Raw genomic sequence first — 144179 nt, 5'->3', positions numbered from 1 at the left:
TCCCTGGGGTATGCCGCAGATGATCTCAGAGGCTTTGGAACGGAACGGGGGGAGGCGGACGCTCTGGTTTCTGCCAGAGAGGAAGGTGGTGGTCCATCCCAGAGCCTTGTCTAGGATCCCTGCGGTGTGGAGGCATGCGCGTAGTGTGAGGTGGCAGACAGTGTCAAAGGCGGTGGAGAGGTCTAGAAGAATGAGTGCTGAGGTCTCCCCGTTGTCTAGCAGGGTCCTGATGTCATTGGTGGCGGCGATGAGGGCGGTCTCGGTGCTGTGGTTGCTGCGGAACAGAGACTGGGAAGGGTCCAGGATTCTGTTCTCTTCGAGGATTCGGGTTAGCTGTCTGTTGACGATTTTCTCGATGACCTTGGCCGGGAAGGGGAGCAGAAAGATGGGCTGGAAGTTCTTGAGGTCTCTTGGGTCTGCCTTGGGTTTTTTGAGTAGGGCATTGATCTTGGTGTGTTTCCAGCTCTCTGGGAAGGTCGCGGTCTCGAGGGAGAGATTGATGATGTTGCGCAGGTGGGGTGTGATGGAGCTGCTTGCTTTGTTGAAGACGTGGTGCGGGAATGGGTCTGACGGAGAGCTGGAGTGGATTGGGCTCATGGTGTTGATGGCGTAATCGACGCTCACACTGGTCCAGGCTAGCAAGGGGACGTGGTTGATGGTGTGCGGAAGGTCTGTTGTGTTGCTGTCAGTTGGGGCTGTCTGGGTGTTAAAGCTGTCGTGGATGTCTGCTATCATGCGGTGGAAGAAGGTGGAGAGGGAGTCGCACAGGGCTTGCAACGGCGGGATGTCGTTGGTGTTGGAGCTGGGGTTGGAGAGTTCCTTCACGATGTTGAAGAGCTCCATGCTGTCATGTGCATTGTTTTTGAGGAGTTCTTTGAAGGCGGTCTTCTTGGCAGCCGTGATGAGGTGGTGGTGGTTGCGGACAGTGTCCTTGTGTGCTGCGTGACTGTCCGGAGTTTGTTCACTCATTTCTTCTCTAGTTTCCCGCAGGCTTGCATGGAGGCTAGGAGTTCTGGGGTGAACCAGCTGGCCCTCTTGCTGGTGTCTCTGTGGGGGGGTTTCTTCAGCGGGGCGAGGGTGTTGGCACAGTCCTCAATCCAGCGTCTGAGGTTGTGGGCGGCGGCATTGGTGTTGGAGGGTTCGGTGGGTGGGCTGAGAGCGAGGTTTGCATGTAGTTGGTCTTCGGTGATTTTGCTCCAGCAGCGGTGGGGGATCTGTTGGGTGTGGTGGTGTGTGGTGGGTTTCTGTAAGGTGAAGTGGATGTAGCGGTGGTCGGTCCAGAGGAGTTCTGTGGTGTGGCTGACGGAGACATGCGGGCTTGAGGAGAAGATGAGGTCGAGCGTGTGGCCGGCAGAGTGGGTGGGCGTTGTGACGAGTTGTGATGAGTTGTCTCAGTCCGAGGTTGGTGAGGTTATCAATCAGGGTTGTGGAGTTGTTGTCATTGTTGTTCTCAAGGTGAAAGTTCAGGTTTCCGAGGAGAATGTAGTCGGTGGAGGTCAGGGCATGCGTGCTGATGAAGTTGGCGATGGAGTCGCTGAACTGGGGGCAGGGTCCGGGGGGTCGGCAGACGAGGGTGCCTCTGAGGGTGGAGTTGGGGTCTGTGTGGATCTGGGAATACATGTGTTCGGAGGTGCTGAGCACGTCGTCGGTGCTGGTCGAGACCCTGATGCTGTTCTTGTGGACGATGGCGATTCCTCCTCTGACTCCGTTGGTGCGGTCTCTGCGGGTGATCTTGTAGCCGTCTGGGATGGCCATGGCGATGTCAGGTGCGGAGGAGTTGTTCAACCAGGTCTCTGTCAGGAAGGTGACGTCCGGAGAGGTTGTGTTGAGCAGGTCCCAGAGCTCGACGGCGTGTTTGCGTGCGGAGCGGGTGTTGAGGTCTTTCTTGGCGGATGGTTCGTCGGCTATCTGGCTGGTGTAGCTGCAGTTCCTGCAGGTGAAGGGACCGTGTGTGCATTTTGGGGTGGCCTTGAAGCAGGTGTGTGTCCGTCCGGGAGATGAGAGCATGCAGAGTGCTGGCGTCGTAGTTGCGGGTGCGGGTGCCAGGGGTTCTGGCGCTGGGCGCGGTCCAGGCGTGGACGGGCACAGACGGGCTTGCCTTCGGCAGGGAGATACGGGGGCAGCGAGGGGAACAGAGGAAGAGAATGAGCACAGACCACGTACAGGCAGCGGTGGAGACAAACAACAGCAGTCACAGACACAACAATGAAAATGCAGGCACTACAACGAGAGCAATGAAAAAAATACAGGCAGTACGAGAGCAATGAAAAATACAGGCAATACAATGGAAGATGAGCAAACCTACGGCCTACCACTGGCCACCAGGGATGAGGCGCAGGTGGTAGCCTGCGGGTGGAGGAGGGCCACGAACTCCCTCAGCAGCGGCAGCTGCGGGAGGGACACACAGGCGGTGCTGTGCGGAGGGGGAGCGATCTACCTGGAAGGGTCAAGGGTCGCTCTCCTCACCACGCAGTGGCTGGCATATATGGGGAGGTGGGAGGGAGGAGCAGCTGGGAGGCGGGAGGTGGGGGCAGCGAATGGGCAGTCAGGGGGGCGGGCCACAGGGGACGCAGTGGTGGGGGCGGTGAGGGGCGATGAAGGAAACAGAAGGCAAAACGGCACAACAATTGAGGGGGAAACGAGTGACACATTAGGCAAAAAGATCACAGAAATGCAGGGTGAGCTAAGCAACAGAAGACAAAAATGGGCAGAGAGACACGGGGGCAGCGAGGGGAACAGAAGGAAAAAACGGGCAGAGAGACACGGGGCAGCGAGGGGAACAGAGGGAGAGAACAGGCACAGACCACGTATAGGCAGTCGGGGAGACAGACAACAGCAGTCACACACACAACAATTAAAATGCAGGCACTACAATGAGAGCAATGAAAAAAATACAATGGAAGATGAGCAAACCTATGGCCTACCACTGGCCACCAAGGATGAGGCGCAGGTGGTAGCCTGCGGGTGGAGGAGGGCCTCGAACCTCCTCGCAGCGGCAGCTGGTGCAGGGACACACAGGCGGTGCTGTGCGGAGGGGGAGTGGCCTACCTGGAGGGGTCATGTAGGTGTATGTATGGCTCTTTTAAGAGGCTGAATGGGTGAGTGACTGGGTACATGAGTAGCTATATTGGTGAGTGAGTTGGTGTGTGAGTGGCTGTATTGGTGAGTGAATGATTGTGTTAGTGACTGTATGGGTGAGTGAGAGGCTGTGTGAGTAGGTGTGTTTGTAAGTGAACAGCTGTGTGAGTGAGTGAGTGGAAATGTGAGTGGCTCTGTGGATTAGTAAGTGAGTGTGTAAGTGGCTGTATGGGTGTGTCAGTGGGTGTATAAGAGGTTGTGTAGGGGTGTGAGTGGGTAAGAGAGTGGTTCTGTGGATGATGTCATCAGTGATGTAGTTTGAGATGTCATCAATGATGTCACTGACCATGACATGTGAGGTCATAATGAGTGCATTGTGGGGGCATAAGTTATAGTTAGCTTAATTGACCATAACTGCTAAATTTATACGGCTTATTATTAGTGAAATCTGAGCCTAACTATAATGTCCCTGTAATCTTTGTTTTTTTCAGTGAATTTTTACATTTTTAAAAAATTCTATTTCCTAGCTGTAATGCCTTTGTAACATTAGTCTTTTTTCAGTGAATTGCTACTTTTTGTAATGTTATTTCCTAAGTATAATGAAGGCAAGAGACAAGTTGCAAAAACTGGTAGTGTTTACGGGTGGGTTTGCAAATCCATAGCCACAGTCAGTGTGGCCCCCCATATAACTTTGCAAGATATTCGTAAATCTATATGGGAGTCTGTTAAAGCATTTAAAAATGTACCGCTATTAGTTTGCTTCTACATTTTACTTTCTAAGATACTGGTGAGTTAGAAAATAAGCACTCCATAATAAGAAAATATCTAAACCAGCCTCCTTTTAACTTTCAAATTACAGTCTCTTTGGATCCCTTCCCCACAGCACTATGAGGCCCCATTTCCATGGTAACCATGTTTAGAACAATGACTGCTACCACTAGGTCAAAAGTTCATATCCCTTTCTCTGAGTAGCATACTACCTTCAAATTAAACTCTAGCAGATATGGTTGACTGTGTACAATTATAAGCTCACCCAAACAGCATAATATTTTTTCCCCAAATCCAATCGCAGATCTTTTTACTTTTTTGCTCAAAATGACTACCTGATTTTTTTTAAGTACCTGGATGTGTACATCACCAAATGAAATATGTTCTTTAATAAATTAGTTGCTGTTCTCTATTTTAACGCCTTTTCATGTTGAAAACTGTCTCATTCCGCTACTGCCTTCTTCTGTGTGTTACTCCTCCTTGCCTTCAAAATAGTTAGAGTGTGGATTGTGGGTCATAGCTTTGTGTTTTGGGCCGGAAAGTGTGGTAGAAAGAGTTGCATTGACAGGCACCTGGGTTTGTCTACTGTGGCCATTGCGTGGCTTGACCAGAAAGGGTTAAAGTGGCATCAATTGCTGCCTTTGGTTGAAAGCATTGCTAATTGCCAATATCCAGACCTCATGATTGTACACTGGGGTGGCAATGACCTAGGGACACTTACTGAGGTAGGACTGGAAATCCCAACAAAGAATACCTTTGGCCAATTAATGGCACTTTTGCATCACACTGCCTTGTTCTTCTCCAACATTTGCCAAATGCAGAAATGGAAGTGGTCTAATGAATTCTGCCCACAGATAGACAAATCCAGGCAACATATCAATAAAACTGTTTCTGCATTCCTCTGAGGCCATACCTGTGCTCTATATACCAAAAAAATTTACACTTTGACATGGACGGTATATGAAGAAGTGATGGAATTAATTTCACAGAGAAAGGCAACAGAGTGTTCATTACCTACTTGAAAGACTGCATCCTGTTTTATGTGTAGTTATCATCTACACTCAATAAACAAAAAAGGCTCTTCTGAGAGCCACCCTTTTCACAAACACTAGTTCATATTCTTTTTAAATCCCTTTTTAAATATTTGTTTTAATTCACGAATCCATCATGAATTCGCAAAGCAAAAGCACACATTAAATTGACAACAGCACATTTAGGATTTGTGACTCTGTGTTTGGCTCTGTGCGTCTGGCAATGGCTCTGTGAGTGGCTGTGTGAGTGTCTAAGTGGGTGTGTGAGTGGGTGCATAAGTGTCTAAGTGGGTTTGTAAGTAGATGTGTGAGTATCTGAGTGAATCCCTGAGTGGGTGTGTGAGTGTTTCAAGGAATCTCTGGGTGGGTGTGTGAGTGTCTGAGGGGGTCTGTCATTAGGTATGAGAGTGTCTGAGTGAGTTTGTGAGTGGGTGTATGAGTGTCTACGTGAGTGTATGAATGGGTGTGTAAATGTCTCAGTGGGTCTGTGGGTTGGAGTCTGAGTGTCTGCGTGGGTTTGTGAGTGGATGTCTTAGTGTCTGCCTGGGTCTTTGAGTGTGCATAAATGTATGAGTGACTGTAAATTGGATGTGTAAGTGTCTGAATGAGTCTGTGAGTAGGTGTGTGAGTGTCTAAGTGGGTCTGTGAGTGGGTACATGAATGTCTCAGGGAATCTCTGAGTGGGTGTGTGAGTCTCTGAGTGGGTCTGTCAGTAGGTGTGAGAGCATCTGAGTGGATTTGTGAGTTGGTGTCTGAGTGTCTGAAAGAGTGTGTGAGTGGGTGCATATATGCCTGAGTGGGTCTGTGAGTGGGTAGCTGAGTGTCTGTATCAGTCTGTACGTAGGTGTGAGTGTCTATCTAGGTCTGCGGGGTAGGTGAATTAGTGTCTGAGTAGGACTGTGAGTGAGTGTGTAAGTGCCTGAGTGGGTCTGTCAGTGAATGCATAATTGTCTGAGTGGGTCTGTAACTGGGTGTCTGGGTGGGTCTGCCAGTTAATGTGAGAGTGTCTGATTGGGTTTCTGAATGGGTGTGTGAGTATATGTGTGGGTCTGTGAATAGATGCTTAAGTGTCTGAGTAGGGGAACAACCTTTACAACGCAACTTTTACAACGCACTACCATTACAACGCATTTTTTACAACGCATAATCCATTACAACGCATGATATTACAACGCATGACACTACAACGCATTTTTAAAAACTACCATTACAACGCATTCCATTACAACGCATACTACCATTACAACGCATACCATTACAACGCATAATATTACACTATACTATCCAACACTTACCCTACTGATGCACCCCCTGGAGTTAGAATAGTAATTTTTACCCCTATACTATCCAACACTTACCCTACTGATGCACCCCCTGGAGTTAGAATAGTAATTTTTACCCCTATACTATCCAACACTTTCCCTACTGATGCACCCCCTGGAGTTAGAATAGTAATTTTTACCCCTATACTATCCAACACTTACCCTACTGATGCACCCCCTGGAGTTAGAATAGTAATTTTTACCCCTATACTATCCAACACTTACCCTACTGATGCACCCCCTGGAGTTAGAATAGTAATTTTTACCCCTATACTATCCAACACTTACCCTACTGATGCACCCCCTGGAGTTAGAATAGTAATTTTTACCCCTATACTATCCAACACTTACCCTACTGATGCACCCCCTGGAGTTAGAATAGTAATTTTTACCCCTATACTATCCAACACTTTCCCTACTGATGCACCCCCTGGAGTTAGAATAGTAATTTTTACCCCTATACTATCCAACACTTACCCTACTGATGCACCCCCTGGAGTTAGAATAGTAATTTTTACCCCTATACTATCCAACACTTTCCCTACTGTTGCACCCCCTGGAGTTAGAATAGTAATTTTTACCCCTACACTATCCAACACTTACCCTACTGTTGCACCCCCTGGAGTTAGAATAGTAATTTTTACCCCTACACTATCCAACACTTACCCTACTGTTGCACCCCCTGGAGTTAGAATAGTAATTTTTACCCCTACACTATCCAACACTTACCCTACTGTTGCACCCCCTGGAGTTAGAATAGTAATTTTTACCCCTATACTATCTAATACTTACCTTAAATGTAATTTAATATTATGCGTTGTAATGGTATGCGTTGTAAAGGTAGTATGCGTTGTAATGGTAGTGCGTTGTAAAGGTATTTTTTTAAAATGCGTTGTAGTGTCATGCGTTGTAATGTCATGCGTTGTAATGGATTATGCGTTGTAAAAAATGCGTTGTAAGTGCATGCGTTGTAATAGTGTGCGTTGTAACGTCATACATCCTCTGAGTAGGTGTGTAAATGTCTGAGTGGGTCTGTCAGTGGTTATAAGAGTATCTGAGTGGGTATATGAGTGGGTGTTTAAGAGTCTGAGTGGGTCAGTGAGTGGTTGTAAGAGTGCTTTAGCAGGTCTGTGAGTGGGGGTCTATGAGTGTGTGTATCTGTGAGTGGATGCATAAGTGTTTGAGTGGGTCTGTAAGTGGGTACATAAGTGTCTGAGTATGTCTATTAGCGGATGTGTGAGCATCTGAGTGGGTCTGTCAGTGAATGTTAGAGTATTTGAGTGGGTCAGTGAGTGCATGTGCGAGTATCTGAGTGCATCCTTGAGTGGGTATAGTAGTATCTGAGTAGATCTGTTAGTTGGTATGAGAGTGTTGAGTCGGTGCATGAGTGGGTGCATGAGTGCCTCAGTGAGTGCATATTTTGTTTCAAAATTTTCTTCATAATTTGTGACTGCACCCAAAGTTACATGGGGGGCACACAGAGCATCACGACAGAGTCATGAATTCTCACATGTGGCAAAAAGCAATTCTGGGCATTTACTTACCCATCAGGGGTCCCTCACAGACACCTATATTGAACCCAGGGGGACAGGGTACCTCTACCCTGCCCCTTCTACAAGATTTCATATTTATTTTTGCTGCCAAGGACTGTTCCCCAATGTCTAAAATGGCAGACACAACTTTCTATTCAGGTTGCGGCCAGACGATCACTGCAGTGCTGTTGGCACATGGATTCACAAAGCACCACAAAGGATTTGTGAAGGGTCAGTGTCCCCAAATATACAAATTTATTTTTCCTTTATTATCTCAAAAACAACTGAATGGATTTTCATTAAATAACACAAAGCACACTTTGAAAAGCAAGATCTAGCTTTCTGCCATAATGGGTGTAATTCTGTCATGTGGTTTGGGCTGTAGTCTAGTCTAAATTCCCTAAGGGAATTGTATGGCAAAAATGCATTGTGGGACCCCCCTTTTTCTAGGCCCCCGCTTGACAAATCACCCTGAAATGTTCTGGATAGTAGATCAAGTGAGTGGTAAACAGGTTTTTGAAATTTTGTGAGGATTCATCAAATGGTGCCAAGGTTATTAGCAAAAAAATGCATTTCATGTATAAACTAGGTGCTATCTATAACTACCTACTGGTGACTGCAGGTTAGATCTTTTTCTGTCAGGTACCAGAATGCCAAACACGGCCAGTAGGATCACCACTTTCAGGCACTCAGTAGCAGCAATAGATTATTATGAGTAGATTAAATGGATTTTCATGGGAACATAGGAAAAAGACAATTGACAAAAATTTATCCACCAACATAATCTTTATAAGACCAGCCCCTGTATGTGGTAAGCCCATTCAGGATGCAATTTTCAGGAACATTCGGGTATGATCGACATAGCCAGCAATAATAAGAATATTTAATCTTATGGCAGGATCTAACAAGAGTGTAACCCTAAAGCTTCAAATGTCTTTCTGTTAGATATGGTACCATGAACAAACTTTGAAATTATTGTAAAAAAAGAAATATTGGAATATGGTAGACCAACATTTTTAAAAGTTTCTTTAAAAATCGACTATGTAATATTTTTGTCATTTTGTCACTTTCCAGTAATCCCATGTATGGTTGAATGTTTATTACATGCAACTGGTATAAAGGTGGCAATTTAAGAGATGGAGAAAGAGAGAAAAAAGAAATAGACCATGAAATAATTGGTTTAGGACAGTAAAAAATGAAACATGAATTATGTGATTAGAATCAAAATTAAATGTGTATCTGACCATAAACTGTTATTATTTAGTATCATTATGAAGCTATGCAATCAAGGCTATAAACATTGGCAGTTAACATAGATACCAAGATTGCTGCCATTAATTTGATGTAAAGATTCCCAATATAAGAAAATTGTAAGTTTTCTATGTTAAGAGCCATGAGAATGATACGATTGGTAGGATTGACATTTGTATATATTGCAGAATAATGGCACAGAGTGCTAAGTCACTTAGAGTTTACATACATATATGTAGGATTTGTTCTGTTGACTTGAACAGAATTATACATGTATTTGTTTTTTGTTTTAGCGGTCTCTCATGCATATCGACTGTGTAGCGAGTCTGTTTACAATGGTTATTTTTCAAGTAATGTGTCATCCATTTGTGACCACATGGGGCCTGGCCGTAATGCACTTTGTGGTAATAATAACGTGAAAAAAAAGTAAAAAATTAGAAACAAACTCACCTGACAATTTCAATTGTTACTTGCGTTATGGGATCAAGACCGCAGGTCGGCGGCCGAAACGCATCATTTGGACTTTGTTTTGTTGAAATAAACCTACACTTCAGTTGGAGTCTGTGACTCTGTGTTTTTCCTGTGTGGTGGAACCGGGGAGCTTTTGTTGATAGTACGGCGGAGGATGGCTATCTCCATACGGCAGACCCCCTCTTCAAAGCTACTTTGGGCAATTGTGACTACTTGCAGCTGTTGAGAGTGGATTTTCCGGGAGGAAAAAGGACTAGTCACTGCCTCCCACCTCAACAAGAAGTGTTTCTACTGCTGTCGTGGTGAAGGTGCAATGTGAGTCGGAGGACAGGTGTGTCATTTCATCTCGAGGTGGTGAGTTTACATATTGCGAGTGGCAGGTTTGAAGAGGTGTGTGGTGTTGTTGTACTGACAGTTAGCATTGGCTAGCGCTGTCAGTTTCATAACCCCCTAATTCTGATTATAATTATTAACATGTCTAGTGCTGCGCTACTTGAACGCGAAGTAGCTGCAGAAGTGCTGTTTGAGAACTTTGAGAACTTGCCAGATGTCTATAACCAATTAAGTGCCACTGGTCTTAAACAGAGTAATGGTTGGAGTCTGTGCCAGTGTGTTTTTCCTGTGCGGTGGAACCCGAAATCTTTTGCTTTATTTGATATATATATATATATAACCTACTGACGGTCGCCAGTAGGTAGTTATAGTTAGGACCAAGTTTCCATAGGAAGAGCATTTCTTGTTTTGCTTATAACTTTGGCGTCGTTTGTTGAATCTTCATGAAATTTTCCAAACTGATTCTTTGTTCATATCAGCTCCTATGTGAGAAGTTTGAAGGTGATCCGTCAAGGGGGGCCGAGAAAAAAGGGGAGGTCCCAAAATGTGTTTTCTCCATGTTAAATTCCATAGGAAACTTTAGACAAGGCTACAGGTCGAATGGGAGAACGGAATTGCCCCAAATTTGGCAGGGAGATGGGTCTTTGTCTAGAAAGCATGCTTTTGTTTATTTGGTCTCAATCCGTTCAGTAGTTTTGGAGAAATATCAAAATTTACAGATATCGATATTTGGGAATTCTGCCATCTGATTGGCTGAGGCGTTACGAGCACGAGCTTGCTGCTCATTGGTTGTGAGCACTGCGAGCGTTTGAAACTAGGAAGTGTTGGCCGCCATTTTGTGATTCCATTGAAGCAAGTAAGGGGGAAAAAGGGCAAAAAGAGTAGGAAACAGGAGGATAGGAGCACTGTAACCTCTGTGGGGGAGTGCGAAGCGAAGTAGTCACACCTACCGGTCTGAAAGTACTGTGTTGCTCAGAGAGACATGGTGATGAGATGAGATGGTGCTACAATCGGGTATGAAATCTAGAGCCTAAACCGGGAGGTCATTGCTGTAAAGTGATGTGCTCTGGTGTTTGGAGGATACCTGTGGAAGTAGTGTTAGTAGGGGTTTATACCATACAGGGAGTGGGAAGCGAACTACTGAGCTCTACTGTGCGTTTACACTATACCGGAAGTGGGAAGCGAAGTACTACGCCTACCGGTGTGAAGACTCGGGGATCAAACCAAGCTGATTGTTGTAAAGTGATGGGTTGTGGGCGCTGCAGCATCCTGGCCGCTGTAGTATAACTGTAAGTAGTGTTAGTATGCGTTTATACTGTACAGGAAGTGGGAAGCGAACTACTCACCCCTACAGATCTGAAGACTCAGGGATTAAACCGTGAGCTCATTGCTGTAAAGTGATGTGCTCTGTACACTATTTCAATGTAAGTCATAGTACAATGTTAGTATGTAATGATACTGTAATGGAAGTATGTAATGTTAGAATGTAGGGCTGTCATGAGAGGAATCTTGGGGAGTTTGTACACAGTGCTGGAGAAGACGGATGCCTTGGTGTCTGGTCCTGTTGGTGGCTGTTTAAGCTGTCTTCTTTTCCTGCAATAAATCTACTTATCGGATCCACTGCTGTCTTCCTGTTCACTACATAAATTTGGCGATGAGCGGGAAAAGGTGAAAAGAAGGCAGCACTCACCAAGATTTTGCGCTTGCTTGCATTGTGCTGAAGACCCGTTTTCTTGGTGAACCTGTTTCTACTCATCCCAGGGTCGTGTGCTGAAGACCCGTTTTCTTGGTGAATCTGTTTCCACTCATCCCAGGGTCGTCGGCTGATCGAACTATGTGATCCTTCCTCTGGTAGGATTTATATTTTTGGGATTTTGGGCTCCCTCTGCCTCTTCACTACATTCTGGTTGCTGTACCACACGTGTGCAAGTAGTGTTAGTATGAGTTTATACTAATTCTGTAGTTATACATTAAACAAAGCATCATGGTCCCATGGAGCGCCACCTCCCAGGCGCAGGTCATACAATGTCCCGGGGTGTGCAAACGCGGGACATTTATGTTTGCTATTACAGGGAGGGAGCATTGCTTGCACCCTGTGATAGTAAATTCTTGTTTGCCTAGTTGAATCGAGAGGAGGAAAACCTCGTATCGTTTCAATAAAGCGGAACCGGATGGTAAAAATGGAGAAAAAAGAATGAAGCGAGCTCTCAGTCGTTCATTTAAATGAGCACACTGGTGGGTAATGTTCTGGGGCCAATCCTATTATTATATTGCGGGGTCATTGCAGCACTGGGGATCTTAATCTCACATGTAAATTAGGCGCGGGAGGGCACAGAGACATTTTGCAGACTGGGGGATCGACACCTCCCCGGATATTGTTTACGAATTGTTCAGGGGGTTTCGAGGCCAACGCAAGACCGGGGAACGGCAACCTCCGGGGCTTTATTTAAATATGGAGGGCGGGCCTCGCCAGTCCTTGAAGCCTCGGTGGTCCTAAGCAGTGCCTTATTGGTTCTGAAATCACACGGGCAGTACTCATGGTGTTATAAAGTGATACACTCATCGAACTCTTGCCGTTGTACAATTACCCAGGCTTCATTTATGTAATAGTCTGTTGGTTTATATTTGGTAGGTGCACCGGAAAATTAAACAACATTTCCCTTATAACCGACTATCAACCACCGATTTTCACAATAAACTACAGACAAGTGTTGTCAGAAAAAGAAGACCCATACACTCAGTTATTTATTGGTAAAATAACTTTTATTAACACAACACAAATAAATGGAAATGTAACTTTATTAGAACAACAGTAAAACATGAAAGAAGTGGGTGGGACTCCTCCGGAAGCAGCATACAAAACCTGCAAGACAAAAAAGAAACATAAGTATGTGTGCCATGTCTAGGAGAAAAAGGAAGGTAGTGAGAATGAACAGAGGAAAGTGAGAATGGGACAGAGAGCGAGTGGGTGGAAGGGAGAAGGGGAGGGAGAGTGAAAAGAACAGAGGGAGGAGGAGACAGAGGGCCGGCCTACTGCACCCTGCCCTCACTGTTCACCTCCCGACACCCGTGAGTCTGGGACGCTGGGGTCCACGATAAAGAGTGCGGTCCAGCAAGTCCTTAAAATGAAACAGGGATATGAATGAGGCCAGAGATTATATTATTATCTATGGCAACATCGCTTACCTGCACCTGTGCACCCAGGTTGCTGCTCCCCAGCCCCAGCCCCTTCCCCCACACTCTGCTCAATTGCAGCTCCTGTGCGCTGAGGCAAGACTGCTCACCTGCCACAACCGATGTGTTCAAGGACGTGCTGGTGCGAGCTCCAACTCCGGTGTGCCGCTATCAGGGTGGCCCAGCAGGTCTCTGGTCGGGGATGATATCTTGACGGTGGAAGGCGTCAGAATGCCCAGGGCATCATCACGAGGTGAGCACCCGCTCCGCCCATTTTGGCTCCACTAACCCAGTGTCTGAAAAGGGAGAAAAAATATAATGTTGGAAACGTCTTGAGGTAAATGAAGGTTTCTTTCAACGTTAATAGAGAACAACAGTTGAGTGCATCCTTCCTTCTTGAAGTACGATCTGCAAACTGTTAGTGGTAATCGTGGTTCAAAGAGGAGTTGGAGTGCATGAAAATACACAAGGTTAAATAATAATATGTTATGCCAACGTTCACATACAAAGAAACAGAGTTTAGTTTAGTTTAATACATTTATAAAGCGCTTGGTTACACCATATCGGTGTGTCCCCGCGTATGCTAGAAGTATAATGTGCATGTGTAATGCAGTGGCGCAAGTCTGTGTGCATGTACACTTATTAATCAGCTCACTACAGTGCCCCAAAAGCCAACGCCATGTGTCTGTAGGGCAGCGCTGCCCGCTGGCTCAGGCCTACAGTACGGTCCAGCAGGTCCTTAAAATGAGACAGACATGTGACTGAATGAGGTCAGACAACACATTATTAAGCAGGGCAATATCGCTTGTTTGTACCTGCGCACCCAGGCTGATGCACCCCACCCCTCCCTCAGCATCGTGCTCAAATGTAGCCCCTCTGCACCCAGGCCCCACTGCTCACCTGCTGTCATTGTTGTGTGTCCAAACACGATGGGCAGCAGTGTTCACAATTCAGGTGCAGTGTTGATTGCGACGATGGTGTACGCCTCATGGATCCCTTTTTTTTATTGCGCATTGTGATATGCGAGGTAGATGCGGCCATATCACCTAGGGCAGTGTAGAAGAACTGGGACATGTGGCGTTGTCGTTATCCTATTTATACGTACGCAAAGTGGGATGGGCTTGCGTACGCCAGGCGAGCATAGGGGTGTGAATAATAGTTCCGGGGACCTGGGCGTTGTTCAGTTCCTGCCTGGCCAGGAAGTGTACTTATGTGTGTTACTGTTGCAGCTTTGATGTCGCAGAATGTGCAATTTACATTAATGTAGCATGTAACGGGAGGGCGGCAACTATCGCTAATGAGATGCTGTTTGAAAACATTGAATGGCCGACATCACATGTCGTTGTCAAGGTTGTGGATATGCGCAGACACTCATGTGAATGGTGTGCTATAATATTGAAAGTGTTGCTATCGCGAAGCGCACACATGTGAATGTGCTTGGATGGAGGGAGGATCAGCAGTGAGGCTACATCATAAATCATGATAACATTCATTATAGTTAAGCAATGCATGCCAAACATGAATCTGAAAGTCTCACATATGACACACTACTATACTGGTAAAGCCTGACAACAGAGAATAAAGCAATACAAATGTACACATTACTGTTTACTGTTTGTCACATGTGATCTAGGATGTGCACTCTGCCCGTGGCTCGGCCCAGCAATACCCAGTCCGAAAGGCAGCACAATAATGTGCACAAACACACAACAGGGGCATCGTGTAACATCCATTTGATTTTTGATGTAACGTTTGAGATGCATGGTGATCACACGTGAAAGGCTAATGTACAGACCATGAATATTGATCAAGATGATTGTTGCATGTTGTGTGTAGTAGAAGATATGTGTAAACAGCAAAAAAACCTTTCAAAAAAGCTCTCTAAGCAGATGGGGTGAGTCTCATCAAACGCTGTAGAGAGAATGACAAAAATTGGTGGGGTCCTCCAACTGTTACAATGGGAAAGGTTATGAACTAATCAAATGCTTTTTTTAAGAGCACATGGCAATCGCAGATCGAGGGCGCAAGGAGGCTGCACCCGACAAGATTTTGAGAAAATATATTTATCATAATATTATAAAAGTTTATTAGAGTTAGAAATATTTAAATGTTTAAAATATTTTAGATTATCGCTTGCTCTCATATACAGTTTAAAGTTATTTAGATATAGTTTTGAGACATAAAAAAACGAGGGAATGGCGTACTGGGCGCGACACCATAAGTCTATGATGTAACACAGGGCCTGCAGCGTGCACTTGTTGCATATGCACCGCGCAGCAGCCACGACCTCATACGTACATGACATAACGCTTGGCTTGGTCCTGCTTACCGATCGGATACCTATGTAGCAGCTGGCACGAACTCATATGTATATGATGTTACGTAGGACACGGTGCCACAAATCTGTCGGATACGAAATGCGCATCCTTTACGAGTTTAGCAAGATGGCGTATAGGATTCGCGTGGTGATGGAGCTTGGTACACTACTGGTATGGAAGTGCAGTTATCTCCCCAAAAACAAATATACATATTTTTGTGGGAAGATATAAAACATTACTTAATTTTTAAAGTGAAAAAAAGAAGTATAATAGAGTTGCAAAATATTTTTTTTAAAATAGAAAAAATATAGGTTTTATAAACATTAAAATATGAAATTACCATTTAAAAAACCTTCGCAATTCACTGAAAAAACCATAGGTTTTACAGACGTTATAGTTAGGAATTAGCATTTAAAAAACCTTTGAAATTCACTAAAAAAAACATAGGTTTCAGGGACGTTATAGTTAGTTGGACATTTGACTCATATAAAACCAGAGAAATTCGCCTGTTACAGTTAGTTGAGCGAACTATAACTCGCGCGCCCGCAATGCACTGTTGATGATGTCACATATTACATCACTCATGACATGGTTAATGACATCACTGATGGCATCTCAAATGACATCATTGATGACATCACTGATGACATCATCCATCTGATAATCTGATGCACATACTGATGCCCTAATATAAACTTTGATACACCCATTCTAAAATGCAGACTACAATTTTTGAAACTATATACGCAACAATGCCATATACTACATACCACTCACTGTTTCCTAGGTCTACACACACATCCAGTCACTTATACATGTAGTTACTCATCAATACAGTAGTATAATATGCACTCATACATCTATACATGCAGTCACACTCCACCGCTCATCCATAGAGTTAGTCACACACCTAGTCAGTAATGCAAAGAATCAATCAAATATCCATTTACTCATGTATACAGTTATACACACCAAGTCCATTATTTATAGACACACCATATTACTTATTTATAGAGATACTGACACATATTTACCATCTTATACAATTAGTGATACAAGCAGACACTCATTTATACACAAACTCTTCAAATAACTTACTCTCATGTATAGTCATATATATACTCCAACACTCACACATAGTGCCTTAAAACATATGTAGTTAGTCACACATATACCACTGAGACATTCATTCACTCACCAACACACCCATACACACAGTAACTCCTCCATAGAGCCCTTCCCAGATGCGCTTTTGAATCCATACAACCAGAGAATCACCCACTCAGACATGTATACACAGAGTCACACACACTCCCACCCACCCATACAGACACTCAGGGACGCATACAGATACTCAGACAACAAATCAATAACCCATATAGATACTCATGTAGCTATTCTGTAACGCATGCAGTTGCTTACACATCAACTGATAGACTAATACAGACTTTCACACAGTGTAGTCACTAACCCATGCATTCAGTAAGACATGTTCAATCACTCACTTATACAGTCAGTCACGCACCTACTAAATAATCCCTTCAGGCACTTGTAAATGCATTCATTCTTCAATACACCTTGGCATAGATATATATGAAAAATATTTAAACTTTACAGAAACATACATTCACTGGATGATGTCATCAGTGATGTCATCAGTGATGTCATTTGAGATGTCATCAGTGATGTCATCAGTGATGTCACTGACCATATCATGAGTGATGTAATATGTGACATCATCAGCAGTTCATTGCAGGCGCGCGAGTTATAGTTAGCTCAACTAACTATAACTGGTGAATTTCTCTGGTTTTAAATGAGTCAAATGTCCAACTAACTATAACATCCCTGAAACCTATGTTTTTTTAGTGAATATATATATATATATATATTCACTGAAAAAACCATAGGTTTCAGGGGTGTTATAGTTAACTGGACTTTTCACTTGTACAAAACCATTGAAATTCCCCCGTTATAGTTAGTTCAGCTAACTATAACTCGCGCGCCCGCAATGCACTGCTGATGACGTCACATATTACATCACTCATGACATGGTCAGTGACATCACTCATGACATCACTGATGACATCTCAAATGACATCACTGATGACATCACTGATGACATCATCCAGTGAATGTGTGTTTTTCTGAAAATTAAATATGTTTTATATATGTATATCTCAAGGTCGATGGAAGAATAAATGGGTATATAAGTGTCTAAATGGATGATTTGTTTTTGAAAAATTGATTGTGTAACTGACTGATTAAGTGTATCATAGTGAATACATGGCTTAGTGAGTAGTGTTTAAATATGTAAATATCTGTATCAGTCTCTCACTTTGTGTATAAGTGGCTGCATGGGTTGGTGAGTAGCTACATGGGTGTCTATATAGGTTATTAGTTGGTTTTTTGAGTATCAGTCCGAGTGTCTGCATGGTTCGGTGGGGGGTATTACGTAGTGCATAGGTGCATGAATGAGTGACTCACTGTTTGTATGTGTTGAACACAGCATGTGTGCAGGACTGTATGGGTGGATGAGTGTGTGTATGGGTGTGTTAGTGAGTGAATGACTGTCTCAATAGTGTCTTTATGAGTAACTACATATGTTTTAAACTAGTATATGTGACTATTGGTGTATATATGTGAATATATGTGAGAGTGAGAGATTGAAAGAGTTCCTGTATGAATAAGTATGTGTTTCTATAAGTGATTGTTTAAAAGACTAAGTATGTGTAAGTTTCCGTAGAAGTAAGTGGTGGTGTGTGTATATAACTGTATATGCAAGTAAATGTATGTTTGATTCTTTATTAGCATGAGTGACTATGTGTGTGAGTAACTCTATGGATGAGTGGCATTGTGTAACAGGATGTATAGGTGCATGAGTACATATGATGAGTGAGTACATGTATGAGTGACTGTATAGGACTGTTGGTGAATGAGTGGATGTGTATGTGGATCTTAGAATTACTGAAGAGGTTGTTGTAACTGGTATTGGTATGTCCATTGTTTTGAAAATTTTAGTCTCTATTTTTGAATGTGTGTATCAAAGGTTATATTAGGGTGAGAGGAGGTCTGCCACTCTATCACAAGGGTGATGTCATCAGTGATGTCATTTGAGATGTCATCAGTGATGTCATGAGTGATGTCACTGACCATGTCATGAGTGATGTAATATGTGACGTCATCAGCAGTGCATTGCGGGCGCGCAAGTTATAGTTAGCTGAACTAACTATAACGGGGGAATTTCAATGGTTTTGTACAAGTGAAAAGTCCAGTTAACTATAACTATAACACCCCTGAAACCTATGGTTTTTTCAGTGAATTTCTGAGGTTTTTTAAATGCTAATTCCTAACTATAACGTGCCTGAAACCTATGGTTTTTTCTGTGAATTTCAAAGGTTTTTTAAATGCTAATTTCTAACTATGCCTACAGAGATAGGACATGTGAAGAAAGAAGAAAAAATGCACAGAAAGAAACAAAAGAAGTGCAGAAAGAAGCAACAGAAGTCCTCAAATACGAAGATAAGTGCAGGAAGAAGGATAACGTACAGAAAGAACAAAAAGAAGAGCAGAAAGAAGCCTTGTTGCAAAATCATCCTGTACCCTCAACTTTTTCAGACGGATACTGGTGGTAACTGAGTCTGACTAGCCAGTCCTAGAGCCAGTGCTATGTTAAAAGACACTTAGAATACAGTGAAAACACCTACATACACTAGGGAACATTATGCGTTGGGGTCCCCCTGTGATTAGCATGACCTCCTCTGTAAGCCCCTAGTACATAATAGGGCATGGGGATTAAAACTACCTCTTAAAACAGGCCACAGGGCGTTTTTGCACACGTTAACTCAGGCCCCGTCCCCTCCCTTCACCACTGTGTAAACACGCCCTGTGTCCATTTTTAGTTGGGAGATTAAGTTCATTTGAATCCTGAGGGTCCCTAGGGTCCAACTAGCCCACTAGGTACCTCCAGTAAATGCCACAGAGCTGTGTTGCAGAGAGGTGTAAAAAGTGGCACGGCCTGGACCACCTCCTTGCAATGCAGCTCAGTGGCGCTTACTGGAAGCACTTGGTGGGCTAGTTAGCCCCCAGGGGCCCTCAGTATTGAAGGGAAATGATATCCCCAATTTAAAACGTGCCATAGTGCGTGTTTGCACACGTCACCTCAGGCCCCGTCCCCTCCCTTCACCACTGTGTAAACGCGCCCTGTGGCTGTTCTAAGTTGAGAGATTAAGTCCCCTTGAATCCTAAGGGTCCCTAGGGTCAAACTAGACCACTAGGTACCTCCAGTAAGCGCCACAGAGCTGCGTTGCAGAGAGGAGTAAAAAGGGGCTTGGCCTCAGAACACCTGTCTGCAGCGCAGCTCCCTGGCGCATACTGGAGATGCCTGTTGGGGGCGCGTTTGCAGAGTGCTGCATGGAGGGGGCATGGCCTCCGGCACGATGCCAGTCTTTTATTTATTTTAATTTTTTAAGAAGGGGGGCTGTGTGGTTCCCCTTCTTATTCTAATTTATTGGCCCTGATGACCCCATCCCCCAGGGCCTGTCTCCTAATTATATTTTTTTGACCCCAATCCCTAGGGCCGGCCACTGTTTTTTATTATTTTAAAAAAATATTTATTTATAGACACACCTAGGACATGCTGGACAAACCGTACGTACCTATCACCATGACGATTTGCGGGATATTCATTAAAAGGCGACTATGCATGCAATGAATCCACGTGGAATGTATTTACACTACTAGTGAAGCTCTGACATGTCTGATGCCCTACCGTGCCTAATCCCGGTAGACACCCTTGTCGTTTATTTATACAAACATGGGTAGCTATTGACGGGCACATTTAATACACATGCACACCAAGCCATTCAAAGGGGATTCGACAAAAATTCGACCAAAACTATGCAAGAAACACCCCTCACGGTTAATAAAACACACATCCACTGCCGGATGTGTAATACTTTTTATTTTACTCTCTGGAAAGGGGACGAACATTACTTGAGAGTCACAGCGCGCTCCTGACAGAGCCCAATGCTGTGTTACACCCACCATTGCCTGCCGAGTGCCACACACCTCTGTGTTGTATTCCACTAGCTAGTGCATATGCTATGACACTCTCTAGCCCATGTGCACTGTAACACCACCCCGTGAATATGTCATGCCACACTTGTCTTCGCACGGGTTATATTGCCCCATCTAACGTGCCTTCCTCGATGCCTATGTTATAACGCACAGTGCTATGCCATACATATTACAATCTGCGATCCATATCTGTGTCACAGTGCATATGCAACGTTACACTCCCCAGCACATATTTTATATTACAACTTTAGAGACTAGTTAGGTTACACAACACTGCCGTGTGCATATTACACTCCAAGGCGCATATCGCATAGCACGCGCTAGTGCCTGTGCTATCTCGCGCTCTCCAATGAATCTGTCATTGCGCACAATGTATTGCATATTATATTTCACGTCCGGTTCATCTTATATCACACTTTTTGGTGCATAGTTTATACCATACACTATATCTAGTTTTCATTTTCAATCGTGCTCTCAGGACTATGTTCTATATAACACTGTGTTCACCTACCCTTTTCACGGGCATTACATTTTGCGATAGGGGGTGGAGGGTCAGGGGGTGTTTCTGCCAAGTGAGCCCGGAGTCACAGTCACAAACGTCCTCTTCTTCCTGAATAAAAGTGAGATTATGCTGCATACTTGTTCATATTTTAAGTAGTTCGCACAGACTCAATGTTTTAAAAACAATAAAGTTCCTAATACCCGCCTTCTCTGAACAGTTAGCTTGCTGCCCCATCCCCCTCCTCCCTATCCTCTGTTGTGTGAATCCATGGAATAGCCTCCTCCCTCCTGCCATGCATGGTCTGATGTGCTGCCACTGCCCTCAATTTAGTATGATGTACCAGTCCACTCCTCCTGCCCTCCATTGCCCAATTCTATGCCCCATCATTGACCTCCTGCTTAAACTCTGTGCTTAGCTTGCTGCCCCTATTCTCCTTCCCCCTGCCCTCCGATGTCTTTGTGCATGCCCCTGCTCCCTCCTTTTTGCCCACCATGTCCCATGGACCTGCCACTCCTATCTACTCTGAGTGTTCTGTTGAGCTGCCACTCCCCTCCCACCTGCCTAGCATTGTCAGATGACTGTAACCTGTCCCTGCCACCTCCACCCTGCCTGTCCACATGCCATGCCCCTATCCTCTTCCTCCTGTCCTACATGGTCCATTGTACTGCCACACCCTTCTGCCCTCCCTGGTCTGTTGTGCTGCAACTGCTCCTCCTGCCTGCCCCGTGTGGTCTGTTGTGAGGTCCCTTCCCCTGAACTTTCTTGTCTGTGCACAGGTCCTGACCCTCCCTTCTATCCTCCATCGTCCTTTGTGCATGCCCCTGCACCCTCCTTCTTGCCCATCATAGCCATTGGTCTTCTGTGCTGCCATGGCCCCTCCCACCTTCCCTGTGTGGTCAGTTAGCTGCCCCTGACCCCCTCCCACCTTCCCTCCATGGTCTGTGTGTATGCCATCACAGTCTCACTGTTGCTCTTCATGGTGTGTCTTGCTTCTAGTGCCCATCCTGCCTGACCTCCATGGCTATCTTGCTGCTCCTGCCCTGCCCCCTTGCCCCCAGCCCTCTGTTTACATGTGAAGACCCCTACTCCCTCCCTCCTGGCTTGTCTGTTCCATTGTAATGCCCCTGATCCGTCCCTACTGCCCTTTATGGTCTGTAATGCTGCAGCTTTCTCTCCTGTCTGTCCATTATGGTCAGCTAGCTACCATTGCCTCTTGCCCCTCTGTTCTCTGTTGTCCATGTGCATGGTCCTGTCCCCTCCCTCTTGCTTTCTATGGATTGTTGTGCTGCACTCCCGTCCTGCATGCCCTGTGTGGTGTATTGTGCTGCTGCAAACCCTGATGCCTGCCCTGCAGGGTCAGTTTGGTGCACCTCTCCATGTCCCTCTTGTCCTCTGTTATCCAAGTCCATGTCCCTATCCCATTTCCTTCCATGATCCAATGTACCATACTTGCGAACATTTTGAACTTGGTAAGAGGGAGATTTTGAAAAAAAACTGGGGTATTGATTTTCCCCTTTGAGTTACATTGAAAAAGAGGATATTGTAGACAGGAGACAGATCAAATAAAGCCCATTTGAGCTTAAAAACATTGGACGTTTCCTGGCTGAATCGGGTCTGTTGGCATGTATGGTTGTACTACCATTGCCTCTTCCTTCTGCCCACAATGGTCTATTACATTGCCACAGCCTTGAAGGAGGGTAGATTTTGTATCACAGGGGGCCCCTGGCCCGTTCTGTCCACACCTGAAGTATGAGACCCTTGTCCTTGCCCTGCCAGCCGCATTTGTAGGCCGTATTAAATTGACCAGCGGGTCCTGTGTTGCTATATAATTATCCTGAGACATCCTTACCACTCAGCCAGCATAAAACCCCTGTGTAGGCCCTTCTGTTCAATATGTAGGCCTCTTTGTTAAATTGACCATAGCTCTGCAATTTTAGTGTATAGCAGTCTGAAGGCAGGTCTGCGAGGCCTTCTGCTCCAAACTAGTAGCCCCCACCCTACCCGAGTGCTCCGTGCTCGGTATCAAAGTTCAACATCCCACTGAAGCTGTCGACATACAGTAGGCTGCATCCTGGACTGGTACTTGCTTCCTGGGCAGGTTTCCCGCTTTTAAGGAAGTGGCAACCGCAGAGCGTCAAGTTAGGAGAACTGAGGAGATTTTGTACATGAATATATTGAATTCCCGTACAATACCCATTATTTTCTGCTTGCTCTATGGAACTTACGATAAGCGATTGGCCTGAGAGACTGACCTTTTCACCCAGTCCATTGTCAGCATTAAGTGGGCAAATGACGAAATGTCTGGTAAAATCTGCAGACGAAGCTTTTGGGTAGCATACGTAGGTAGATGTAGCGTGCAAAGGAGCCCACAAAATGATATAAAAAGGGAGCACCCACAGATATCGACGGACTACCTCGCCGTCTGTATGTAGGTTAACAGGCTGTGCAGGTTTTCCCCAAGAGCTGGGAGCTCTTGTCTTCCTTTGCTTAAAATGTCTTGCTCTGCTTTGCTTGAAGTATCTTATTCTATTTTACCTATATGAAATGTCATGTTATGTTTAACCATTGTTCTCTTTACTTTTGCATTTAAAAGATTTTGTATTGTAATTGCAGGAATGCTTGCTCTAAGAGTAAACGTGAGTGTTCCTAGGTAACATTTTCCTTGGTGTAACTTGTTTCTCATGATGCATTTATAGATGTGTTTTCTCTCTCTCTCTGTCAGTACATTAATTGAGATACAGAGAATATCATGACAGCTGTATGATTATCTGGATTCTGTATTTTGTACTTTATGTCTCTATTCTGCGGTTTCTTTGAAGTTGTATCTTCTCATTAAACTGCCATTGTATTCTGCCACCAATTCCATGTCTCATATGTCTGTTTTCTTCATTTTTGGAGCAAGCGTTCCTAGGCACCCCGGCTCAAATTAAGGTGCCCCTTTTGTCCCTGACTCACTCTCCTGCTCAGTTCTGTGGTGGCTCCCGGGGCTCTGGGGACCGCCTCTAGCTTCCTTGACCCGTAATAGATCTTCCCTCCAACAGCCTCTCTTGCAAGTCCTGTATTGTTGGTTTGTTGCCCCTGCCCCCCTTTCCACTGCCCTCCATAGTCTGTTGTGCTTCCACGGCCCTTCCTGCCTGCTCAGTGTGGTTAAATTGTTGCCTTTGCACTCTCCTACCTGCCTTCAATTTTCAGAGTCCGTGCCCCTGGCCTTTGCCTCTCAACAGTATCCCAATGAACAACTAGATTGCTAACATTCTATATTTATTACAAAAGTGTGGAACGCCTGACATCATCTTGATGTAATCAAAACTGTAATACCTAGAGCATTTCCTTTAGAAATTACATATATGAGAGGGTCTTATTGGCATCACAATTATGGTTAGTGCTCTAAAAGACTAAAATAAGGACATTTTGTCTGAGTTTTCAAATAGCGACAAAGCACTTTTAAATTATTTGTTATCTTTATGTTTTTTTATCCAGTTGACCACTTGATTAAATGTTGCACTTAGGGGAGAGGATGTGGTGTTACTTCCAGAACTGCAGACTTTGCAACTGGGGAACCAGGTTGACGTTTCTGCTTCAGCTCGACATTCTGTGATTCTGGTCAAATCACTTAGTCTCCCCATGTCTACAACCAAAATGAATATGTGCTTGTGTGATGTAACCAATGCTCATGTAAAGCACTCCAATACCTGACAAGTCTGCACTATATAACACTGCAAAAACACTAAATAATAAGTGTTTTGCACACTTCTGTCATTGGGCTATATTTGGGCTACATCTGGGTGATTTTGGGCTACATTTGGGCTCTTTTGTCTCCGGTGGCCATCTTGGGAGATTTATTTGTTATGAAGTTTCCTAATTTCCTCATGTACTGCAGTCTCCTCAGTAGGAAATGCTTTCAGTTTTTTACGTTGATTCCATCATGAAGGTATTCAGATATGTCACACATTTGCCATAAATTCTGAATGTTAGCACTCTAGTTGCTCATTAGATCACTGTAGTAAAACTACTGTTCACCATGGAAGTCTGCTCCTGGTATTAAAAGTGCATGTTTCAGTCTGCATGTCAGAATTTTTTAATGAAATAGAAGAGGATTTGAGAAGTCACTCAAAATGTGCCCTCATTTTCTTTCTTCAGCATTAATGATAATTTCTATGGTAAAATGAACCCCCTCATTGTGTTCCTTTTTAAATTAAATGTTTTAAGTGTTACCAGTTTATTCCAATCAAGATGGCTTCAGGTGTGCCATACTTTTGTCATAATGAAGACAGTAAGCGCTCTAGTTGTTTTTAAGAACATTCTGGGACATTCTGTCATTGGGCTATACTTGGGCTACATCTGGGTGATATTTGGGCTACATTTGGGCTCTTTTGTCTCTGGTGGCCATCTTGGGAGACTTATTTGTTATGAAGTTTCCTAATTTCCTCATTTACTGCAGTCTCCTCAGTAGGAAATACTTTCAGTTTTTTACTTTGATTCCATCAAGAAGGCATTCAGATGTGTCACACATTTGCCATAAATTCAGAATGTTAGCACTCTTTTTGCTCATTAGATCACTGTAGTAAAGCTACTGCTCACCAGGGAAAACTGCTGCTGGTATTGAAAGTTCATGTTTCAGTCTGCATTTCAGAATTTTTTAATGAAATAGAAGAGGATTTGAGAAGTCACTCAAAATGTGCCCTAATTTTTCTTTCTGCAGCACTAATCATACTTTTTATGGAAAAATGAACCCCCTCATTTTGTTCCTTTTGAAATTAAATGTTTTAAGAGTTACCACTTTATTCCAAGCAAGATGGCTTCAGGTGTGCCATACGTTTATCATAGGTAGGACTGTTAGCGCTCTAGTAGTTCTTTGGAACACTCTGGGAAGCTGCAGTAGAACACAAAGGAATCAACTGACAGTCTCTGCCCTTGTTGGATGTACATGTTTTACTGAGAATGTCAGACTTCATTCTCACATGACTGAGAAAGATAATGTGAATTTACAGAAAATAAGCTCTCAGTTTAGCTTATAGATCACCTTCCAAACCTCTGTGGTAAAAGCATGAGAAAATATTTTTCTCTCAATCATGATATCCCAGCAGAAGGCTTTTTCACATGGTGAAATCACCTTAGAACATACCACAATTCCTAAAATGAGTATGGTACCATCAACAAATGATTTATAATGTAACTAAAGTCTTAAAACCTTCTATTAACTGCAATGCTTTTTAATGAGGTGCTATCATGTATATTGGTCCCAAGATGGCTGCCAACACTTCTTGGATGAAGTGCTGACAGCCAATCAGATCTCAGGATGAGATGTGTGGTTAGGCTCCGCCCACATATATATATGCTTTTAAATGCTATTTTCTCAGGAAATACTGAACAGATTTACACCAAACCTACAAAAGGCACTTCCTTGACCTGAGGACTACCTCTCTGCCAAATTTCAAGTAAATCTGTTCAATCGTTCGGGCTGTAGCCCTGTCTAAAGGTCCTATGGAAAAATGCATGGGAAAAACGCGTTTTGGGACCCCCCTTTTATCTCAGCCCCCGCTTGACGAATCCCCCCGAGACTTTCAGGGTAGGAGCGGAGCGTAGCGCCCCACCTATTTTGAAAAATTTGCGAGGATTCGTCGACCGGCGCCAAAGTTATTCAAAATAGAATGTTGCGGATTTCCTATGGAAAAGGGGTCCTAACTATAACTACCTACTGGCGACCGCCAGTAGGTAATATGTATATAATATATATATATATATATATATATATATATATATATATTAAACCAATCCTGAATTCAGTACGCATACAAATCCAGGCGCTGACTCCGTATATATATATATATATATATATATGTATTCACTGAAAAAACCATAGGTTTCACACATGTTATAGTTAGCGGAAATTTTACTGATAAAAAACCAGTGAAATTCCCCCGTTATAGTTAGTGCAGGCAACTATAACTCACGCGACCGCAATCCTCTGCTGATGCTAATACTGTATTTAGACACTTATTTGCCCATGTCTTCTTCCATACATTTTTAGCTATACATATATTACAAATATTTTTTTTTCATAAAGACACATATGTCATCAGCAGAAGATCGCGGTCGCGTGAGTTATAGTTGCCTGCACTAACTATAACGGGGGAATTTCACTGGTTTTTTATCAGTAAAATTTCCGCTAACTATAACATGTGTGAAACCTATGGTTTTTTCAGTGAATTTGCAAGGTTTTTTAAATGCTAATTCCTAACTATAACGTGTGTGAAACCTATGGTTTTTTCAGTGAATTTGTACGGTTTTTTAAATGCTAAGTTACTTTACGCCATTCGAGGCGTGCGCGCCCACTTAACGCAGTTCGTTCCGTGCACGGTTTTTATCAACTTTAATGAGCCCTGTACATTTGGTGGCCTTCGGCCACCAAAAGCACAGGGGGTGGGGTCAATGTGGATAGTGTTTTTTTATTTCAATTTTATAATTTCATGTTGCCAAAATTTAGTTTTTTTTACCTATTAATAAGCCCTGTACATTTGGTGGCCTTCGGCCACCAAAAGCACAGGGGGTGGGGTAAGTGTGGATAGTGTTTTTTTTATTTTTATTTTTTTACCGTACGCTTACGGTAAGCGTACGGTAAGCGTACCCCGCGAAATTGCCGAAAAAAAAATAAAACCGTTTTTGCTCTTGGGGGATGTTTGTGGACTCCCTCAACATGACTATGTGGGAGGGAGTTGTCAAAAGAGCCCCGTAACATGTTTTTGGCCATCATGTTTGATAAACAACACTCAGTGCGAGAGACAAAATGGCGGCCGCCGCTTCCTGGTTTCGGCCGATTCGAATGTTTACTAAGATCTAAGAGCCAATCAGAATCGCGCTCGCGCACGCCACCGTACGCTTACCGTAAGCGTACGGTAAGCGTACCGTAAGCGGGCTCAGATATATATATTGATTTAAAGGCTATTTTCTCAGAATCTACTGAACAGATTTACACCAAACCTACAAAAGGCACTTCCTTGACCTAGGGACTACCTCTCTGCCAAATTTTGAGTAATTCTGTTCAGCCGTTCGGGCTGTAGCTCGTTCTAAAGGTCCTATGGAAAAATGCATGGGAAAAACGCGTTTTGGGACCCCCCTTTTATCTCAGCCCCCGCTTGACGGATCCCCCCGAGACTTTCAGGGTAGGAACGGAGCGTAGCGCCCCACCTATTTTGAGAAATTCGCGAGGATTCGTCGACCGGCGCCAAAGTTATTCAAAATAGAATGTTGAGGTTTTCCTATGGAAACGTGGTCCTAACTATAACTACCTACTGGCGACCGCCAGTAGGTAATATATATATATATATATATATATATATATATATATATATATATATATATATATATATGAGATGCTTGTTGCCAGCAAAACCCCAGCCACTTGTAGAGCAGGTCCTCTTTCGCGCTACTGGCCAGCGCGAGAAATATCAAAAAGGGAAACACTTGAGTTGCAAGTACTTTTGAGGACACTGCGGGAATTTGTAAGAAGTCCAATTTGAGTAACATCTTGTGGCATGACGCGTTTTGGCGAGGTTTGCCTTCTTCTGATGCTGCTGATACCGGGAGATTGCCACACCCCTCCTTTGAACTGGCTGCAACATTCCCATTGGTGGGAATTCAGCTGCTCCTTATTCTGTGGTTTTCGGGTTGTTCTTTAGTCCTGGATGGCACAACTACAGCTCCCAGCATGCACCATCGCTGAGAACATATTCCTGTCAGGACCTCATTGAGCCCATGGTGAGCATGTGTGTGATTGGCAAAGGTGGTCTGTGTGTTGGTGGTAAGTCCCACTTCTATGGTTGTTTCAGGGGCTTCCTTTGGTCCCCAGATGCCCCAGCCGCAATAACACGAATCAGCCATGAGACGCTGATTCAGTGATCACGCCACCCCGTGGAGTCACGGACTGCACTTGACAGCAGCCCTTTGGTTAGACATGTTTCCGTGGCGGGCTAAGGCATTCCAATGCCTTGGACAGAGCGGGGATTTGTAGGAAGTCCAATTTGAGTAACAGCTTGTGGCATGATGCATTTCGATGAGGTTTGCCTTCTTCTGACGCTGCTGATACTGGGAGATTGCCACATCCACATATATATATACATAGAAATACCTTGCAGCGCAAGGAATGATGGCACCGTGTACTAGCCAGAATTGATTTATTCAGTCAACTGGTAGTTGAATGAATAGATCAATTTTCACCATGTACATCTAACAAGGGCAGGGACTGTCAGTTGATTCCTTTGTGTTCTACTTCAGCCTCCCAGAGCGTTCTAAAGAACAACTAGAGTGCTAACAGTCTTACTTATGACAAAAGAATAGCACACCTGAAGCCATCTTGATTGGAAAATAGTGGTAACACTAGAAACATTTAATTTAAAAAAGGAACAACATCAGGGGGTTCATTTTTCCATAGAAATTGTGATTAGTGCTGCAGAAAGAAAAATTAGGGCACATTTTGAGTGACTTCTTTTGACATGCAGACTGAAACATGCACTTTCAATACCAGCAGCAGATTTCCCTGGTGAGCAGTAGCTTTACTACAGTGGTCTAATGAGCAACTAGAGTGCTAACATTCAGAATTTATTGCAAATGTGTGACACATCTGAATGCCTTCTTGATGGAATCAAAGTAAAAAACTGAAAGTATTTCCTACTGAGGAGACTGTAGTAAATGAGGAAATTGGGAATCTTCATAACAAATAAATATCCCAAGATGGCCACGAGAGACTAAAGAGCCCAAATGTAGCACAAATATCAGCCAGATGTAGCCCACATATCTCCAATGACAGAAGTGTGCAAAACTCTTTTTATTTGTTGTTTTTTTTTGTTGCAGTTTTATATAGTGCAGACTGGTCAGGTATTGGAGTTCTTTACATGAGCATTAGTTACATCACACAAGGACAAATTAATTTTGGTTGTAGACATGGGGAGAATAAGTGATTTGACCAGAATCACAGAATGTCCAGCTGAAGCAGAAACTCCAACCTGGCTCCCCAGTTGCAAAGTCTGGAGCTCTGGAAGTAACACCACATCCTCTCCCCTAAGTACAACATTTAATCAAGCGGTCAACTGGATAAAAAAACATAAAGATAACAAATTATTTTAAAGTGCTTTGTCGCTACTTGAAAACTCAGGAAATATGTCCTCATTTTAGTTATTCAGAGCACAAACCAAATAAGACCCTTTAATTTCTGTAATTTCTAATGGAAATGCTCTAGGTATTACAGTTTTGATTACATCAAGATGACGTTAGGCGTGTCGCACTTTTGTAATAAATATGGAATGTTAGCAATCTAGTTGTTCATTAGGATACTGTTGGGAGGCAGAGGCCAGGGGCACGGACTCAGAAAATTGAAGGCCGGTAGGAGGGTGCTGAGGCAACAATTTGACCACACTGGGCAGGCAGGAAGGGCAGTGGCAGCACAACATAATATGAAGGGCAGTGGAAAGGGGGACAGTGGCAACAAAACAAAAATGCAGGACAGGCAAGAGAGGCTATGGCAATATAATAGACCATTGTGGGTAGAAGGAAAAGGCAGTGGTAGTACAACCATACATGCCAACAGACCCGATTCAGCCAGGAAACGCCCAATGTTTTTAAGCCCAAATGTGATCTGTCTCCTGTCTACAATCTCCTCTCTTTCAATGTAAATCAATGGGGAAAATCAATACACCAGTGTTTTTTTTCAAAATCTCCCTCTTACCAAGTTCAAAATGTTAGCAGGTATGGTACATTGGATCATGGAAGGCAGGAGGAATTGGGGTAGGGACATGGACTCGAATAACAGAGGACAGGTGGGACATGGACAGGTGCACCAAACCAACTTTACAGGGCAGGCATCAGGGTTTGCAGCAGCACAATACACCACACAGGACATATGGGACGGGAGTGCAGCACAACAATCCATGGAATGCGATAGGGAGGGGACAGGACCATGCACATGGACAACAGAGAACAGAGGGGAAAGAGGCAATGGCAGTTAACTGACCATAATGTACAGAAAGGAGAGAAAGATGCAGAATAACAGACCATAAAGGGCAGGAGGGAGGGATCAGGGGCATTACAATGGAACACACAAGCCAGGAGGGAGGGAATAGGGTCTGCACATGTAGAGGGCAGGGGGTAAGGGGGTAGGACAGGAGCAGTAAGCTGAGCATGGAGTTCAGGCAGGATGGGCACTAGAAGCAAGACTCACCATGGAGAGCAACAGTGAGACTATAATGGCATACACATCGACCATGGAGGGAAGTTGGGAGGGGGTCAGGAGCAGCTAGCTGACCACACAGGGAAGGTGGTAGGGGCTGTGGCAGCACCGTAGACCATGCATGGCAAGCGGGAGGGTTAGTGGCAGCACAATGGCCATGAGAGGCAAGAAGGAGGGGGCAGGGGATGCCCAAAGGACAATGGAGGATAGAAGGGAGGGGTAGGAGCTGGGCACAGACAAGAGAGTTCAGGGAAAGGGGCCTCACAACAGACCATGTAGGGCAGGCAGGAGGAGCAGTGGCAGCACAACAGACGAGGGAGGGCAGAAGAGTATGGCAGTAAAATAGACCATGGAGGTCAGGAGGAAGGGGTTAGGGGCATGGAACTTGGACAGGCAGGGTGGAGGTGGCAGGGAGAGGTTACAGTCATCTGACAATGCTAGGCAGGTGGAAGGGGAGTGGCAGCTCAACAGAACACTCAGCGTAGATAGGAGGGGCAGGTCCATGGAACATGGTGGGCAAAAAGGATGGAGCAGGGGCATGCACACAGACATCGGAGGGCAGGGGGAAGGAGAGTAGGGGCAGCAACCTAAGCGCATAGGCTAAGCAGGAGGTCAATGATGGGGCATAGAATTGGGCAATGGAGGGCAGGAGGAGTAGACTGGGACATCTTGCTAAATGGAGGGCAGTGTCAGCACATCAGACCATGCATGGCAGGAGGGAGGAGGCTAGTGCATGATTCAGACAACAGAGGATAGGGAGGAGGTGAATGGGGCAGCAAGCTAACTGTTCAGAGAAGGCGGGAAGGCCAGTGGCAGAACAACAGCCACACAGGGCTGTAACAAGGGAGCAGGGGGCATGGACTTGGACAATAGATGGCAAGTAGGAGGGGACGCAGGAGCAGCAAGCTTGGGTGGGGGCAGCACAATGCCAGGCCAGGCCCTGCTTCTAACCCCCACCATCCATTGTGACAGGCATCTTACTTAACGTTAAAAAACCTAGAAATGCGCTGAAAAAAACAATGATTACAGGGATGTTATAGTTAGACTCAGATTTCACTCGTAAAAAAACAGTGAAATTCAGCAGTTATAGTTACCTGAGCTGACTATAACTTACGCCCCTGCAATGCACTGCTTATGACCTCAGACATTACATCATTCATGACATGGTCAGTGACATCACTCATGACATCTCAAATGAGCTGTGAATGGAATGGAACTATAATTGCTAGAACTTTATTTAGGGATAGTGTGTGTATATTAACACCCCTTTTTTTCTTTTCTTTCTTGTAAGAATCATTATAATTCACAAAGTGCTCAGATCAATATGGCCGATAGCCTTTCACGTTAAAGTAATGTGTAGTCCATTCTTTATTTTGATGTTTGCAATCCTAATTATGTTCATTATAAACAAGTCACGTTGACGAACATACAGGTACGGCGGTAACGGGGCAAGATATGCTGAAGTGACATTGTGTGCATATTAACACTTGTTTTCATTATTGTATCAATTCCTGAATTTTCACTTTGTGACCAGGCCAATCTGGCCGCCAGCTTTTTGGATTAAAGTAATATGTAGTCCTTTGTTAATGTTGGCAACTGAAGGCATTTGTACATTTAAATAAGGAAGCTACAATGGCGTCTTGTTATCATCGCTCGGATGAGCCGATTTGCGTGGATCGTGTCCTTTGCTGATTAAATACTTCCAAACTACAACCTGAGTGCTGATTCCTTCCTTGTAAGAGTGAAAGGAAATTGAATACATATATATAAAATTCACTGAAAAAAACACAGGTTTCAGGGACGTTATTGTTAGAAATTAGCATTTAAAAAAACATAGATATTCACTGAAAAAACCACAGGTTTCAGGGACGTTATATTTAGTCTGACACTTAACTCATACAAAACCAGAGAAATTCAGCCTTTATAGTTAGCTAAGCTAACTATAACTCACACCACTGCAATGCACTACTGATGACATCTCATATTACATCATTCATGACATGGTCAGTGACATCACTGATGACATCTCAAATGACATCACTGATGCCATCATCCATGTGATAATCAGATGCACCTCCTCACAACCTAATATAACCTTTGATACACCCACTGTAAAATACAGACATTTTCGAAACCATACACATACCAATACCAGTTACTACATACCCACTCACTGATTCCTAGGTCTACACATACATCTACTTATTCACCTATACAGTCACTCATACATGCAGTCACTCATCAATACAGCACTATCATATGCACGTATATACCTATAGAGACACTCACACACCACCACTCACCCATAGAGCTACTCACACACCTACTCAGTCATGCAAAGAATCAATCACACTCCCATTTACTCACCTATACAGTTATACACACACCACCTCACTTATTCATACATATACTAACAAATACTTACTTTCTTATACAATCACTGATACAAGCACACACTCATTCAGTGATAAAGAGTCAGACGAATAATATATCCATAGCACCATTTTTTCCAGCATAGAATGGCACTCATATCCCATACCTGAAAGTTTAGTTTACTTAACGGTTTCTTGATCAACACATATTTCAGAACAAAGTCAACAAACTTACTATTGTGCATGAGCAGAGGATCAAAGTTTTCACCAAGAAAAATTCAACATGGGGGAGGATCTGTGATATCATTAACTGAGCTGCATTATCCTTATCAAAGGTTCTAATAATGTTTTTCTTTTTAAATGACCACATGAGAGTCATCCCAAAGTTTCCTACCTTGATTAGATATTTCTGGGACAGTTTTCCTGAAGAAAGACACTTGATAAGTCACATTCAATATTAGAAACCCCAGAGTCCAATCATGTCGGAGGGGCATATAGGGTCAAGCAACACTTACCGTAAGTAATAATGAATACACATATGGCAAATAAGAGGCGTGTCAAATGTATTCAACAATTCTTAAGGCTGTACCTCAGGTATTTCACTGTGTTCTAAAAGACACCAAAGGAAAAGGGTATAATAATCGTATTCTCTGAAGTCATCGACCACTGAAAGTATACTTAGAGAAACTTAAAAAGTATCAAATATGTCCCAACATTCCTATGTGTGATGCCGAGTAAGGACAGACGCCCTCCCAACATCACATTTGGATGCCATTAAGCACTGCTGAGACTACCTACACATGGTTGCATGCATATGGCCATGAGACAACCCGAGTGATGAGCGCCATGTTGCAAATACCAACATTGGATAACAATAGTCAGAAATAATCAGTGACCCATTCATCAGTTAATACATGTGCGATGTTTAGGAAATTGCCTAAGAACAGGCGTGCTCCCAACATTACATTAAGGGGCAATTTTACAATGTCATGAGTGCCCACGGCTATAACCACACGTGCAGCCATGAGTCAAGTCAATTGACATATTAGAAATACCAATATTAGATCATGAGATTCAGAGATAATTATATATGAGTGTCTGCATTAAAGAAACAAACTCAATAACGGGTACCATATTAGAGGCATCAATTTCCCTACAAAAACAAAACCTCTCTTTTTTGTTATGCCCGGTTGTCATAAAAAGCATGTTATGACATATATTGGATACTTTTCAAAAAGTGCAATATACCATTATAATTTAAAAAGCCTTTGGTACCCTACCACTTCTTGTACCCACACGTGTAGGAGCACATATCGTAAATAACTGATACAGAGAAATACGTGCATCAGTTCCACAGGTGAACCTAGAGGACAATCTCAGCTCCGGTTAGAGCTCATGGTGAGATGTTTGTCAACCTGGGTCCTGGCTAATTGCTCCTTACTGCAGTGCCTGCCTGTCCAAACTCCTGCCTTCACATACATTATCAATGCGAGTTTGAGGACAATTTCAAAGTGCACCCTTCGTTCATGCACAATTTCTATGCTTACACTGCTCTGCTGTACTTCTGTTCCTATGGAAGAATAGAAGGCAAGGCTGCCAATTCCCTTCTCATTCCTGGGATGATATCAATCCATCAACAATACTACTTAGAAAAATAGGGTCTAAGGGAAGAGTATTTATAGACCTGCCCAAATTCTCATCCCCATAACTGAACTATACACACACACAAGAACTGGGGGTCTAATAACAGGCAGTTGCTGCCTGTTTTTAGACCCCCAGTTCTTGTGTGTGTGTGTGTATGATATCAATCCAGACAAGGCCTACGTAGCCTTTCATCTTTTTGAGGTCGGTATATTTAATACAATTGATTGGTCCATATCAGCACGTTTACAGTGCTGCACACATGCAGATGAAAGTGAAGTACAGTATTATTAGAAGTCTCAGGGAGCTGCTAAGGTCTACAGGTAAAAAAAACCCATAAAAAGCAATACAGTTAAGAGGATAGTTTAATATCTAAACAGAAGTTGCATTAATAATTGAATAAGATTATTCATGATTTAATATTCACTAAAAAGGGAAAATAAACACGGAGAGAAAATGGTTAATATAGGTATTTACTTTTCCAGTAATCATCAGAAAAGTCAACTATTCATCTAGTAAGCAGTCAAAGCCAATGAAAATCTAAGGAAAATGTCACAAATCATGTCTCCTTTCACACTTTGGTTCATAATTTCCCTTTAACCATAACTCTTGGTGTACTTCTGTCATCTGCCCTTTTGAGGGTCTGTGGGCCTGTACATTTTGGGTCAGCAGACTCCAGTCCCAGTAATTCTGGGCCCGTAGATACTAGACACATTTTCATGCAGATGCACCAGACAAACTTCTGGCCTCTCATCCAAATCTTTGTCACCTAAACTCCAGCAATATTGGGAGCATACAGTTAATCCCTTCAAACATATGCCCCCAGAAAGAAGCAACTGATGTGACATTGACCACTCACTCAGCAGTCAGCGCAATATGTCAAAATTGAATTCTCCAAGAAGAATGGGGGATCATGATAACATTACCTTCCGAGCCCGCTATCCTCATGCTTTTTTTCAACGAGATCCTAAGAACATTCTCTGTAAGCCCTCCTTTGACCAGGACAAAACCCTGCAGGTAACACATATCCTTAAGAACCGCATCCATGCCCAAAAATGCCGTAGGCCCCCTGTACTTTAGTGCCGCCAGTGGTAAGTAAGTATTAACCATCTATACCCCCATCATAAACTCAGCATGAAGATTGGGGTTGTCTGGCTGCCACCCTGGCTGGTTGCACATAATCAAATTGACTCTCACTTAAAAAGCACTCTACCTCATTCCAAACCTCGGAGGAAGAACCTAAGGACATGAGCCTACTTTCTTGAAATGTGGCTGGCTTTGAAAACATCCTAATAGTCCTGTACTTTTTAAGAGCATATGACATTATATGCATCCAGGTATCATGGCGAGAGCCAAAATACCACTAGAAAGCTACTATAAAATTTTAATTCAATGGGTGGCCTATCTATTGTCTTATAATCACGCTGGGACTTTATGGCCTCAGCCCATTTCACCGGTCATCACAATTTTTTTAGTCAGGAACTTGAACCAGAATGACTCAATGAACAGGCTAATCATGCTCAATGTGTATATTCAGCCAGCAATCCCTGGCTAAAAGAAACAAGTCAAGGAACTAGAGCTCCTGATCGCAGATAACAGGGCCATCTCATCTTGACCGAAGTCTTCAATATAAACTTGCTTCAAAGTTCATTTCGAAATCCCTTGAGCGAAATAGCGGACATCAGGTGGCTGATCCCAAAGCGGGTTATAAATTATAATCACACAAAGAACTGACGTCACAGGACAGAATCTGACAGCCGCATTAGAGGGAATGTCACTGGAGTCTCTGAATGGACAGTACCCCGACAACCACCCAACCGATCCACACACTTCTCCACAAAAAGATCTGCAGTGTCTGTACACTTTCTGTCGATCCCATTAATCAAGGTGGTGAAGTACTTCTCCATTATTCTATGCTGTGAAAGCAACCATATACCTCAAAGCATGACTATAGAACATTGGAATAAGGCACATAACATCCTAAGGGCTGCTGGGTCTAGAGGCTCTAAAGATATGCACCAAAACTGGAAGAGAGTTAACCGGTCCTCAGATGTCGCAGCAAAATACTCAACATGGAAATCTACTACAACTAACTAGAGTCTTCCACTGTGGAAAACATTTTATGAATGGGAACCTTGTGTTCAGCAGCTTCCCTCCGCACTAGTCAGCACTTGACCACGGCACCCAGGATCCAGTTTCTCAGGACCCACTTTGCCATGCCCTTGGTTTACAAAAGATTTTAATATCTTGAAAAGCTCATTACTCAGTACTCAGTACTAAATACACACTCTCCGCAGGTATTACAAAAAATGAATCTGGGAAGCGAAGCAGAGATATGAGGAAGCACTTCAGCTAGAACTCTTCTTGGTCTGTCAAACAAAAATTCCAAGGAGTTCTGGATTATCATCGACTGTTTAAACCTAAAAACTGAATCAGTCAGACTAAATGGAAATCATGTGGCATCACCTCAACAGCCTAGAATAATAATATTGCAATGCCGAAGATGAAACATTTCTCATCTCCTGTACGTACGCACATACTTACCTGTATATGCCTATATACATACAAATATATTGACACCACACTTTACAACAGTGATTAGTGTGAGAAGTTGGCCTGGAATATGCTGTCCACTAGTTAAAGTGGGCACCTTACACCAGTCCAAACGACCCTTATTGATGATTAGGTTAAAGACAACCTTTATAGAAAGCTATCCTAGTGGCAGCTATGGAGAGCAGCCTTCAGGCTAAGTCTAGAAGGAAAGTAAAGCAGCTTGGTTTACCAGATTATACCTTCTGAATGACCAAATGAAAGGAGAACCACACAAGGAATATATAAAATATATGTATTTATTACTAAACACTCTCTACTAAACTCTTTATGAGATTAGAGAAAAGTCACACAATATTAAAGTACTAGAACGACAGTAAATAGCACAATACACAGTGGGCTCCAGGGGGAGACCAAACCATATACTAAGGAAGTAGTATAACAACCCTGACTTGACTAGACACTTTGCCTAGAGCACGTAGAATTGCTGGGACCCCAAGGAACCACCCAAGGTAGTGACACAGGGGACCCACGGAGGACGTGTGCAGTGTGAGAACACAGACTCGAACTCCGTACAACTCTGTGTGAAAGTCGCAGTTGGAATTTTAAAGAGTAAGGACACTTAGGAGAAGTCTTCAAGCAAACCCTTTGGAACATAAAAGGTTCCAAGGCCAGCACCCTTGAGAGTACCGAGGTACCCGTGTTACCTATCCCAGGAGAGCGGGATGGATGGGGTCAATTGGGTGTCAGAAATGCTCGTTGATTTCAATGGCGTGATGCAAAGAAGTGCTGCTGTCGGAAAGATGAGAAGTGTCTGATATGATCCAAGCCTGGATCGGAGCTGAGAAGAACCTGAAAGCAGAGGGGACAGAGTCTGGGTCACTTCACAGTGACCAGGGGCACGATAGACGAATGCCCACCGATGTTGGGTGTTTCAGGTGAGAAGAGCTGAAGCTTGACTCTGCAGCCATGGGGACCAGGAGACGTTGACGATGACAAAGGCTGCAGGTGAGCTGTCCCACAAAGGATGTCGAGTGATGGGGGGTCAGTGTCCGTATTGAACACCAACAAGCCTTGGCAACTGCAACCCACGTGAGAGAAAAGATGCTTCGGTGCAGACCAGCAAGGTCCTTGGGACTCCTTACGCAATGGAGAGTCAGGGCATGTCTAGAGCAACCAGGAAATCCCACTGAAAGTTAAAGTTGCTTTCACAGGGACCTACAGGTCAACGGACCAGGGATTGCGAAGGGACCTCGAGCTGAATCACAAAATACCAGCCCACGGAACAATTCTTTGGTATTATTTCTCGGGGTCAGGACTACAAGCAGCTCAAAGCACAGCCTCAGGGATCGCCGAAAAGCATATGCTGCTGCAAATGGACATGGTGCACAGGGGTACGGGTTGCGCGGTCCCCCCGAGGGCTGCGGGTCTCAGGTTTGCTAAGAGCACTAGTCGACCTCAGGGACACTTGGGAACCCACCTCCTGTGTTGCAGAAATCTTCGGAGTCCTCAGGAGCTTCAGAGATGCAAACCAGTCAGATGCATTTAAGGTGCCTGCTTTGCAAGGGAGTAACTCCTTTACTCCAAGGGAGATTCTTCAGTCATTCAACGTAGTGTAGATAGTCGAAGTACTTGGTTTCTGTAGCAGAGTTTCGTCCAGGTAAATCTAAAATCCTGTAGTCAGAGTTTCCTACTTTATACCCAAGGAAGTGGTGAGACAATCTCTGGGGACCCACCTATGGGAGGGTCAGGACAGAGGGGTGGCTACACCCATGCCCTTTGTCCAGTTTCGTGCCAGATCAGGAACAAATGGCTCCTGCAACCGGTTTGAGCTGGACTATGCACAGGGACACCAAATGTGCCCCCTGTGCAGACATTAAAGCACTCTCACAGTGCACGCACCCAGCCCCAATACACTAAAGCCTGTCTGGGAGGTGGTCACACCTCCCTGTGACAGGAAACCTATTGTTCAGCCTTCCCCTGCCGGAGTTTCATCCAGCATCAGGAGGGCAGACTCCTGTCTGTGGCTGGCAGCATCCATTTTGTGATGCCAGGGTCTGTAAAGCTGGTACTGGTGTTGTCATATTTCTCCCACTAGTAGGGTGGAATCATACCTCCCATACCAGTTACTGATGTGGAGGTATGATTCCAAGGTGTTTGACACCAAACACAATATGTTTCCATGCAGCCGTTTTAAATTTAGCATTTACCGCGAGGTTATAATGCACTTAAGTATATATTGTTGGCTGTATCACAAACAACCCTGGAATATAGGTTCCGAAGGCTGCAGAGGGGCTCTGCTCATGCATTGGCACCCTCTCACATAAAACTCAGCACCCTGCCTTCAGGATTGTTAAGGCCTGCCATAGGGGTGACTAATAGGTTTATATGTGCAGTGATATAGGATAGATATAGTGAACCTTTATCTAAGTAAGGGGTGCATGCACCACCTTACACAGGCTGCTGCAGCAGACCTGTTGTGTCATTTTGAATGGTCTCCAAGGGGTGGCATAATACATGCTGCAGCCGCTGAGAGGCCTCTGGGTTAGCTATGCTCTGGGTACATAGTATACCATGTACTAGGGACTGATAAGGGTACCCCAGAATCCAATCTGGAGTGTACCTAAAGTACACGAACAACCAATTTAGGGAGAAAGCAGATAGACTGAGGTCCTGATAAGCAAGAACCCAGTCAAACTAAGTCAAAAACCACCAAAACACCAGGAAAAAATGGGGGTAACAATGCACTCAGATTCCACCTTCCTACCTAACCCCCCCCACCTCCCCAAACAAAAGGAGATAAGGCTTGTTGCAAGGATTCTGCTTATGCACAGAACTATGCGCAGGAAACCAGGACCTCAGAGAATTGTGGTGTACCAGAAACTCCCCTCAGAACTAAGAACCCCTATCTGACTAGCTTAGTGTCACATTCGTTATCCGAGATTTAGCTTGGCGGTCCCAATGTATAGACAACCCAGAACAAGCGACTTAGATACTCTCAGGAGTGGTGGGAATCCGAAGTACCCGTTGGTAGCTATATATCAGTCCACAACAGAATAACAAAGACACAGTAAAGTTTAAAGAGTTTATTTTATAAACCTCGCGTCCTAAGATGCAGTACTTTGGCTAACACAAGCAGACAAATGGTTAGGATCAGCACCATCAGCATTGTTACAATACCATAGAAAATGAAAGGAGCAATCATAATAATAATGACATTGGAAAGCAACCACCCTCCTTTCTCTAGCAACTAATAAGGTATTATTAGACTAATAGAAGGTCTCTTAGGCTTCCATGGGGGACCCCATACCTTATAGATCAGCTTAGTGGAATCACATCACAGGATCAGCTAGGCTCTCTCCTGCAACAGCTCTTCATTTAGAATGTAACAGAAAACATGCTGCTCTGTAATATTAAAGGGCTCGTCTTTCAGGTATTGGCAGCTGTATGTATGTTATGGCTAAGAAGTGGTACGATCAACCTGAACACAACAACCTGCCCCGTCTAGTGACCCAGACTCGTTCCTTACACGGTGTACAGACCAAGGTCACAGCTCGCTGTTAAGGATGTTAAACAACAGACGGTTCTCATGTGAAGCAAAGTCAAGTCAGCAGTTCTCGAATGAATAACATGTAACAACAGTGTCGCGTGCAAAAGCAGCAAAAGCAGCAAGCTGGCTTTCTAACAGCCATCGAGGTTATGCTAACTTAGCGTTGTACATAGGGCGGGGTTAACCCACACTACAGGCTAACCTTGTCCAGTTTAGCCTTTATTGACTATATGGCCATATAAGGAAGATCCTGCACTAGCATGGATCCCGCCTGTCTTATGGCCCACTAAGCAGTCACTACCCCTAAGGGTATTGGATGGTCTCCAAATGTTGGGATTTCTACCTGTAGGGTGTTTTGGCAAAGTAAAAGGCTGGTGGGGTGTCTGAGTAGAGAAGTGAGGCCCTAATAAAGTTGGTCTCAGCATCCTCAGATCAGTGGTCACCATGGAGGCCTTTCTTTCCATGACTGAGTTGTATCTGGCCCTAAGGGTCAACCCCTGGCTGCCTACAGCTGGGGATTGGGTCCCTTTGGTTGGAACACTGGAGGGACATGGTCAGTTTGTAACCACTTGGTCCAAGGTTTGCCTTTGCCCAACAGACTCCTTCTGGGGGAGATCCCTATTCAGTGGTAAGAGAGGTCCCTCAGTGTATTGAGGAATGTTGACCTGGTTAGAGCTGCTAGACTGGGTGTCCCTAATCTGTTGATGGGGGTTCCTCTGGGCAATGGGCCTTTAGGGGTCCAATGACCGTCCTGACCTCTGCAGCCCTAGGCTGATTGAGGTAGGGTAGTGAGGGGCAGGATACCTGCTCCAGACTGCGTACAACCTTGGAAGGGTCCCCTGCCATCAGGGGTGTTGCCAGGACAGGCCTGACCACCTCTGGGGCAGCTCCTTCACAAGGGGTAGGATCAGTTCCCTAAGGAAGCTGACCCTTACCTATAGTCTGGGGGGAAGAAGACTGTTCTTCAACCCTTGTGCTCTCTGGGTGAGTAGAGTGGGCCATTCTCTTAGGCTCCACCTCTCCAAAATTTCCCTGGGGTTGGCTAAGGCACTATGGGTCCCACCAACTCTCTCAGGGAGGCCTAACATTCCTCAATGGGCCTGCTATTCAACTTCAGCCCAGGCTGAAATTTCCAGATCATTACCCAACAGGCAATCTACAGGTAAGTTTGGGGACACTGCTACTCTCTTTGGGGCAGGGACACCTCCCAAGCTGAGATTGACTATGTCCATGGGATGATCTGTCCTGATACCATCAATGTTGGTCACCTGGTACTTAAACTCAGATAAAAGCTGTTGAGGGAGGACTAGACTCCCTGACACCATGGTGACACTAGCCCCTGTGTCCCTAAATGCCAATGCCTTCACCATTTATTAGTGGCTCCTGTCTACTTGCCCAAAGAATTAGGACTGACAGTAAAAGTGGCAAATCCCATGCCACCATCACAGACTGAGGAGGCCTGTGAGGGGGACCTTTCTAATCCATGGTCTACCTCAGTTCCCCATGAAAACCCACCTAACTTTTTGGGTGCACTACTACCGCCTGTGGGATTACTACTTGTAGTACCGGGAGGAGTAGTAGTATTGATAGGAGGAACATTTTCCTTATTGCTGACCTTAGGGTAAATGGGGTCATTTTTACTGTGGCCGGGCTTCTTACAGACATGGCAATAAGGTTTCTTTTCAGGGGAGGAAGGAGTTTGGGACCCACCCCCAGAGGAGGACTTTCAGGGCCATGTAGTGGATGTATCTTTTGATTTATCCCCACCTTTCTCTTGGTTTTTGGAAGTATCTTTCTTCTGGTCACCACCCTGGTTCTTTAGCTTTACCCTGGTCCTGACACATTTGTCTGCCTTCTTCGCCAATTATTGGGGAGAGGTCAGATCAGAGTCCACCAGGTACTGGTGTAAAAGCTGGTCTTGACAATTATTAAGGATCTGCTCCCTCATAATCAAATTGTACAATCCTAAAAAGTCATGCACCTTGCTGCCATGTATCCAACCTTCCAGAGCCTTAGTGGCACAATCTACAAAGTCAACCCAGTCTTGAGTCTGTGCATTTTAGGTATCTCTGAACTTAATCCTATATTGTTCAGTGGTTAAGCCAAACCCATGAATCAGAGCACTCTTCAAGACTTTGAAATTATCAGCATCCTCTTCTCTAACAGTGAGGAGCTTGTCTCTACCTTTGTCTGCAAAGGAGAGCCACAAGATTGCTGCCCACTGCCCCTGAGGGACCCTCTGTACTTCACAGGCCCTCTCCAGTGCAGTTATCCATTTGTGGATGTCATCCCCACTCTGGTAGGGAGGGACAATCTTGTTCAGGTTCATATGGTCATGAGTATGTTCTCTACCTCTATGGACACTGTTGCTGCCACCATCAGGCTCTAGCCCCAACCTTTTTGAAGCTTTCTGAAGCTCCAGGGATTCCCTATCTAAGGCAAATTGCTATCTCTTGATTCTGAGCTTAGCTCTCTCAAACTCAATCAGTTGGCACTTCTTGTCATCAGAGGACTCCCTGTTATGAGAAGAAGAGGTCCTATGAGAAACAGAGGTCCCTAAAGAAGTACCAGAATGATTAGCCTCCTGAGAAGGAGATCTTGATCTTCTTAATAAATTGTTAACCCTTCCAGGTGGGATGAAAAGAGGGCCACTGAGGACCTCTCCTTCACCTTCAGGAAGAATTGGATTGTCCAGGTTAGGATCATCTTGATCCTCCTGGCCAGCATCAGAGTCCAGGTCATAGATGTTTTCACTTCCTGGCCTTTCCTCTTCTGCTGTCCCACCCAACTTGCCTGCCTCATCAGCCCCTGGGGTCTTTCTGAGGCGTTGAGTGTTTGGGTTTTTCCCTGTCTTCAGCTTCCTAGATGTACACATAGTCCTCAATTCCTGGAACAGTATATGGTCATACTTAGTTGGCAGAGGCTTCTGGCCTTGAAGACATGCTAGTGGTAGTTGGTGTGGCACTTACCTAACCTAGTGGGAGCTACTAAACTCTCTTGCATTGGAGAAAGGGTGTGCTAGACCCTTGACTTACCCAACTTTAAGTTCAGTAGAAGGTACTTTATTCTAGTCTTCATTTATATGTACCTAGTACCTTTAGTGGTTTTCAGTTAGTCACTCAAAGAGATTAACTGGTAAAACAATAGCAAGCTTGAATCCCAAACGCTGCACACCAATGTGAGACTTTGGCTTGGTATATGCTGTCCACTAGTTAAAGTAGGCACCTTGCACCAGTCCAAATGACCCTTATTGATAATTAGGTTAAAGACAACCTTTATTGAAAGCTATCCTAGTGGTAGCTATGGAGAGCAGCCTTCAGGCTAAGTCTCGAAGGAATGTAAAGTAGCTTGGTTTATCAGATTATAACCTCCTGAATGGCTAAATGAGAGGAGAACCACACAAAGAATATATAAAATATATGTATTTATTACTAAACACTCTCTACTAACCTCTTTATGAGATTAGAGAACAAGGCACACAATATTAAAGCACTAGATCGACAGTAAATAGCACAATACACAGTGGGCTTCAGGGGGAGACCAACTCATATACTAAGAAAGTGGAATAAGAACCCCGACTTGACTAGACACAGTGCCAGAGCACATACAATCACTGGGACCCCAAGAAACCAACCAAGGTACTGACATAGGGGACCCACGGAGGACGTGTGCAGTGTGAGAACACAGACGCGAGCTCCGTACAACTCTGTGTGAAAGTCACAATTGGAATTTTAAAGAGTAAGGACACTTAGGAGAAAACTTGAAGCAAACACTTTGGAACATAGAAGATTCTAAGGGCAGCACCCTTGAGGGTACCGAGGTACCCTTGTTACCTATCCCAGGAGAGCGGGATGGATAGGGGTCAATTGGGTGTCAGAAATGCTCGTTGATTTCAATGGCGTGATGCAAAGAAGTGCTGCTGTCGGAAAGATGAGAAGTGTCTGGTGTGATCCAAGCCTGGATCGGAGCTGAGAAGAACCTGAAAGCAGAGGGGACGGAGTCTGGGTCACTTCACAGTGACCAGGGGCACGATAGACGAATGCCCACCGATGTCGGGTGTTTCAGGTGAGAAGAGGTGAAGATTTACTCTGCAGCCATGGGAGCCAGGAGATATCAACGATGACCAAAGTCCACAGGTGAGATGTCCCACAAAGGATGTCGAGAGCTGGGGGGTCATTGTCCGGATTGAACACCAACAAGCCTTGTCAACTGCAACCCACGCAGTCAGAGATGAGATGCTTCGGTGAGGACCAGCAAGGTCCTGGGGACTCCCCAAGCAATGGAGAGACAGAGCACGTCTGGAGCAACCAGGAAAGCCCACTTAAAGTTAAAGTTGCCTTCACAGGGACCCACAGGCCAATGGACCAGGGATCACGAAGGGACCTCGAGCTGAATCACAAAATACCAGCCCACGGAACACTCATGGAGTGTAGGCCGGAAAACTTTGGTGGAATTACTGCTCGGGGTCAGGACTACAAAGAGCCCAAAGCACAGCCTCAGTGATCGCCGAAAAGCATATGCTGCGGCAAATGGACACGTTGCACAGGGATACAGGTTACACGGTCCCCACGAGGGCTGCGGGTCTCAGGTTTGCTGAGAGCACTAGTCAACCTCGGGGACACTTGGGAACCCACCTCCTGTGTTGCAAAAATCTTCAGAATCCAAGATGCAGAACTGGTCAGATGCTTTGAAGGTGCCTACTTTGCAGGGAGTAACTCCTTTACTCCAAGGGATATTCTTCAGTCATCCAACATAGTGTAGATAGTCGAAGTACTTGGTTTTTGTAGCAGAGTTTCGTCCAGGTAAATCTAAAATCCTGTAGTCAGAGGTTCCTACTTTATACCCAAGGAAGGGGGTGGGACAAACTCTGGGGACCCACCTATGGGAGGGTCTGAACAGAGGGGTGGCCATTCTCTTCAGTGTAGTCAGTATTGAGTACAGGCCAATTGTTTTTCCAGGATGTCAGGCTGGATGTGTTGATTTTATTCCGTTTTATTCGGCTTAGGAGTGTGTGGATTTCTTCCCATTGGGTGCACCTAGAGGTGTACTGTGCCTGAAAGGAACCGTTTGCAGTGATACAGCTGCGAACGCTGGAAGGTGATCACTGGTTTGTTGTACTGGCTTATGAAAGTCCACCACTTGTTCGTGGAGGCAATGGCTTGAAAAAATATTGTCTTTAGTAGATTTAGGTGTTTCCTGGCAGTCTCTGAGCATGGTGTGATTTGCGCCTTGTGCCTCTTGTGCGGACCTTAAAATGTAGGTGAGCAAGTTTCCAGCACGGTCTTTAGTACAAGAAGCATCTTTTTCTAGTTCCAGATTATGCATATTGTAGTCGCTAACCATTATTATCCCGCAGTTTGGGTAATTGCAGAGCAGTGCTTCCAGTGTGTTGACCAGTTCTCTCATCTTGCCATATCTCGGACTGTCTTTGCAGTTAAAGTAAATGTTCAAGAGCAGGATTGTTATGGGGGATCCATTCAGTTTCTAGCCTTGCAAGTATAATGCTTGGACCATGTCCATACTTAATGGCGATTTAACAGATGTTATGGAAATACCCTAGCTTACATATGGATAGTCCCCCTGATGGCCTCTCGAATACCTTGTACTTTTTTGCTGGATGCTGGAATTCCTCAAATTTTGGTATGACCAGGGAGGAGAGTAACCAGGTTTCCTGGAGACACAGCAGGTCCCTCTTCTGTAAGAATTCAAAGGCGTCCCAATTCTGCAGCATAGTTTTCAGCCCAAACACGTTCCATGAGGTTATTTTTATGGTCGTATTAGGTCCACTTGCAAGCCCGTTCAGTATTTTTAAGCTAGGAGTAGTTTGGTTGCTGCCACGGCGGAGCAATTGCTGGTCCATCCTGATCGTGAGTGTACGTCATGGCTTTCCCACTCTCAGTGATTTTGCGCACAGTAGCAGCTGAAGTAGGTGAGAAAACACTATAGGTAGCACAATTCATACAAGCAATTTACGCCAGAAGTAGGGATAATATGGTAAATATAGAGAAATATATGAAAGAATACACAGCTGTTTTGACAGCATGGAAAGAAGGGACTGAAAAGACTTCATGACTAACCCAGACAGTTCATAAATGAATGTAAGCTGCGATTAGGATAAAACCGAAGGGCACATTAGCATGCAACAACAGTACAAAGGAGTGTCTGAGAGAATATCCAGCTGTTGTATCAGTACGAGTGCAGCAGTCTGCAAACCCAGCCAGGTTGGGTCGTATATATGCTGGGCTCTACGCAAGTGTTTGCAACTATGTCACACCTCGTGGTGCTTGTGGATTTGGTATTGTTTTTCTCCTGGTGGCACATCTAGGTCAGCTTGTAAAGTGATGCATACTGTATACCTGACCTGAGGGATTATTTGTTAATAGTGCGGGTGAGCGTGATCTTAGTCTGCAGCCGGAGGATGGTAAATATTCTTACAGATAATGCAAGTGTAAAACCGGAGTGCTTAAAAACCAGAGGATGGCCTGAAATTTTTAGAATGAGTGGAAGTGCCTTGTTCTAAGGTCTAAAATAGCAGTGTAATTGTTGTAGCAGCATTGTGGGATACAACTGACATATCTCAGATTGGCCGCCAAGCTAATGGGAGGTGTCAAAGAGATAGGATAGGTGAGATTCAGCACATGGCCAATGGGAAGTAATGGGCAGGTGCAGTTTGTGAACCTCACCTAGCAGCCAACATTTGATATTAATCAATGACAAAAGCAGGAATCTACTACCCTGGTGCATTGCCATTTAGGCCTGAAATGATTAGAGGTGGATCTAAATTTCTTAACATTTTATCCACTTTTCCCGAAATTTTGTATTACTCCAGCAATGGCTTGAGGGTGTGCGCCATTCAGAAAAAAAGCTCACAGCTGCCTGTATTGTTCTAATCCCTCGATTAACCAATTGATGACAGAGAAATCTTCTGCGGTCGTCAATTACTATGGGCCAAATACAGAGCGGATGGAATAAAGTCTCTTGGTTCTGTTCGCAGAGGTGGCACTTATTTCTGGGAGGGCGGAATGGCCATGGGGGGAGAAGGTTGAATGAGGAGAAGTTGCCTATTCAAATAGAGCAGAACTGTGTTTTGTAATACATGGAGAATGTGTCTTGTGATGTATTTGTGTACTTCTTTTTTACTATAACGCTCCAACACAAGGTTTGCATGCCTTCTGCTCTCACGATCCTGTTGAGAGGATTCTTTGTGGAGCGCTTTATTTATAGCTAGTTTATTTAAAATGCTGGTGAGAGAGATTTTGGTTCCAATTGTTTGAAGCATTTTTTAGCTCGAGGGCGTCAGAAAGACCAAGCTTCCAGTGGTTTTGAAGTGCTAATTTGTTCTCTGATGATACTTCCAGCCAGATTAGATTCTTCAGAGTTCCTGCTTTGCGCACATGCTGAGTGCAGCTATTTGAGGAGGCGGGTTTTCTGTGCTAAAGATTGGATACACAGCATACATTCCAGTCTGATCTGGGCTCCAGAGGTGTAGCGAGAGAGCTTAAACAATGATCTAAAAACAGAACTTTGGGCAGTGTTTAGGAAAATGTACAATTCGTCAAGGAAAGCTTCCAAGTCATTACCTAGTGTGGGTATGAGTTTGGCTTTTACTATCCTCAGTATGGGTTCCAAGGTGGGCTGTTTTGTTCATATAAAGATGGTGTGGAAGGGGAATTTTAATGATGCAACTTTGGGTTTTAGAGAGTTTAAATGTGTTAGGTGCCCTCCCTTATCATTCAGCCAGCTTCACAGATATTTCTAATTTGATGCTACAGTCAGACGGTGATTGCTTGGATTTCATATGCCGATTATTTTCATTTTCTGCCTGAAAATTGCGACATTCATCTTTTTGAAATGTACCTTCATTCTGTTGGTACTACTGTGCTGCTGTAAAGAGTCAATCAGCCTTTGTAGACCTTTCATTGCTTGGCTTAAGAGGACAACATTGTTGGCACAGAGCAATGAGGTGATGGGTCGATTTGCTAATTGTGGTGCATCGCTGATGATCAAGTGCAGTGCGGGTGAAAGATCAATCATGAATAGATTAAAAAGGTCTGGGGCTAAGACGCATCCCTGCAGGATACCTTGTTCTGTTTTCATGCTGGTGGAAACTAAACAATTGTTGCCCAGTTATACTATGGCCCAAGATTTGGCATAAAGCAGTTGAATACCCCAAAGTAAGGGGATGGGAATGTCCCAGGCTTTGAGTTTTCGCGATTGACATGATCGAAGGCTTTGCTGTAGCCATCCAAAGCAGTAGTAGAGGAGGAAGATTGTCAGTGTCCAACATTGGCCGTTAGCCCATTTGGTTGAAAAGGATCAGTTTTTTATGTTAGCCCATGCATCCAAGTCTTCTAGTAGTAGGGAGGCAAAATATTTGGCTTCGACATCCAGGAGAGCTATAAGGCGGTAGCTCTCAGGGCTCACCACCAGGCCTTTTTTGTACATGGGGTACAATATTGATCCTTTCCAGGAAGAGGGGACAGAGTCAGCAGACAGGTATGTGCTGAACAGCATTTCTATCAGTCGAGACGAACCTCTTATTTATAAACCGAGGCAGGGACACTTTGAGTTCCTGGGAAGCATCGGCTCTGCTTTTCGTGATCAAAGTGGCTATTCTTTTGGCCATGAAAGTCAGCTAATATTGTTAGCTTTGTGCTTCAGTTTACTCGGATCTTCTCTGTGACTTATTAAATTTGGGATGACAGGTTGGCAAGTGGAGACTGTCCGGTTTAGATTCATAAAGGCTGCTGATGTGCATGGTTAAACTTTCAACCATGACATTGTTTCCATTTAACCACACACATAAAGATGGGAAGGCTTTTAAATTCAACAATCTGTATAAAGGGGAAACCCTCAGGGTATTTAATACTGCCCTCACACACTAAATAGTGGCATGATTCATCATAGAGCCACTTCTAAACCCTGCTGCAGGCCAGCATACAGGGTGAAGCGCAAAAATTATTTTTGGGAAAAAAAACTCTAGGGATCCATTTATGCAGAGGCAGTGAATTTTGGTTAAAACTATCTAGTAGGGGACCATCTATATTACTTTATTCTTGGGTCCATCCTGATAGGAAAGGAATTAAGGTCCCTGTCACCCTCTCTGCTTCATATTGCCATGTTTCTTGCCAATATTTTAAGCCCCCTAGGGGTCTATGGCATTCCTCATGATATAGATCCCTTATTATACCTCATACCTAATCATATTCTAGGCCAGGGTTATAGTGTATAGTTAACTGTCCTGTTATAGTAACACTTCGAATTTCCCATAGTGAAAATAAAAGTCAGCTTTAGATACTATACATATGAGATATTACACAGTACATATGTAGGTATACACACCACACCACGTGTGTGCTACCATTTCCATTAGTATATCACCACCTCACATTTGTCATGCATCGGTTGATGCTATTTCTGTATTATTACTTCACTCTCACATATTATTCGGTCCATGATGGTACTGTGACACATTCATGCTTATTTCCAAATACTTATACTAATCACACTTGTTGTAATGCAACCCATGTTATCCCACATTGTGCTGTAGTTTCCCTTACCCAAGTTTCATATATTCACTCCGGAGATGAGAGAGAGATTGGAACGTTGCCTTATAGTCACACTCTAGGGAAGGAAACATGACATATTTAAGTTGTTTCAGTGTTATTATGCATAGTGCCTCTTGGCTTCAACGGAGTACCTCGTATCCAATGTTTAGTACATCTCATCAAAGGTTGTACTCCTAGCACATTCCCCGTATGTTTAAATTTGCAATTACATCATACTTCTTTTCTATTCTGTTTGTGGATAATGTGAAATGATTTAGTCTTACGATCTACCCTTGTATCGTTGTAGTATCCGACCCCCTCAGCAATATACGCACTGCGTCAAGGATCGATCATCGCCCAATCTGACCTCTCTTCTGCCTGTGCCTGCTTTTCTCTTCTTGTTGCACACCCTTAAAAACAGGGTTACATTTCTGGATTAATGCCATGTGACCATGATGTCATTACGTTCCATGGAATCCGTCTACGTTTTCGGGCGGGGTTTTGAGGAACATAGTTCCACCATCTTGGAACATGTTTTTTGTTATTTGTTATTAAACCCGTGATACCTCCTGTTTAGTATATGCTGTTCAAATATATGGCTTAAATCTTTCATTTCTTAATATTATCCCAAGTCGGTTAACTAGGGAGTAATATTTTTGATACATTTTTTTTGGTGCGCTATAATTGACGCCTCACTCTATGTTCAATAAGGTATTTACATGTACACTTACATTACACTATAGGTGGTAAGGTGAACACATTCATACTAATTGTAGGAAGGTGGAATCTGACTGCATGGATACCCTCATTTTTTTTCCTGGTGTTTTGCTGGTTTTCGACTTAGTCTGACTGGGATCCTGCTAATCATGACCCCAGTCTATCTGCTTTCTCCCTAAATTGGTTGTTCGTGTACTTTAGGTACACTCCAGATTGGATTCTGGGGTATACTTATTAGTCCCTAGTGTATGGTATACTATATACCCATGACATATCTACCCCAGAGGCCTCTCAGGTGCTCCAGCATGTATTATGCCCCCTCTGGGAGATCATTCAAAATGACACAAAAAGTCTGCTACAGCAGCCTGTGTAAGGTGGTGCATGCACCCCTTATTTAGATATAGGTTCACTATATCTATCCTATATCACTGCACACATAAACTGATAGTCACCCCTATGGCAGGCCTTAACAATCCTGAAGGCAGGGTCCTGGGTTTTATGTGATAGGGTGTCCATGCATGAGTAGAGCCCCTCTGCAGCCTTCGGAACCTATATTCTGGTGTTGTTTGTGATGCAGCCAACCATATATACTTAAGTGCATTATAACCTCGCGGCAAAGGCTAACTTTAAAACGGCTGCATGGAAACATGTCGTGTTTGGTGTCAAAAACCTTGGAATCCTACCTCCACACCAGTAACTGGTGTGGGAGGTATGATTCCACCATACTAGAGGGAGAAAGATGACAACACCGGTACACCCGGTACCAGCTTTACAGACCCTGGCATCACAAAATGGATGCTGCCAGCCACAGACAGGAGTCTGCCCTCCTGCTGCTGGACAAAACTCCGGCAGGGGAAGGCTGGACAATAGGTTTCCTGTCACAGGAAGGTGTGACCAGCTCCCAGACAGGCTTTAGTGTATTGCGGCTGGGTGGGTACACTCTGAGAGTGCTTTGATGTCTGCACTGGGAGCACATTTGGTGTCCCTGTGCATAGTCCAGCTCAAACCGGTTGCAGGAGCCATTTGATTCTGCTCTAGCACGAAACTGGACAAAGGACATATTTCTTTTTCAAACTAATTCAATATGATCAGTCTGATCAACTTGATATTCAATTGAAATGGGTAAAAAAACTATGTAAGGTGAATTAAAATTGGTAAAGTTTAAAATTTGCATCAAAATAGAATGTTATATAGGCAGACATATTTAGAATGCTATTGTAGGAGATTTGTTAGGACACTGTTACCTTTTTAACAAATAAGGGGAAACGCATGTGCTATAATTCTTAGATTGTTCTATAGGCAAATGGAATTGAGCACGTTTTATCAATAGTGTGTTACTTAGTTTGAGTTGGTATATTTACTTTTTGTGTAGAATGGATGTTTACTGTGTGTTTTCTTTTAACAGCCCTGATGATGTCCCATGGGGAACGAAACACGTAGGCTGGCTGTATAGAAATTTCTGAGTGATCTGTATTGTGAAGATATTGGAACAAGTGTCAACTGAAATGAATAAGTGTCAATAAAGACAAGTGAACAAGGAAGCATGCATTGGAACTTGGATTATTTATGGACTTTGACAACTATTTGTGGAGAAAATTATAATAATTGAAAACTGGAGATCCAACCAACTACAGGATGATAGCCCTTCTGGACATTGAGGCAAAGTCATATGCAAGCTTGCTTCTACAAGATCTGTAAATCTGGGCTAATGAGGAAGGAAAACTACCAGTCTACCAATCTGGCTTTAGGACAGGAGCATCAACACTGGATAACATTCTAGCCCTAGCCTATCTGGTAGATCAGTCCACTCTAGATAACCAGTGCCCCCTCTTTACCTGCTTTGTTGACTACTCGGCGGCGTTTGACTTAGTCAACACAAATCTACTTTGGCAAAAACTACGAAATTGGAGGATTCCAAACAGGTTGCTGAACGTCATTATAGCTCTTTACACCAGAACCTGGGTATGGGTCAAACTCACAGGGAACAGAGCCACAAAGAAGATATACACGGACCGAGGGTTGGAACAAGGCTGCGTATTGGCACTGCTACTCTTTAACTTATATACTGCAGACCTTGGCAAAACAATATCAAAAGCTAACCTGTTAGCACCCAAAATTGGGTCAACCAGACTATTCTTAATGCAATATGCTGACAACGTGGTCTTAATGAACCACACAAAAATGGGCCTGCAAAGAGCACTGAATGCACTTAGCATTTACAATGAAAAAAATGAATTGACAGCAAATGCCAGAAAAACAAAGGTATACCAAAGGGGATGATGGACGGAGCATTTGAGCAAATCAAACACTCACCCCCAGTCAACTGATCTGGGTTAAATCCATCATCATTCTTTAGCTCACTCCACCTCCCCAGTTCAGGCATGGCAATATGCAAATCAGTCTGACCCTGTGCCTCATAGGAACAGTCCAGCCCGAACTGCCAAGCCATTTCTTCCCTGGACCGGAAACAAGCATCCTGGGACCGGTTTCAGCTTCATAACCCTCATCAGCCAGGCTATCTTGAATCCAGTGGCAAAGTGAGCAAGGCACCCACGTCTGGGCATACCCTGCCAACTTAGGGCGAACAAAGCGATACCAAAGGGGATGATGGACGGAGCGTTTGAGCAAATCAGACACTCAACCCCAGTCAACTGATCTGGGTTTAATCCATGATCATTCTTTAGCTCACTCCACCACAGTTCAGACATGGCCATATGCAAATCAGTCTGACCCTGTGCCTCATGGGAACAGTCCAGCCCGAACTGCCAAGCCATGTCTTCCCTGGACCGGAAACAAGCATCCTGGGACCGGTTTCGGGTTCATAACCCTCATCAGCCAGGCTATCTTGAATCCAGTGGCAAAGTGAGCAAGGGACCCACGTCTGGGCATACCCTGCCAACTTAGGGCGAACAAAGCGATACCAAAGGAGATGATGGACGCAAAGCAAATGTAGTCATCTTTGGAAAACACCCCAACAAACTTAAACATCTATGGAAAATGGACAGCCTGAAAATAATAACAACAACAAAATATAACTAGCTTGGGGTTTGGATTATGAGTAATGGCAAGCCGACAACTCACATTGCATCTAAAGAAGCCTAAGCTAAGGCGGTGACATACGCCCTTTGCAAACTCATTTCAAAATTACGCAGTGCAACAACTGAGCCTATTCGAAAGGTCATAAGAGGCAAACTAATTCCTTCAATCTCCTATGAGCAACTAGTATTTCCCAGGGCCTTAGTTAACATCATGGCATCTGCCAACTGCTGCGCATTGAAACAGATTTTCCAGATACCGGCCTATGCCAGTAACGCACTAGTAAGGCTGGAATTTGGATTAAGTAAACAATCTTATGAATATTGGGCCTCGGTCACCCATTATTATCCAGAGACATGCGCCCCCCCCCTATACACAATAAAAGCTACCCAGAAAGAAATGTTTACGAAAGGGAAAACCCATGTGCAGACGCTTTAGCAACTGCCCCTACGGAATTGCACCTTCACTTGTCTGACTGGGGTTACTTTACTTATCAACCGGGCCCACTTATAATACGTTTAAGGAAACAAGTTAGAATATTATCAAAGCAGGATGACATAGGGACTATAGAGTCCTCTAGAAGCAATATTGGGATACCAGTCAGTTCTTATAAGGACAAACTGAGGCAGCCTTACATTGATTCAGGTTTGAATAAACCAATAGTAAAGCAAATCCTTTCAGGCAGACTCATGGCCATGCAAATAAAAGACATTAATACTCGCTGGAAATCACTAGATGTGGTTACCTCCTGTAGACTCTGCCATCTGTCAGAGGAGTCCCTGGCCCACCTACTTTGCATTGGCCCTGAACTGAGTCTCGCACAATGCACTTTATTAAAAGCCTTGTTTCTAAAATACGGCATCTGTACCTGTATGGATGCAATGAAGCTTCTTTTTAATTTAGAGATCCCCATGGAACTGGCTAGACTAGTGAAATCTGCATGAAAACTTAAAGAACTCTTAAGTAAAGATTGAGCCTTGGCTTAATGTAAGGCTCTAAGCCTAAAGCCGTGAGCACATATTAAGTACCTATGGACCTCTATTTTATGCTTTCGAAATCGTTCTGCAATGTATGACATGAACTGAAATGATATTGGTTTTATTAATGGTCGAAGAAGGACCTTGGAAGTACACAGTAAACATGGTCTTTTGTAACAATTTTTATTAATTGAAACAATAAAATATTTTACTTACTTACTTAGTGTTTTTTTGCCTCCTATTAATTGTATTATTTTAAACACTGTTCCACTTCACTGTTTCCATTTTGATGGACTGGATCATCTAAATAAAGTATAATTAAACTTGAAAACATTAGACAAGGGTGTCCACTATCTTCATTGGTTTTAATAAATATATAGAGCCATTGGCATCTAAAATCAAAAAGGTGGAGGAAGTCGTCTTGTTTAGCTATAAAGAGCACACGATGAAGTAGCTTTTTATGTGCATAATTTAGCAGTATATTTACTCACACTCCATCCAAGGGTCTTCTGCCTCTTGAAGATTTAATTACTTGTATCTCGGCCAACTCAGGGCATAACGTTGAAAGGCTCACATAACAAACCTTGTTTTGGAATAAACAATATATATCCAAAAAAGCACAAGCTAAGGTGAGACACCAGGGAAATAAAACACATCTGATATCTAAGTAAAGTTAAGAAGGGCGAGCAAGGAACTGAAAATATTACTGACAAATTGGGCTAGACTACCAATAACTTTGATAGGGAGAACTAATCTTACCAAGATGCCCAACAATCCTATATACATCTTTTTGCATGACTGTATCCCCCTTTAATTTTGTAAAAAAGTTGTTGTTGGGATATAGCCGATACAAAATGACTTTATGTGTCTGCAACAAAGGCCATAGATTATCTTGGGATCTTAAACAAGGTCTCAAAAAGGGAGGATGGGCACTTCCAAATATGGCTTTGGGCTTAACATCTGAAACATTTTAGGTCCCTGAAAGAATGCTTTAAGGCGCACAAAAGGGTTTGACATTAGCGGCAGGCTCATGGAAAATATTCCCACATACATTTGTAGTACCTAAGTTATTTTTTTAATCTAAAAAGGAAAGATGTGCAAAGAGCCCTGAAATCAGGCATGGGATAGGCAGCACCAGAAAACTCATAACCCCAGTTCTTTAATTCACAGCGGGCATCTTTGGGGAGAGTCTCCCAATAAAGAAATCTGGTATTGAGATTAATAAATATCTCATATACAGTGGTGAATTAATGTGTGAGGAAATGTTGAAAAGAACAGGGCACCTAGCAAAGATTAAGTATTGTCAGAGAATCTGGGCAAAGAAAGTGGAGCAGGTGTGAAGTCGTGCTAGAGTTACCAATGAAGGTATTTAGAATGGAGGAAAACATAAAGAGAGAAATTTCAAACTTCACGAACATGAAGAAGCTAAGATAACAGCACAGAGACATGTTAGAAAGATGATTTGCCAATGTTGGAGGGGAACTTAAAATGTAGGCATTTTTTGATTGTCATCATAAGGTTTTTAAAGTATTTAAATGCTCACTCCATAAAAGAAACCACTTATTTATCATATGTAAGATTTACTGTGTCCCGCAGAAGACCAGGGAAATCAACCCTTCAGCAACCTTGAATTCTGATAATGACAGGGACACAGATGTAGGTGCCCTGACGTTTGAAGTTCTCAAGAGCTTTTAAGATATTAAATTAGAATTATTTCATGGATCAATGGCATAATAATGGACATGGACCAACATAATTAGATTCTAATGGCTTTACATTTCATCTTCAGTTCAATAATTGAAAGCTGAGAGCAGAGTTCGACAGGCGCTACTGTCTGTCTGCCTTATGCACACTAATAGGCCATTCAGGGTTGGTTCAATTGGTCATTGATTTGAGTTAATATGAGGATAACAAGTAAAAATAAAGGAAGACAACTCATGTTTGGCTGTGCTAGTTTTGTGAGCAAGAGCAATACATTGCTCTGGCACCAATCCTATGTTATTACTCCCCTAGTAAGTAATGGCACCTGATAATGGTGGTTATTTATCTTGGAAAGTGGCGGGTAGTGATTCTCAAATCACATTACAGTGAGTACGCCTAACTTTCTCCAATGAGATTTAGAGGAATTCTCCTGCAAACATAGCTAGACAAACTGTACCCAAATGATGCATTTTACAGCAAGCTTAATTTGTTAATAGGACATAAATTCTGAAGGAGCATTGGTGATAAAGAGTCAAATTGCACTTTGTAGACTGTGCCACACAAAACTGAACTTCAATTGACATATGTGGGTTTCACCTGTTCCAGTAAAGTTTTGAAAAAATTGTGCACATTTCAGAAAGATTTCCCTAAAAAAGGATTAAAAACCATAGGCGAAACGAGAAGCTAAGAAATGTCCGTTTCAAATTGGTTTGCTGGTTGATTGGGGTATAGGCCCCTTTCAAGCATTAACCACAATCCTAGTCTACGCAGCCGCGGCCACTGCAGGTAAGAGCGGTGGGCCGGTTGGAGGGGGATTTTGAGAGACAACCACAAAGGAAAATGTATTATTTTTTAAATTTTCCTTTGTTTTCGTGTTTCGAACTCCCCCAACCCAGCCCCACCGTCCCACCACTCTTACCTGCAGCAGCTGCGGCTGAGTCTGGGTAAGCCACAAGCAACCCAAAATGATCCTGTGCACAACCCCAGAGTAGCTTGGCACAAAGTAGTCAGGCTTAATTTAGAGCGTGTTAAGTATTTGTGCAACACTTCAAACAGTAAAATAGTAAAAACACCACACACAAAAGATTCCATACTAGATCAGAAAAATAGATTTAAATTTAATAAATAAAACAAGACCAAACTGTCAGAAATCCAATCAGTAGAACTGGAATTATGAATTTTAAAGGAATAAACTGTTAAATAGCACCTAGAAACAGAAAGCGCCAACCAAGGCATCTGGTTGCGCTAGTCCAGGTCAAAGTCAAAAATTTAAGCCAACGGCGATGGAGCGCAGTTTGAATACAGTCCTAGTTTCGTCCTGCTAATGGTTTATCATCTCAAGATTTAAGCCAAGATTCCTGTTTGCATGGAAAAAGATTGCATTGAGCTAGGAGAGCGTTGTTGCCAGTGGTCAGCAGGCCAGGTGTCACAGGCAATCTGTTAGAAGAGATGTACTTGCGGTGGCTCATGCTGATTTTCCATGTGAGCGGCCTGTTCGCGGTAATGAAGAGCCCAAAAGATTGAATCTAAGAGCTCAGGAGCCACACTAAAGGTTCAGGACCTGAGGTCTACTTCTTGGGGGTCAGGAACACCCGAAGACAGGTCCAGGAGCTGTTGGGGAGCCTGTTATGTCCTTGAGATTCAGATTAGGAGGCCAGCAGACTAGCCCTTTGAGTCACTCTGGGGTCCTGGGTTCAAGATGAAGTTGCAAGTCCAGTTCTTCTTCCTCAGGCAAAAGGGCAGCAGGCAGCAGGTAAGTACAGCATGGCAGCAGTTCCTTTTAGAGTAGCAGGCCAGCAGAGTGTCAGTCCTTGTAGCCGCACAGTAGTCCTTCTCCGTAGCAGAGTTTCCACAGGTCGAGAAGTGTACAGCAGTGATGGTGCCTGAGGTCCTTCTTTTATAAGCTGGTGCCCAGGTTCTGAAAGGTAGGTGAAGCTTCTACACAGTGACTTTGAAGTACAAGGAATAATCTGCCTTCCCTCCCTGTTCTAAGCTGGCTGAGGTGACAATGTTATGTTATGTTATATCCACTTGTAACGCGCTCGGCGACTCGTAAGTATCCCGGCGCGAAATCCAAGGGGAAAGGAGAGCCCTTCATGCAAAGAGATGTGTTTTAAGCTTCTTTTTAAAGGCTACAAGATCATGAGTGAGGCGAAGATCGGAAGGAAGAGCATTCCAGGCCATGCTGGATTTAACCACTAGGGAACAGCCCCCGACCCTCTGGAGTTTGAAGCGTGGGACAGAAGCAAGACAGAGGGACGAGGAGCGCAAGGCCCGCAAAGGGACATAGAAGGAAAAAACGCCTCTGGAGATAAAGGGGGCCCTGTCTTTAGACCCTTTGTATGAAGCTGTAAGTGAGGCTGGATCCAGGTCCTCCCTCCCATTCTGCCAGTGATGGCCCATCAAGTCACACCTAAGCTCCCATTGTGTGTGGCTGTCTAGGAGGAATATGCACAACGCAACTGCCAGCTACACCCAGTCATGTGACTCAGGCAGGATGCAATATAGAATGAATAGGTATGCAGTTCCTAAGGGGAAGAGACAGGATCCTCAGGTGGAAGCAAACAGGTAATTCACGGAAGGAGGGAAGGGGAAGTCCTTCCTTTCGGAATGGTTGCCCTCACACACCCAGCCCACTGGGTGTCATGCTTCATCATCCGGCATGCTACTCGTCGGGTCGGCATTGCAATACCCGACGGGCACCCTATGCAGGTGCTCTTTGGCGGAGATTTTTATTCCTTGCCGTTTGGTGCAGTAGGTGTAAGGGGCCTCGGAAGTATAGAAGTGATAGTATGCTGGTCCTGTAGACCATGTGAGTTAAAACAGGGAAAAGGAAGAGTCAGGCAAAATAATTTTAATGATCCTGCCTTCCACCCTGGTTAAAAAGTGGAGTGGAGACTCTCTGCAGTAATAATGCAGTGTTGCGCTCAATCACATGCGGTCGACATGTTTCTTGCGTATTAGTAAGAGGGATCTAGCGGGAATTCTTCAGGACCTAGTGATAACAGTGATAAATCTACACTAAAAATAATGGTAATAATGTGATCTAACCTAATAATACCATGAGCAGCGCCAAGAGGTGTAGTACCTGTTGGTGCGGTGGCCAATCTAGGGAATGATAGCGACTGGCCCCATCAAATCACGGCATGTCATGGACACATTAAGGTAACTAGTGTCATATGAATAGCGCCCAGGTGACGGAAGACCTACCCCGCAATGCTGGATCCAGGCAGAATGCAGGCACCAAATGGTTGAGACAGGAAAATGGAAACTTTCTAAAAGTGATATTTTCAGATTTGCAATTTAAATTTTGACGGCCCCTTATGTTAGGATTTAAAAGTTAGATTCCAGCAACACCAAACATGAGGTAAATCCAGTGTTATCCTATGGGAGAGATAGGCCTTGCAGCAGTGAAAAATTAATGCAAATGTGTTAGAATTGGGGGTATCTAGTTGGCAGAGGTAGGTACCTTTGTCCAACTAGGGACCCTTGCTTCTAGTCAGGGAAAGGGGGGACACTCCTGGATAACCCCTGCTCACCCCCTTGGTAGCTTGGCACAAGCAGACAGGCTTATCTCAGAGGAAGTGTTTAAAGCATTTGTGAACACATACAATAATACAATAATACAGTGAAAACACTACAAATGGACACCACACCAGTTTAGAAAAATAAGTAACCTTTACTAGACTTAACACAAGACCAAACGATAAAAATCCCCAATACTGTAATCAAAAATAAGACTTTAAAATGGTAGAAAATAGCTGAGTTCAATGTAGATGGTAAATGCAACACTTTACTCACAAATTACCTTAGATGCGTCATGAAAAACAAACAAATGGGTCGCAGGGAAGTTGATACGCCATTCCTTACACTCATGGAAGTTGATATGTCGGTTCCTTACTGCTGCGCAGGGGAGTTGAGGCTCTCTTCCTTACTGTGTGGGGAGTTGATGCGTCGTTTCTTACTGCGGCCCGGTGACGATGCAATAAGATGTCGCCTCGATGTGGCGATCTGGTATGATGCGGCAAAATGGCATCTTTGATGCGATGCGACAATGTTGGATGCAATGCGTGCACGCCCGACGGCTGTGCGGTGAACTCGGTAACTCCTGAGCCGAGACAGGACCTGTGACACGCTTCTCCGGTGATGCGACGGCGACCTCTGCAGCGGCGACAGCTTCTCCAGTGATGCGGCGTGCTTCAGCGATGCAACGGCATTTGCTGCGGCAGCAACACGCCTCTCCTCATTGTGTCGCGCTTCCAGCTCCCAGCGACACAAAGTCTTCTCAGAGGGCCCAAACAACAGTAGGCACCTTTCTGCAGGTAGAATTCCCAGCTTATTGTGAAGTCTTGCATCCCTGAGACTTCAGGCAGGAGGCAAGCCCACTTAAAGCCCTTGTAGATTCTTCTTCAAGATTATGAAAAGTTCACAAAAGTCCTTCTCCCCTTTCCTTGGCAAATAATGTAACCACTGCAGGCCAACCCCAGAAATAGCAAACAGCAGAGGGGCAGTCTCCTCTTTCAGCTTCCTTGGTTCTTCTCCTTGGCAAAGGTTCGTCTTGATTCCCAGAAGTGATCTAAAGTCCTGGGGTCTGGGCCCCAATATTTATACTGCAAAATACTTTGTCCTCTGAAGGCAGTGGGTGTCTGTGCCCAGCCAAAACCAGTTCTGTCCTCCTGGGTGCAGCTTCCTGGCAGGACGTGGAGACAGCATTGTCTGAGAGCAGACCTGGCCCAGGTAGCTGAAAGGAAATCTCCCCCCCTATTGTCTATTCTATGAGGGCTCAGGTCAGTGAAAGGAAATCTCCACCCCCTACTCTCTATTCAATGCAGATCCTATTCAGCCCAGCCCTGACCCATCAGACTGCTGGAGCCAAGGCCCTCTTCAGCCCCCTGTCACTCATAAACCAGACATGGAATACACAAACCTAGATGAGGGATGCTGGATAGTTAGACAAGAAAATAGCTATTTAACAAAAGTGTTTTTTTCAAACACAAAATGTAAAAACCAACTTCACTAAAAGATGTATTTTAACATTCTGAGTTCAGGCATACTAAACTCGTACTTCTACCTGGTTCCCTGAGTCAGTTAGGATTATAAGATGTTATAATCAAACTGCCCATTCTGGCCTATGGAAGCAGGTAAACTTGCAATAGTAAAAAACGAAATTGGCTGTAATTCACTATCAGGACATGCCACACACATCAGAGCATGTCCTACATTTTACATACAATGTACCCTGCCCTTGGGCCTACCTTAGGGGTGACTAATGTATAGAATAGGAAAGGTTTAGGGACTGGCAAGTGGGTGCACTTGCCAAGTCGAGATGGCAGTCTCAGACTGCACACAGGTCTGCAATGGCAGGCCTGAGCTATATTTTAAAAGCTGCTTCTATGGGTGGCACAACTAGTGCTGCAAGCCCACCAGCAGCATTTGATTTGCATGCCCTGGGGCTACATGCTGCACTGTACTAGGGTGTGACAAGTAAATCAAATAAGCCAATCATGGAGTCACTGATCCATTACAACAATTTACACTAGGGAGCACTTGCACATGTTCACTGAATAGCAGTGGCAAAGTGCCCAAAGCATCTAGATCAGCAAAAACATAGAAAAACATAGGAGGTAACAGTGAAAAATTGGAAGGGAGACCCACGCCAATGGTGACAGGTTTATCACGTATCCCCTCCAGCTGAAATGTGGGGAGAACTACCCACCCCTTGGGAGTTCTCTTCACTAAGGCGGAAAAATCTGGACAGGCCATCAGCATTGGCGTGTTCTGTACCAGGGCGGTGTTCCACCGTGAATCTATCCCCTGTAGGGAAATGGACTACCTCAACAGCTTTGGATTTTCACCCCTCATCTGCATCAGCCATCTGAGTGGCCTGTGGTCTGTCTGAACCCGGAAGTGGGTCCCAAACAAGTATGGTCTCAACTTCTTCAGTGCCAAGACCACAGCAAATGCATCACGCTCTATTGCTCTCCACCTCTATTCCTGTGGAAGTAACCTCCTAATGATGAAGGCTACAGGTTTGTCTAGGCCCTCCTCATTTATCTGTGAAAGAACAGCCCCACGCGATGCTCTGAAGTGTCTGTCTGTACAATGAACACTTTAGAGAAGTTGGGCACCAGAAGCACGGGCGCTGTGCAAAAGGCAGTCTTCAGGGCATCAAAAGCTTTCCGACAGGTGTCAGTCCAGTTCACTTTCTTGGGCTGCCTCCTGGAAGTCAGCTCTGTCAAGGGTGCAACAATGCTGACATACTCCTTGACAAACCTCCTGTAGTACCCAGTGAGTCCTAAAAAGTCTCTCACCTCTGTCTGGGTCTTGGGGGATTCCCAAGCCAGGATGTTACCAATCTTGGGCTGTAGAGGCGCCACCTGGCCGCTCCCAACCTGGTTTCCCAAGTACACCACAGAACCTGCCCGATCTGACACTTACTTGCCTTGATCGTGAGGCCTGCTCTCCGCAGTGCCATCAACACTTCCCAGAGGTGGCGTAGATGTTCTTCCCAACTGGCACTGAACACTGCAATGTCATCCAGGTAGGCAGCACTGAAATCTTCCAGTCCAGCCAACACCTGGTTGATCAACCTCTGAAAGGTGGCAGGGGCATTCTTCATCCCAAAGGGCATAACCCAGAATAGGTAGTGCCCATCTGGTGTGGAGAATGCTGACCTCTCTTTTGCCCCATCAGTTAAGGCGATCTGCCAGTACCCAGATGTCAAATCAAATGTACTAAGGTACCGTGCAGCCCCCAACCGATCAATGATCTCATCAGCTCTGGGGATGGGGTGCGCGTCAGTACTGGTGACTGAATTGAGCCCTCTGTAGTCCACACAGAACTGGAGTTCTGGCGTGGCACCCAATGTGGCACCCTTTGGGTCCAAGACCACTGGGATGGCCCAAGGACTGTTAGAGGACTCAATCACCGCTAATGCAAGCATCTTGGAGACCTCCTCCTCCTCTGTGAGTTTTGTGCTTAACAGGAGGACTGTACCCAGTGTCTACATCATGGACACACCAATCAGTGACATTGGGAATCAGGGAGAACAGATCAGAAAACTGTCCCAACACCTGGTGACAGTCATTCTGCTGCTCAGGGGTCAGTGTCAAAGAGAGGTTTACACCATCCACTGACCCATCTTGCTATGTTGCAGACAGGAGGTCAGGAAGAGGCTCAGTCTCTTCCTCCATTCCATCATCTGTCACTAGGAGCATGCCCACTTCGGACCTCTCTAAGAGGAGATTCAAGTGGTTGACATGCAGGACCCACAAAGGGTTCATGGGAGACCACAAGTCCACCAAGTAGGTGACATTGCTCTTGCACTCCACCACCTCAAATGGTCCGGTCCACTTATCCTGTAGCGCACAAGGCTCCACAGGGGCCATGACCCACACTTTCTGGCCAGGCTGATGCTCGATCAGAGTGGCATTCTGATCGTACCACCGCTTCATCTCTTCCTGGCTGGCTTCCTGATTCGCCTGAGCGAGTTGCCTGAAACGCCTAGTTTGGTTTCATAAGGCCAGCATGTAGCTATATACATCCTGGGGAGGTTTCCTGGGAGCTTTCTCCCAGCCTTCCTTTACCAAACTCAGAGGTCCTCTTAAAGGTCGAACATACAGCAGTTCAAAGGGACTGAACCCTAAGGACTTCTGTGGCACCTCTCTGTAAGCAAAGAGAAGGCATTGCAAGAGGACGTCCCACTTACACCTCATAGGTTCCTCAAGACCCATAATCATGCCTTTGAGGGTCCGGTTGAATCTCTCAACCAGCCCATTACCTTGGGGGTGGTAAGGAATGGGGAACTTATAAGTTACACCACACTCCTGCCACAGGGACTTCATATACTTGAATATGAAGTTGGTATCATGGTCTGACACCATCTCTCTGGGGAACCCCACACAGGAGAAAATCCCCATCAATGCACAACCCACCACAGGGGCTGTCACCGACCGGAGAGTGATGGCTTCCGGGTACCGGGTGGCATGGTCCACCAAGACCAGGATGAACCTGTTGCCCATGGCTGTCTTGGGATCCGAGGCCCAACAATGCTAATGCCCACCCTTTCAAAGGGGGTGCTGACCACAGGGAAAGGCTGGAGAGGAGCCTTGTGCTTCCTCCCACTCTTACCACTTGCCTGGCAAATCTGACAGGTCCTGCAATGAGAATCTGAACTCTTGCGCATTTGGGGTCAATAAAAGGGGGTGACAAGCCTTTCAAAGGTTTTGTTCTGCCCCAAATGTCCTGCTAAAGGTACATCATAAACCAAACCCAGTAGGAAGGCTCTGAAGTGCTGGGGTACCACCAGCGAATGAGCTGACCCAGGCTTAGCAACCTTAGGTTCATTATACATGAGACCATTCTCCCAGTAGATCCAATGTGATCCAGACTGATCACCTGCTGCCTGGTTTGCAGCCTGTTGCCGCTAACCCACAAGAGAAGGGCACTTTCTCTGCTCCTCACAGAACTCTTCATTGGAGGGTCCTCCTTCTTGCTGCCAATGGGTCAGCTCAGGCAGGTCCCTCAGTTCAGCTACCTGCTCCCCTGTAGGTTCCAGGGCATCCCCCTCAAGGTCTACCTCCTCCTGGACTGTGGGAACAGTGGGGGATGGTTTCCCACGCCCCCTGCCTCTTCTCTTTAAGGCAGGTACCTGGGCCACTCTTTCGGGCTCCAGGTCCTCTTGAACACCCTTACTGGCTGCCATGGATCGGGTGGTCACACACCCAGTCAGGCAGACCCAACATCTCCAAATGAGCAATTCGCTCCACCTTAACCCAAGGGGAGCTCTCCAAATCGTCACCCAACAGACAGTCAACAGGCATGGCTGGCCTCACAGCTACTTGAAGAGTAACTGAGACCACCCCCCCCCCACTCAAAGGGAACCTGAGCCACCTTGCATTGGCTCTCTGTGTTGTCAGAGACAACAACTGGGTAAAATGCATTGGGGACCACCTGCTCTTCAGACACCAGCTGACAACTGGCAGTTGTCACACTGGCTCTGGTGTCTCTAAGAGCCTCCACACTATGTCCATTGAGGGTCGCCCAATGCCTGTACTTTTAGTGTTATCATGCAGCTGGGTCCTGGGGACCACCTCACAGTCTCCTAAAGAGACTAGGGACATCTCTGCGGGACCCCACCCACCTTGGGCACCCAGCTCCTCACCCAGGGCTACACTAGCCATCTGCCAGGGCGGTGCACCAGTGGGTACTGTCTTTCTCTCTGGGGGCACAGTTGATCATAGAACCGGTGGCCCACCTCACCATGCTTAAAACATTTCAGGGGTCCCTTATGAACAGGTTTACCTGTTGAGGCCCCTGGCTTCTTCTCAGGGGCAGGCTGGGAACCCTTCCCTGGGTACCCTTGGGGATTGCTTTGGGGCCCTTTCTGGAACTCCCTCTGTTTACCCTTGTCTCCCCCACTCTTCTGCTGGGGACCCCTCCCACCTTTGGCGAAGTCTCCCACATGACCCTTGTGGACCAGGGTACTCACCCAGTGGTCTGCCTTCTCAGCAAGTTTCCTAGGGTTAGCCAGCTTGCTATCAATAAGGTGCTGGCGTAGCTCTGGAAAACAATTACTAGGCAAGTGCTTCCATGCCAACAAATCATAGAGCCCCTGATAATCATTCGCTTTGCTACCCTTCACCCAACCATCCAATGCTCTACAAAAAGAAGTCACATATTCTACCCAAGTGCTAGGCTCCAGTTTTTTACAATTCCTAAACCTTTGTCTATAAAGCTCAGGGGTCAACCCATACCTGGTCATTAAGGATTCATTCATTTGCACCTAAGAATTCTGATCCTCAGAAGGCAATTCCAATATGGAATCCCGCCCATCACTGAGGAACCGCCCCACAACCCAGCTTCCCAATCGTTCCCAGGGACCCGGTGGGAGGTCAAAGCTACCTCATAGGCCTGAAACCATTGCCCAATATCTTCTTTCTTATGAAACTCCTTAATGACTTCTTGGGAATAAACACTCTTGTTTCTACAGGCACGGATGGTGCGCAGCCACCAAAGGGAGACATTTCTAAACTTTTTGCTTTCGTCAACATTCTCTCATGCACCAAATGCATTCTTTTTTCCTCCAAGGCCAACTTCTTATTCTCTAACTCCATCTGACCACCTAGTTGGAGCTTGGCCTGCTCCATCTCATGCACTCCATCTCTCTCCCTGTCATCCAAATCTCTTAGGGACAGGTCCTTTGAAGAAACACTGCTGCCTGCTCTGGAAGGCCCTTTCCTCCCCTCCAGGCTCACTGGCCCCTCTAGCTGCCCATATAAATTCTCTGCCTCCTCCCTAGGCTATTCAGGATGCTCACTGGCATTCTGAGATTCTATCCAGGCCTTCAGAGCCTTTTGGTATTCCTCTTTCTTGGTGAGGCCTTTCATAGAGACTTTAAATTTCCTGCAAGCAGCTTTGAATTAAGACACAGTGTACGTGTCAATCCTATCTTCTTCAAAATAAATGGCAACAGATGCAATGGATGCTGCTTTGCTCATGGTGAAAAACAGTTGGCAGTTCTCAAAAAGCAAAAAGAAGTTCCAAGGGAAATTCTATCAAAATGTATGTGGTTGTGTTATGGTCTGCACTCACTTGTAGTGTACACCAATCATTGTATATGAGTCACAAATGCAAGTTCAAATCATCATCGCTGACCACCAATGTTAGAATTGGGGGTCTCTAGTTGGCAGAGGTAGGTACCTCTGTCCAAATAGGGACCCTTGCTTCTAGTCAGGGAAAGAGGGGAACACTCCTGGATAACCCCTGCTCACCCCCTTGGTAGCTTGGCACGAGCAGACATGCTTATCTCAGAGGCAGCGTGTAAAGCATTTGTGAACACATAGAGTAATACAGTGAAAACATTACAAATGGAAACCATACCAGTTTAGAAAAATTTGTAATCTTTACTAGACTTAACACAAGACCAAATGACAAAAATCCACAATACTGTAATCAAAAATAAGACTTTAAAATGGTAGAAAATAGCTTAGTTCAATGTAGATGGTAAAAGCGACACTTTACTCTCAATGTACCTTAGATGCGTCATGCAAAACAAACAAAAAGGTTGCAGGGAAGTTGATGCGCTGTTCATACACTCAGGGGAGTGGATGTGTTGGTTCCTTTCTGCTGCGCAGGGGAGTTGAGGCTCGCTTCCTTACTGTGTGGGGAGTTGATGCGTCGTTTCTAACTGCGGCCCGGTGACGACTTTGATGCAAAGCAACAACGTTGGATGCTATGCGTGCATGCCCGACAGCGGTGCAGCAAACTCGGTAACTTCTGAGCTGCGACAGGCCCAGCGACATGCTTCTCCGGTGATGCAACAGTGACCTCTGCGGCAGCGACACGTTTTTCCGGTGATGCGGCATGCTTCTTCAGCACACAACAACTGCTGCAGCGGCAACATGCCTCTCCTCGTTGCGACGCGCTTCCAGCTCCCAGCGACACAGAGTCTTCTCAGAGGGTCTAAACAACAGTAGGCACCTCTTTGTGGTAGAATTCCCAGCAACGGAATTCAGAGGAGCTGGTGGTGAAGTCTTGTATCCCTGAGACTTCAGGCAGGAGGCAAGCAAATTTCATGCCCTTGGAGATTCTTCTTCAAGATTATGAAAATTTCACAAAAGTTTTCCTCCCCTTTCCTTGGCAAATAAAGTAACCACTGCAGGCCAACCCAAGAGATACTAAACAGCACAGGGGCAGTCTCCTCCTTCAGCTTCCTTGGTTCTTCTCCTTGTAAAAGGTTTGTCTTGATTCCCAGAAGTGATCTAAAGTCCTGGGCCCCAATGTTAATACTTTAAAATTCTTTGTCCTCTGAAGTCAGTGGGTGTCTGTGCCCAGCCAAAAACAGTTCTGTACTCTTGGGGACAGCTTCCTGGCAGGAGGTGGAGAAAGCATTGTCTGAGAGCAGACCTGGCCCAGGTAACTGAATGGAAATCTCCTCCCACTACTCTCTACTCTAAGAGGGCTCAGTTCAGTGAAAGGAAATCTCCGCCCCCTACTCTCTATTCAATGCAGGTCCTATTCAGCCCAGCCCTGACCGCTGGACCTGCTGGAGCCAAGGCCCTCTTCAGCCCCCTGTCACTCACAAACCAGACATGGAATACACAAACCTAGCAGAGGCATGCTGGATGGTTAGACAAGAAAATACCTACTTTCTAAAAGTGATATTTTCAAACACAGAATGTAAAAACCACCTTCACTAAAAGATGTATTTTAACATTCTGAGTTCAGGCATACTAAACTCGAATTTCCACCTGGTTTCCTGAGTCAGTTATAAGATGTTATAATCAAACTGCCCATTCTGGCCTATGGGAGTAGGTATCCTTGCAATAGTGAAAAAACAAAATTGGCTGTAATTCACTATCAGGACATGCCACACACATCATGGCATGTCCTACCTTTTACATTCAATGCACCCTGCCCTTGGGCCTACCTTAGGGGTGACTAATATGTAGAAAAGTGAAGGTTTAGGGACTGGCAAGTGGGTGCACTTGCCAAGTCGACATATCAGTCTCAGACTGCACACAGGCTCAGCAATAGCAGGCCTGAGCCATATTTTACAAGCTACTTCTGTGGGTGGCACAATCAGTGCTGCAAGCCCACCAGCAGCATTTGATTTACATGCCCTGGGCACACATGGTACACTGTACTAGAGTCTGACAAGTAAGTCAATTAAGCCAATCATGGAGTCACTAATCCATTGCAACAATTTGCTATAGGGAACACTTGCACTTTGGCACTGAATAGCAGTGGCAAAGTGCCCACAGCATCTGGACCAGCAAAAACATAGCAAAACATAGGAGGTTACAGTGAAAAATTGATGGGAGACCCACGCCAATGGTGCCAGGTCTAACAAATAGTTTTTCTCCATGAGGGGATTTGAAATGTAAAAGTACATCCAGTGCTTTTTAAGTACATTGCACCCTGCCTTATGGCTATCCAGGGCCTACTCTCTAGCTGGCTGATATGTTTTAAAAAGGAAGATTTGGGCCTGGCAAAAGGGTTACTTTGCCAGGTCAAAAGGTCAGTTTAAAACTGCACACACAGGTTCTGCAATGGCAGGTCTAACACATGTTTAAAAGGCTACTTAAGTGGGTGGCATAATCAGTGCTGCAGACCTACTAGTAGTATTTAATTTACAGGCCATTTGCACATGTAGAGCAACTTTAGTAGGAGCTTACAAGTATATTAAATATGTATATTGAGTATAAGTCAATTCTAACATGTTTTAAAGAGAGAGCACAAGCACATTACCACTGGTAAGCAGTGGTAAAGTGCACAGAGTCATATGGCTAACAAAAACAAATTCAGCAAAAAGGGGAGTAGAAAGGCAAAAGCCTTGGTGATGACCTGCAGAAAGGGCCATTATCAACACACATCATACTACTAACCTACATAGGCCTTCATACCCTATGTTTGCCATTTCTAAGCATTGTTACTAATATCCAGGTTGATTGTTCTCAAAGTATTGACTGCAGGATGAAAAGACTGAGTCTGCTTTGCTCAGATATGAACTCTTCACCTACTGGCTATTGAACATGTCTGGAAATCATGTGTCATTGAGTCCCCTTTTGTTGAACTTCAAAGGCAGGTTGTTGTCCAGTACAGTATATTAACACAAACATTCAAATTCCTTGTTACTCTTCTAGTAAAGAGAATGTGTATAGAGAGTAGTCAGAGGAAAGAAACAAGTTTAACCACTTGCAAAATATCTAATCAGAAAAATGTACCAAGATGCTAATTAAAAAATGTAAGGGTGTTTTACTAGTACCTCTTACTCTTAAAACTGGTGTGAGTTTGAGGTGACTCCAAAGACATCAAACACAGTAAATGTATTTTAGAGAGTAGATGCATGTTAGAAATTGGGCTTCTGGTTTACAGAGATATGAACCCTTTCCAAGCAGGAACCACAATCCTATTCAGGGGAAGTCAGATACACACCCTAAATTAACCTGTGATGACCCTCTGGTAGTTTGGCACAGAGCAGTCAGGCTATACTTAAGAGGCAATGTGTAATGTATTTGTGCAACACTTTAAAAATGTAAAACAGTGAAAACAACACTCAATAAAATACCACTCTCCAATGGAAAAGTATAGCTTCATTTATTGAACAAAATAAAATGAAAACAACAAACATCCAATAAGTAGGTCCACAGTTTTACATTTTTAAAGGATATCCTGAAATATAATGCTTAAGAACATAAAGCGCCAACCAAGGCTATCTGGTTGCACTGGACCGGGTCAAACCTGAACATTCCGTCCTTGGCCCACTGAAACAGTACCTTGGTTCAAGGGTTTTGTTGAAATCGAGGACTAGATGTGAGGAGCAGAGTAAGGCGATGCATCTGCGCAGAGAGTCTGAGGTATTCACATGATTCAAGGGGTCAGAGTGTACTTTAGTAATGGAGATGTCAGATCTATGGATGCAGGCAATACCTCCACCCATTTTGTTTAGCCTGTCTAGTCCTACAATGTTGTAGTTTTGTGGAACCAATAAATCTAGGCATGGGGGAAAATGATTCAGTTAGCCATGAATCCATTATGTTATGTTATGTTAATTGATTTTTATATAGCGCATAATCACCAGCAGGTCTCTTAGCGCTTTAGAGAGAGTGTCCAAAGGCCACTAGCGGTTCCATAACAGTGCAAGGAAGGGGGATTAAACTGTGTCCAAAGCATCCCTGAAAAGGACCGTTTTGAGCTGTTTCCTGAAGGGGAGGAGCGTAGGTTCCTTGCGAAGGTAATCAGGCAGTTGGTTCCACAGTTATGGGAGTAGGACAGAGAACGCTCTGCCCCCTTTAGATGTCGTATTTCACCATGGAGGGGCCAAGCGGCAGGCCTCGAATGACCGCAGTATGCGACCCTGAATGTAGTTCTCAAGGCGTTCTTTAATATAGACTGGTGCTTGGCCATAAATTGCTTTATGGGCAATACAGAGACCCTTAAATTTTGCTCTCTGTTTAATGGGGATCCAGTGCAGCTTGCACATCAAAGGGGTGGCGCGAGTCCTTCTAGGAAGCCTAAAAATCAGCATGGCTGCATCATTCAATACCACCTGCAATTTATTGATAAGTTTCTGGGGGAGGCTGATGTATAAGGCATTACCGTAGTCTAGTCTTGAGACAACTGTGGCTGACACAATCGTCTGCAGTGAGGCAGTTACAAGGAGGGGGACAAGTTTCCGCAACTGTCTCATGAGCCCTATACAAGTTCCGGCCACTGTGGTGACTTGGTTGGCCATGGAAAGCTCGGAGTCGATCTTTACGCCCAGGCTTTTCACGACGGGTACTGGTGTGGGGGTGGTGGCACCCAGCTCTAGGGGACAGAAAAGGTCACTCCATGGATTGTTTTTCGTGGTTATGACAAGGACTTCTGTTTTGTCAGGGTAAATTTTCAGTGAATTGACTGTCATTCAATTCACTGTGAATCTGAGGATGTTTTTTGCCAGATCGTGGGCATGGGTGGAGTTGTCAATCCAGAGGATAAGTTGAGTATCCTCCACGTAGTTGAAAACTCAGCAGTCCATGCGGGCTAGAGCCGCCACCAGGGGCTGTAGGTACATGTTGAAGAGGAGCGGGACAGTGCGGAGCCCTGAGGGACACCGCAGGTGAGGGTGCCCCTGTCTGATACCTGCTCACCCAACTGAATCCTCTGGGACCAACCTGACAGGAAGGATTCTAGCCACCGGTGTGCCAACCCGCAGATGCCCAAGTCAGTGATTCAGGCCAGCAGTTGCATATGGCTGACCATATCGAACACCGCTGATAGATCTAATAAAATCAGGGCGCTCGTTTTTTTATTGTCAGCCATGATTCTGAGCTCATCAAGTACAGACAACAACACCAGCTCAGTACTGTGGTGGGCTCTAAAACCCGCCTGTCGAGCTTGGAGTAGTTGGTGTTCCTCTAAGAAGGACAAAAGTGTCTTAAGGGCATGTTGTTCCACAACTTTCGCCAGGAAGGGAAGCTGGGAGATGGGCCCATAATTCTTGAGATTAGCAGTGTCTGCTCCTGGTTTCTTTAACAGGGGTTACTCTGGCCTCCTTCAGATTGTAGGGTAAGTAGCCAGTCTCCAAGGAGTTGTTCAGTAAAGCGAGGATCTGCCTTTCCAGCCCGCAAAGGGCCATTCGGAAGATCCTCGGGGGCAGGGGTCTGCAGGAGAGCCCGATGTGGTATGATTCCTCAATAGTGTCAGGGAGGCTGAATCTAAATTAGGGAAGATGGTAAGTTGCTTGCAGGGGAGGGGAGGGACCTGGTTCTGGACCAGGGAGACCTGATTGATAGGGGTGTTATCAATCTCAGAGAGGATGTCCCTGACCTTATGGAGAAAGAAGGACTGAAATACGTTGCAGTCTATGGGCGCGGCTGCAGATTTCAGATCAGAATTTTGTCTGAGTTCTTTCAATATTCTGAAAGTCTCTTTCTGTTTGTTTGCCGCGGCAGTAATTTTCACCTAGTAATACTCGGCTTTCCTGGTCATGATGGATTTTTTATAAGAGGTAACTAAGGTTTTCTAGGTTGCCAGCTCAGCTGGGTCATGTGCTTTACGACACCGCCTCTTGGCTTGGCAGAGACTTTGCTTCCTTTTGCTCAAAGTCTCATTAAACCAGGGGGCCCCCTTGCCCTTGTCTCTAACTCTGTCCCTCCGCTCCGGTGCCACTTGATCTATGGCTCCGCGCAGAGTGTCAGTGAGGGCTTCACTTTCCTGGTCGAAATTCCCTTTCTTAAATTTTGAGGGAGGGAGCCTGAGTAGGGGATCCACTAGGTTATCTGCCTCAATTTTGTTCCTGCTTCGCACCTTTCTTCACTCTGGGGGTGGTTGCGACAGTTGGCTGTCCATCGGGACCCAGCAGCTAATTAGCGAGTGGTCAGACCAGGCACAGAGGCTAATATCTATTCGACTGGCCCATGGTTGTGAGGTCCAGATGAGGTCCAGGATGTGACCTTTAGTGTGGGTGGGGCCGTCAACCAATTGATGGAGCCCCATCGAGCTCATCGCTGTCTCAAATTGGCTGACAAGCGGCTCTCTCTGTACTTTATCCCAGTGATAGTTGAAGCCGCCAACAACTAGGAGTTGTTGGTACAGTGAGCAGAGGTCAGTAATAATCTCTGAGAAAAGATCATTGAATCTAGGATAGTCACCTCGACTTCCTGGCTCAAGATGAGGTCAGTGATTTCTGCGGCATGTTTCATTGCTGAGCGGTGGTTGAGTAGTAGGCAACATATTGGTTTCAATGAGTTATCCAGATTTGTGTCTTGTTTTTCAGAGATTATAACAACTTTTTTCAGGTTATTGAGGTTTATCTTTCTATGATCTATCTGTGTTGTTCTATTTGCATTCTATTTCCATTGATTGGGACTGATTGAATTGTATATTCATCTATCTTAGGGGGGACTGGATGTCGAGTCGTAGGATAGCAGAAGGGTTTGGGTTTCAGTGTGTGTCAAATATATAAGGAGTTTGCGTGGACGGCATTGCCTATTTGTCAGAGATAAGGGAGTAGTGTTTAGCTTACTGTGGAGTGCGCGTACTGATTTTTTAATTGGTTGATTTGAGAGTTTATGGAATTAGAAGAGTCTGCATAGAATGATCTTTGTGAAAGCTAGCTGAGCAGTGTTTACTAAGTGATGCATTATGCAAACTTGCTTGTGTAGTAACTAGGGCATTATCTAAAATTGCAATTTAGCTGAAAAACATAACTGCATGCAGTGACCCCTTTGGGCCAAAGGGGAAACGACGCAGTGCCCTCTGACGCAGTGGAAATTTGACAATGACAAGTGTCTAGACTGCGAGGTTCGTCGATGATGCTGCCCCAATCCGAAGACACAGCTGTGAGGTTCGACTTTGATGCAGCATCGACCCTTCGACAATGACTGTGAGGGTCAACTACTCGAATCGGAACCAACGCAAGGAGTCCTCGACGCCGACGCTTGTACCGTACACTGTACTTTTTTCAGCGAGCCCTGCGTGGGCCGTGTAGGTGGCCTGCCCTCTATCATGGCCAGCCTGGACTTTGGATTTACCCTGGTCTAGTGCGACCACAAGTATCCTTTTAGCGTTATTCAACTCTAAGCACTGTTTTTGGATTTACTCTTTAAAAAATTCTTATGTCGACTTCTACTGATTGGATTTTTGTCGTTTTTGTCTTGTTTTACTTAAATAAATATTTTCTATTTTCCTAAACTGGTGTGAAGTCTTTATGTGGTGTTTATATTGTGCTACTGTAATTTATGGTTGCAAAAATACTTTTCAAATTGCTTGTGTATTTGACTTACCCTGACTAGGATTGTGGCTCCTGCTTGGACAGGGTGTATTCTCTCCCAACCAGCAACGTCCATTACTAACAATTACAAAGATAGAGACTGCCCTCGAATAAGCCTCTGGCAGCTGACAGTATGCATCCTGCCCTCTTCAGATCATACAGGTTTTCCACTTGAATGAATCAAGGAGGATAGTTCAATTGGTAAACCTAGTCAACTATTAGTGAAGACCACTGAAATAAAGGTAATAAAATCCCAAGCTTTCTCCTCTTACATTTTATTTAAGATTGAATGAGATCCCAGCATTAAAAAACTGATATGTTGGCTTATAGTTTTGCCTATTTACCACACCGTATTTATTTTCTCCAGAGAGATACCATTTCAATATGAATTACGTAATGTAAATGGGGTTTGTGCAGACATCCCCTCCAGGGAATTATGATTATACTTAAAATATCCTGCATTGTTGAATACAAATATGTGCTCCTCTTTTTGTAATGCAAGATTTATTAATAGTGGCGGCCTGTATTTTTAGCAGAGAGGGGCGTGGATGGGACACACAAGTACACATACACACTCACTCACACCCATACATTCACACATGAATGCACACACATACACACATCCATTCACAACACTCACGCTCAAATATTCATACATATACACACAATTGCAAACATTCAAAAAATAATCACACTCTATCTCGGAAGCCCCAGGAGGGTTGGGACTGCTGTCTTCTCGCATAGGCTGAAAGAGTGGGATGGGGTCATTGAGAGACGCTGACCCCACCACACTCTGTGAAGAAGTGTCAGCAATTGACACTAGACCCTGGGCACTTCACGGTGCCCACATCTGAGGCAATCAGTGGTACTCCCAAAGTGGAGGGCCTCAAGGTGCTTTGCCAGGCTGAAGAGGTCATGCCCACAGGAGCTGTGACATTTTCAGCCCATCAAAGTTCAGCTCAGGCAGCCAGGAGCTAGCTCATTTATTGAATGTCTAGCTCCAGGTTGCCTGACTGAACAAGGAGAGTGCCTGTCAGGCTGACCTTTCCTCAGCCTGACAGACACTCTTCTTGTTGGGCAAAAGGTGAGGTGCATGGCCCCTCCAACTAATAGGATGGGCTGTGACTGTTAACTAATTATACGGGTGGGTGAAATTATTCTGTAAACTTGAAAATTCAGGAGATGTCTGCGAAATTCTAATTTCATAAAAAACATGGAAATCTCTTACTTTGCCTAAGAAATAGTTTCACTTTCAATCCCTTCCTTGCAATCAAAAGTTTCTCCTACATGTACATCATAAGGGGTCTCTGGAGTCGCAGCTGTGGTCCTTGGCTTGCCCTCTGTGACCCTTGGCACTGTATTTGCAACCTCTGGCTTCGGAGGTAGCACAATCTGTGCCAGGAACACAGGCACAGGTTGTCTTAATGGACATTGACTGAGGCTCCAGTCGCCAAGTTTTTTGTCATCTTTAAAATTCACTATTGGTGTAATAATAAATGGAGTACAATTAGCTGTAATATGACCCTCCCTGCAGCAGAGGTCAGTAAAATATGCTTTCAAATGTATGCTGTGTGCAAGCGCGCAGGTGTAGTGTGTTTATGTGCGAGAGGGTGTGTATGTGTGTTTGTGATTCTATGTGTGCATGAGTCAATAAAGGTCAAATGGCGAGTGATGTCACTGCCACTACCATTGGCCTTTCTGTGAATTGACGTTCATGCACCTAGCATGCACAAAACAGCAGGTTGTAGGAAACTGTATTTTTCAGCTTCCAAACAAGGATGTTCTAACCCAGCAGGAAAACAGGAAGAAAACAGCAGTAAAACTATATAGCTTAGTCATCTTCTTTTCCTGCTGCCCAATGTTGCCTAAGAAATGGAGACAATGATAATTGGCTTCTAACTGCTGTGTTCAGGTCAATCCCGGCAGCAGTGACAGAAAACGTCCTTCTTCAGCACTTGGACTCTTTTTAGGAATTGGTTTGAGCAGTCTGTTGTCAAAATCCTTCTTAGGGACCATAGCAAACTGTAAAGTAGGCTTTGGGTCAGTTCATTGCTTACCACTGGTTGTCATTCTTGCCACTTTATTTTTCTTGCTCCTTATTGGATGCCTTTCCGTCCTTTTCTTATGTTTGTACCTCCCTTAAACTATAGATTCTTTGGCATCTTTCTAATAGACTGACTTGTATTCTTCTACTCTCACTTTCAGTGATCTTCTTGTTTCTTTTGCCCTTCAAGAGCATGTAAATATTTCTTGCTTTCTCTCTCTCGTGAACTGCATCACCCCCACAAATAAACATACCTGATCCATTCTATGGTGCTCCCTCCTTCCTTACTCGAAATTCATTCAAATGCAATGTTATTTTGATCTGTATGTTTATTTCTGCAAGCTATTCCGAGCCAAAATTGCGTAAAGAATACAATTTCAAGTCTAAAATCAGTATATAACTTTCAAAATAACTTCGCATTTGACCAACTTTTTAACTACAGCTATAACATTGTCATGTTGTTTGCACAATATATCAAACAAACAAAAGGTGATGGGAGGAATGGGTGCAGCAAATCTGGCACTTGCTCTGGGTAACATCCCAGCCCATCATTCTTTTTCCTACTATTTCACCTCAGTTTGGACTTAGGCGTTTGCAGTTCAGGCATGACCCTGCTCCCATAGGAACAGTCAGGTCCCTCCTGAACTGGAACACAGTCAACACAAGACTGATTTTGTTGTGATTGAGACTCATCAGTCAGATGTAGCTTGATTCCAGTGGGTCAGTGATCAAGGAACCCTTGTCTGGGCATACACTTGGCCACTGAGGGAATTACAGGAAACACATGAAATTTGATGGAAGAATGCTTGCAGTAAGTATAACCACTGGTAGTCACTCAGGGTAACATTCCATCCCATTGTTGTTTTGACCACCTTGCGAACCTTAGTTTGGACCCAGTCATATACAAATCAGTCTTGACCCTACTCCAATAGCAACAGTCCAGCCCAAACTGAAGACCAAGTCCCCCTTGAACTGGACCACTAGCAACCCAAGACTGGATTTGCCCTCATTGGGACTCATTAGTCGGGTGTAGCTTAGTTCCAGTGGCACAGTGAGCACAGGGTCCACATCTGTGCATACCGTTGGCCACTTAGGGCATTACATCAAGCACACAAAAGGTGATATGAGGTATGCTTGCCATTAGTCTAGCCACTGGCAAACAATGACATGGTGGGCAGAAAAAAAATGGGTCGGAATGGTATCCAGAGCAACTTCCAGTGGTAAGATTTATTGAACACAGAGGGCGTGGCTTCAGCCGCCAACAAGATGGCCACACCCAGCTGAGGCTCCGCAACGCGAGCGGAACGGTCTCGCTGCTCAGAGCCATTACAGGACCTTCAACTGGCCATGAACCTGCTGTAGTGGGGGAGCGAACGCCGGGGCACGGGTAGCTGTTTTTTTCCGTCATTTTAAGCTGTCTAATGCCCTGTTCCCTTCACGTCGCACTCCTCTCCTCACCGCCAGCAGTGCCCGCCATTTTGTTCACAGCGGGTCACTGCCTTACTTTATCCGCATTTTTGAAATTCCTGCGTCGTTGAAGGTGGAAATTAATACAGCAATTACGCAGTACTTGGGACGCTTTATCTGAGGATTTAAGTAGCATTTATGACGCTTTGGTGAGGCCTCTGAGAAGCAATTATAAAGCCTCTGTGGAACTTTTATGACACTTCTGTGCCGCTTTCATGGAGCATCTGTGAAGTGTTTGCAACGCTTTTGTGCATCTCTTGTGCAAAATCTATGAAGCACTTGCGAGGCCTATGTGACGTATTTATAGAGCTTCTGTGAAATATTCATAACACATCTGTGCAGCTTTTGTGAATCGTTTGGGAAGCATTTGTAAAGCATTCTTTTTCATCCTATGCTGGAAACAATTCATTCTACACTGTGGAGACTCTGCCTTTTTCCATCATTGTAACTATGCTGCGCACCTGTTTTTCCTGGTTCTCTTTCCTCTCATGTATCAACATGGAACTTTCCTAACATATGGGCCTCTACAATAGCGGATTTCTTTACTAAGTCAACTATTACAGCTTCCCTGTGACCAAACTAAACTCTTCAGGACCACCACACTCTGCTTGAGTCACCATCCATCCCAGTGGTCTCTTCTCATTCGGGACAACTTTGAAATCTAAATCTGAGGAGACTCTCTCTGTATTTCAAGCTGCCAAGCTTCCTGTGACTCAAGTTTTATTATTCAGTTGGCTGGACATTTTTTTATTTTTTATTTTTTTATATCCGAGGTTCTCTTTACCTGCCTGGTTTGCCTTACAAGTTTGAGGTCCGCTGTCTTTATTGCTTCTCTCGCACAGATCGTTTTCATGGCACGGCCTTATTGTACCTCTCCTTACGTCTGGTTGTATTGTCAGATTATACAACTTCTTCCTCGTTTCTACCAGTATATTCTTGGTTTCCTTATATCTTCATGGATCCTTCTCCTTCTCCCGTTCCAAAAAATACTTCTACAGCAATGTCATCTCTGCGCAAGGACTCTACTATGGCTGCCTCCTCCAAGTGCCACAAGAAGGAGCCTAATTCTTCTACTAAATCATCACTTCCAATCACTATGGAGGACCGTATGGAAGAACTCAAACTCATGAAGCCTGTTGTTATAGACACTAATGCTACCATTCAAAGGTTCAAAGAGAAATGGTCTAATCTAGAATCCAGGGTTTCTGAAGTGGAAAAAAGGATAAGTGATGCCCAAGATGTAATTCCTCAAGTGACAGCCATGTCTAAAGAAATTGCTCTACTTAAACCGTAGACTGAGGACTTGGAAAATCGCAACAGGCATAACAACCTTCGCATTTATGGTATTCCAGAGGGAGAGGAGAGATCGGACATGTTTGCCTTTTTGGAAACCCATATCCCCAAAATTGTTAGTCTTAAAGATGGCACTAACCTTTATTTACAACGTGCTCATCACATTGGTCCACCATCTGGAGGCTCCTCATCCACTTCATCAACTAATCGCCCTCGTGGGATAATTGTTCTATTTTTGAAATATACCAAATTATTAATGGTCCTCTCCGCTGCTAAACTTAGAAAGCAGATGTTATGGTTCGGTCAAAAAATCTTCTTTTCCCAAGATGTGGGCCGCACAACTGCTGCTCATCGCAAGGAATTCCTCTCTCTTTGCCCTGCCCTTTGAGCAATGAACGCCAGAACGGCCTGGTACATCCCTGCTTCTTCAAGGTCACTTACAAGGACTGCTCTTACTCCTTCGATCGTCCTGAAGACCTACGTCACTTTATATCTCGTCATAAGGGAGAGGAGATGGACTTTGGAGGATCCTGAACATTGTTTTTTCCTGTATTATTTTGAATCTGTTGCGTTCTCCTTTTTCATTAGTCTGTTCTGAAGACCTTGTCTTCCTCTTGTTGCTGTTGATTGTAGTTTGCTGTTTCACAGTTGAGTGTTGTATTTTGTTGCTTCTTTATAATTGGTCATTTCTCACCACTCCTTGTGTTTTTCTCCTCAGGTGTTGTCCCTTAATTACAGATTCATTCCCTTGATGTTTCCTCCCCCTTACCTTATCATATTGCCATCACTGTTTACAGTTGTCTCCGCTGTTTGGTAAGTTTTCTTGTTCCCTTTTTCTCCTTTTTTTGTTTTTCATTAGTTGCCTCTGTCAACGCATTGAATTGTTTCTTTTTTTAAACGGCTTGTGTTTCCTTCTTTCTATGTGTCAGTTCCTTTTCCTATGCTCTTTTAATACGCTCCTTTTTCTTCTCTACCTTTTGGTCTCTCTGTTTCCTCGTCTTCTGGTTTCTTTCCTGGCTCTGGTGTCTGTCTGTCCTTTGCGGCTCCCAACCTCCACCTGTCTTTCTTCTCTTTGGATGTGTATTCCGCCACGCTTGACTGCAGCCTTCTGGCTGCCTGTCAACTTTTCTTTCATTAGCTTTTCATCCTTTTTCTCCCTTTTCCTTTTTCTTTCTTTTTTCCTTTCCTTCTCTATCTTTCCCTTCTGCTCTATCTTTATTTCCCTATTCACCTCATTTTTCGACATACTATCTTTCCAAATTTTGCATTTCTTACCTTCTACATTAGTTTCTCCTTTTTCGCTTGCATCTTCATCATTTCTTACTCTTATCTTCCTCTTTGCAATCCCTCTATTTTCACTTTTTTCATACTCCCTTTTATGCTCATTTGCTTGCTTTCCAGTGCATTAACCTTTTAGCTTTTGGTTGTCTGCATATTGATTTTACAATTTTAGTGATTTTAGGAATGCTCTTGTTAGTATTAATGTCTTTTTTGCCGTGGAATGAATGATAATGTTCGCATTATCTCATGGAATGTTAAGGGATTACGCAACCCAATTAAAAAGCAACGGGCACTTACTCATCTCTCCAAGCTACAATGTAAAATTGCAATGTTACAAGAAACACATCTTAATGACAATGATGTTAATTTCCTTAAAAAGCAATGGGTAGGTCATGTTTATAGTTCCCCATCTAAAGAAAGGAAAAATGGAGTGGTGATACTTTTTCATAAATCCCTATCCCTTACAATAGAAAAGGAAGTGAAGGATGAAAATGGACGTTGGCTTCTCCTTCATACTATTATTAACGGTTCCCATATTTCTCTGCTTAACATTTACGGCCCCACTGGCATCGATTCAAACTTTTGGCAATCCATGTCACACACCCTTCATGCATGCTCTAATTCTAATCTCATACTGGGCGGTGATTGTAATCAAGTTATGGACCCTTTCACGGATAGGAAATCCTTTTCAAGGTATATTCCTAATAAAATGCAAAACACGTTTGCCTGAATCATCCGTGAGAGGGGCCTGGTTGACGCCTGGAGGACATTTAATCCTGACAGTTTCGAATATACGTTTTATTCCCCTACCCATAACTCTACCTCTAGAATTGATTATACATTTTAAGCCCACACCTTCTTTCTAACCTCTTGCATGCAGAGATTGTCTCTATTCTTATTTCTCATCACGCCCTGGTTTGATTAGTTTAGACCTTCCTTCCCCACCCTCTAAGTCTTGTCATTGGCGTTTTAACAACTAACTTCTTAAAGATTCTTCCTTTATTGGATGTTTTAAAGAATTTGTTTCTGAATTCTTTCTTCTCAATGCTAGTCCAGATATGCCCTTTCATACTCTTTGGGATGCGTTTAAAGCAACATCCAGAGACTTCATTATAGATTACGTAGCTGGTAAAAGGAAACAATACCGTAGGGAATCCGCTGATATGCTATCCTCTATTAAAGAACTGGAACATGCATATTTTTCTTCTAAAAATACCGACACTCTCAAGACTTTGGACCAAGTGAAACTTGACTTTAATCGGAAGTCTACGGAAGAAGCCTCAGGACGTTATTAAAAATCAATTCTAAATTCTACGGTGGTCGTAATCGAGCAGGTAAATTGCTGGCGAACTATTTGAAGATTAAATCCCAAAGATCAAGAATAGTCAAAATTTTTGATGATCATGATATTCCCCACTTTAAAGATGAAGAGATATTGAATTGTTTTACAGATTTCTATAAATGCCTTTATACTCCGGAGTCTTCTCCTTCAGATGCAGATGTGGACTCTTTTTTAAACTCATTACTCCCTCGCTCTTCCCCTCTTCCTGATTGTTCTGTTTTGGAAAAAGATATATCTCTTTCTGAGATTAAATTGGCTTTGTCTAAGTTACCTAAAGATAAAGCCCCTGGCCCTGATGGTCTCAATGCTGAATTCTATTCCTGCTTTTCTCCCATCCTTCTACCCCATCTTTTATCTCTTTTTCAACATTTTGTTTTTAATGGTGAGGCTAGAGGATCTTTTCTCGAGGCTATGATTAGTTGAATTCCCCAAAAATATAAAGACCCGTCTCAATGTGCTAATTATCATCCTATATCATTGATTAAACTTGATTGCAAATTATTTGCCAACGTGTTAGACCTACGTATTAATTAGGTACTTCCTAATTAGATTGGTCCAGAGCAAACAGGGTTTGTTAAGGGAAGGACTATTGCTGACAATTCCAGAACATTCCCTAACGTTATACATCTTGCATCTAAGAGCTCCTCCCCCTCGCTGCCATAACCCTTGATGCGGAAAAAGCTTTTGACCGCGTTCATTGGCTTTTCATGATGCGTGCCCTTAAATGGCATGGTTTTGGTCCCTCTATTGTGTCTCTATCAATCTGTTATATTCTTTTCCATCCACTTCAGTTTTTGCTAATGGATCTCAATCTTCTTATTTTCCTTTACAAAGAGGTACCCATCATGGATATCCTCTTTCTCCTTTACTTTTTCTCTTTCCCTTGAACCATGTCTTCATTCTCTATTACACTCTTCCATCTTCCGAGGCTTTCAACATAAAAATATTGAAATTAAATTTACTGCTTATGCGGATGATATTATGTTATATCTTTCTGATCCTTCTACATCTTTACCTGCTTTTACCGAACTTCTTTCTTCTTATGCGGCCTTGTCGGGTTACAAGCTGAATTTTTCCAAATCTGAAGTGCTTCCTTTAAATAAGTTCTGTTTACGGAGCATGTTTGAAGGAATTGATTTTAGATGGACCACTACTAATATTACTTGCTTGGGGATTAAGTATTCTTCTTCCATTGCAAAAACGATTCAATTTAATTTGGACGAGGTTCTCTTAAAAGTTAACAACATGATAGGTAGATGGCCCCCCCTTTTTTTGTCATGGTGGGGCAGATTGGCCACAATTAAGATGATGTTGCTCCCCGTCATCAACTTTTATTTATCCATGTTACCAGTGAAACTTCCACTGAAGTTTTTTAAAACACTTAATGGAGTTTTGAGTAGATTTCTTTGGAACAGTCGGAAAGCTTGTATTTCATTAGCCCTTCTCTCTGCTCCTAAAGATCGGGAGGTGTTCTATTTCCCAATTTCGACAGTATCACTCCTCCTTTTAATTTGTCAAGTGTTACCGTATTTAACCTCTTCGGAAGAAACTCCCATTTCTGTCTGGCATAGACTGGAGGAATCTCTGATTTCCCCCTTCCCTTTTTCCTTGTTAGCTAGCTTTACCCATCCTCCTCACTTTTATAACTATCCGACGATTTCAAAATGTATTTCCACCTATCATCCCATTAAGTGTAAATCTCACAGCCCGTTGCAGATACTTTTAGACACACATCTCTGGCACAATAAATCTATTAAGCTGTCAAACCGTACTATTTTTTGGAAAACATGGGCTGCCAAAGGGATCCTCTTGGTTAATCATTTAATACAGGATTCCTGTGTTCTCTCTCTACAAGAAGTTAAATCCACTTTTGACCTACCTGTTTCCTCATTCCTTAAATATGATTCCTTACGATTGCTCTTGATGGATCAGCTTTCTCTCCTTTCTGAACCTACCATCCCTTCTCAGGACCCCTTGTTTGAACTTTTATCCACTGCCCCCTCTATTTGAGCCTCTCATATTTACAGACATCTTCATTTTTCTTCTCCCAGTCGCCCTAAAAGTAAAGTTGAGCTCTTATGGGAAACTGATTTACAACGTACCCTCTCTGTTCACACATGGAACTCCATCTGGACACGCATACATCACAACTCATGTGCTGCTAGTACCACTCAGACTCTTTACTGTTTTTATCAAAGGCTATTTTTAACTCCATTAGCTCTCTCCAAATATAAATCAACCTTATCTCCGAACTGTTGGACATGTCACAATACCCCTCGCTTTTTAATGCATTCCTTTTTTGTCTGCCTTAGTATCGCCCAGTTTTGGTCTAAGGTGTGTGAATCAATTTCCTCCATTTGTTCTGTTAAATTTCCCTTTGATATTTACTCCATATTTTTGGGAAGTAACTCTACAAATTGGTTTGGATCTCGCAAGGTGGGCATATTTGTGGACTTGTTAATCGCTATTGCTTTTCAGGTAATCACCTCTAATTGGAAGGATGCCTCCAAGGTTTCTTTCTCTGCCTGGTGGAATCTTCTTTGCTATCATCACAGACTATATAGAGATTCAGCCACCACTTCTCAACTACTTATTCGTAAGGACGCCTTTTGGTCTCCACTTACCAATTATTTATCCTCATCTGCAATGCATATTCAGGACAGCTCCTTCGTTTATCAACCACCATGAGTATTTTATTCTTTTCCTTTATTATGCAGTTTTTATTAGTCAAAGTTAATGATATTATTCTGTTTTTAGGAATTAATATGATTATTATATTGTTGTAATTTTAGTATGATACTTGTTGAGGATACTACTCTACCTTCTTCTTCTCTCTTTTCTTCGCTTTCTTTTCTCTCTACTTTCCCCCCTTTTTCTTTTCTTTCTCTCTTCTTTCTTTTTCTTTCCCTTCCTCTGGAAAATTTATAAGATGCTACTTTGTTTTTAGATACAATTTTTTAATATTGCTTTTCCTCTCTGGAATATCTTTATATTATTGATAGATTTCTTGTATTCTTTATTAAATTATATTATATATTTAGTTTGTTACTTTTTGCTTTTTTCCTTATCAGTATTGTTGTATATCGTACCTATGCCCTTATTTACTTCAATAAACCTCTTTAAACTGAAAAAAGACTTATTGAACCCATCCTCCCATCACTGTTTGTGTTTGCACATTATATTCAGATCACCAGAGTGTGTGTTCTGACTAATGAACCAATACACGTCTGTGCTAAATACAGGGGAACATCTCTGCGCACATTGATGATTCAGGGTAAAAGTCCCATAAATGCACCTACACCTGGGCAAACAAAATGTCTAAAGAGGTTCGTGCACAGGCGCATTTTTGTTCATGATATGGACCCACGTGGCAGCTGTCATCTTTGATTAGGTAAATAAAAAAGTTCACACACTTATGGCTACATGTTGTATGCACCTTTGATGCATACATCATCATGCTGACACACCGAGCTCTTTTTCATAAAAACGTTGCACAGCATCAGACAAAATTTTGTTTTTAGCTCATGAAAAAAAACATTTGCAAAGTTATTACGTCCAAAAGGAGAGATCTACTGCTTTGGCAATGCTTGCTTGCAAAGCTGACATAGATAAAAAGAATATTCACATCATTTTGAGATTTGAGGCATTGTAGATTTCACCTCCGTTCGTTTTCAAAACATATTTGCAGGCTTTTGTCCTAAAATGAATATAACTTCAATCAACAAGAACATTTCTTGTTTGGTTTATAATCGTTCTTTAAAACAACTGAGTCTAAACCATAACTGGCGAATGAGCATTTCGGATACAGTAAACTGAACAAAAAGAGGCTAATTGCTGGGTTGTCCTTTTGGAAAAGAGCCCTTAAGCTTAAGTATAATTGCCCATTTTGTTAAACATGTTCACTAAACATAAAAGTTAATGTAACAGCTTTTTCAGCTTTAATGCGGCTTACTGACAAAACTGTTTCAACTTCACAGATGGCGGTTCTACCCGATCGGCAGCAAACAAAATAAATGAAAAGTGCAAACTGGATACTACGAGTAGCTGTTTTGGGATCTTTTCTGTGGTCTCCTAAAACTGAGATTCAGACAGAAGCAAAAAATAGTACTTCTTGTTAATCTGCTGACAAGCAAATGTACATACTCATATCAGGAAAACGTTTTTTTACCTAGTTCTTTACAAAATACTTCTAGATTTCTGTTGTTTACCACATTTTATCAAATATTTTTAAAGAAAATCCACGTAAGCATGTTTTTTTACTCGTATTTAAGTGATCGAATACGTTATTGGTAAATAAAGTTTATTTTTACATTATGTGTTTTCCACCAGCCTTGTTTTTTTCCCAAAGGTTCCACAATAATTTAAGTAGCATCAATGGATAAGTTCATAGGCTCTGAGTAGTGAAGGATTGGATGGCCGTCTTGTGTATGATATAGCTAGGATGACCTTTCATGCTCCATGCAGACATATGACCTCTGCGCCATGGGGCGTTATCTCTTTGGCTCGAGCTCAATCGGCCAACATTAGTCTAGGAGGTGAGAGTTGCAGCAGTTTCAGTGGAGCCATTTCCCTAGCTTGAACTACGGCCCCTGGCATCCCTGCTACACCCACATATCCTTGATGGTAGCTTCTGGAAAGAAGGAGTTTTCAGCACCCATCTCGACAAGCAGGAAATAGCACAGTTACTCAAATGGTGCAAAAAAAAGCAAAGTCTTTCAAGACTTGGTCAAGCCAGCAGAGGCATTGATTCTAATTACAGATATTTAAAACCAAATATGGTGCTAGATCTGCGAGAGGATATGCATATACTCACATAAATGCCACCCTAGGGGCACAGCAAAAGTATGAATAGTTATCACTGCCAACCTGAACAAATTATACTCACTTTAGGGGGCCATTTAGACAATAGTGGACGGGCTGCCAGGGGGTCGTAGGCCATATCTCTGCTGCCGGGGCAGTGGACCATCGTGGGAGCTTTTTTCTCTAAACAAAAAACGAATAGCAATTAGAAGCAGGCAATTTTCTCCTAGTTTGTAGGGGAGAGAGGGGGGGTCATTTCGAATTTTCCAGCCTGCGTCCAGCTATCCATCTACAACAAAGTGATGTAAACAATACTTGACTTAATCTCACCACTGGTGACTGCTTGAGGCTGCATTCCATTTCATGATCTTTGCCTACTGTGCCACTTTGGACAGACATCTGATATATGCAAATCACTCCCGTTCTTACTGAAAAATGCCTGATGTACCAGTCAAGTTCATTTGTAGATGGGAGCACAAGGAACCCCAGACAGCTTTCTGCCCCTTCTGGCCTCATCAGTGAGGTATTGATTAAGACCTATTGCACAGTGAGAATGGGACCCATACATCAGAATAGTCATCACATTTAGGGAGTGCATTGCAAAAACAATAAAGTGATGGAAGGAATGCTTGAATTAATCTTGGCCACTGATGATTTCTTGAAGCTTCATTCCGGTCTATCATTATCTGGCCACGTTGGCACACTAGAGACAGGCCCACCTTATGCAAATCAGCCTGCTCCAAAAAAAGCAAGGGTGAGCAAAAACAATGGACTAGAAAGCAGCCCAGAGCTTTTGCACTGGTTGGTATTAATTCAGTCATTCCACATCTGTTTTCTTCAAAGCAACGGGCATGCCCAGGCACAGCACTCTGCCACAGGGCTCAAGATGCACCTGTCCGAAGAGACACAAGCGGTCAAACCTGGTCTGTGGCTGCTTGTTTTCTGATTCAAAAAGGGACCTAACTTGACATATTCAGTTGTCCTTTTCCCATTGTAGAAGAAGGAGCTGATTTGTCTATGTTTGGTTCTTGTCTGAGAGGACATGTTGGGGGGGAAAAATGATGAACTGGATGGGGGCCAAGAGTAATTACCAGTGGATGAGATTAATGCAAGTATTCCTCCCATCGCGTTTTTAATTTCTTTGGTGAGACCTGGTCCTGTGCCATAGGACTATTCTATTGACAAGTAAAAACAGGTAAAAGTGGTCAATGTTGCTTGGGTTCCCATTCAAAGGGGAACTGACCTGGCCCTTTGGGCTGAACTCTTCCTCTTGGAGCAGGACAAAAGCACATTTGTCTATGACTGGCTATAGGGTGAAAATCCACTGCAAGGCAGACTACAGTAAGTTCTCGTCGCTGAGCTTAATGCAAGCGTTCTACCCATCATGTTTTTGTTTCTTTAATGTGATGCCTTAAGTGCAACAAATATGTCCAGACAAGGGCCCCATGCTCACTTTGAATAGGACTGAATAAGCTCCCAATTAACGAAGCCCAAAGAAGCCAAAACCACACTGCAGTTGATTGTGTCCCCATTTAGAGGGGACCAGTATTGCTGGTGTGGGGCAAAGAGCTCTTTTGCAACAACCAAGGCTGATTTGTATATGGCTGGTTCCGGTCTGAAGTAGCATGGTAGGGAAAAAATAAATTATGGACTGAAATGCAGCCCAGAATAATTAACAATGGTTGGGATTCATTCAAACATTTTTCTCTTTACTTTATTTTTTTATTTCCGCCATGCATCACATGCGTTCATAACAGACTCTGGCAGAAAAAAAGAGTTACTGTTGCCCTGCTCTCAGCAGGATGGGATGACCCTCCCGGAGATCTGGTGTCCTGTGGCAGAGTGGCTGCAATATCCTAAGTTTACATTGGCAGAGACATATGCTTATATTGTACATCTGCTTCTCCCCCTGACTCTGAGAGTGAGGGAACTGCAGGTTTGGTGCGGAGGGGCACCCCTGAGGGAGCACCCCTGAGTACATGAGTGTTCTTATTCTGTCGCTCTATAAATAATACTCTTGGGGTACATTCACAAGCCCCTATGGCCACCACAAGATCACTTTTCAGGACGTTGTGGTGGCAATAGGGGCTTTGCCTTATTTACAAGGCAGCGTTAAGCCCTTAACGTAACTTAACGCTGCCTTGTAAATAGGGCCTCCTTTCAAGCTACACTTAGCGTGAAAGGGGTGGTCAATAAGTGTTGCGGTAGGCGTTCCACCGCAACACCCACTGATTTTGACGCTGCCCCCTATTTACAAGGGTGGCATAATTAGGAGGCAGCACCAAAATTAAGACCAGGGAAAATCTGGCCTTAACCTGGCTAAACGAGGAGAAATGTTTAATTTTTTCTTGTTTTTGTAGTTTCCATGTGTGCTGCTTTGTCCAGCACACATAGAAACAGCAAAACGCCATTGATTATTTAGTGCAGGCAGGTGTCCCTTCCTGCACATAAACAATAATTTAAAAAAATGCTGTTTTGCAATTTATATGTGTTCTGCATTAAGCAGCACGCATAGAAGTTACAAAACGCCATTTAAATATTGTTTGGGGCATATCTACAAACCCCTATCGCCACAGGAGTGTCACTTTTAGTGACCTTCCTGTGGCTATATGTGCTTCACCTTATTTACAAGGCAGCATTAAGCCACTTAACATGACTTAATGCTACCTTGTAAATAAGGCTCCCTTTCACTTTATACTTAGCTTGAAAGGGGTGGGCAATAGTTGTTACTGTGGGCGTTCCACTGCAACACCCATTGATTTTGATGCTGCCCCATATTTACATGGGCAGCGTAAATATGTGGCAGTGCCAAAATTAAGACCTGGGAAAACCTGGTCTTAAACAGGTGCAACGTGGGGACATTTTTCATTTCTCCTTGTTTTTGCTGTTTCTATGAGTGCTGCGTTGTGCAGCACACATAGAAACAGCAGAATGCCATTGATTGTTTGTGTGCAGGAAGGTGCCCCTTCCTGCACATAAACAATTATTTTAAAAAATGACGTTTGGCAACTTCTATGCTTGCTGCATTAAGCAGCACACATAGAAGTTACAAAACCCCATTTTAAATATGGTTTATGTTCAGGAAGTGGGATCTTCCTGCACCTAAACAAATCTTCCCCCAATGCAAACAACCTTGCACTATGGCGCAAGGGTGCCTGCATTGGCGCTAGGCTTCTAAATTTAGCACCAGCGCAGGTGGAAAAGCAGGGCTGCACCGCATTGTTGTAAATATGGTGCAGTCCTGTATTTCAGAAGTGGCGGAGTGCTGAGTTAAGCCAGGAAGGCTAACGCCGCACTCCGTCAGTTCTTAGTAAATAAGCCCATTAGTTCTGTTCTACATTACCAGAGTAGAAGAAGAGAAGCGTTGCACTGCTGTAGAGCAGAAGAGCTGGCTCACAGCTTCGTAGCATATCCCATGATAAGAGAAGTATGCAACACTGCTTTCTACCAACAGGGGAAAGGCACAGTGACCCCTGAATGCTTATTGCCAGCAGGGAAATGATGTTACAGTACAGTGTGTCTGTAGGCTAGGATATAGACAGATCAGTAAGAATTGATCAAGACTATAGGGCCTTTAAGACTTAGAGGAAAATCACTCTAAATGTCCAGATCCCTTATTCCCGCACACCTGTTTCCCCCCGATGATAGAGACACACATGGTTTAGCTCGATGGCAGACTCAGATATGGTTTAGCCATCATAATTTCTGAGCCAGTAGCCAAGTCACTACAGGATGCTGGGTTATTCAGAACTGACCTTCTGACATGAATTTTTCCAAGCCAGGACCAGTGGTCAGAAATATTCCTAACGCACAAGGAAAAAACACTTCGTAGTGTGTCAGAAATATACCCCGAATTTGTGTGGTTTTTATTCTGAAGCATAAATACAATGCTGAGCTCATTGTCATGGCAAGGCATCCTGTCTAACAAAACATTTTTGCTAAGAGAACCTCCTGCAGTGTTGGCCTAAGTATTTTTTTTTAAATAACTCACCAGACCAGTGGAAAATCAAAATGGGGTGCACGGGCTCACAAAGGGCTTGTGGTGGAAAGGCTTTTGAAACCCCAGTGGCTTAGCGATCTGCCAGCCCAACTCAAAATGACTCTGAATGTGGCCCAAACATACAGCCTCTGGGTTCAGCTATCTCTTAGAAGTTCTGTTGCACAGATGCTCAGTAAATCTTTAATTAACCTGACAGTATTCCCTCAACACTGTTTATATGAGCTGAGCAGAAACATAGAGCAGTCATTAAACATTTCCCAAGGTCATACATTTGTAGGGTCACTCATCTAAGAAACATTGAACAGCATTGTCCTCTTCCTGTTTTAAGCTGTGCTTTCTGAAAATAAAGCATTAACTCTGAGAAATATGAGGTTAAATGAATTCAGTTTAAGCCCTGCAGGCACATACATTAAAATAGATGCTCAGCTTTGTGCAGTGCTAGCACAGCCCATCATGATGCCGCTCCTGCTTATTAACATTGAAGAGACATAGCTTCTCAACACTTCCCCATAATGGTAAGTGGGATGAAAAAACTGAGGGGTCTCTCAAAGGGGCGTGGCTGATGTAATTAAGGTTGTGGCTTAATAACACAAATGCAAAAAAATCTGTGCTTAGCATAGTGTGCCACCCGACTGCTAAATTTGCTTCTTCTGTCATTGCACCCAGATAAACAAACCAACAACTAACATTCCACCTAGAACTAACCAGGACTTTTGGCTTTGTCAATAGTTGATAGTTGCATAAGCAAAATAAGCAACAACCTTGGCTTCATTGTATTGCACATTGAAAATGCTTAAGGTCTGAAATGATGAGACTGTAAATGAACTATAAGGAGTGTCTTTGACCTTGCATGAAAGGAAGTGAAGGGTGGTACTGCTGCAGAGTTAAAGATTTTTTTTTCACCCTGAGGATGGGGGCATAAATGGAGAGCCCGATAGGACCAGTCTCAGCACCTGCTTTTTAGAACTGCTGAGCACCGGCAGGACCCGGCCCACTTAAAGCCCTGCATGTTAAAGTCACTAAGCACTTCTTTAGACCACCAGAGAATGAGCACAATCATTCGGTATCGCTCTTTACCAGCAGCACCAATCGTTTAATTCTTAATGATGACAGATAGCCCAATGATTGTTGTTCTAAATTATTCAGAAATGAATTATAGCTTCACATTTTGTGTGCACTTTGGAATTTGTGCCCACAGAATCGAAGCAGAACCTCTCAGGACTACTCTAGGCCTCAGCAGCACAACCACTGCTGTCAGTCCTTGAATAGGCCAAGAGTTGTTCAGCTCTTGTGTAGACTGTGGTAGAAGAGCTGGCCCTGGATGCTTGAATAGTATCAAGTAAATACATACAACTATAGAGTATTCACTAAGAGTCACTAGAAAATAGTACAGGCCTAGCTGTTCAGTGCTTCTCCATGCCAGGTAGCACATCCATTCAGAACCACTGAAAAGCACCAGAGCAGAAGCCCTGCCTCTGAGAGGTTGTATGGGTCAGCTGAAGCACACTTTCAGAACTGCGATAGTTCAGCACAGCAGGTACTTTAACTATCAACTTTTCTTTTTTCCAAAGGAAGTACAGCTGCCCACCACTCCTGAAAATTAGCACTGCAAAACCAGTCAGTAGTATTCAAGAGCATTATAGTATGGTTTTTGACCATGGAAGTAAACACACAAATGCTCATGTTTTTTTTCTAGGTCAGTAAAGCAGAATCCCCCAGGGGAAGAGCAGGAGAACCATTTGGCAGTATGGCTAAAAGAGAAACAAACCCACCCAGATTTATTTAGGCCAGAAGAGCAAGCACTGCTTCTGCATGTGGACCATCATAAATAGACTAGTTTGGCACTCATCAGGGCCAACCGCACCTATCAGCGATGCTCATGGCCATCTTTGCACTGGGAGGGCTGACAGACTAAAGGGCATATTAACAAGGCGGCGCTATAAAATGATCGCTGCTTTTGCGGCCTTTTTTGGCCGGAAAGCGGCGATAATTTTATCGCCTTATCAGCAAAGACACGTTATCGCGTGTTTTGCTGACTTAGCGCCCGTTTCCAGCACGCCTAACTTTGCTTCGCTAATGAAATGCAGAGTAGGCGTGGCTGTGAAACCAACCAGGGAAAATATCGCGAAGGCAGCTTCGCGATATTAACTAGGAAGGGTAGCGATTATTTAAATCGCGTTAAGTATGCCTTAACGCAGGAATTTGACATCTGTTAAATTCCTGACTAAGGCATACTTAACATAGGGGGTGGATTCTGTGGCTAAGACCACAGGCCCTATCATCTAGGATATCGCCATTTTCCACCATGGAAAATGACGATATCCACACTATCTCTGGAATTTTTATCGCCTCGCGATGCGCGTTGTTGATAACGCGCAAACCGGGCAATATATTCCAGAGATAGCCGGCGATAAATATGCAAGCGCTAAGTGCGCTTTGCGATATTTATTGCCGGCCCTTGTTAATATGCCCCTAAATTCCCCAGTGACGCGCTATTGTTTTGTTCAGTGATGGTTATGTACTCCATTCTGACTAAAACATATTGCTGCTTCGGTAAATGCACCACCAAATGTACTGCTTGAATCCACCGGGGGATTTAGATGAGCATGTTTGCATCTGCAGCGTTGCTTTGTCTTTTTTGGAAACACTGCATTTTAAAACAGAAGAGGTGTATATATATTGTTTTAAAAATGGCAAGTTTGTAGCTTTCAGATTGTTACATACATATAAGCAGTTCATTATTAATTTGCTTCGGGCACAATGTAGAACAAAGTGTGACTGCAGCTGTAAAACAAACGCACTTGAAGACTGTTGAGCATGCACGTTATTTTTCAGGTGGCTGGTACCAGCACTTAGGGAGGGTTATCCCTGTTGGTGCGATTGTGGTATACTCGTGCCTTGCACAACTTCGTGTTACCTAGAGCTCTTCCAGTGGAAGGGCTCTAGGTAACACGAAGTTGGGTAAGTTGTGTGAGACAATGCCTCGCCGTCTGTGCCAGTGTAGGTGAAAGGCTTTCACCTGAACTGGCACAGACGGTGCTGCATGGCCGAGGGTTGGTGCCCTCCTGACAGTAGTATGCATTTGAAGGCATTCCCTTCTTGAGGTGGGTGCAGCACGTTTCTCAGGTAATCACTTCCCAGCGAAAAAGTAGGTCAGACTAGAGGTGTCTAATGCGCGTTGCAAGCAGCACAGGCTGGTAGCCAGAGGTTGTTTCTTGACATCTCTCTGCATCGTTGCTGTCGGTAAATCAAATGCTCCACGTTACTTCTCTGCAGGCCCTAATTAAAGTGACTTTCCAGGGCTGTCTCAAAAAACCGTCTTGTGTTAACCACAAGGCTGCATTTCTAAACTCACACTGCACCTTGCTCTCAATCTCTCCTTTCAATGTGCGTCATACACGTTGCTTTATCCTGGAAACTTCCTTTTCACCTATGCGCTTTGATGTTTTTTTATAATGCAATATTCCTTTCATTTAGAAACAATGCTTTTTGGTTTCAAGAGGGGGTTCATCAATAAACAACACATTCTCGATTCCTGACTTTGAGCCCCCCCAAAAGCTACCTCGAGTTATGATGTTTCTTTTAGATAAGCTTAATATGTTTTTTACCTTAAACATTTAAATCTAGGGTTTGTTCTTTGAAAACGGATTGCTAATCCACGCATTTCTTTACAAACAATAAAACTATGGCTACTTGTGATAATAAAGAGACAAAAAATTGTGAGTGATTGTTCAGGAGTGGAACGAGGACATCGTGATCGAAAGAAAACTACTGATACTCTGGGGCAGATTTATGAGGTTTTGCCGTAGGGAAGCGCAGCAGGCCTTCCTGCTGCGCTTCCCTAGGGCAAAAGAAAAGGGCAGGGATGCGCCGTATCTCTAAAATGTGGCGCATTCCTGTCCTTTTCCCCTGCGCCGGCGCACAATGGGCTGCCTGCGCCAACGCAGGCACCTCTGCACCATGGTGCAAGGGTGCCTGCGTTGCGGAGATGAATATTTTTGTACAGGAAGGGAAACCTTTCTGTACAAAAATAATCACAAGAGGTTTTTCCTCTTTGTATGGGTGCTGCAGAACGCAGCACACATAGAAAAAGGAAAAACGAGGAGAAATAAAGATATTTCTCCCCGTTGCGCCTCCCTTATGCCTCCCCTGGGGAGGCGGAAGCTTTTGGCGCTGCCTCAGATTTACGATTTCTCGTAAATCTGAGGCAGTGTCAAAAGGCCATGGATGTTGCTGGGAACGCCCCCAGCAACACCAATTGCACGCCCCTTTAACGGAGAACACTGCGTAGTTCACCGTATTTCTCCTGAGGCACAGCCGTGAGCAGCGATCTTTTGCAACCTTTTTAAAAAATTGTATTTCACTGTGTTTTTAACTACTTACTCACCTATCTTGGCACATTGAATTCTCTTCTGGCAGAGACACCCCCGCACAGCGGATTTATCGCTGCAGCGGGTGAGGTGTTTTGTTATTATTATTATTGCCGCCATTTCTGCGACCAGCAGGACACACCCACCTGCGCTGGCCACGCCCCCTCCCAACCCTCTCTTCCACTTGCATAAAGTATGTGTCCCTACCGGAAGCGCAGCGGACGAGCGCAGCGGGCGCGACGATTGCGCGCCAAAGGCGCGCCTAAGGCAAGCCCGTCTGCGCCCGTCCGTGACCGACTGGACCAAGGGCCACCCCCCCTACCCCATTTAGACACTACACGTCGGCCAACCTTCACGGTCTTCAAGGCCCCTGGCCGATCAACGATTCTGTGACTCCTCATATTAACAGCCTGGGACTCACAGCCTCCATATCCTCACCCTTTCCCCCCTCCCCATCCCTCCCCCCCTTGCCCCCTCCCGTCTCCTGTCCTGAGCACCCTACTGCGCCCACACTTGCTTCTCTTTCCATCTATTACCTTAACACGCGTTCTGCCGTTAAGCACTATCATGAGCTCTCTGTTCTTCTAGATCTACATAAACCTGATCTCTTATTCCTCACAGAGACCTGGTTTCGTGATAGTTCTCTCCCTTCCCTATTAGCGGCTCTCCCTGCCACCTATTACGCGCTCCGAGCCGATCGATCCACGGATAAAGTGGGCGGGGGCGTCGCTTTGATCGCTCGGAAAGAACTTCTCGTCCAGCCTCTCACTTTCCCCCCTATTGGCACTTCGGATTTCCTAGTAGTCCGCTCTCTTTCCCTCAAAGTCCCCCTTACTTGTCTACTCATGTATCGCCCCCCCAACCTTGCCCAGCCTTTCTCCCCGGGTTTCAAGAGCTGGTGGCCACCCTAGCGGTTAACAATTCTTCCATCATGGTGCTAGGCGACTTTAATTTTTGGTCCTCTGACCTAGCTGAATGCGCTATTTCCAAAGAATTTTCTGACACCCTTCGTTCCCTCAACTTTAATTCCTATGTTCACTCCCCTACTCACACTCAGGGACACACCCTCGACCAGATCTGGTCTCTTAACTGCCCTATAATGTCCCTCTCTATTTCCCCCAGTCCCTGGTCTGATCACTTTTTGATATCTTTCTCTTCACCCCTTGACTTAACCTCTAAGCCCCCACTTCCCAAAAATATCTGGGCACGTTCTTGGGGCCGGTTTGACACATCCTTAGTGGTCTCCACACTCCTCCCTCTTTGCCCAGATTTACTTGGATTACCGCTTACAACCCAAGCTGATTCTATCAACTCATGGCTCGTGTCAGGCTGCGACTCGATTGCTCCCCTCCGACGAGTTTCTTCCAAACGGCCTAACGACTCTAACCGCTGGTTCAGTGAGGACCTTAAGGCGCTAAAACTCTCAGTTCGCCATTCCGAACGTGCCTGGAGACGCCAATACTGTCCTAACCTCAAAACCCAGTACACCTCTCTCTTGTCCCAATATAAAAAAACTATTTTATCCACCAAAACAGAATATTTCTCTTCTAAAATCCTAGCCTCTGATAATCAGGCTAAAGAAATATTCTCCATAGTCCACAATCTTGCCTACGCTGACAGAACCACTCTTAAACCCCCGCCGTCACAGGCCCTATGCGATTCCTTGAATACTTATTTCTTGGATAAAATTGAAAAAATCAAAGTCAATATTCCTCCCCCTTCTTCTTCTTTCCACAATCCCCCCAGCCCCTCTGCAAAGGCTCGTTTTGACTCATAAGTTGGCAGGGTATGCTCAGACGTGAGTCCCTTGCTCACTTTGCCACTGGATTCAAGCAAGCCTGGCTGAAGACGGCTGAAATGCCAGAAACCGGTCCTAGGAAGCTTGTTTCCGGTCCAGGGAAGACATGGCTTGGCAGTTCGGGCTGGACTGTTCCCATGAGGCACAGGGTCAGACTGATTTGCATATGGCCATGTCCGAACTGGGGTGGCAGAGTGGGCTAAAGAACGGTGATGGATTAAACCCAGATCAGTTGACGGGAGGTGAGTGCTTGCAATGTTCAACACGCCGTCCATCATTTCCTTTGGTTTTTGCTTTGTTCGCCATAAGTTGGCAGGGTATGCTCAGACGTGAGTCCCTTGCTCACTTTGCCACTGGATTCAAGCAAGCCTGGCTGAAGACGGCTGAAATGCCAGAAACCAGTCCTAGGAAGCTTGTTTCCGGTCCAGGGAAGACATGGCTTGGCAGTTCGGGCTGGACTGTTCCCATGAGGCACAGGGTCAGACTGATTTGCATATGGCCATGTCCGAACTGGGGTGGCAGAGTGGGCTAAAGAACGGTGATGGATTAAACCCAGATCAGTTGACGGGAGGTGAGTGCTTGCAATGTTCAACACTCCGTCCATCATTTCCTTTGGTTTTTGCTTTGTTCGCCATAAGTTGGCAGGGTATGCTCAGACGTGAGTCCCTTGCTCACTTTGCCACTGGATTCAAGCAAGCCTGGCTGAAGACGGCTGAAATGCCAGAAACCGGTCCTAGGAAGCTTGTTTCCGGTCCAGGGAAGACATGGCTTGGCAGTTCGGGCTGGACTGTTCCCATGAGGCACAGGGTCAGACTGATTTGCATATGGCCATGTCCGAACTGGGGTGGCAGAGTGGGCTAAAGAACGGTGATGGATTAAACCCAGATCAGTTGACGGGAGGTGAGTGCTTGAAATGTTCAACACTCCGTTCATCATTTCCTTTGGTTTTTGCTTTGTTCGCCATAAGTTGGCAGGGTATGCTCAGACGTGAGTCCCTTGCTCACTTTGCCACTGGATTCAAGCAAGCCTGGCTGAAGATGGCTGAAATGCCAGAAACCGGTCCTAGGAAGCTTGTTTCCGGTCCAGGGAAGACATGGCTTGGCAGTTCGGGCTGGACTGTTCCCATGAGGCACAGGGTCAGACTGATTTGCATATGGCCATGTCCGAACTGGGGTGGCAGAGTGGGCTAAAGAACGGTGATGGATTAAACCCAGATCAGTTGACGGGAGGTGAGTGCTTGCAATGTTCAACACTCCGTCCATCATTTCCTTTGGTTTTTGCTTTGTTCGCCATAAGTTGGCAGGGTATGCTCAGACGTGAGTCCCTTGCTCACTTTGCCACTGGATTCAAGCAAGCCTGGCTGAAGACGGCTGAAATGCCAGAAACCGGTCCTAGGAAGCTTGTTTCCGGTCCAGGGAAGACATGGCTTGGCAGTTCGGGCTGGACTGTTCCCATGAGGCACAGGGTCAGACTGATTTGCATATGGCCATGTCCGAACTGGGGTGGCAGAGTGGGCTAAAGAACGGTGATGGATTAAACCCAGATCAGTTGACGGGAGGTGAGTGCTTGCAATGTTCAACACTCCGTCCATCATTTGCTTTGGTTTTTGCTTTGTTCGCCATTAGTTGGCAGGGTATGCTCAGACGTGAGTCCCTTGCTCACTTTGCCACTGGATTCAAGCAAGCCTGGCTGAAGACGGCTGAAATGCCAGAAACCAGTCCTAGGAAGCTTGTTTCCGGTCCAGGGAAGACATGGCTTGGCAGTTCGGGCTGGACTGTTCCCATGAGGCACAGGGTCAGACTGATTTGCATATGGCCATGTCCGAACTGGGGTGGCAGAGTGGGCTAAAGAACGGTGATGGATTAAACCCAGATCAGTTGACTGGAGGTGAGTGCTTGCAATGTTCAACACTCCGTCCATCATTTCCTTTGGTTTTTACTGGATTCAAGCTAGCATGACTGATGAGGGTTGATGCTCCGAAACTGGTCCCAGAATGCTTGGTTCCTGTCCAGGGAGGACGTGGCATGGCAGTTTGGCTGGACTGCTCCCCAGGGTCAAGACTCATTTGCACATGGCTGGGTCCAAACTGTGGTGTCATGGAGAGCAAAAAAAACTATAGATTAAACCCAAATCTGTGACTGGAGGTGAATATTTGACTTGTTCAGTATTCTGTTCATCATTTGTTCTTTTTAAATCTATTAAAACCAGTGAGTTTTGTCACCTTACCGCATGCTATAAGGGACAGGCAGACAGCAAGATGTTTGTCCTCTTCTTTATTAGTCATAGGGAGTTTCTGATTAAGTTTATGCTTAGGTAGGTACAGTACTGCAAAAAGGAAACTATCTACTCCAGGAGCCCATACATTGGGGATTAAGATGTGGCAGTGGAAAGGGGGGGAGTCAAAAGGAGAAGAGTCATGAGTCTGACAGTCAACCTATACATTTTTTAAAAACTTTGCAGCAAAGGAATTGGTAACAAGGATAAATTAGACAGTAAATTGAATGTGTCTTACTTAATTGGTCACAAAGAGGCTGTATTTTACAAGATATTATGGGGATTCAAGAGATCTTCATAGGCCCAGCTATTTTCAGGGTGTAATAATAATGGTAATTAAACTCTAGGACAAGGAAGTGCCAGAAAATCAAAATACCCCCCAACTTGATCCATTCCTTGAATACTATCGGGTAAGGAAAGCGAGTAATCCCTTCCCCACACTATATGAGGTCCCTTAATCCCACCTTCCTTCCATCTATTGCCACATAACCTATAAACCTTCCATGCATCCATCTATCTATCCATCTTTTTGCCCCCCATCATTTCTTTACCATTCTGTCTAGCCACCCTTTAATCTTTACTCTTTCACCCATCCTGCAATCCATTCACTCACTCTTCCAACCATCCAGTTATCCTTTTCCCATCCATACATCCCTTCTTTTTCATCCATCCATCGTTTCAGTCACCTTTTACAAATTTTCCCATCCATCCAAACTTCCATTATCCACCCACCTATTTATCCAGTCTTTCATCATTCCAGCGATTCTTTCTTTCACCCACCAATGGAATGGTGTTTAACATTTCATCCATCAGCCCTTTCACACTTGCATCTATTTTCTCATGCTTTTGGCCATTCATCATTCTTATAGTTTCTTTCTTCTATTCACATGCTCTTTGTTTCACATTTCCTTCCAGACAACTTATGCAATCTCAGTACTGTAGTCACTGAATTCAGAGCCTTAGTGCTAGGAAGGAAATTGACCTCGGCTGCTATTCGAATGATGCAATACAGCAATTAACAGGGTTCAGTGTGCTGCTTAAGCTTCTGGACATTGTTGCCACTACACCTGCTACACCAATTACAGTTACACCCCTGCACACTGTTTCCTTTATGTTCTCTCATAATTTTACATTTTTGGACTCTTTTTACTGTGATTGTCTTCCTATTCCTGTTCTCCGTTATGGTTTTCTGTCTCTTTATTTTTTAAGAGCACATTTTCCGCAGAGCTGATGATAGAACAGGCCCATAAAAAATTATAGGTGTCAACCCTCACCCCGCTGAAGCTGTGAAAGCTTGCCAATGCTCTAGTTGTTAATGCACTTCCTAGAGAGATCTGTGTGTTGTCTAATCACAGTTTTGACTCATGAAGTAGCACAGCGGGTTAACATGCCTCCTACAACGCACACTGTAGATTTTATCCTAAATGTAGCCAGGTAGGTGAGCTACTGCTATTTTATATTACTTGCAGTACATAAGTTGTGATCCTAATATGGCTCAGTGAACTATGAACCAGCATCAAGGAACTACATGCAAACTGTCAGGCATGGTTTAGAAAATTGTTTTTTTCTCAATATGTAGATTGCTATCAAGGGTTCCTTTGATAGTATTAAAGTCTTACGTGGTGTTATTCCCGACGATGCACTTGCAAAATATAATGCCTACCAGTATGGATGATATGTGAGTTCTACATGTTCTACTCATCATTGTCTTATGTAGCATTTCCTGCACATTGATATACAGATGTCTACTATTCACTGTCTCTGTATAATGTGTGTGTGTGTGTGTGTGTGTGTGTGTGAGTTGTAAAGCACTCTTATCCTCTACATTGGGATGAGTAGCACTATAAAAGAATTACATAAAAACATACATTAGACTTCAAGAAAGGAGCTATGCCCAAGGGAGGTGGGGAATCAGGCGGGGGCTTGCAGACCATATACCTATTGCCCGTGGAGCGCGCCAGGGCTGTGTGCTCGTCTCTTCCCTGTTCTCGTTATGCATTAATGATCTGGTGGACCATTTATTAAATTGCACACATGATTTGTCCCAGGTTGGGTGGGTTGTCAATTCCTGTATTAATATTTGTTGATGACATATAGGGGCCTATTATGATGGTGGGCGGATCGCCACCGCCGGGCCGGCGGTGGCGATCCGCCCGCCATCTGTACCTGATTTACCCCGCCATATTAGTATGGCGGGGGTACCGCGGTGGACGGAAAGACCGTCCGCTGCTTTTCCGCCGGCAGGCAATCGTTACGATTGCCTGTCGTGCGGATCTGGGGCATAATATGGTGGCGGTGCCGAGCAGGCACCACAATCCATATTTTGATGTGCAAATTTAAAGGACTTTCCACGGCGGCGGTGCAGCCGTGGAAAGTCTGGCAGAAATTGCTTTTGGGGCCCGTTACGGGTCCCAGAGGGGTAGGGGGGTGGGGGGGCTGCACTTTGGGGTACTTGTCATACACAAGGTGGCAGCCACCGCGCGTTGCCTGTCACGTTGTGCATGGCAATGCAAACCATGCACTTTTAACATTGCGGACGGAGCTGCACCCAGCAGTACCGTCCGCAATATTAAAGGTCAGAATGCGCCCTCCAGAGTGGTGGGCGCATCCTATTTGGCGTCGTGGGACCGCCACACCTCTGGCGGTTGGTCCCATTTTCCGTTACGGTCATAATGGGGCCCATTGTGTATATGTTTAATAACATACATTTTTGTTAAAATTTTGTAATTGTATACGTTTTTTATATTATTTGCACAATTACTAATAAATATATATTTTGTATAATAATATTTAATTTGTATCTATAAATAATATGTTAAAGGTAAGAAAGCATTTTGTAAAAGAAAAATATTTTTTAACATTAATACCATTTTTCTCATTTTTAGACAGCAGTACGATTTTTTTTTTACATTGGTAAGTTAACAGATTTTCCAATAATATATATTTTTTGTGTTCTAATATTTACTATTATAATTTAACAATTTCAAACAGCAAATAAAAAATCATTTTGCACATTAGTAATAATATTTAGTATTTTTTTAAAAAAATTGTATTACATTTCAAATGTACTTTGAGTTTAATGTAGAAAAGTATTTTTATTATTTCAATTAGGCAACCATTTTTTAAACTAAGTTCTATTTTGTAGGCTATCTGTGTTTTTTTAGGTCATTTCTGAGGGGAGATGCTCCCGGTTGAAAGCTGCCCCGCATCGATTAAGGTAAATTTAATTTAATTGCTTTTAGGCCTAATTTAGGAGTAGGGCAAAGGTAGTGTATAGTGTATGTAATGTTTGGATTTTGTGTTTTTGGTGCGGTTTATATTGTAGTTTTGCGGATGCAAAATGCAGTTAGTGCGTTGATAGTTCAGTGTTAGGCTTTGCTGTATATGTTTTATTATGCTTAGAGTATGGAGTTAATAGTTTGTTTACATGTGTTTTTTAATGATTTTACTGTATATTTGTGCGGGAGGGATTGTGCTGTTTTTTCCACTGATTTTTGATGTTTGGAAGTTGCCGTTGGGAGAAGTATGCTTTTTTTTTAAGGAACTGTGTATTAGTTTCTACTAAACTAAAAATGAATTTACAGCTCCTTTATTTTTTGGGCATTCCTGGAGCGTTTCTTTTTTTAATTACATTTTTCAGGTTTTTTATGGATTCAACACTATGTATGTTTTGCCAGAGGATTATATTTTATACAGTTGTAGTTTTCCAATTTTTTGGGGACGTTTAACTAAGTATTGGGATATTCTACGTTTGGATTTATTTATGGCAGTTTGGATTACATTATTCAGTAGGGCCCCCCTGGGTGCAAGGCCGCCGAATTGCGGCCTATGGTCACCAATGGTGCCCCCCTGTTGATCCCTGCACCCGGTGGCAGGCACCTTGGGGGGCCTGCCAGAGGGAGCAAGGATGAACTGCACCTCTGCAGTTAACAATGCGCGTATGCATTCCGTTCGGAATGCATGCTCCCATTGTTAAGTATAGGATTGCGACAAAACAGGGTCCAGTCGCATCTACTTGCAGGTCTGTAACCGACTACAGGAGGTCGGTCGGTTACAGTTCCTGACCGATGTTGGATGAATTCCGGTCCATCCGACATCAGAATCGGGCTCTATGTGTAGATTTTTGAAGGTGTTTCCATACGTATTGATTAAAGTGGTTATAGCAACCTTGTATTGCTGTGTGAGGGTAGTTTTTCAGGATGGCTTGTATCATTGACTGTTGAAAGTCTTTGATAATTGTTTGAGGATAGTAATTATTAGTTTCTTGCTTTACTTTTGTGAAGAGTTCTACATAGGTAGTGGTTTGTTTGTTTGGTAATAGGGCATAAAGGGATTGATGCTATTGTGATACAGTCCATGGGTTGTGTATAATTGTTAAAATGGTTTGGGACATATTTTTAATGCTCCATCCATCATCCATGTCTCACAATTCTGCAGTTTAAGTACGTTTGTGGGAGTTTCAAATATTTTAATCCTTTTTTTGTTAGATTTATTGGCATAAAGAAGAAATTGCTCTTCATTATTAGTTACAGTGAGTTCCAGTGGTATTTGAATTTCACTGAAAGTTTTGGGGGCAGGTGGGATGGGCATAGTTGATTTTTTTGTTCTAGCTATTATCCTTTTTAGGGGCTGATTCCGATCCGGGTCGGAAGGGCACCGAACGCGATCCGGCTGGAAAAACTACGAGCTGTACGAATGTTTTCTGGCCAACTCGTACAGCTGTACGAGCTAGCCAGTACAATGCGAGCTACATGAAATTCACCGACCGAGTCGTTTCCGGGTCCGAACCGCTCCGTACTTCTCGGTCACGACCGAGCCAGTACGATGCACTCGTCGGACAGCCTGTGCGAGCCGGAGTGTCCGGCTCGCAAAAGCTCCCGAAGTCGGACTTTGGGGGTCCGCGTCAGACCCCCCGACACCCGCAGCCGTACGACTCGCACACAGGGGGAGACCTATGGGTCTCCCCAACACAGGCATGTACGGTGCGGATAGCACCGATGCATACCCACTGTAGGGGGCGCACTTGTTCGAGACGTACCCATTCAGTCAATGGGAGCGCATGTACGCGTCGTACAACTGGCTCCCATTTACTTCTATGGGAGTCCGATCAAACTGAGTCCGACAGCATACGTGCGCGTCGTACTCGCTCGGTCAGACTGTAGGGGTCCGGCTCGGTCGGAAAACACTCCGGATCTGACTCGGTCAGAGTGCTTTCCGACCCGGATCAGAATCGGCCCCTTAATGTTGAGACAGAAGGTAATTGGCAAGTTCTGGAACTCGGGAGAGTATATCTTTTAGTATTTCAGAAGAAGGTTTTTGAGAGCTAGTGCTAGCTTCTTTCAGAGTCTCTAGAGCGTCTCTCACTTCTATTTCAGCTATGTTAGGGTGGTGGTTATGTTCCTTAACATTTAATACAGTAGTTTCTTTTTTCGTAGCCCTCCCATAACATGCATTTGCATAATAGTTACTGCATTCCCAATATATTTTGTCACCTGCCTGTTTTTCTTGGGTGTAGACATATCCCACATAGCATAATAAAAGTTTTTCTTTCTGGGAAGTAATGAATTTTGCACCTTCAGTCATTCTGATGTTTGAAATGCTATGAGAAATGTGTATAAAAATATTAAATGTATTGTAATTGTTTTTATTGTAATACAGATTTTCATATACAAAATTATACATACATGCTTGAATACGTTGAACTTTTTTGATGATGAGATGTTTCTGTTGGTGCTTGGCTTTAGTGTTTATTTTTATTTTCTCCAAAAAAAATATTAATTTTAATAAATTTGTTTAACAGCATTCTCTGTATTTTGAGGTTTGTGTGGTTAGTGGGTGCTTTGGGTTGGGATTTTTAGGTGTTATATTAGTTTAATTTTAATTTTAATTAGTATTTGCTTTTTTTGCAAGGTGGTTTTTTGATGATTTTTGTAGTTAGTTGAGTGTCTTTTGGAGTGTCTTTTGGAGTTCCTGTAGAAGAGATATAATAAAAAAATATTACATTAATTATTTAAATATTGTAAAAAGTGTTTTACGAATATTTTATCCAGTTGTAACATTAAATTGATATTTTACCTACTTTGTGAAATTAAAAGCAGAGTTTTCAGTTAGGAAGTCCAATGTTGTAGAGGCAATCCGGCAGAGATTCCCCTTATTCTTGGTTTTGCTGTTGTAGAATAAAATAATGTTACATTTTCTTTAGTTTATATAGTGTTTGTTTAATTGTTCCTTTCATCTTATTTGGTTATTTAGGTTGTAGGTGTTTTTCTTTGGTTGTTATTAATGTATTTAATTATTTAGGCAGTTGTTTTCTTATGTTTGGTAAAAAAAAAATATTCTTACTTTATTTAAAAGCATAATAGTATATAATTTGTAATTTATATTGTATTGAATGTATAATAATAATTATTTATTTTAAATATTCTGTTTGTAAAGAGTAATTAATTTGGTGGATTTACTTATGGTAAAGTTATTTTTTTTTAATTATAATTATTTAAGTTTTATTCCATTTAGTTATTATGTTGTGCTATTTTGTGATATTGTTTATATTTTTTGTGATGTATTGAGTTATTTGAAGTATTTTTAAGGTGTCGATATTTTGTTTTTGGCGATAATTGTGTCGTCTATATTTTTGTTATCAATATTTGTGTCATTTTGTATGCTTATTTAATCTTTACGATATTAGTTATAATGATATTTTTTTATTGATATTAGTGATATCGATGTTAATGTTTGACAATATTTTTGTGTATTTTTTTAATAAGTATAGAATATCGATATTTTTGTTATCGATATTTATGTGTCAATAATTTGGGAGGTCGATATTATGAGTGTCGATGTTATGTCAGTGATCCCCTTAGGAGACGTGGGCGCAGTACCCGGAATCTCATTTTAATCTCCCTTCAGGGAACACACGGGCGATCACAACATCGGGCCCCACCTCAATTAGTAAACAGCAGAATAAAAGCACCCAGGGTACTACCAAACGACACGAGGAGGAAGCTAAGCTAGAATCAAACAACAAATATCCAAGGGGAAAAAAGGGAGCACCAGGACCAAACGGAGTTCCACCAGACCTTTTCAAACAGGATGTAACATTCTGCGCATACACATTAGATCCAATCTTCTGTCAAATTAGACATACGAGTCAGCTTCCAGCTTCATGGGAGGGCTCGGTTATTTCACCAACCCACAAATCAGGAGACAAAGCCTCTAAGAAAAACTATCGCATCACCGCCTTGCTCTGTATAGAAGTGAAATATTTTGCAGGTACCCTACTAGTGGAGGTACAAGAGTGGGCCGAAGACCAAAGTATTATTCCATACAACCATACAGGATTCTGCAAAGCAACAGGCACAACTACCAACATCTTAGCATTGTCACTTCTTATTGACAGGGCCAGGGCTACAGAACAGGTTTTGCACTTCTGTTTCATAGACTTCAAAGCTGCTTTAGATTATATCAATCGGGCAAGGCTGTGGAAAAAAAAACTGGCCGGTTGGAATATCCTGAATTCTCTCCTTGAAATGATAATACAATTACACACTGGTACCTGGGTGCAGGTAAAATTAAGTAATGGGACACATCTATTGAGGTGCATCCACATTGCTAATGGACTCAAGCAGGGCTGTGTGCTTGCACCAACCCTATTCAAATTATACGTGGCAGACCTGATGCAATCTTTAAACTTATCCAATGCACACGCCCCAAGGATAGGAGGCAAGACCTTGTCCACCATACTCTACAGGGATGATGTGGTCCTGATTAGCCATACGAAAGTAGGGTTGCAGCAGCTCCTGTACGCACTAGAGATCTATGCCACAAAAAACTTTCTGAAAGTAAATTTTGACAAAACTAAAACTATGTCTCTAAAAAGATCTTTAAAAGGTTCTTATGCTTGGCATCTGAGGAACATCAAAATTCAGAATGTCACAAACTACAAATATCAAGGCATAAACATTGATAACGATGGTCAATTTTCCAACCAACTCGAATCAATAAGAAGGAAAGGCTTTGGCCTAGTAACATCTCTGAAACAACTAAAAACCAAGCTGACAGGTCCAAGGCTCCTCCTTTACTTCAGGTTGCTCAAGCAAAAATCTTACTGACCACCATCTCATATGGAAGCATTGCTCTGAGGAGGAGAGACTCGAAAAATCTAGACAGCGCTATCATCAGAGCTTACAAGATCCTCTTTAACATGCTTCGGCGGCCCTGATCAGACTGGAATTTGTGCTCACCCATCAACAGCTAGCAAGACAGGGGGCTTACCTAACAAGCTGGCACAAAATAAGGGATGCCCCAGAGAATTCCTTAAACCATCTGCTTGGAAGTAGTTACAGCATAGTTCACAAGGGCAATCCAGAAACTATTTAAAAAGCAGCCTCACAACTACAGCCCTCTCCCGGCTTTGAGATATACCAACCTTGCATGCACTTTAAAAAAAAGCAGTATGAAGGACAATTAGGAACCTCTCTCTAATTGACGACAAAGCCACCTTGGCAAAATGGAGCCACGCATGGATGACCATCAATAGCTATATAACACTTAGCCTACAAACTTACTTCAGCTTGAGGTACTCGCGGCGCATAAAAGAAATATTCCACAAACACCGACTAGGAAAGCTGCCATCTACCCTGCCTCTTCCACCATGGCAGAGGGAGCACACTACAATTAACTGTCATCTATGTTTCTAACCATGGTAGGCAACAAAATGAAAGAAGCATGTGCACTGGCGACTCTTATGGCCAACTGGGAAGAAAGAAATATGCAACCCAAGGGCAATCAGACCAAGAAGACTTTATCAGCCTCTTAATATTCAATCTTTAATTTGACATTTTTAAGCACTTGTATTTATAAAAACTTGACAGGTTTTATGAAATCTGAGTTTAAAAAAAGGAATTTTGTAAACGGTTTTAATTAACCGCATTCAATATAAGTAATTTAATTTAATTTCAGATGCATTGTGGTAAATGCAGTGCATGAAACACTCACTTCAGATAAAAATCTACAGTAATCTGTAATACTGGTGCAGACAGTGCTCTGTATCTCTTGACACGTTTCATGAATGATGCCCTTCTTCAGTAGAGAGTAACAAGGGGACTTTGGGGGTGCTAATAATTCTGCTCACAGTCTCCTCAGGATTTATTTACAACTCCCAGAACATAGGCACATGCCAGAGCTCTTCAGCCACACAAATCAACAAGGGGCCATTCTCAAAAGGAGGAGGGAGCACACTGACTGACATACCAAGACACCGTTAGCCCAGATGCACTGTTGTTAATGCGGCACATGATAACCCTTACTTCAGTTGCAAGTCTTTAGTAATTCCCATTATTGGTTCAGTCACTGCTGTTTATGTCCGGACGCATGTTTCATGAATGTTGCCTTTCTTCAGAAGGGAGTAACAAGTGAAATTAGGGGGTTCTGGCACACTGCTAACAGTTTTCTCAGGTCTGTATCAAGCGCCGAGTGAAGGTGCAACCCAGAGCTCATCAGCCCAACAACTCAACAAGCAGCCAGTCACAAAAGGAGGAGGGAGCACACTGCCTCACATACCAGCACACAATCAACCAAGATGCATTGTGATAAATGCAGTGCATGATAACACTCAGTTCAGCTGAAAGTCTTTAGTATTCCCCATTATTTGTGCAGCCACTGCTGTGTATCTCTAGACACTAGTTTCAGGATTGTTATCTTTCTTCAGGAGGGAGTAACAAGTGAAACTTAGGTGTGCTGGCAATGCTAAAACAAGTCTGTGCACTAGCCTTCATCTGCACGAGTTTACAATGTGTATAGCTTAAGGTAAAAACGTTTATGGATTTTGCATTAAGACCTGGGGTACACCTTTCCTTTGATATCTCATGGTTTTCAACTTACAAACTTACCTAAGTTTTTATGACATGTCACTGAGAAATACAAAATAAGAGAATAACGTTTAGCAAAAATGCCAACACGCCATTGTATTTAAAGGGGGACAACTGAATATGCAATCTGTAAATAGTTTAAGAAGTGCAAGGATGTGAAATGATATAAATCAGCGTGACCTAGTAAAGTGCTATGGAAAAAATTAAGCTTTACCAGATGCGTGTATTGCTATGCTTTCATTGCTTTGGAGGTGCAATGCTGAGCTCTATACACAAGAAAACATCTTCAATTAAGCAAACAGCTTTCTGAAAGTAGTTATTGCATCGTAATTTTAAACTGATGGATTAATTGTTTTCTCAGAGGGTATCTTATTCGCTGTCAATGAGCTTAGAACACATTGAATTGATGCAGCTAATGTGGATTTACAATGAATGATATGTCTTGAAGAATGTATCTATTCCCCTCACCTGCTCCTTTGACAATTACTGCCGAGTGAAAGATTATCCTTTTTTGCACTGTGTCAGATTCAAACCTTCTTTTGTGTCCCAGCCATCAGTTTTCTATTTTGATCTATCTGTGTCTGAAGTCCTAATGAAAGGCGGTCTAGCTTCTGGGCTCATGGACGCCTGTTTCATCCCTCCAGCTTCCTTTACAGGAAGGGAGAAGTCTAGCTTCATTACAGCTTCACAAGGGCCAAAGGCCACCAATTACTACCCGGTGTGTTGGTATCCCTGTGGAATAGCAATATACACACCTCTGATGGATAGAATGTGAACCGTCATGTAAAAGCGGCAAATATTGCAGCCATTTAGAGGGACACTAACCTGCCAATATCAAACCATTTTCAACATTTATGAAGAATATCTACTGGAGGTAAACTTGAGTTCGATGACTATCCTGTTGTTTCTAATAAACATATGCCACTTATGTAAGTTAGCACAGCACAAACCGAGTGGAGAGGAAAATAAAGAACAAAGCACTTCTTTCTTGCATAGTTAAAAAAAGAAGGCTGTGCTAATCTTTCATTTGAAATGTTATAAAGTACACAGTTACCCCAAAAGGAGGATGTCCTGGTACTGTAGAAAACAGAGCTAAAATGGAACAAGCATTGGCAGAGCCAAAAGGTCTTGCCTATGCAAGATCAATTGGTTTTGTTAACGTGTTGTTTAAACATGTTGTAACAGCAGCTTGCACAGAAGCAACAAGTCTTAAAGTAAAAAAACGAAGCGCTATGATGTGGCCAGCGCTGACAAAGTCATAGTGCTTTTTTTTAAAGCTGCCCACACTGCTGTTCAATATGTTGAAAAATCACGAGGGAGCTCGCCATACAAAGGAGGTGCGGGAGAGGAGGGAAGGAGTAGCAACAACAGGAGGACGGAAAGCAACACAAAGGCGGTGTTGTGGAAGTGGAGGGAGCAGCCATAATGGGCGGTAGGAGAAGTAGGGTATAGGGAAAGAAAGAGTACCTCAATCACAGCGCAAACATCAGACAGGCACAAATTAATTTGAATTAATCTGTGCTTGGTCTATGCTCCACATAAAGGAAAGGAAGTGACGCTTGGTAAGGATTGGCCAGTTTGAAGTCAGCAAATAAGAGTGACGATGAAGCAGTGGGCTGCCTCTATCCCTTCATTGTAAACAACAGAATGCAGCTCATGCACTGTCACAGGCTCAACCTAGAAAGGAGTGGAAAGCATAGTGGTTAGAAAACAGAAGAATATTTTACAATGTAAAAAATTTGGTGCCACATTTTGTGGCACAAATATCCAGAGGGAGAGCGTTCCATGCTTGAGCAGTGCTACAGAAAAAGCAAAGACTCCTACAGATGTATCGTGAATTTATGAATATTTATGTATTTTAGGAAAATGGCACAAAAGGCTGCCTGATTGAATGTGGGAAGAAAAGAGGGTAGCAATATAATTCTCAGACAGAAAAATGTAAAGAGCGTTATGATAAAAACATAAAACTTAGAAAAGACAACACTTAAACTTTGAGTAGTAGAAAGAGATGTGGAAGAATGTACCCACACTTACAGCTGGGAGAAATTGAGCTTATCAAAATGTTACAGACACCTCATCCACACAATGTGGCTTGCCCAATCATTGTAGAGGGTTCTTTGTAGCTAAGTGGTTGCTGAGCAGGCTCACCCTGAGCTCCTATTTTTGAACGATTCTAAATGCATGTGCCATATGCTTGCTCCTATGCTATTAAAATTGTATTACGTGGCACTTAAACTTGTTGTATTCTACTGTATAATTTCTTATACAAGATTAAAAACAAAGTTGATGGGGCAAAAGGTAGGTTTAGTAACCGTCCCTTTTCACTATACTGGTGGTTGAGATGTTTCTGTCTTAACTTTCATCACCTAACAGTCAAGTGGCATTCTTTATTACCAAGGGGACTTACTTTGTGACCCCCTACCCCCCCCCAGCCATATTGTGAACTGTGTACTATGGTGATGGTAGAAGGCAACCTGCATTCCAGGAATAAGCTGGCCTCATCTGTCTTTGGAAGGAGTTCTGTGAGACTGAATAACATTACAATTTTAGTCGATCACAGCAAGAAGAGCTCAAGAAACATCCTAATGTGAGGAGACAAACCTCTGAGGTGTATACACTCACTTATTTCTTGAACCACCAGTGATATGTGCCACCCTTAGTAGGGCACAGTAAATATATGTGGTCCATAATTTAAGACTAATTTAGCCCTATGTGTTCTATTGCATTTAGAGACTGGTGAGATAACCAGCCCTTTACATTAGAAATGGGAGGGGTTACTGTGTAGCAAGAGTAAATCGATGAGGGTTTCCTATTAGCTACCTCAATCACCTATATTTGTTGTCAGGTCCTAGCTTTTCTCAGGCAAGCATATAGTCTCTCCTGACACCATCTCCACACCTTCATGAATCCAGTGGCTCATAAATGGACTGCCTTAAGGTAGGCAGCTATGGGCTGCATCTCTCCCTAAGAACCATACTGTCATACTGTCATCATGCCCCAAGGCTTGAGTGAAGTGATGGAGCGCTGTAACTACCACTGACATAATTAACTCTGTATTCATTATTATGCTGTATAAGGAGAGTATTTCTTTAATTCAGGGCAAACTCTAGTAAACCAATTTTTGAGTTTAACTCATTCAAATTACTACTTTTAGAACAACCTTGCTTCAACAACTCACCCAAAAAGTTTAAAATCAAAATCTCTGCCATTTTCCCAGCGGTCAGCAAAATAGTATTATATGTCTGCTGTTTAGCCTGCCATAGATTAAATAGTAGAGATAATGTGCAATTTGACCAGCAGTGGGATAAATAGTGTAAAGCAGGCCTTTATTTAGCCGGCCATAAAGAAAAAAGAGACTGCAGGCAGTGGTAGTGTGGTGGCCATCTTGTAATTGGGATGTGAAGCATTTGAAAGTAAGTGCAGTAGTTTGTAAAAAGGTAAGGGCATGAATTAAGCTAAGATGTTTACAGATGAAAAAGCATAAAATCAATTTTGAAAAATAAACGTTAATGCTATTTTAAAATTCAAATAAAACAGGTAGAACTAAAACAGAAGCTTCAGGATATGGCATACAGATATTCTATTCTTCAGTCCGGGAGTATTTGACTGTCAGCACAGAATACTGAGTATGTTTTTAAAACATGTTACATAAATGTTTTGTGCACTACATTTTGTTTTTTAAAGTTCATGATGCTTCTTTTTATGATTTTTGATGGCAGGGCTCTTTTGGGGCTCCTTCTGGAAGGCCTTATGCTATCTCTAGGCGTCTGTTTAAGGGGGATTGTGCTTGATTTGTATTTCAAATCTGGCAACACAGCAGCAGACAACAAGTAGCAGCAAACAGGGAATGCAGAAAGATAAGTGCTATCTGGAATCCAGAGGGAGGGACATGTATAGGTAATTGGTGCTTGGGGGCACAGTGCTTTGGGGCACTTGCAGAACCTAAATTGAGAGAGATAAAGTAATTGGGCTTCAATGGAATGGGGAACTGAAAGTAAGAGACAGGTAAATAATGCATCTGGGTAATTCACATGAGAAGTTCACTCTGCTGCTTGTGAATAAACACATTTTTCATACTATTCGCCCAGCAGAATAGGTTTATGACATTTATGCTTATTGGTCCCATGTCATGAGGGGTCCATTCAGCCACACTTACAATGACGTACTGACCATGCATTGTGGAAATGGTAGGTTAGATTTTTAAAATATCAAGCAGTGTTTTAAGTGGGCTAGGTCCTGTTTTTACTTGGCACTCCCTTCTTTACTTGACAGTGCTGTATCAACAAATAAAATCTGGAAGTCAAAATAAATACATCTGCGTGACAGGCTTGGAGGATGTCCCTGAATAAAGTACTTGTGGAGAGGGTGCTGACAAAGGAAGCAGTGAGAGGAGGGGCATAAAAACTAGGAGAATAAGGGCCAAGAGGTGGACTACAAGGATGGCAGGGACGACTAGAGCCACGAGGTCCAGGACAAGATGAACCAGGTCCAAAGAGACCTTATCTACAAGGACGAGGATTACCAATGCCAGTGGGGTCTATGAACCAATAGACGACGAGGAACAGGACAATGAAGAAAAGCACTAGGGGAACTGGGAGTAGTGTCAAAATGATCAGGAGGGCTAGGAGGATGTGAAACAGTGGGGTGAACCCAGGGGACAAGGGCCCAAAGGAACAGAAGGCCCAGAGATAGAAGGAACAAAAGGCCCTCAACCATTAAGGCGAGGAGGGTGATGAGGGCCTGTGCGCACTGACCAGGACCAGAGGGACAAGGACAAGTAGGGCGAGGAGAAGCACACCCTAATAGATATATCAAAGAGGACCAGTACCAGGAGACCTATGGAGAGAAGGACCAAAGACAGGAGGGCCAAGACCCCAGACATCAGATCAAAGAAGACCAAGAAGCCAGAAGCAAATGGACCAAGACCAAAAAGAATGCAATCAGAAAGGACCAGAACTAGCAGGACCTGGAGACACTAGATTAGAATGATCAGGGGGTTATAAAGGACAAGAACGTCTAGGTCCAGTGGGTCCATGATCAGAGGGACCAGGAGTGTCAGACTCATGGGGATCCTAAACTAGGATGACAAGAACTACATGAACCAGGGTGATCCACAACATAGGAACTAGGAGGACCATTGCCAGAGGGATTTGGAAGACCAGACCCAATATGACCATGACCATGATAGAGGGGCCCATGGTCAGATAGACAAGAACAAGGTAGAATAGGCAAACCAGGAGGTCGGGAGGACTAGTTGGAGTAAGATGGTACAGGACGGCTGGGGTCTAAGAGGGCCGAGGAAACCAAGGCCCTTGGAACTAGCATCAGAAGACCCGTTACATGAGGACGAGACCAAGGAGTACTAGAACTAAGACCAGGACTATATGGACCAAGGTGAACAGGATCAGAAGGGTTAGGAACAAGCAAATGAGGGGACTAGGTAGACCAGGAAAGCTGGACCAGGGGGAGTAATGGATGAGAATTAGGGTGAGGATGCTGAAAAAGCCAAGGAACTTGTGAAACAGGAGACCCAGGGTCAAACCGATATGTGTCAGGACAAGTTAGGGCAGAGCTATGCTGGTAAGCGGCAGGTGGACAACAGACAGGGGTGTAAGACCAGATTGAAAAGGACTAAGAAGATCAGGACCTGTTGGACAATGGCTGGTATGTCCAGGAAACTAGGAAAGGCAGGATAAGGATTAGGTTAACGGAGGGAGGCAGTACCAAGGGCATCCAGAAGACAAGAGAATGAGGACTAGGGAGACTGGAAAATGGGCCACCAGGGTAATGAAAATAGGACCTAGGGGACCAGGACTCGGATTACCAAGAGGGGCAGAGCAATAATTACAAGTAGCAGGACGAGTGTAAGGAGAATCTGAGGTAAGACCTAGCACCCGGAAGACCAAGTGGAATGGACAGTGGCAAACTGAATGATCAGGGCTAAAATGACCAGGCTCACGAGGACCTAATCAAGGTGAACCTGGATCAAGAGGACCTGGATCAATAGCTGCAGTACCAGTAGGATTAAAGGGACAAGGAATAGATCCAGGAGAACAAGCACAACCCAAACCAGGAGGACAAAGAATAAGAGTGCCAGGACACGAGAAACAAGATGGACCAGGACCTGCGGTACCACAGCTAGTAGGTTGTCAGTGAAGAGAACCAGGACAAGCTGACAAGGACCAAGAGGACCACAAAGGAGCTGGTCCAGATGGTCCAAGACAGGGTGAACCAGAAAGAGTAATGATGGCCAAAAGGCAAAGTTTATAATAACAGGCAAAATGAAGCAAGAATAGCCGAGAAGTCCTGGACTAAGGCGACCAAGAAGACCAAGAAAAAGATAGCAGGTGGGTTAGGTCCAGGAGAAATAGGTTCAGGAGAACTCAAACTTTAAGAAACAAGATAAAGGGGATCAGGGACAACGGGCTCAAAAAAGCATGATCTGGCCAGAAGTGCCTGGTAGCTGAAAACAGGAACACTCGCATCCAAGGTCAGAAGGAAAAGTTCTATGATGACTAGGAAACAAAAGAGCGAGGGACCAGAAAGATCAGGACAGTGATTACTAGGACCAGGAGTGCCAGGGTGAGGAGAAAAAGGAGGATCAGGTCCAGAGACATCAGGACCAGGGAGATCACAGCTATGAGGACCATGTCAAAGGGCTAAGAACAGGATGGCTAGGCAGGTGAGCAACAGGATGACCAGGCCCAAAGGGATCAGATAAAGGAGGACCATGACAAGTTTGTGCAGCAACATGAGGACAAGCAGGAGGAAGAACAGAGGCAAGACAATCTGGTCCAGATCCAGGAAGACAGGTTCCATGCCAATAGAATATGGGGCCAATATAAGCAAAAAGACACAGGGGTTCCTACCAAGAATACGAGGAGGACCAGAGCTAGGAGGACCAAGACCAGAGTAAGGAATGTTAGAAGGATCAGCACCCATATGATCAGGAAAAGACTTAAGAGTGTTCGAAATTCCAGGACTAGTAGACCAGGGCCCAAATTACCAAGTGGAGCAGAAAGACCAGGATCTGGGGTAGCAGGACCAGGGTGAGGAAGATCTGGCAGACCAGAACAGCCAGATGCAGAAAGACAAAGGGGGCTAGACCTGCATTTCCAGGAGGACCAACATGGTGAGGTTTAGAATGCCCCAAACAAAAAGCACCAGCACCAAGGGGGGGCAGACTATTTGGTGCAGTGCCAGAGGACAAGGATGATCCAAAGCAGGAAGACAAGAGCTAAGAGGGTAAGGCCTAAGATGGCCAGGACACAAGAGGCCAGATAGACTGAGGGGCCATCCGGACCAGGAGATTATGCCAGTGAATCAGATGAGCAAGTTGAGAGGGATCAGAAGGACCAGGTTAAAAGATCGAGGGTCAAGAGGATCAGGAACGAAATTAAAGAGCTAGGAGAAGAGGGTCTGAAAGTATCTGGGTGGTTAGAAGGGTCAGAACCAAGAGGAGTAGGCATATAAAGACCCAAAGAAGGAGGGAATAAAAGGATCAAGCATAGTGGGATCAAAACAAGGAAAGGAATATAGACTGTGAGGACCAGGAATTAGAAGGCCATTGCTAGGCAAACCAGACTGAGAGTGAGGACGACTAGGAGAACAGGACCTGATGAATAGAGAGGAGATAGCCAGGCAGGCAGAGACAACTGGATAAGAGATAAGAGGACTAGGGCAATAAGGACCAGTGGGACCACAACCCAGGGAATACGGAAGCTCAATTCACAGAGGCCCAGAGTATCAGGGCCTGGCATACCAGGACAAGCAGGACCAGGATGGGGAGGCAAGGGTGGACCATGGCAAGGAATGACATGATGACAGGAGCCTTTGTGACCAAGCTGGGTGGCTAAGAATGGCTAAGAAGAGGATGACAGGAAGAAGAAGAGCCAGAAGAAAGTGGACACGTTTGTCAAGATGACAATCGGCAAAAGGACCAGGACCAGGGCCAAAAGTATCATGACATGTTGGAAGAGGACCTGAAGGACTAGTCAAGTCAGGAGTAGGTGAACTAGGGCCATTAAGACCAGGGATCAGAAGGTGGTCTAGAAGAATCAGAATCAGCAGAACCAGGTACAGGGCTAGGAGGACCAGAGAGGTGACAACCAAGAGAGCCGGACCTGAAGTTCCCAGTGGAGCAGGACGACTAGGAACTGGAGTGTTATGGCTAGTCTGGTGATATTCAGGGGTACCAGGACTAGCCTAGGACCAAAATGACCAGGCTCAGCACAAAAGGGCCTAAAAAGGAGGACCGGGACCAATGGAACCTGTACCAGGTGGACCAAAAGGACCAAGGCAAGGAGAATCAGGATGACCCAATCCAGGAAGACTAGGAGTGCCGGCCCTGGGAGAACCAAGGGGGACCCAACAGACCAGCAGGATCAGGATGAGGATCAGTACCACCAGAATCAAGAAGGCCCAGGTGGAGATACTAGAACAATGAGCCAGGAGCAGGGCAAGAGAGACCTGGGTCAAGAAGGACTACAACCAGGACCCCTAGATTCAGGAAACCAGTAGCAGGGTGACCAGAACTAGTTAGGCCAGGATGAAGATTATGAGAACCAAAACAGCCCAGAAAAGGAGGATGCTGAATACGCAAGGAGAAGGACCAATGTCTAAAGGCACAAAAGTGCATGGTAGTGAAGAAGAAGATCATGTGCAGGAGGACACCTATTTGAGTCTAGGCCACATGTATTAGGATATCCTTTTTGTAAATGGTTCTTATTCATGCTGCCTATACTGCCAACCCCTAATACTCCTCACCTCTTCAGCCTACGTATAGAACTGGTAAGGGTTTACTGAAAAATCAGAACATGCAAAGTGAATAAAAAGCTGTCACTGCGACACGCTAACCTTTGAGTGTAGAATATGCTGTTTGATGCTGGAACAGTAATCTGGGGGTTGATCTCAGGATATAGGAAATAACACCTGGCTAAGGAGCTTAAAGGTGAATTGGTGAAAATGAGTATGGTCTGGGAAGGATGGCAGAAAAGGTTAAAGACACTCATATGGCTGAAGTCAAGAAAAATGGTTAATGGCTAACACAGGGATCAAAGGGATATGGCAATCAGCAAAGGGGAATTTGAGATTATAAGCAGGCTTCAATGAGCAGAAGAGGGGGTGATTGAGGTTCAGGATAGATCATCTCAGCTAGCCCAAGGAGGGATTCTGTGTGACCCCTATATCTTTTCATGTGTGTATGTGAGGTGAGTCTATAGCAATGAACATATTTGATAAGAAGTCATGTAACACAAGGTTGCAAGACAACTTGCCGGGCTACATTGTGTGACAGGGAGAGAGAAAAAATGTACTATATCTACTGAGGTATGATGTGTTTCTGCTCTCTCTCTGGCAGGTTCACTGTGTGCTGCCTAGGGCCCACACAGGCACCTTTGCACCATGGTTCAGAAGTGTCTGAATTATGAGTAAGGTTGTTTTGTGCAGGAAGGGGCACCTTCCTGTACAAAAACAATCCTTTGAGGCATTTTCCTCTTTCTCTGTGGGTTGCTGACTGCAAAATGCATAGAAAGAGGAAATAACAAGGAGCATTACAGATATTTCTCCTTGTTGCTCCTTACTTGGGAAGACATACCGTTTTAATGCAATCTCAGGTTTACTCACCTAAGTAAATCTGGGATTGTGTCAAAATCCATGGGTGGATGCAGGAAAAATCCTTTGCTACACCCCTGGAATGATTTGAAATCTAAACCACTGATTTGCGCTGCCTTGCAATGCTCTAGATTTACCCAGCCACGCACAGCCATGCAAGGTGTCTTTGCATGACTTATTAAATTCCTTTTAAGGGCTTGTGCTGCCTTACATCCCTTTTTTAATGCAAGGGAAACAAAAGCCCTTAGTTAATCTGCCCCTGAGTGCGTAGTAGTAAGACTCCTTCTAAGATGAAAGTGTTAGTGCATGGACCTGTAGAATACATTTTGCATGACAAAATGGAGAATAGATACAGCTTCCTTACACAGTGGAAGTGTATTGGCTGCACCCCTTTTGATAGAATATGGAGACCCAGAACTTTAGTGAGGGAGAATGGAGAAAAAGCTACCCCAAAAATCTGTGAGGACCTTTATTGGCAAAGGGCTTCTGATTAGTTCTTTCTGAGTTATGACATATGGCAGATGGTAGAGTAAGGGGTAGGTCATTGGTTTCTCTTGTTAAAGATGTCAACATTTCTAAGCAGGGTGGCCCTTTTATCTGTGCCTGATTTCTCCTCAGAAAGGCTGATGACAGCCAAATGCTGAGATACCACATTTCATTGAGTCCTTGTTTGGATACTACTGCTTGGAACCCAGCACTATTGCTACTGCTGTGAGAGCCATCACCTAGCACAAAGGCTGTATTTGAGCGACAGCAAGAAAATTGTATTAGAAAATGGAATACCCTAAATCAGATTAGAAATCTCAATAGTGGATCCACATTCCCTGTCTGGAAAATGAGTATTAAAGTGGAACTGTGAAACAATTGATCGGTAGCTCACAAGAATGAAGATAACAACATGTCTCAGATTATTCAGGTTCTAATTCCTTACAATATTTGTAATAAAGTTATGAATAAATAATTCAGTTTCTCTTATCTTCTGTGGCTTTAATGCCTATATGTCTTTCTCTGATTTAATGGGGATATGTATTCATCTTTCAATGGCATTCAGTTCAATTAATTATAGTCCCATTCCTTTGCATTCAGCGGGAAAGAGGAAAAGAACTCTGAGGACTGTTTTTGTGCAGAAAGCAGTCCCTTCTTACACAAAATAATCCTGTCTACCAAAACTGCCACACTTGCAACCACAGCATTGCATCATTGTGCACACAATAGGTTTAAGACAGGGGATATATTTGTTAGACTTGGCATCTTTGGTGTAGTTTCCCCTGAATTATTTGCCCCTACCTCCTGTATTTTTGATGCTGTGTGGGATTTTGTTTTTGCTGGGTAGATGCTTTGGGCACTTCCCCACTGATGATCAGTGTCACAGTGCAAGTGCTCCCTGTGTAAATTGTTATTGCAATTGGATCTCCCTGATTGGTATTTTTGATTTACTGGTAAGTCCCTAGTAAAGTGCAGTGAGTGTGCCAGAGCTTATAAATCAAATGCTACTAGTGGGCCTTCTGCACTGTTTGGGCCACCTACATAATTAGACCTGCAAAGGTAACTCAGAGCTGCCACTGCAGTGTCTGCACGCAGTTTTGAACTGCCAAGTCAACCTGGCAAGTGCACCCACTGGCCAGGCCCTAACTTTTCCTTTTCATACATGTAACACACCCCTTACAAGAATAAACTCGCATTGGGATAAGATAGATGAATAAAGTTTAGGCTCTCTGAACTCAGAATTTAATAAGACATCTTTTAGTGAAGATGGTTTTTAAATTATCTGTTTGAAAATGGCACTTTTAGAAAGTATTCAAAAGAAACAATTGATGGAATGAATGCTGAACAATGCAAGCATTCACCCCCAGTCACAAGGATCTGGGTTAAATCCATCATTCTTTTGCTCACCACCCCAGTTTGGATCTAGCTATATGCAAATCAGTCTTGAACTTGTTCCTTATGGGATGAAGGGGGATGCCCTGAAACTGGTCCCAGGATGCTTGTTTCCGGTCCAGGGAGGACCTGGCTTGGCAGTCCGGGCTGGACTGTTCCCATAAGGAACAGGGTCAAGACTGATTTACATATGGCTGGGTCCAAACTGGGGTGGTGTGGTGGGGAAACAATCTTTACAACGCAGTCATTACAACGCACTACCTTTAAAACACAGCAGTTACAATGCAGCTGCCTTTACATCCATGCCATTACAAAGCATGCCATTACAACACATTTCACTACGACACATGCCATTACACCGCATACCATTACAACAAATGCCATTACAACGCATTCTAAGGTAAATAATGGGGATTTTTCAGTTTTAGGATGGCTATGGATTTTGGGGGACATTGGGATAGTATTTTAACCCCTACACAATCCAACACTTATTCTCCTGTTGCACCCACTGGAGTGGAAATAGTATTTGTTACCCCTACACTTTCCAACACTTACCCTACTGTTGCACTCACTAGAGTGGGAATAGTAATTTTTACCCTTACACTATCATACACTTACCCACTGTTGCCCCAAAAGTATTATGCGTTATAATGGTAGTTTCTAAAAATGCATTTTAAAGGCATGCGTTGTAAAATCATGCATTGTAATGGTAGTTGCGATGTAAAAACCACGTTGTAAAGACATGCGTTATAATTGTTTGCGTTGTAACGTCAAATATTCGATGTGGTGAGCAAAAGGATGATTGCTTAAACCCAGATCCTTGTGACTGGGGGTGAATGTTCACATTGTCCAGCATTACATCCATCAGTTGTTTCTTTTGCATATGTCGCCCTAAGTGGGAAGGTTATTCCCAGACGAGGGTCCCGTGCTCACTACACTACTGGATTCAAGCTAACCTGGCTGATGAAGGGTGTTGCCCTCAAACCGGTTCCAGGATGCTTGTTTCCGGTCCAGGGAGTACCTGGCTTGGCAGTTTGGGCTGGACTATTCCCATAAGGAACACCTTCAAGACTGATTTGCATATGGCTGGGTCCAAACTGGGGTGGTGTGGTGAGCAAATGAATGCTGGATTAAAGTAAACCCAGATCCTTTTGACTGGAGGTGAAAGTTTGCATTGTCCAATATTCCGCCCATCAATTGTTTCTTTTACATATGTCGCCCTAAGTGGGAAGGGTATGCCCAGACGTCGATCCCGTGCACACTACACCACTGGATTCAAGCTAGCCTGGCTGAAGAAGGGTGGTGCCCTGAATATGGTCCCAGGATGCTTGTTTCCGGTCCAGGGAGGACCTGGCTTGGCAGTTCGGGCTGGACTGTTTCCAAAAGGAACAAGTTCAAGACTGATTTGCATATGGCTGGGTCCAAACTGGGGTGGTGTGCTGAGCAAAAAAACTGATGGATTAAACCCAGATCCTTTTTACTGGGGGTGAATGTTTGCATTGTCCATCATTCTGTCCATCAATTGTTTCTTTTGCACTTTTAGAAAGTAGGCATTTACTTGTTTAACCATTCTGTGTGCCTCTGCCTGATTGTGGATTGACTGTCTGGTCTTGGAGTGACAGGGGATGGGGATGTGCATTCACTGTAGACAGCCACGGAGGGGGGGGGGGGGAGTTGAGGTGGCCCTTCCAGGAGAACTCAGAGCTGAGCTGAATAGACCTTGCTGCATTTAGAGTACTGGGAGGAGTTTTCCTGGCACCTGAATAGGGCCAGTCTTCCATTCACAATGCTGTCTCCACCCCTGTGGTCATTCTGCACCAGTGAGGACAGAACTGATTTGGACTAGGCTCAGAAATCCTTGCACAAAGAAGAACAAAAACAAAATGGGATATGAGTAACCCTGGGCGTAGTTCGCGAAGTAGCGCTACGCGGAGCTACGCAAAGTGCACTTCGCACTTTGCGAGCTACGCGTAGCACTTTGCGAACTGCGTAGTAACATGTTGGCACTGTGCAAGATGTCGTTTTCAATGATTGCACAGTGCAGACAAGCAACCGGCACTGTGCAATCATTGAAAACAGCATATTGCACAGTGCGAGCTGTAGTTTTCTGCTGCTCGAGTAGATTTTTACTCGAACGGCAGCTTTCTCAACGCGGACTGGTAGTTTCTCATTGCGAGTGGTCGCGAGCATGCGCGACCCCTCGCAATGAGAAACCTGACCTCCTCGCATTGAGAAACTCGCCGGAAGGTTTATTTTCCACGCTCGCGATCGCCAACTTGATGTTGCTGATCGCGAACGAGGAAAAAGTCTCGCCTGGATGTCATTTTGCTTGCTCGCGGTCGCCAACTTGTCGTTGAGGACCGCGAGCAAGGAAAAAAATGACCGCGGCACTATGCAACACTACGCTACGCGTGTTTGCAGTGTGCTACGTGCAATTCACGTAGTGCGAAGTAGCGCAAACTTCGCAATCTACGCGAGCGTAGCGTAGTGCTTTGCCCAGGCTTAGATATAAGTACTGGACCTTAAACACCGGAACGTTAGATCACTTCTGGACTCAAGAGGGCGCTTTGCCAAGGAGAAGAGCTGGAGAGCTGTGAGGAGGAGAGCGGTCCCTTTGTTGTGTGCTGTATGGGGTTGCTACTTCTGCCAAGGAAAGGACAAAGACTGGAACTTTGCTGAGAAACCTACTTGAACATGAATCACAAAGGGCCTGTGTGTGCTAGCCTCCTGTTCTTAAGTGTCAGGGACACAAAGATTTCAACCCCTTGCTTCCCTGAACTCTATTGCTGAGAGTGCCGAACAGCCAGGAGGTGCCTATTCCAGTGTTTGGCCTCTGGATGTTGTCCCAGCTGTCGGAAGCTGGAAGAAACCTAAAAGAAGCAAGAAAAGTAATCCCCGATGCCATCAGTGATGCAGCTTTGATGCTGCGACCTTCACCGAGGCCAGAGGCAGCACTCATGAAGTGCCTGGCGCACCGCCCGGCCTTCACCGCAGCTCTAACGCCCATCAGCGCCTGCGATGCCTGCAGTTATCGGCATTTCCTGATGCCAGCACTCGCACCGACTTCGTCATCCCCAGCGCCAGCATCCTGTTATTGTGGCACTGATAACTGCTGAGGGTGACTCTATGAACTCACTGACTTCATATCGTCAGCGTAACCAACACCTCACCACTGACACAACCAACTTCCCCAGTCCTGGATTTGACATGTCGCCTCCTCGTAGACATGACCTCCTCCCACATGGCAGCCAGGGAGCCAGCTTAGACCCTGACACTAATACCTCACCTCTATTACGCCTTGCATTGTCATAGACTTCCTTATCCAAAGAAGGCACTGTTTGAGTGGGGGTACGCGTGACTTTGTGCCCGACACAGCGCACCTCGTGGTCAGCGCCATACTTTTAATTTAATGCTGTCATTACGTCACAATAGCCACAGGTGGAGCAATTTGTTTTTTACAGGCTTTATTTTGTAAATAACTGTTTTAAGTGCTACTTTATTACCTGTATGTTGGATTTTTGTTGTTTGGTCTTGTTGAGTTTAGATAAAGATACTTCATTTTTATAAACTGGTGTTGTGTCCATTTGTCGTATTATCACTGTATTACTGTGTATTTTGATTACAAATACTTTACACATTGCCTTTGGGATAAGTCTGTCTGCTTGTGCCAAGCTACCAAGGAGGTGAGGGTTATCTAAAGTGTGTATCCCCCTTACCCTGACTATAAGCAAGGTTCATTACTTGGACAAAGGTATCTACCTCGGCCAACTAGAGACCCCCAGTTCTAACACTGTTGATCAGTGGTGAGGATTAAACTTGTATTTGTACTTGACCCACAGTGATTGGTGTACATCACTAGTTTAGTGCAGACCACTACGCAACCACATACTGTGTTTTTGGTTCTATTTTTGATCTAACCCTTGAAGTATCCATGCATCAGGTCTCTAATTGGTAAACGAGCAAAGGAAGCAGACTTGGAGTTTATCATTGAAATGTTGCATACCAACAAAGTAGATCAGCTCAAGCAATTTTACAAACACTTTGGATGCCCTATTAAAAGCACCTCTAGGAAAGAGGAGTTGCAGAAGGACTTGAATTCTGGTGGGAGCCCAGAGACGCTGGGGAGATAGTTGATGCATATGTGGATGGGAGTGCGCCAGAGGGCAGCTTCAGATCCCAGGATCTGCCTGTTGGGAGAGTAGCCTCTGTGGCTGTCAGCAATCATTCTTCCAGGAATTTGGCTCAAGAGGAAATGGAGGAAAGGCAAAGGGCCAGGGATCATGAGTTGGAGGTCATCTGGCTCCAGGAAAAGGCAGAGGAGAGCAAGAATTCTTGTGCCTTAGAAGAAATAAAATTGCTTTTGGCACATGAATTGAGCATGAAAGAACTGGACATCAAGGCCAAACAAGCATAGTCCAATAGAAATGGGGGCAGCGTACAGCCAGTGCAAGGCGGTAAGTTATACATATCCAAAGACCTATTGCAGAATGTCCAGACCAGGGGGATATTTATGCTTGGTTTGCATCTTATGAGGCATCAATGTGTATGAATGATGTCCCTGTGAAGAATTGGGGGCAGGCATGTGGAAACACTTTGAGGCCAGTGGGAGGAACACCCTATCACCTTTGGAGGTGGCTGGTGCTCTGACCTACCACAATATGAAGGATGATTTAATGCCTCAGGTATGGTCTCACACCAGAGCAGAACCGGAAAAAGTTTAAGAATTGTAAAAAGCTTGACTCAAATACGCCGGTGGAATGTGTGAATCTTTATTGCAGAGCACTGGATGGTTCAATAAAGTGCAGCAGGGTAACTGATTACCAGGGGTTGTACAATCTGAGTGGTTGGGAGCACTTGAGTAGAATTTGTGTTCCAGAGCTGTACCAGCATCTGATGGATAGTAAGCTGACTAACCTCAGGAAGCTTGCTCAGGAGGCAGATGGATGGACAAGTACCAGGGTCCATAGGGGAGATGTGGGAAGCCCATCCAAAGGTGAGCAGAGTCCCAAGCAGAAGAGTGGGGGGACATGGGTAACCAAAAGGAGTTCTCTAAAGGGCCCCAAAACAGTACACAGGGTAAAGATTCCCAGCCCTTCCCCAGTGGTACGAAACCATGTCTCCCTAGGGGTAGGCCAGATAACTGGGGTCCCTGCAAGTTTAATGCATGTGGTTTTAGAGGGTCACATGCAGAATGATTCTAAATGCCCCAAGGCACGACCAGCACCCACTGGTGCACCGTCATCGAGGTAAGTTAGTGTAGTGCTGGGGGAGGAGTTGGTTGCATGTGTGGATGGGGAGCCAGCAGTGATGATCCTTATCTTGTTGGGAGATAGAAAGATGGTCCAGGAAACCTGCCCATCCGATAACACTAAAAAGTACCTGCAGTGGGTGACCATCAATGGGAGGAGGTTGGAAGCTCTGAGAGACACAGAGCCAGTGTGACATCTGTCAGTTGTCAATGGGTATCGGAGGGGCAGGTCATCCCCTATGTATATCACTGTGTAGTTGCTGAAGACAAGTGTGAGGGCCTGTGTAAGGTGGCGAAGGTTCCCTTTGAGTGGGGGGTTTCAGGTTCTTTGAAGGTTGTTGTGAGTCCACCCATGCCTGTTGACTGTCAGCTTGCCAATGACCTGGAGAGTTCCCATTGGAAGGAGGTGGAACACCAGGTTCATTTGGAGATGCTAGGTCTGCCTGAGTGGGCATGTGTGACCACTTGGTCAATGGCAGCCAGTAGGGATTATTAAGAGGACCTGGAGCATGAAACTGTGGCCCAGGTGCCTGCCAGAAAGAGGAGAGGCATGGGGCATGGGAAACCTGCCCTAGAAGTTCCCCTGGTCCCGAAGGAGGCAGAGCTTGATTGGGATGCCCTGGAACCCACAGGGAAGCAAGTGGTCAAACTGGGAGACATGCCTGAGCTGACCTCTTGGCAGCAGGAAGGGGGTTTCACCAGGGAGTGATACTGCAAGGCACAGATGGTTGCAAGCCAGGCAGCAGGTGATCAGACTGGATCACATTGGATTTATTGAGAGAATGGTCTCCTATCCAGTGAGCTTAAGGTTGCTCAAAATGGGTCATCCCATGTGCTGGTGGTACCCCAGTGATTCAGGACCGTCCTACTGGGTCTAGCTCATGATGTGCCTTTGCCAGGACATTTGGGGCACAACAAGACCTTTCACAGGCTTGTCACCCACTTCTTTTGGCCCCAAATGCAGAAGAGCACTACCACTCATTGTAGGACTTGCCAGACTTGCCGGGCAAGCGTCAACAGTGGAGGGAAGTGTAAGGCTTTTCTCTAACCCTTTCGTATGGTGAGCACCCCTTTCCAGCAAGTGACCATTGATACTGTGGGGCCCCAGGAACCCAAGACAGTTGTAGGCAACAAGTATATCTTGGTCTTGGTGATCCATGGCACCTGGTACCCAGATGCTGTCCCTCTCAGGACAATCACAGCCCCTGTGGTGAGCCTTGCACTGATGGGCATCATCAATTCATATCTAGGCATATGACGTCATTGTGGGTGTAGTGGTGTGTATTGTACAGATTCACCATTCCTTACCATTCCCCCATTCCCCAAGGAAGTGAGTTGATTGAGAGATTCAACCGAACCCTGATAGGCATGATAAAGGGTCTTACGAAACCCATGAGATGTACGTGGGACATTTTCTTACCATGCATGTTGTTTACCTACAGGAAAATACCACAGAAATCCTTAGGGTTTAGACTCTTTGATTTGCTGTAATGGCACCCTGCGAGAGGGCCTCTCAGTCTGGTGAAGGAGGGCTGGGTGAAAACTCACAGTAAGACCCAAGATGTGTTAAGCTATGTGTTGGCCTTCAGGAACCAGACTCAGTACTTCATGAAACTCACTCAGGCAATCCTGGAATCCAGCCAGGAGGAGATGAAAGGATGGTATGACCAGAATGTCACTCTAGTTGAGTTTCAGCCTGGCCAAAAAGAGTTGATGGTGGCACCAGTGGAGCCTTGTGTGCTCCAAGATAAGTGGACTGGGCCATTTGAGGTGGTGGAGCACAAGAGTGAAGTAAGCTACTTGGTGAACTTGCAGACTCCTAGGAACCCTTTGAGGGTCCAACACATGAACCAACTCTAACCTCACTTTGAGAGGTTTGAAGAGACAATGCTCCTTGCTACAGATGATGGAATGGAAGAGGAGAGTGAGCCTCTTCCTGACATCCTGTCTGCCAAGGAACATGCTGGGCCAGTGGATGGTATCAACCTCTCTCCCACCCTGACCCCAGAGCAGCAGAGGGTCTGTCGCCGGGTGCTGGGACAGTTTGCCTCCCTGTTCTCCCTGACTCCAGGAATCACCACTTGCTGTGTCCATGATGTAGACACTGGGGACAGTTTACCTATAAAACACAAAATTTACAGAGTAACTGACAAGGTCAGGGCCAGCATTAAGGAAGAGGTTTCTAAGATGTTGGCATTAAGGGTGAAAGAGCCCTCCAGCAGACCCTGGGCTAGCCTAGTGGTCTTGATTCCGAAAGCTGCTGCACCCGGTGTCACTCGTGAACTCCAGTTCTGTGAGGACTACCATGATCTCAATGTCGTCACCAGGACTGACCCACACCCCATCCCCAGAGCTGATGCACTCATTGATTGTTTGGGAGCTGCCAAGTACCTCAGTACGTTTGATCTAACATCTGTATTCTAGCAGATTACTATGACTGATGGGGCAATTGAGAGATCTGCATTTTCAACACCAGAGGGTCACTACCAGTTCCGTGTCATGACTTTTGGGTTGAAAAACTCGCACCCCACATTCCAGAGACTGGTCAACCAGGTACTGTCCAGGCTGGAGACATTCAACTCTGCATACCTGGATGACATTGCTGTATTCAGCTCCAGCTGGGAGGAACACTTTGGACACCTCTGCAAAGAGTTGAAGGCTCAGCAGAAGCCAGGCCTCACTATCAAGGCCAGTAAGTGCCAGCTAGGGCAGGGATCTGTTTTGTACTTAGGGCACCAAGTAGGAAGCAGACAGGTGGTGCCCCTACATCCTAGGATTAACACCATTCTGGCGTGGGAACCCCAAAGACCCGGACAGAGGTGAGAGCCTTTTTAGGGCTTACCAGGTACTGCAGATGATTTGTCAAGGAATATTGTACCATTGTTGCCCCCTTGACAGAGTTGACTTCAAGGAAGCAGCCAAGGAAAATGATCTGGACTGATGCCTGTCAGACCACTTTTGATGCCGTGAAATCTGCCATGTGCACAGTGCCTGAACTCAAGGCACCCAATTTCTCCCAAGAATTTGTTGTACAGACAGATGCTTCAGAGAATGGATTGGGAGCAGTACTCTCACATTTGAATGATGAGGGCTCGGACCAATCCGTAGATTTCATGGGTAGGAAGCTACTTCCCATGGAACAGAGTTGGAGTACAATTGAAAGAGAAGCTTTTGCTATGGTCTGAGTACTAAGGAAGCTAAGACCCTACTTGTTTTGGACACACTTCCAGGTTCAGACAGACCACAGGCCCCTCAGACGGTTGTAGCAAATGAGGGGTGAAAACCCCAAACTGTTGAGGTGGTCCATCTCCCTACAGGGAATGGCTTTTATGGTGAAACACTGCCCAGGTACAGAACATGTCATTGCCGATGGTCTGCCCAGATTTTACTGCCTTAGTGATGCAAACACTCAAGAGTGTGGGCAGTTCTCCCCACTTTTCAGCTAGAGGAGACACATGTTAGACTGTGTAACTTCAAGCAAAAAGTGGGGGTGTTAATTTGAGAAATGTAATACATCTAACTTTGAACCTTTGCATGGATATTTTATGTACGAGTTACATTGAATGGTTTCTTGTATAGCGACCATGAGTTAAGGCCAATGACCGCTTGTACTATCAGCAATCATTCTTGGCACTAGTTTGTCATGGCACCCACATTCTACACAATTTCGCATATGATTATTGTTCAGTTGTTAATGTTCAAAAGTTGCCTTTAAGTTTTAATTTTGCGGAATCAGCCAACTATCATATATAATAATATAACGTCTACGACTATATAGGTATGTGGAAATAAAATGAGATGTATTGCATATCCCCATTGACTCCCTTAGTAGTCTAAATGACTGCCTGATTAAAATGTTTTTGTATGCCATTATAACTACTATCGCATAACAATACACATTTGTTGGCCTAAAGGTTCCGTGCTCTTCATCTTTGGAACCTTTGAGTGTTCTTGAACTGCTGTGCACATTAAAAATAAGACTCCAACATGGCACCCGTTCAGGGCTTAAGTTGTGGCTCGTATACAAACCGTATGTTTTTACTATTGTCCCCTTGTGTGGCACATTCAAAAGCAGACGGCTTCCTGTGTCTGTTTCACACGATGTCAAAACAGTGCCAGTGATGAAGATACAAGGTATGTGGTAATATCGGAAGTAATGAATAGGAGTCCCTTGATCCTGGAGCTTAGTACATTGTGCACGTGGGTGAGTAAGGGCCACTCTGCCTAACTTATGCTTTTCTCTGACATGTGGAATATTGGGAAGTTACTTACAGGAATTCTGTTTTTTCACAGTGCATGTGGTACATGGGTGGGAAATGGCTGACCTTGCCTCACTTATGTTTTTTACCTGTAACATTTGGTCTTTTACCTGCAAAATGAAGTCATTTGGGGATTGTGTGACTACAAAAAATTTATGAAATCTCCATGTGAGATTAATGCAAACCTACTTATACGCATTGGGATACATTAGATGTTGGTGATTAGCACGATGGGGCATGGGCGGGGGGGTCATCTGACTGCCAGTGTTCTCACAGGGTTTTGACAAGAGGTCATACATCAATTCATACCGCTTTTTTATCTTGGATTATGTAATATTTTAATGGTGTCATGGTTTTAATATTCCCCCACATTTGATTCTTTTTGGTTAGCACACCCATTTGTGATAACTTTGGACCATTGTATATTAGCCCACAAAGGATCTAGGAGTGTTGTGATAGGTGTCTACTGTCTGCTTTTGTGACATTGTTTTCCTCTGTTTTGATTGGGCAATTGGTCTTACAATGGTGCTTTTGTTCCATCCTTTTTGTCTTTAGTGGACTTATCAGGGTCCCTAGTGAACATCAGATTTCCTGACAATTAGGGAACTAGACAGGAGTGGAGAGTAAGCACTCTCTTTCAGTATTACTTGTTCGATTGCTCGTCCCTGAATCTGTGAATTGTCTCCATTGAGCAATAAACTGTGTGTTCAATTCAACTGTTGATACTGGCTCTTCTTGCATTTTACATTGTTATCTACACTTTCTTTTTACAGGGATATTCTTGGAAAGGTTTATAGATACATTTTGTTACCATTACCGAGTCTGTTAGACAAATCCATCTTCACAGGAAATGTTTCACTGTCCTCGAGGTAGTATTGTTTTTAGTTTGTCACACGTTCTTTATCTCTTTCTGGTGGTGGTTGGAGATCCATGTAGCAATATGGATAACCCACTATGCATACGTATACTAAATATGATGCCAATATTCTCATGCGTTTTTTTCCTTCCTTTCTCTGATTTGCGCACTTTCTGATATATGTTGGATTTCTATTTGCAATAGTTCACACTTTTTACGTTATGGAGCTTTGTGAGCTTCCTTGCCCTTCACAATAATCAACTAGCATGCTGCTGGCTTTATCACATGGTGAGGGTCTTTGATAGATACACATTTGGGTATCCTCTCTCTATAATGCCTATGTAAAATGCCTTTGCAGCCTTGAAAAAGTCAGATGGGCCGAAACATGTGTCAGCTGCAGTGTTTTGGATGTTTATACCTGTGACTGTCATTTTGAAGTAAAAGAAGAATACAATAACAACAGTGGATTGGATTGATTCTTTACAAAACAATCAATTGACTCGGGACGAGTTGGACTTTCAATTAAACAGTGTGTGCTTGTCTGCTTGCTTCTTTATTCGACATATTGTAATCATATCCTATTGGGTCTCTTTTATAAGCACCTATGGTGACTGGGTGCATAGCATGATAGCACCACCTTGAAATATTGTCTATTCATATGCTGTTTTGCCTCATATTAGATACCTATCATGTGCAATAGATATGCAGTTTTTCAGGCCAAGTCACCGAAGCTATCTAGTTTTGTCTCTGAACATTGCAAGAGTGGCCTGGCCTTCAGTAGCTCAAAATGATTTTCACTGATCAGAAGTAGCTCTCGCTACAGAAAAGGTTGGGGACCCCTGTTCTAAAGGAGTGTGACCCCAACCTCTGTTTGTTATGTGTCTTGCCCCAGGCATTTTATTATTTTCACCTTGTGGTTACCTTATCTCACAATGTGGTTATAGTCATGTGTATGTAGAATGTTAGTTAATCACTGTCTAGACTCTATTTTGTCATTATCCATTTGAGTTTAACTGATTCCAAGGAATTTTATCATTGAGCCCCACCTAAGAGTGTCCTCTCCTCTGCACAACAGAATCTACAGTCACAACACTCCCTCCTTTCACCAAAGACAGTTTTGAGAGGGACTAATCAACAACTCCTTTCAGAAAAAAAGGCACAATCAAATGCGTAATTAATTCTGTCTCCTCACTTCAGTATCTAGGTCTCCTCCCTCCTGCTTCAGAATTGGTAGCAATACACTTCCACTTGGCTGGGAACACAATCTTACCTCCACCTTGTTTAAGACCTTGCCTGGGGCATCCAAAACAGATTCCACAGGCCTCTGTTACTCTATCTCCTCGCACATCAGGCATGCACCAAGCAGGATACATACACAAACATGCATAACATACACTTGGGTTGTCAGTGCTAGGAACTGGGCAAGCACATGAAAGCAAAACTTTACATGAGTGGACCAGTACGCCTCCACCCCTGTGGTACAGATAAACATGCCTGGTCGCAGTTATAGAATCCCAAAACACTTTACGCTGCCACTAACTCACCTAACCCCATGACAGGTATCCTTCTGACAGTCAATGAGGATAGGCTTGGTTCACCCTTCCAGATCACAGAACAAGTCTAGTATGCTGTTATGTCAGGGTAGAGGCCTAGTGCACATGCTAGATTATCGTGACTGCAGGTCCATAAACTCAAAATCAGGATACCAGATACACACATTCAGGCAGCCAGGGGAAGAGAACATGACTGGACACTGTGCAGAGGACCATTTCCATCCCAACACAATCTCGTTTACAATTTAGACTATATTAGGTCATGATACATGGAGTTCAAAGACTCCTGGGCTCCAGAAATGGTTTCTGAGGGCTGCTGCTGATTGTACATTTTTGTTTTAATGGCGATACTACACAGACTCTAAGAGGCTTTTTTACAAGCCTTGTGCGCTGCATGAGCACTCTTTTTGACTCTCTGGCGATGCAGAGTATAGACCCATATGTACAAGGCATCGCAAAGCCATCCTGCGTGGCTTTTCATGGCCTCGTAGAGATAGTGTAAGGCAATGCAGGCCAAGTCGCTGCTTTGCCTCACACTGTGTCAGGGAGGCGTGCCATGGGGGTTGAGGTGGAGGTTCCCACACAACGCACATGGATTTTGACACATTCCCACATTTACAACATTGCATCAACCTGGGAATGCATCAACACTGTGGGCCTCCCCAGGGGTAGCGTAACAAGGAAAAATAACTTGATTTCTCCTTGTTTTTCCTCTTTTTTGTATGCTGCATTAGGTTTTCCTTCCTGCACAAAAACAATCCTTCCTGCAACGCGGACACCCTTGCTCCATGGTGCAAAGGTGCCTGCATTGGCGCAAGGCAGCCATTTGTGAGCCAGCGCAGTAAAAGAGGATACGAATGCTCTGTATCTCATGGATACGGTGCATTCATGCCCTTTTCTTTTGATGCACGACAGCGCAGCAAGCAGCATTGAGGCACTGCCATGCGCAAAAATATTGTAAATGAGTCGGTAGATCTCCTAACAAAATTTTTTTTAGTTTACATAAAATAAAAGACAAATCAAAGTTGTATTTTTTTTTTTTACTTTCAATAGGTGTACCTTCTGAAATAGTTGTTTACTACGATATACTTCCCCAGCGCCTTCAGTTTAATCACTCGTTCCAAAGAAGATAAGGCGATTTTCAGAAATGAAAACAACAGTAATTCCAAGCGTCTGGCTGCCGCATTACTAAATTGCTGGCGTTCACGTTGTGCAATTCCCCCAGAGCCGGGTCAGTTTCAATACATTAAATGGTTCTACCTAATTTAACCTCACCATCACTGAGACTGTAAAGCTCAATGCGAGCAGAATTCATGCAGACGTTTTTCGCGGCTTCGTTGATTACGCCAGCCTTACAGCCGCAGAAACTCGACGTGTTGTCTCATATTTTTGTGTTGCTATTTGTATCTCTGCCTGGCACTAGAATAATAGACCCGAGGTGTTTGCTCTGCTGCATTAATTGATCATCCGTTCATTGACTTGGTTGTTTGCTTTCGGTCCCTGGTGTGTCTTTGCCTTGAACATTCTTGAGTTTGACGGCCGAATTTTCTTAATGATGCTATATGAGGCTGGAATCTCAAATACTGCTTACTGCGAGTCACTTCCAGAGCAATATGCATCACTATTGAGTGTCTTTGCAAAGAACATTTCCTACACAAGAATTATTAAGAATTACGAAATCGAAGGCTGTACTCGGGTTTTCGTTTTTTGGTTTGGATATTAAGAGAAGGTTACACATTGATCCAACAGAGACTGATGTAACGCTCGCCGTCTCATCATGTCATTTGCATACTGAATAATAACCTCCTGATCAAGGACTGCAATTCATGTTTATTTATTTTATTTACTTGAGGCTTTACAGAATTGGTTATACCTGAGGGTGCAAGAGAGCATATTGATTCCTTACTTTAAAAATAAAAACAGATCGTTACAGTTAAAGCATTTATTAAGGGATTGCCATGAGACAAAAGTTAAAGTATAGTTCATGTAGTTCCACTAAGATTGACAGTTTTCTTGGACTCCATAAAGGAAAAAGTATGAAAATACTATATCTAATATGGCAGACGTAAGGTCTCACTGAAGCGTTGGTTGACGTTGAGCCACAGGAGGAAGGTTTTAGGTGTGATTTAGTCCGTACAGAGGAGTCAAAATTATAAGATAAACAGGCTCTATTGAGCACTGAGATAAGATGGATGGCCTCTGCAGGCGATCCAGCTGTGTTTGTCCTGTCCTCTCCCACAGAGGGGCAATGGCACCTAGTCAGAGCGTGGGTCCTGATTTACAAAGATTTGGCACTGCCCTAAACCAAATCAAAAGGGCATGAATGTGCTGTATTAATGAAATGTGATGCATTCCTGTCCTTTCTGCCTGTGTCAGCACAAAAATTGGAGCCTTGTGCCAACGCAGACACCCTTCCACCATGGTTCAAGGGTGTCTGCATTGTTGACACCATTCTTTTTTGTGCAGGAAGGGACATCCTGGGGAGGCATATGGTTTTGATGCATACACAGAATGACGCTGTGTTGTTAATCTGGGTATGTGTCACATACCATGGATGTTGAGTGTAAACACGCACCGCAAAGGCCATGGCATGTTCCCCAATGCAGTGTGAGGATACACAGCAACTTGCGCTGCTTTGCTTTACACCATATATACGAGGCCATGAAAAGCCTTTTCATGGCCAAGTAGTTGTGGCTCTGTGCCAATAGAACGTCAAAAAAGTGACGTTACAGCGGCTCACAGGGATGGTAAATATGCCCCATAGTCTGCCTTGTGATGGACTATGTAATTTATCTCCATTGAACGGCCTCCCATCCTAGCCAGATTCAATGGCTTTGTGTCTCATAGGCTCCAAACTGACAGGGCACCTGTATGTCTTGGAAGGTGCTTGCAAACCAGAGGATTGTCAGAAGTCTTTACCATACTGTTTTAAGTCAGGTGAGTTAAACGTAGTAGGTGAAGTGCCACACTTCATCATCAGTATTCTGAAGCAATACATGGTCTATCCAGCTCATTTCCCTCCAGGGTATCACAGAAACTGAATTACACCTGTGCTATATTTTGCATGCATAGTGGTGTGTGAAAGTTTCCACACCAACTTCACTGGTGATGTTTATGCAAAAAATACACAATTTGTTTTGGGGGAGGGTGACTCACAGCTCAGAATTCCATGCACTAAGGAAATCCAGACCAGTGCTCTTGGGCACCATGAAGTCAGATGCCTCCACTCCGAATCTTGTTTGTTACTGAAGTACCCTGGTTATACGGAACCCAGTCACTTTCCCCCAGATAGTAATTGTTCATAAGAAAGGGACTGCCGCACAGACCAGATTCCTCTCCCAGTTAAGAAAGCATGATAAGGCTAACTTTATGCTCTGCCCTTAGCCATCCTTCCTTACACACCCATGACAGGGTTCTGCAGGCCTGCTGAGGCCTCCCATGCTCCTACCAGATTGAAAGCTCTAACATGTCCCATTCGGAGGTCTGGTGGGCATGGGCACAGACCCTGGCTTCATTCAACAGCTTGTGGTGTGTCAAGTTGCAAAAGATATGGTTGTCATGGCACATAAAGGGCTCCCCTGCTGCAACTGGGTGAAAAACACTACCTAGATCCCAGTCATAGCTGTGGCAGTTCCAGGGTGTGGGCTTGTGATGTCAACGACTGCCCAGCATGGGGTTCTGCATGCCTGGAGAAGACTCCTAGACCTCGCAGGGTTAAAAGCTTTGATTGAGTCTAAGGTAGAGTGTAAGTGGCCAGTGCTCAAGATGCTAGCTCCAGATCCTGATTTCCATTCACCAGTCTGTGATGTCACAAAATACCCAAGGTGGGTTTCTGCAGGCCCAGAGAGGGTTCCGTATGCCTGAAAGTTTAAAAGCTCTGATAAGCTCACAATCAGAGCTCCAGAAGGTGTACAGGGTGTCATTACCATGACCCTGAACTCCATTGAGCATGCCATGTTGTCACTATTTGAATGTGAGTATCTGCCCAAATTCATTGTAGGTAGAAACAGACAAAAGGACACTAAGGACCCAAGGGCAGGTAGCAGCTAGCAGAACAAGAAGAAAACAGCACCTTTTATGAGTAAAACATGGCAGAATGATGCATGGTACCCGTACCTTGATACGTTACCTAACCACTGGCTCAGGTGCAAAATTTTAAGACTAAGAATAGGTATTAATCTTTAGAGAATAAATGATAAAATATGGTCAGTAACGATGCAGCCCGATGGCAGTTGTAGATGTATGCTAAGAAATAAATGTGATACCGTGCATATATTGGTTGACTGTAGGATGGTCTCAGCCCAGCGGAAACTCTGGCTGAGGCCTATATTCTTAAAGTATGGTATTAAAACGCAGGCTCAAGCTATAGAGCTTCTTACCGGTATGCCTAATATTGATGTTGGTATTGCTATTGGTAGATATATGCAGGCGGTGAAAAGATGTTTTATGAAAAATGACTCTGTGAATTAAGCTATGAATTGAACCAGCCCTATGACTTTTATCTACGGAGGTTTTTTTTTGTTGTTTTTTATTATATACTGGAATCATTTTAAATGTTAGTTTACTCTTAGGAAGGCACTGGAAATATTAAAACTATGGAATAACTTTTTAGGAAACCCAATTGTATGAGATATTGACATAAGGCTTCGATTGACTGGAAACATTGATGGTATTATGATGATTTTTAAACTATTTATGAATAATGTTGGACTTGGCCCTTTTTGCAGGGTCATCCATGAACTTTTTGCCTTCCTCCTATATTTTCTCTGACCTGTTTTTGTTGGTTTTATGACTCTGGGCACTTTACCACTGCTGATCAGTGCTAAAGTGCATATGCTCTCTTGTGTAAATTGATGTATTGATTAGTGACTCCATGATTGGGTTATTTGATTTACGTGTCAGACCCTAGTACAGTGCACCATGTGTGCCCAGGGCTTGTAAATCAAATGCTGCTGGTGGGCTTGCAGCACTGGTTGTGCCACCCACAGAAACAGCTTGTAAAGTGTGTCTAAGGTCTGCCACTGCAGAGCCTATGTGCAGTCTCTGACTGCCATGTCGACTTGGCAAGTGCACCCACTTGCCAGTCCCTAAACCTTCCCTTATTTTCATATCAGACACACCTAAGGTTATCCCAAGGTCAGGGTGCATTGTACGTATAAGGTAGGACATGCCCTGGTGTGTGTGGCATGTCCTAATAGTGAATTACAGCCATTTTAGTTTTTCACTATTGCAATGCTACCTGTTCCCTATAGGCCAGAATGGGCAGTTTGAATATTACATCTTAGAATCCTGGCAGCAAACCGTGGACACATTGCTGCTCTTACCAGACACTAGCCACAGCATGAGCTGGTCACTGAGTTCTGGGTTTCTGCTCCCATGCCACTACCACTCGCCTGGGGTGCTCCTCCATGCTTGCCTGTACCCTGGAGACAAGCAGAGAGTCATGCCCATCTCCCTTTAAAATGCTTAGTACATCCATATTTCCATATTCCCAGGTCATACATGTGGCTGCGTGATGGGGAACACCGTTCAGATCGCATGCGATACATCACATGCCATTACATCACGGTTGTTACAACCACCGCGTTGTTACATTGTGAACCAATCCAACACCTTCCCTGCTGTTGCACAAACTGGAGTAGGAATAGTAAATTATAGTAAATTATACTATGGTTTGCGATGTAACAATGCGGTTGTAACGACTGCGTTGTAATGACATGTGATGTTTCGCATGTTTAGTAAAGAGGTATATTCCTGCGTGCCATAGGAAATGAATGGTATTATTAGATTGCTGAGATGCCTCTGGATGTCCTGAAGAGTGCTCATTTAAAGATTTTTACCCAGCCATGGCTCCAGTAGGTAAATGTATTCACTTAAATGTTCCCCTCTGTTACCAATTTTACACAGGATCCATGAAACTTAGTTATGTTCCTGCAGATTAGTAGCGGCAAGAGGCGTGGGACCGGTTTGTTGTCCAATTGTCCTCTCTCTGCATTTAGAGGACCTTTTCTGGCCCATCATGGGGTCCCATAGGCCTGGCTCTTCAGCCACTTTATGGCCATGTCCATTGACCCTTCTGAGAGCATGTCCTCCTGATGGACAAACAGGTGGGTGAAGCAGATGTCCTACGCAAGGTGGTCATACCTAGACCTGGGTCTTCTGCCACCTGCCATCCCTGTTCATAGGCTACAGGCCCTTCCATGATCCTGCTTTCCTGGAGTGCAGGCTGGGAGACAAAGCAGATATCCTAACATCCTGTCAGGGTACCCTGCTTGAGGATGGTGTCCCCAGATCGGTACTCTGATCCATGGGGCATACTTAGTCTCTTCAGATATGGACTGCTTGGCAAGTCTCAATTGTTGTTTCAAGCAAAGGACTTCCACCTAACATGCAATGGTTTGACTTAAGGATGTTCCTTTAGGGCCTTCCACTGAGCCTACTTGCCCATCTCACCTGATATGTCATGGAGGTGGATCATGAGCATGTGAAATACGACTTGGAAGATGGTAAACTGTGTCTGGGCAGGGCAAAGACAGTGAACACTTTGGTGAGGGTATGTAATGGTTGTAACATGCAAATCAGTCTATCAACGTATGTAAAGAGGATAAAGACTAATCAAGGCATTTGGTAGCTCATTCCTTCCAAAGTTTTTGTAGTTGTTTTCTGGTAAAGCGAATAATTTCGGCCAAAACACTCCCAATCTATTTTCAGATTTTAAATGGGATGAATGCCAGTTTGATGGCGTGGAGCCAGGCATTGAATGTGGATGCCTAGTGGGCATCTTTTGGTAAGCAGAACCAGCACTGCAGGATGACTTGAATGTTGGGCTAAGGCACACAACGCCAACACTCATCAGATCCCAGAGAAGTTGTTGGTTCATTATAGACAGCGAAACAATGAGCACAAAAGTCAGATTCTGCTAAAGAATGTGCAGAAACTCACTGCCAAAGCAAGTAGAACTTGAGGGCACATTCCCTCACAGATCAGCATGATGACCAGGTGGCTCAAGGTGGGAATAATAGTGTTGCCAGCGGCAAACCATTTGATGACTCCAGAGCCCTATGACTTCTGGCTTGCGGCTCCAATGTGCTTTGGTAATCTGTTTGGTGTTTCCAGTGTTCCTTGCCTATTTGGTCAGGGGCTGACTTGGGCTATCTGGTTGGCAGTTCTATGGTGCCAGAGCATTCTGCGACATTCTGATCCAATGTGATTAAAATATTTGATCATAGGTTCACCTCGGCTCTATGGTCAGTGGAGGGCAAGGCTACCAAGTTGGAAAGTGGCAGCCAGGTTGACCCGATTGGACTGGCTCGAGGGTGACACAGGTCATCTGGTTGGTGTCTGTCCAAGGCCATCTGATTGGTGGCTAACCAGGGTCATCTGGTCAGGCACTAGTCCAGGCCATTTGGTTTTTGTCACCCCTCCTGGATTCCATAACTTCCCACTTCATATGAGCTTAATAGCTTATACCAATTAATATTTATACTGATGTTTTATAAATCAATGTGTGTGTGTTCATTCTACATTTTTCAAGCAGCCCAGAGTTGTAAGCATCCAAGTTGTCTTCATCATCCCTCCAGGCCGATTTCTTATGTCCTAATGCCCTATTGCTTACTCAGTATGATATAGAGCTCCATTCAGTGGGACAAAATGGCCTATGTTTGAGGAGGTGAGAGTGGGAGTTGCTTCATGCCAAATGTAGCTAAGACAGATCATTCCTTTCACAGTGTTGTTGATTACACGGCATGCCTTAGCCACCGAAGAATTGAACAGAACACTGTTAAAAAAAAACCTGTGCCTCTGAAAAGGAATGGACTGGAAACTAAAATAAGCCCTGGCAAAAATGTTCAGACCAACCGTACACGCAGAGAAGCTGTCACTACGATAAAGGCCATCGAGCATTCTTTTGTAATGGTGTCCATCCTTCTCTAAAAACCCAAAATAAAAATGCTAGAGTGGTAACATGTCAATCTGACCCTGTCTGTATATTGATATATACAGATATTTTGGAGCCAGTCATCTTCTTCATATTCTCAGTGGCTTCAGCTGGGGAGCGTGAATGCACACCTACAGCTTACAATGCCTCTAGTATAAAGTAGGGGACACATTGAATAATTAACCCCTTCAGCGCGGCGCGGATTTCCGCGCCACGCTGAAGGTTCCGTGCGCGGGCGGGGCCATGACGGAACGGTTCCGTCATGCGCAGAGCGCAACCGACGTGCATGACGGAACCGTTCCGTCATGCGCGTCGAAGGGGTTAATGGCATTTGTTATTCTGTATCTGAATATCTTCACATCTAACATGGGCTTCAATTGGAATTACATAGAGCATATTATCAAGCCCATTATCGCCTGTCTTGATAATATGCCCCTAACTTTTATAGGGTAATTGTTATAGACAGTCATCTAGCTTCTAGATGGCTGGTCAGGTAGGCCTGTTGGGCTGCACAAGGCCCATTCACAGTTGGACTAAGCTCTGCTATGTTTTTTCAGTTCTTCCCTTGTGCCTACAGACTTCTTAGCCATTGTTTTACTTGCATGTTAACCAGAAATGGCTTGGCCTATGAAGAGTGTCTGGTAATAAATGCTACACAAGCAGGAATTAAGCTGTTGACATTAGACCTGTCCAGCAGGACATTTTGCAACATTCAGGACTAAAAGAAACAACACAAAGTACAAGTAGGCTTTTTAGGTGTCACTACAGATAGTTTTGTTTTGTCTGACTAGGAGACTTCATGTTAGTTTAGAAAATGACACAGAGATGAGGAACTTAGGTTAGTTAGACCACTTCTGCCATCAGCTTCCTTTTATTTTTTAATGGTTTGCATTTGCTTAGGTGGGAAGTCTATTAGTGCTGAACACAAAGAGGTATACATAACGAAATACCTGGGCATGTAACAAAAAGAAAACTTGGAACCTAGAAAAGCAGAGAAGTATTCCTTTAATAGGACAAAATCCCTCACCCACCAGAGGTGGCATGCTTCATCAAAGGGATTCACCTCACACCATGATAGCAGATCACAGTGCGGGCTACAACTCCCTCTCTAATCGGCAGGAGCTCTTCGGATGTTTTAGTATGTTGTGATAATCCCTATTGAGTCATCCGGGTGTTAAGGCTAGCAGAGTGTATAAAGTGCAAACGAAAATACTGTAAGTGACGTGGTTACAACTAACTCTAAAACAGACATTGAGCTTTATTATTGTTTGTTTAGGGTTGAAATAGGTGAATAAGCTAGACAGCAGTCAGTTAACCCTGCCTCTTCATCTCATGATCAGCATGTTTCTGCAGCTTGCTTTAGAGAATTGTTTATCTAAATATGCAATTCAGTGCATTGCAGGGGAGCCTAGTGTAATTCGCCCCATCATTAAATAAAGAAAGGTAGGTGCTAAAAAAAAAAAGATAATTTATCACAGAATATAGCTTTAATGGGTTCCAAGTGCTACTGCACCACAGTTAGACTTCAATTAATCTAACCCATCCCATTCAAGGAGCTTCAACTGGCAGAGCATTAGTTGTGAACACCACTACTTTGGAATGTTGAACGCTAATTGATGATTTATAACTCTTCTCCGAGGTTTAAAGGTTTGTCAATTTGCCGATGTAATACCTGTAGCTCTACATACGACATGGCACACTACACCGGGCATTCTTCGTGGCGCTCAGAAAAGGGGAAAACCTAATAGCAAAAGAATGGCACTTACAAGGGCAAGAACAATTCACCCTGGAAAGGCAAAAAAGCAGAAAGCACGATGCTCATGGACAGAAAGAGTTAATGGACATGACGGGCAAGCAGCGGCAGAAAGAGGGCGCGTGAAACCTGCCAGGAATCAGGCCACTTGGCGCGCGCCTCTCTCGCTTGACACACACGCCTTTGCAGATTGGGTGTGTTCAGGGAACGTGTGTGAACTCCTCTGGACTTCTCATTCACAACGGGGCTGTGGCCTTATTGTTGTGAAACCTCTGTCAGGAAGCAGAAACAGCATGGTTTATTTATACTAAACTGTATAGGAATATTTCACAACTTAAATATCTAAAAATGCACGGGAAAAGCCGGCCAATGGTGGGTCAACGGCATTCATATACATACACAGATGCCTGCGGCATTTTTGAGCAAGGATGTTTGTGTACATTTTCCCCACTCAGGTGTGCGCCTGAATGCACACATGTATATTCGCAAATGATCGCACAGCGTGCAGTCACGTATGCATAGTCTCAGACATAAAGCTATGTTCACAAAGCCATACATACACACAAGAATTGATGCAGTCGTGCACACATGATTAAACTCCCATTCGCACTTCCTTTAGTACTCAAATGCACAGTTCCGCCAAATATTCAGCTGGTGCCTCGCATTGCTGCTGCTTGCATGTTCACATGCATGACAAGGCAATCAATCGCACAATCAATCATACTCACTTACACAAAGAGACTGGCTAATCTACAAGTTATTTAGACCTACAAATCCTTTAATAATTTAGGGACACCTACACTCAGTCGATGAATGCCCCATTTAATGAGATCCCTTTTGAGGGCACGATCGTGGTAACTGATTTTAGTAAAGCTGCCCTTTATTATGATTAGTTCAGGCAACCTATACAATTCAATCAATAGTTGGTTTAGGGATATTTACACTGCACCCTGCTCTCATCATCTTGATCCCCGATATAAGGAGTGTATCATCGGCAAACAACAGGCCGGGGACAGAGTTGCCACCAAGTTTAGGAGCATCATTAATACAGTCACAGGGGTTATTAAACGGCACGTTGATTTACAGGGCAAACAGCGTTGGAGCAAGTACGCAGCCCTGT

The sequence above is a fragment of the Triturus cristatus genome, chromosome 5_2, assembly GCF_964204655.1.
Source record: "Triturus cristatus chromosome 5_2, aTriCri1.1, whole genome shotgun sequence".
Lineage (NCBI taxonomy): Eukaryota > Metazoa > Chordata > Amphibia > Caudata > Salamandridae > Triturus > Triturus cristatus.
The sequence above is the reverse complement of the archived record's forward strand: the minus strand, read 5'-3'. Positions refer to the sequence as shown.